This window comes from Harpegnathos saltator, unplaced genomic scaffold, assembly GCF_003227715.2.
Source record: "Harpegnathos saltator strain DR-91 unplaced genomic scaffold, Hsal_v8.6 scaffold213, whole genome shotgun sequence".
Lineage (NCBI taxonomy): Eukaryota > Metazoa > Arthropoda > Insecta > Hymenoptera > Formicidae > Harpegnathos > Harpegnathos saltator.
Genome location: NW_020229999.1, coordinates 1,130,766 through 1,252,661, shown reverse-complemented (window position 1 = coordinate 1,252,661; position 121,896 = coordinate 1,130,766). Strand labels below are relative to the sequence as shown.

At 47.1% G+C, this 121,896-nt stretch overlaps 14 protein-coding genes and 1 long non-coding RNA gene across 24 annotated transcripts in view; 6 read left to right on the top strand and 9 right to left on the bottom strand.

Annotated features, from left to right (window-relative positions):
- Window positions 1-13,160: 13,160 nt before the first annotated feature.
- GatA (glutamyl-tRNA(Gln) amidotransferase subunit A, mitochondrial) lies at window positions 13,161-16,292 on the bottom strand. The gene is made up of 2 exons (XM_011156929.3): window positions 15,402-16,292; window positions 13,161-15,261 (listed from the first exon to the last, which is right to left on the bottom strand). Exons 1-2 carry the CDS (start codon window positions 15,931-15,933, stop codon window positions 14,231-14,233), a joined length of 1,563 nt encoding a protein of 520 aa, XP_011155231.2. The 5' UTR covers window positions 15,934-16,292; the 3' UTR covers window positions 13,161-14,230.
- Window positions 16,293-17,766: 1,474 nt separating this feature from the next.
- LOC105192654 (uncharacterized) lies at window positions 17,767-20,233 on the top strand. Its single transcript, XM_011156928.2, has 3 exons — window positions 17,767-18,412; window positions 18,544-18,972; window positions 19,389-20,233. The coding sequence occupies exons 1-3, from the start codon at window positions 18,223-18,225 to the stop codon at window positions 20,000-20,002; spliced, it is 1,233 nt and encodes a 410-aa protein (XP_011155230.1). The 5' UTR covers window positions 17,767-18,222; the 3' UTR covers window positions 20,003-20,233.
- A 218-nt stretch (window positions 20,234-20,451) lies between these two features.
- Window positions 20,452-21,600, top strand: LOC105192653 (uncharacterized). The gene is made up of 3 exons (XM_011156927.3): window positions 20,452-20,730; window positions 20,930-21,411; window positions 21,553-21,600. The coding sequence occupies exons 2-3, from the start codon at window positions 20,931-20,933 to the stop codon at window positions 21,597-21,599; spliced, it is 528 nt and encodes a 175-aa protein (XP_011155229.1). The 5' UTR covers window positions 20,452-20,730; window position 20,930; the 3' UTR covers window position 21,600.
- A 79-nt stretch (window positions 21,601-21,679) lies between these two features.
- Window positions 21,680-24,099, top strand: LOC105192652 (uncharacterized). Of its 2 annotated transcripts, none has more exons than XM_011156926.3 (4): window positions 21,680-21,749; window positions 22,264-22,473; window positions 22,900-23,303; window positions 23,670-24,099. In XM_011156926.3, the coding sequence occupies exons 3-4, from the start codon at window positions 22,901-22,903 to the stop codon at window positions 23,753-23,755; spliced, it is 489 nt and encodes a 162-aa protein (XP_011155228.1). In that variant the 5' UTR covers window positions 21,680-21,749; window positions 22,264-22,473; window position 22,900; the 3' UTR covers window positions 23,756-24,099. The 2 variants fall into 2 exon arrangements, with proteins under 2 accessions (XP_011155228.1, XP_011155227.1); XM_011156925.3 differs by having other exon boundaries at window positions 22,896-23,303; window positions 23,670-24,098.
- Window positions 24,100-24,394: 295 nt separating this feature from the next.
- On the top strand, window positions 24,395-25,826 carry LOC105192650 (uncharacterized). Its single transcript, XM_011156919.3, has 2 exons — window positions 24,395-24,982; window positions 25,219-25,826. Exons 1-2 carry the CDS (start codon window positions 24,724-24,726, stop codon window positions 25,320-25,322), a joined length of 363 nt encoding a protein of 120 aa, XP_011155221.1. The 5' UTR covers window positions 24,395-24,723; the 3' UTR covers window positions 25,323-25,826.
- On the bottom strand, window positions 25,721-52,956 carry LOC105192651 (transcription factor CP2-like protein 1). 3 transcript variants are annotated; one of them, XM_019840152.2, is made up of 12 exons: window positions 52,127-52,956; window positions 50,856-51,084; window positions 48,498-48,642; window positions 44,373-44,453; window positions 42,069-42,284; window positions 41,192-41,336; window positions 40,304-40,540; window positions 39,281-39,529; window positions 39,092-39,168; window positions 29,008-29,209; window positions 27,820-28,270; window positions 25,721-27,704 (listed from the first exon to the last, which is right to left on the bottom strand). In XM_019840152.2, exons 1-12 carry the CDS (start codon window positions 52,265-52,267, stop codon window positions 27,655-27,657), a joined length of 2,223 nt encoding a protein of 740 aa, XP_019695711.1. In that variant the 5' UTR covers window positions 52,268-52,956; the 3' UTR covers window positions 25,721-27,654. The 3 variants fall into 3 exon arrangements, with proteins under 3 accessions (XP_019695711.1, XP_019695712.1, XP_025154053.1); XM_019840153.2 differs by having other exon boundaries at window positions 40,304-40,516; XM_025298268.1 differs by lacking the exon at window positions 52,127-52,956 and adding an exon at window positions 51,164-51,332.
- gem (transcription factor CP2 like gemini) lies at window positions 48,662-50,849 on the bottom strand. Its single transcript, XM_025298269.1, has one exon. The coding sequence runs from the start codon at window positions 49,274-49,276 to the stop codon at window positions 48,935-48,937; it is 342 nt and encodes a 113-aa protein (XP_025154054.1). The 5' UTR covers window positions 49,277-50,849; the 3' UTR covers window positions 48,662-48,934.
- LOC109503602 (uncharacterized) lies at window positions 52,940-55,183 on the bottom strand. The gene is made up of 4 exons (XM_019840150.2): window positions 55,158-55,183; window positions 55,049-55,052; window positions 54,634-54,937; window positions 52,940-53,207 (listed from the first exon to the last, which is right to left on the bottom strand). Exons 1-4 carry the CDS (start codon window positions 55,181-55,183, stop codon window positions 52,984-52,986), a joined length of 558 nt encoding a protein of 185 aa, XP_019695709.1. The 3' UTR covers window positions 52,940-52,983.
- A 6,278-nt stretch (window positions 55,184-61,461) lies between these two features.
- LOC105192648 (probable inactive tRNA-specific adenosine deaminase-like protein 3) lies at window positions 61,462-65,765 on the bottom strand. The gene is made up of 2 exons (XM_025298285.1): window positions 65,334-65,765; window positions 61,462-62,768 (listed from the first exon to the last, which is right to left on the bottom strand). The coding sequence occupies exon 2, from the start codon at window positions 62,758-62,760 to the stop codon at window positions 61,462-61,464; it is 1,299 nt and encodes a 432-aa protein (XP_025154070.1). The 5' UTR covers window positions 62,761-62,768; window positions 65,334-65,765.
- A 1,179-nt stretch (window positions 65,766-66,944) lies between these two features.
- LOC105192662 (receptor-type tyrosine-protein phosphatase mu) lies at window positions 66,945-79,995 on the bottom strand. 2 transcript variants are annotated; one of them, XM_025298295.1, is made up of 32 exons: window positions 79,438-79,995; window positions 79,057-79,209; window positions 78,644-78,918; window positions 78,244-78,439; window positions 77,806-78,153; window positions 77,512-77,661; window positions 77,174-77,329; window positions 76,931-77,080; window positions 76,687-76,811; window positions 76,404-76,581; window positions 76,070-76,137; window positions 75,763-75,961; window positions 75,532-75,650; window positions 74,986-75,181; window positions 74,302-74,604; window positions 73,987-74,225; window positions 73,783-73,855; window positions 72,970-73,511; window positions 72,173-72,441; window positions 71,479-71,770; window positions 71,165-71,252; window positions 70,998-71,074; window positions 70,655-70,789; window positions 70,120-70,260; window positions 69,835-70,032; window positions 69,120-69,316; window positions 68,934-69,040; window positions 68,298-68,512; window positions 67,917-68,045; window positions 67,682-67,836; window positions 67,296-67,431; window positions 66,945-67,131 (listed from the first exon to the last, which is right to left on the bottom strand). In XM_025298295.1, exons 1-32 carry the CDS (start codon window positions 79,649-79,651, stop codon window positions 67,057-67,059), a joined length of 5,898 nt encoding a protein of 1,965 aa, XP_025154080.1. In that variant the 5' UTR covers window positions 79,652-79,995; the 3' UTR covers window positions 66,945-67,056. The 2 variants fall into 2 exon arrangements, with proteins under 2 accessions (XP_025154080.1, XP_019695713.2); XM_019840154.2 differs by having other exon boundaries at window positions 66,947-67,131; window positions 71,479-71,773.
- Window positions 79,996-81,056: 1,061 nt separating this feature from the next.
- Window positions 81,057-85,980, bottom strand: LOC105192645 (uncharacterized). The gene is made up of 12 exons (XM_019840155.2): window positions 85,534-85,980; window positions 85,139-85,288; window positions 84,727-85,004; window positions 84,350-84,542; window positions 83,897-84,244; window positions 83,594-83,734; window positions 83,243-83,398; window positions 83,008-83,154; window positions 82,778-82,902; window positions 82,480-82,657; window positions 81,771-82,306; window positions 81,057-81,559 (listed from the first exon to the last, which is right to left on the bottom strand). Exons 1-12 carry the CDS (start codon window positions 85,745-85,747, stop codon window positions 81,308-81,310), a joined length of 2,718 nt encoding a protein of 905 aa, XP_019695714.1. The 5' UTR covers window positions 85,748-85,980; the 3' UTR covers window positions 81,057-81,307.
- Window positions 82,166-83,256, top strand: LOC112588420 (uncharacterized). The gene is made up of 3 exons (XR_003112841.1): window positions 82,166-82,294; window positions 82,882-83,025; window positions 83,127-83,256. It is a non-coding gene; the product is annotated as an uncharacterized LOC112588420 (long non-coding RNA).
- Window positions 85,981-87,170: 1,190 nt separating the features above from the next.
- LOC105192644 (uncharacterized) lies at window positions 87,171-92,253 on the bottom strand. Its single transcript, XM_011156914.3, has 5 exons — window positions 91,602-92,253; window positions 90,873-91,118; window positions 89,059-89,432; window positions 88,844-88,998; window positions 87,171-88,714 (listed from the first exon to the last, which is right to left on the bottom strand). The coding sequence occupies exons 1-5, from the start codon at window positions 92,203-92,205 to the stop codon at window positions 88,408-88,410; spliced, it is 1,686 nt and encodes a 561-aa protein (XP_011155216.1). The 5' UTR covers window positions 92,206-92,253; the 3' UTR covers window positions 87,171-88,407.
- On the top strand, window positions 92,199-105,320 carry LOC109503605 (hypothetical protein). 5 transcript variants are annotated; one of them, XM_019840158.2, is made up of 3 exons: window positions 99,061-100,576; window positions 101,866-102,011; window positions 102,725-105,320. In XM_019840158.2, the coding sequence occupies exon 3, from the start codon at window positions 103,089-103,091 to the stop codon at window positions 104,184-104,186; it is 1,098 nt and encodes a 365-aa protein (XP_019695717.1). In that variant the 5' UTR covers window positions 99,061-100,576; window positions 101,866-102,011; window positions 102,725-103,088; the 3' UTR covers window positions 104,187-105,320. The 5 variants fall into 5 exon arrangements, with proteins under 5 accessions (XP_025154058.1, XP_025154057.1, XP_019695717.1 ...); XM_019840157.2 differs by having other exon boundaries at window positions 101,866-102,309; XM_025298273.1 differs by lacking the exons at window positions 99,061-100,576; window positions 101,866-102,011 and adding an exon at window positions 92,199-92,372.
- A 4,132-nt stretch (window positions 105,321-109,452) lies between these two features.
- LOC105192643 (uncharacterized) overlaps window positions 109,453-121,896 on the bottom strand; it is a 17,881-nt gene continuing 5,437 nt past the window's right edge. Inside the window, exons 4-11 of one of the 2 annotated variants that reach the window (XM_025298293.1) lie at window positions 120,236-120,425; window positions 114,127-114,299; window positions 113,714-113,776; window positions 113,501-113,628; window positions 112,644-113,015; window positions 110,822-111,165; window positions 110,520-110,624; window positions 109,453-110,056 (exon numbers count right to left, since the gene is read on the bottom strand). In XM_025298293.1, coding sequence (XP_025154078.1) covers window positions 109,614-110,056; window positions 110,520-110,624; window positions 110,822-111,165; window positions 112,644-113,015; window positions 113,501-113,628; window positions 113,714-113,776; window positions 114,127-114,299; window positions 120,236-120,425 — 1,818 coding nt within the window. In that variant the 3' untranslated portion in view covers window positions 109,453-109,613. Of the gene's footprint in view, window positions 110,057-110,357; window positions 110,625-110,821; window positions 111,166-112,643; window positions 113,016-113,500; window positions 113,629-113,713; window positions 113,777-114,126; window positions 114,300-120,235; window positions 120,426-121,896 lie in introns of both variants that reach the window. The other variant, XM_011156913.3, reaches the window with a different exon arrangement.

Below are 121,896 nucleotides of genomic sequence, written 5' to 3'. Positions count from 1 at the left end.
TGCACGTGTCTGCGTAATAAATGGAAAGGGCAACACAGACACGCACACACACACACACACGTGTATTCGCGCGCGCACGCGGTATAATCCGCGGATAAACGAGAATTGCGGAAATGTCAGCGTAACGAACGAGACGCAGTCGTTAAGCGTAACGCGCTTACACATTTTCCGTATCGCCGAGACATTTGAAGTTGGAAACAGCTGGGACAACGCGTCTCGAAATAAATAAATCGCGTAGTCTCGCGCAAATACGTGACATTGTTGGCCGACGCGGCGATTCCTCTCGAATTGCGTCGAATCGCGTATTCCGCTCGGCGGCACGCTTACGCGTTCTCCGGAAATCGTCTCGACCTGACGCGATGCACCGCGAGGATGCGCACGTCGCACCTCGCGTCTCGCGGCTGTTATGTCATCTGGCCCAGATTCAGCGATTGGCACGTCTTGCCGCGTCTGTTGACGTGTAAATCCCGCAGCGCCTCCCGCAGCTTCAGCCGCTCGTACGCTCGCTCGCTCGGCGACATTACGGCGACATTAGTCGCCGAATTGAAATCATCGTACTCACCACGATCACGATTCCATGAAGCCGCCGCGGGTCCTCCTCGAAGCGATGTCAGGCAATTTCGGCCGCAGCTGGCGTGTGCACCGACGCAGAAGTTCACCGTTGCATAATGACGCGGCTCCTCTCCTAATGCGGCGAGTAACTAATGCACGGCGCCTGAAATATTATGAGAATAACGTTATCGTTAATGACCGGCGTTACTATGCGACTGAACGGGATCTGCAGTTCCGAGAGCTTGCGTGCGCGCGTTCGGCAAACATAAAATTGTGGTACCTCCTCGCCGTATAAACTCCAAAATCGTGAGGAGCGGAGGATACAGTGATAATAAAAGGGCGCGTAAATTGCGAGAAAATTCCTCCCCGCGAGAAATGATCTCTCCCTGCAACGTAACGCGAAAAATATCCATGCGGTAAAAACGAGACTGCCCTCGAAAATGCACTAGAAAGCACCTAGTTTCCCGCAATATAAAAAAAGGAAAAAAAGAAAACAGCCATTTCGCCGGCAATTTTTCCCTCGCGGACGGCGCGCGCGGTCTCGCGAAAATAACGGGAAAAAGCGGAGTGATCCTTGAATCGGTTACGTCCCAATTTCACGGTACCATCGCTTTGTTTCCACATCACGTTTCGTCCGAAATAGAAAGAGGAGTGCCGGATAATCGAGGGAAGATCGAGACGGCAACACGAAGTGAAAACAACGCCGTGCGTAATAACCCGGGCTCGTAAATCACATCTTCCTCGCTCCAAATATCTTTCCCGTTGGAAGAGACAAACGGACAAGATCTCTCACGGAATATCTCACGACGCGGATCAAGGCTTCGGAATGCCGCCGCCGCCGCGGTCCCGCGGGAACGCAAGCTGTGTTGCCTCACTGCCGCCGCGACAAAACCCCACTCGACTGCACCCGATAATAAACGCGAAGTAGCCGCGTCGACACGACAGGTCGTTCGTGCGAAACGGTTAGAAGGTTTTGCTGCCGTATCCTCCGTACCGTGTCGTCGCGGACTCCATTAGCAACACAACGTCGTTATCCGGTCTGCACGGCGACGCCCCGAACAGACCGCAACTTTCGCGACGAGCGAGCCCGGCCGACGCATCCTCCCGTCGTCGGCGGAAACGACGTTAAAGAGAGGGTGAACTTCCCTCGTCGACGCACAGCGCCGCGCCGCGCCAGCCGTAAGACAAAGTCTCACCGGATATAATATCCCGGCCGCGACGTGCCCGCCTGCCTTCCAGTCGAAGAAACGGCGAAGAAATAATTCGAAAGTTTCACGCGAAACAGCTTGCTCTCGCCCGCCCGCCCGCCTCGCCCCCTCCGCCGGCCTATGGCTCATACTTCGGCTTGGAAAACTCCTCCGAAGCTCGCCGGACTATCTCACACACTTGCACGCAACATATTACGCCGTAAATACAGCGATATTAAGTCGGGAAGTATAATCAAAATCTGCGAGCCGGCGCGCCTCTTCTCCCCCTCTCGTCGCATCTCTCGAAATTGTGGTTTCTCTACTGACGCGCGCATAAGCCAAGGGACGAAGGCTGGAGGGAATAGAAAAATGGTAAATTCGCCTCCTCGCGCCTCGAATTTCCATGTTATCGCACATCGGGCTTTAAAGATGTCCGGGATGAGCATACTCTCTTGGTCGGCTATCGATCGTCGCGCAGCGCGCGCCGTCGGCGGTATCGTTATTATCGTTGCTAACTCGGAGAGAGCGAAGGGGAGAGAAAGAGAGACAGAGAGAGAGAGAGAGAGAGAGAGAGAGAGAGAGAGAGAGAGAGAGAGAGAGGCAGATTTGTTTCTTTTTATTTGGCATTTCGCTAGCGCTCTCGCGTGCGCGGGATGTTATTCCCTACGACGACGACGACGACGACGACGACGACGACGACGACGACGACGACGACGACGATAATAAACAGCGCTCTCTTTCTCCTGGAGAACGCCGGCGGTCGATGCACCATTAACTCTCCCCGCGCACTTCCCGCCTTTTCGTCCAGAGATCCGCCGCTCCTTGACCCTAGTTTGCATCACGTGCCACGGCAAGTGGGATCAGGTACCATTTATCCACTCTGGCCGGTTGCGATGCCGTAATTCAAGCCGCTTCGAGGGCGAGCATTGTTAGCGAAGGAAGATATCACAGTGTCGGTTTAAAGACAACGGCGAAACCGGCGGTTGAGGTCGCGTCGGCGGTGAATAACTTTCAGCCGTCGTCAGCCGGAGACAGAGAAAGAGAGAGGGAGAGAATGAGTGAAGGAAAAAGAAATCTCTATTGCTCTGCAAATTTAGCCCGACGAACTTTAGCGCCGCTAAAGTCCTTACGAGTGCGACATTCGATCAAACCGGTGGAAAATATCACGGAAGGTATCGCCGGCGAGTCAATGCCTCCAAGTTCACACATTCGATAACCCGCGCCGATGTCATTTTGCTTTCTACGTTCGGTTATCGCGACGAGAATATATCGAACCTGCATACCGATCGAATATATGTACATGTGCGAAGCGATCAGCTCAAAGAGCGGCGAAGAGAACGGAGCGTTTCAAAGTCGTTCGTTAGTATCGCGCACAAATCCGAAAGACCGAAGTGGATCGCACATTTATTTCACACATCTGCAGCCGTGCACACGAATCTGATCGGCTCAACGAGATTAGCTGATATTTCCCGCCGATCCTCTGTCTGTCAATTAAAATGTCATATTTTTCCAACGGTACATTATATTCCCTTCGTTTACCGATGTTGCAGGTGTCCAGTATCGATTGCACGTATCGCAATATTTCCAGCCGAACATACACACACACGCACACGCGCGCGCCATGTATCTCGATTCATCTATTTTGCCGTACTCAGGGGATCAGATCACTGATGATCCTTCTATTTTCCGTCCTTTGCAGCCCCTTTTGTGGCGCAGAGGGGACCTCTGCCTGCCGGCAGGTACCATTTATTTGTCCGCTCAGTTCGCTACGTCATAATTCAAGTCGATTGAGGGAGCAGATTGTTTTTTTTCGCAAGAGGCCCGCGATGCGTCCGATTACCACGAGCGAGCGAACGACTGAGAAGAAAGAAATACCAACTGCACAAAGTTGCAGTTCAGAGGCAGATTGCGTTACCGTCTCGCGCCCCTCCCTGCCTCAGCCCAGCCCGGTAAATTATGCGTAAATTTTCGTCACTCGACATTAATTAATTTCTTTAACATCGATCGAGACCTTCCTGCGCTTCCGAGCGCAAAATAAGCCCCGTCGAAGTAATCTAATGCGTGTCGATGTAATGTGATCTGCTTCGATCGAATTACCGTACGCGTACGTTTATTAAAGCGTGGCTTGACTGCCTGCCATCGACGAAAGTATGTCCAGGGACTTATTACAAAGGCTTCGACCCAGTCCTGATGATGATACCGCAAGCACATTGTCAGCGGCGAACGATGTCAGTGACAGTGACAGTTTAACTACTTAGTCGCCAGTGGCGTGTCAATAGAGGGAGGCCATTTTGCAGCTCGGTGACGCGTATTGTCCGTAAATGCGCCTTTTGTCACCCAATTGATCCCGGAATGCGAGATCTGCGCGTCGCAGAAAGCCTACGCGCCGCGATCTCGACGGCTCGTTCTTGGAGGCCGAGGTCGCGTCGAAACATTCACCGTGGAAAAACAACGAAGTGAAACTTTTCGTCGAGAAGAGAAGGGAAACGTCCCTCTCTGGTCTCTGCTTTTCTCCCGATAATTTTTCCCGTTGATTTAGCGCAGATCTTTGCTGCAATTTCCGAATCGCGGACTTGTTTGACTCAAAGAGTAAAATGTGCTTTCTGTCAAGGATACGAATCGATATTTCTTCTTCTTCTTGTCAATGAGAGGTGAATTTTAGCCGTCCTCTTGCGGGACGCGATTAATTGCGCGACGGACCTTGTCAAATTGATTCGTGCGTAAAATTTAAATCCGCGCATTTCGCGTTACAGCGTGAGCGAAAGGATGCGGGCCGTATTATCGATATTAGATCACACGGCGAATTTAACAGGAATATGAAACGGCCGGTCGTGATTATATCACTCCGGCGAAAAGCGTAAGCTGCTTGCGCATATCGATTGCAATTCAATGTTGCGTTGTTTGCGCACGATTTAGGTATTGATATGAAATAATCGCGGAAGCCGGACAATACGCGCCACCTCGCGCGACGAGACTTAACGTTCATCAGTCGCCGGTGGTCTCGGGACAGTTGGCGACCGCGTGTATAAAAATAAACGCGATACGCGAGACAACGCGCTTTCCTTCTCGCACATTTTCCGCGGCTACTCTAAATATAATTATTATCGAATGCTCGCACGGCAGATGCTACGAAACCCTATACCTCGAAGCGACCTGATACAACCGTCGGATATCAGGGAGACGCAAATGCATTAAGTCCATTAAATAATCATAAACAAAAGAGAGAGAGAGAGAGAGAGAGAGAGAAGATGCGATTGGCTGATAAATCGTTCGATATGTGTTAACTTTTGCTAACTACAAATATAGAAGCGTGTCACGAATGAAACTAAATCGCTCTCAAAAATAAGTCCTGAAAACTTCTGGATAATCATAAAAGAAAAAAAAAAATATATATATATATATTAGATATTTAAAGAAAGAAAAATATGTCAATGATTCTTGCAATTTCAACTAACTTCTTTAAATGAAATCTTAATACAATAGATTTAACTCGTTTAAAAAAATGTATTGAAGCGCTAAAAAAGAATAGGGAAATACATACGGAATACAAAACGGTACAAGAAATGTAAAGAGTCATAGAATTTTCCCGACGGCAAATGTTCAAGGGGACAAAGTATTTTTAATATAACAAGGAATGTTTTTCCTTGATCTTCGATACTACGTGACGTGCGTATACGCATCGATACGTCTTCGAAAGGGAGCATCCTTGACGCTGATCATCGAGAGCATGTGTACAGTGTAATTATATCATTATTATTAAACAAAGTTCGATAGCAGCGCGGTATTTAATTACACGGCGAAAAGAAAAGAAAAACAGGTATTGCAGGAACGTTCTCACGTGTGCTCGTCGCAAGGTTAATCGATAGCGGATATTCTTAGTAATACGGGCGGCGCATCGCCGCCGTCGAGCGACGAATAAAATTTCATCGTCCGCCGTGCGAACCCACGCGCTTCTATAATCAACATAATGCAAAGGCGGCTCCTCGTTTTCGCGGAGGCGACACACCGGTGAAAAATCGTGTCCGTCGAATAAGCGATACAAATGTCCGTGTGAAATTTGCACAGTCGCTCCTCCATATTTAACGTGCTGAAATTTCTTGCCAACCCGACGCTCTCGCGGAATTATTCACCCACGACTGTCATGATATCCTCTCACGATTGCCGATAAAATCCTGCCGCTACGTTCAATTGACAATTGGATTAAGCGCCCAGCACGAACTCTGGTTTCCCGCGAGTGTCGAGAATGCGGCGAAAATTCTCATCGACAGCCCGACTTGATTAGCGAGTTAAACACAACAGCGAGTTAAGCTGTTCTGTTTGTGTTAAAATTTGGACCGTTAATGTTCCGAGTTAACGCTTTTAGCATCGACGCGAGATCCCAAAGTGGAATCTTGAGATTCGCAAACTTAATGCTTATTTATTTTCCCGACAACAGACAAGCGTCTCATAATTGAGTCGTGCGATTGATTATAAGTCGCTTGTAAAACGCACGCAAGATATTCCGAGTAGATTACAAAATATGAAACTTTCGATGTTCGAAGACACCTGCCGTATAATTTGTCTGATAATTCACGTGTACTTTTTAATACGCCATTTTGTGTATTCCCGTTAATGGCACGTAATGACGAGGGAGAGGTCAATAGCGCGCTTTAAACGCGACGATCGATCGGCGAATTAATAACGGCAAAAAGTTAATCTCGACGGAGAATAAGGACACGATTCTCGCTGGTCGTTCTTGATAATAAAATTAGCCGGTTAATAAAGCTAACCGGTCCTCGGCGCTTCGTTATCATCGACTCCCTGCCTTCCTTTTTCCCCGCTAAGTGACGTTACGACCGATACTCGCGTAACGCGAGCTTCCCGAGGCGCAATGCATTTTCTTATCGCTCGGAACCGCGTCGCAGAGTGCGAAGCGGTTTTAAACTCGAAGCGTTCGCAAAGTACGACGATTGTATCCCGCAAATGGTGCGACGCATTAAAACTATCGTTGCTCTCTACCGAGACTTTCGAGTCGCGCGAGAGCATGAAAAAAACATTGACTACTACCGGGAATGCACAAGGATGTTTCAGATCGTAATATGACACACGTGGTACCGAGAAAAAAAATACGCGGAGGAAATTTTTATTGAATAACACACCGTATTGAATAACGCGCAGCTGGAATGTACTCGTATCGAGGTACAAACGTTCGGATATATTTTTTATCTTCACAGTATGACAGTGCCCTACATTAGCTTTGAATATTTTGTGTGACATAAATACACCTTGTCCGGACAAGCTAATATGATAATCTGTACGTATTAATATTTTGCGGAAAAATTCTCCGTGTGTATGCAAATTTCTGTTAAAAGGGGGAAAGGTCCACAAGAACAAAACGTCCGAGTGAGAGTCAGTTTTGAGAAACGAGGATCGCGTCGGTCTCAAGTGCGACAATCGACGTTACCAGGAGGAGGAAGATGGTACCGCGATTTTAAGAGGACGCTCACGACAATCGCTCCGCTGGAAAAATGGGTCTCATTAATTATTCAGCCGCGACGTCCACTCGCCGGCGTCTAATTAGATAAGAAACCTTGGCTGTTAGGGGAGAAGATAAAAATGCAATGAATCGTGAGAAAGTTTCGAGGATATTAAGGCCACGCGCGCTCGCGCATTTTAACTTTCCCCCGAGCGAGATCTTATATTCTCACGCGGTCGTACGCTCTCGATCGGTACTCCCGAAATAGGACGAAAAGTACATCGGGCGCGAGGGGAGGGGGATGGAGAGATACGCGAGAGGAGAAAACTTAAAACTATTACCGGTGCGATGAGCGCTGGGCTTCACGACTGGCGCGATGGCTCGCCGTAGGCGAGCCAATTAGCATAATTTGCCCGAAGAGAGCAATAAGAAACGGCCGAGTGATCAATGAGCCGCGTACGCGCGGTGGCTCCGCTAATAAGCCGCGTGTTTTCCTGGCATATAATACGTTGGCATGTACAAACGGCATAACAGGATAGTAATCTGATGCTAAAGCGTCCAATAAACACGGGGTGTGGCGCGCGAACCTATGTAGAGGAAGACACAAAAAAGGCTGGTCTATCGAGAGCGAGAGATAGGTCGGCAGGCAGAGAGAGAGAGAGAGAGAGAGAGAGAGAGGGAGAGAGGGAGAGAGGGAGGAGAGAAAATAAGGTAGAAATATCGCGCTGAAACGTTCCCGTCGTCGGGCGCAACGCGAGGTCGACAATGCTCCGAGCACTTGTTTATTCAAGTTTCCGATACGCGGGAGTTTATATTAAAATGCGAATAAACGCGAATGCGCTTGACAATCTCGCGCGACGCGCGATATATCAACAAGAACGCGAGCTGACAGGTACGAACGGTTGGAACAACAACAACAACAACAGCGGCGGCGGCGGCGGCGGCGGTGGCGGCCGTAGCAGCAACAACGTTCCCCCTTATGCCTCGCGCGCATAAGAGTGAAACATACACGTTATTCCGCGCGCGAGTATTGCGGCAGGGGGTGTAGGTGTTTCCAGTGTAACACCGCGGAAAGTGCGCGCGCTGTATGGAGCCTGTGCACACATCTCTGTTTACCCGCCTAACGGAGTTATATAGACAGGCCGATGCTAGACGGAAAAAGGAAATGACGTAGTCGCGCGAACTGTAACGGCTAAAGTATCGCGGCACTGCCGGCGCGCTAAACTGCCGCGATATTGCGTTACAACGAGGCACTGCCCGGCCGAGTTTATTGCCGCGACGCGCTCCTCTCGCCACCGCCTGCACACACACGGCAGGCGGATTTCATCTCGACGATCTGACGTGCCGCCTATCGAAAACGCGAGTCATTACGCAACCGGGGATCTCATCGCAAGAGACAAACAGCCAGCCGGACGGAGAGGGAATATTAGCGGAAATATTTTTTCCGGTAATATCGCGGTATAATGCGCGCGGTATGCGCGCGCGCTGATAACTGCCGCATCGTGTGCGCGACATTCGCGAATCGCGGAATTGCGCCGAGATCATTTCACATATCGAATTCGCGAGCGTAATGTCGTCCTCTGGCTGAGACCGGTCCGATGTAAAAATATCCTCGCTTGTCGGGTTCGTGAAAAAAGTCCCCAGCGTTTATTGGAAAACTTGGCGTGACGACGGCAATCTATCTGGCTGCGATTTATTCAAATAACACGTCTGTATTTTAAACTATCCCATTCTCGCTGTATATGTATTTGTGTGTGTGTGTGTGTATGTTTGTACCATATGTTACGGAAATAAAATATCGATTCGCGTCGGGACGCATCTAACGCAGACGGCGACGCAGGTCGTAGGCATGTCTGCCATAAGAAAGAACGACGACAATCGCATTACTGCGACATTCTAATTAACAAACCGCCTCTCATCACGTGCTCGTAATCAATATTAAATAGTTATATCAGCCGCGTACGATTACCACGAGCGTTATCACGCACCTTCCTGCATTCACGCAATTCCACGTGAACAAAGCGAGACAAGGCACTGAAACACAAACGTACTCTCCGAGGATCTCCGACGCGAAGCGAACACTGTCTCGATCAAGAATCTCAACTTCTAAGAATTAATTAATAATAAAATCAGCTCCAATGTCCCTAGAAAATGACTCCTCGCGACTCCAGCCATTCATTGCCATGCCTTTAAAGCGTTGAGTCTCTAACAAACTCCAGCTTGAAACGACGCTTTCACCCTCGTGAGCACGTGAGAAAAACGACGTATCGATTTCCCTCGCGGATGTTGCTCGCTCCGCAAGCGTAGATCCCCCTTTCTTCAGCCCGTTGTCACGGCATTGTAAAGACCGCCGCGCGGACTGGAGCGTCGGTCGGGAAGGTACGTTCGCGAGAAAGAATTCAGCCGACGATCGGGAAAGACGCACTCACCGCTGATGTCGCGCGACGACGATCCGAGCTGTCCGTCCAAGCCGATCTACTCGCCGCGACGCGACGCGCAATCATGGAGCATCACCGCCTCCTGCGGGGGTGGTTGCGCTGATAACACGGGGCTGCAGCGCGGCCACTCTCGCGCACACCTGTCCAAGTGCGTAGTCACTTGATGTCGCACCACTTGCCTACGAATCGCCCGCACCTGCTCGCTCGTAGCCGAGCCGACGGCGTTCGCGTCGCTGTCGCAGCACGGGGACGCGATCACGGCCGAGGAGGACACCCGCGGCGCGAATCCGGCCGGCGGTTCAAATCGCGCGACATGTTCGCGCGTGCGGCTGCGCGCCGGAGATGGGAGGACGAGCGAGGGAGAGGAAGAAGAAGAGAGCGAGAGAGAGAGAGAGAGAGGCGAAGGAGAGAGAGAGAGAGAAAGAGAGAAAGAGAGAAAGAGAGAGAGAGAGAGAGAGAGAGAGAGAGAGAAAGAGAGGGGAAGAGAATTCGGAGACAGTGCGTGGGTGGACGTTTTAAAGACACGACGCTCGACAACGACGGCTCGAAGTCGTCACGACGACTGGCGGAACCAACGGCAGAGAGCGACACGACAGCCCCCGGCCCGGGTCCGACGCATGCGTCCTCGCCACCCCGTGCCCAACCCTGTTTTCCCAGAGTACACCCTCGCGCGCGAGGCCTTTTACCCTCCATCTCGTGCCGTTACTGACTGTCGTCGGCCGCTTGTTTCTGAAGGTTTCCTCGGCGATCGCGCGGCGAGGGAGAGAGAGAAAGAGAGAACGTGAGAAAGAGACAGAGAGAGAGAGAGAGAGAGAGAGAGAGAGAGAGAGAAGACGGCGAGGTTGAGAGCAGTGCGCCGATGTCGAGCGACTTTGAGGACCTGGCTACCTGTTTGCCCAGAAACCTGCCAGCCACGCAACCGTAACACGGCTTCTCCCTGCCCGCGTCTCGTTATCTTTGCTGTCGCTGCGACGTATTTCACCAAGGAGGTGTCCCTGTGTTTCCCCAGACACACGCGTCGCTTGTGCGTGCAACGTGCGTCACCGATCGCTGCGGCAGGTCGCAGGCTGCCGAATTTTAGTGTCCACCCTCGCTCGTCCAGCACGTGCGCAGTCCGCCGAGCGTAACATCGTGGAAACCTTGTCTTTTTATTCGATCTTCGCTAACGTATGCACCGATGTATGTCGCGTGTATCGTGTCGTTTGAAGGTAGGAGACGCAGAAGGGGGGAGGTTATAAGATACGCCGCGGTCGGACTCTTGAATTTGAAAATGTAGAAAGGATAATTAGAACACAAGCGGGAAAAGGGAAATTAAATCGAGCAGTTTGTCAATTAGTGTTGGTCGGTGTTGGTCCATTCAGAAACTTTTCCCGTAAACTTCTCTTTTGCGACTTTGATATTGTGACAAGCGTTTCCTGTCTATCGCACGCGGGAGGAATGAGAAGTTCGTCGAATTCGTCGAATACAGCTGTGCAATTCGATCGAGCGTGAATGATCTTCCTCGCGCTTGCTCTCTCTCTCTCTCTTTCTCTCGAAATACAACTTCCATTAACAGCATTATAATTTGCTGCTGAACGAGCGGACGTTAATTGGCCGCGAATCAGTGTGGCGATGCGAATCGTTAAGAATCAAAGGCGCGCGCGTAGATCCAAAAGCGAAGTTTCAAATTAAGAATCCGCGAGCTCGCGATTTTAGAGCCGACGGAATTATGACACGCGGCCAATCACGCGGGACAGCTCTCAAATATGACAGGAAGATTCTCATGAGAGTTATTTCCGTTGATCTTCCGCAAAGCACTTTTCGCGAGATTTGTTGGCTCGCGAAAATATATCGCGATGCACGGTAGCGACATTAATTGCTCAGAAAAAGAAGAGCGAGCAGGGGCAAAAAGTTTTAATGACTACCGCTTGCGTTATTGCTCTTTCCCTCTTTGCCCTCTTCCCCTCTCTCTCTCTCTCTCTCTCTTTCGATATTGTTGCTGCAGTGGGAAAAACCTCACGCGCAATAATAAACGTACGAAGCCGCCAGGCGCGCATTTTTTCGGACAAAATATTAGCCAAAAATTTGCGAAGAACTAATCGAGGTGCGCGCGCAAAAGAGAGAGAGAGAGAGAGAGGGGGGAAAGGGCATGAAAGAAGAGAAAAAAGGAGAAGAAGTGGGCTACACCAAGCGGGGCTACATCAGTTACAAAGGTTCCATATTTTTAATCTCAAAGGGAAATTACCGCATGCACGCGCGCACGCGTTTGATCTTTCAAAGCGCTCGGCGCGTTCTCGCCGATGAGTTGCTTTAAAGCTTTATGAGATCGGATTAAAACGCGTAATGCAATCGCGGCTTACTCGATATCGGTTGCACGGTACTTAGATATATTAATTATTTCCTACGTCATTAATTGCGCGAAATTTATACACAAAATGGTCCAGTTTCGCGCTGATCCGTGCTTGTCAAGAGAAGAAGATAAAAAAGAACGCGAGGGAGAACTGAACTGAATAGAGAGAGATTTATCGCGCAAAGCCACAAGAATTGTATCAGTGATCGGTTAAAAGTTCATTCAAGTTTCCTCTGCGACTGACACGCAAGTATCGGACTTTTTCACAATTTCTGATGGTCGTCCTCGCTCGGACATGCGTCGTCGCTTGAATGCCGGGAATTCGATCTACGCGCCATTGTTATTCCTGCGTCCGATTGTGTATAACCGTTCTGTAATAGGTGGTTAACTGAGACCAAAGTCGACTTTGAAAGACAAAAATGGGTTTATCTTTTTTAATGCTGCTGCGCGTAAACGCGGAGAGAGGCTACTGTCCAAAATTGGACAGCAGTACGCGGTTTTTCCCTCAACTGAACACGCGATCGCGTTGTTTCACGCAGTACCGTAACTGGTGAGAATCGAGTTTTCGCAATTTACGCGACGAAAGGAACGGGAAGTGGGATATTACTGCAAGAAAAGGGAATACGAAATTAGACGACCTGGCTTTATCTCACGTCGAAAGTACGAACGGTTCGCGGCGCTACTCGCGCGTCGTTATCACGGGAGAGATAGAGAGAAAGAGAGAGAGAGAGAGAGGACGAGATATGACAGATATATGTACAAAGAATATATTATTTCTCTAAGTCGTACGAAGTATTCCTTTAAAGCTCCCACGGAGAGGACTCGATATCGTAGCGAAATGTAAGAAAAGAGAATGAATACATATGTACAATTCAATTTAAAATTCAATTGGGACGTCCAACGTCTCCCCGTTATTTACCCGAACGTTTCAATGAATACTTCGGCGTGAATAGCTGATATCGAAGGCAACAGAAGCAAGATTTATTTCAAGATAAAAAGAGAGATAGAGAGAAGGAGGAAAAGGGAGACAGAGAAATATTGTCCTTGTTTGAAGAGAATTCATTTTGCCCAGCGCAACCCCGCTTCCCTCTTGGGAACACCTTGCGACCATTATGTAATATTCCATTGCAAAAATTCCCGCCGGGTAATCCGTGATCATCGAAGTAGCTCTCTTTCTTGTATGTGTATGTGTGTGTGTGTGTGTGCGCGTGACGGTATCAATATTAAAATATGCAAATTACTGTGCAACAACAAATCGTACGCAAACACGGCGAACAATGAGACGCGCGTATATCTCACCGTTCTCGTTAGCTTTTTCGATCGGAAGCGTGCACAATAGGCCGGGCCAAAATGTCACAACGAACTAATTACTGAAGGCGCCACGTGAATGAATGGGCATTGCAGGCGTGCGCGAGCGCGTGGCTGTTCGCCCGTCATTCGAATCATCCTCAACTGCTCTCCGGGGAACAATGAGGCTCGAAATGTCAGAGGCTCGTCGTGCAACACCCCGACAGTAACGTTGCAATGGTAACGCGATCGGCGGTAGATGAGGATATATCGCTGAGAGTAGCGAATCAAGACGGACGCACGGCAAACACGAAATTTACGAAGACTCGATGCGAGAACGACCGCGGATCGCGGTCGGGAATAAAATCTCTCAAGGGGCGAATTGTTCTTCTCGTGGTATCATCGTATACTTTATTTACACGAAAACAGTTTTATATATATATATATATATATATGTAAGTATTACCATGTTAGAAAAGTCGCTCTCGCGCTAATCGTAATCGGTAGCCACGGAGTTCCGACCGGCGAATGAATTCGGCGACACGAAGGTGCAGTCGCAGTTTCGTAGTTTGCCTCTCTTGCACTTCGTTTGCGAAGAGTACTATACAGCGCGACGTAATAAGACGAGGTTCGTTTGCTTGTAAAGGCGAACACGCGCCGTTACACGACGAATAGAATTTCAGATACGGCCAATGGCACACTGGAGTATAATTTGTTTGCGTTACGGCCTCGAGGGTTACGGCCGTTGCGCCGCAGGAAATCTCTACGTACTAATTCTCGTTCTAATTGCGCACGTTCACTCCGGAACACTCCGATACTCCGGCGCGAATGCATACGCGAAGCCGTAAGAACCAGCGACCCGTGTGAGCGATCGATCGCGCGTTCAACAGGGCGTGTCAAAAATCAAGAAAAAATAAAATTTGACTGCAAGGAGGAGACGCAACGAATGAAGGATCAGCATTGTCTGGAAGTAAGATCCGCTTTATTCGAACAAACACGAATCCGTCAGTTCGAGTCGCGGGAATCGCACAGTCTGTTCGATCCACTTCGCCACGGTGAGCAGCCTGTGCTCGTGGAAAGACGGTGCCATTAATTGCAAGGACAACGGCAAGCCTGCGCGAGAGAGCTTGATCGGCACGTTGACCGCCGGCAAGCCGGCCATGTTCGCCGGCTGCGTACAATGATCTTGAATCAGACACTGCGTCTGATTGTCCAACGACACGAAGTGATCGTAACGGGGGGCTTCAGTCAACGTGGTCGGGGTCAGCAGGAGATCCACGTTATTGTCCCAGAGGACGTCAAAGTCCTGCGCGATCAGCCGGCGCATCTTCATCGCTTTCACGTAATACTCCTCGTAATTTTTGGCTAAGAGAAAATAATTGCCGACCAGTATGCGACCCTTGACCACGTCGTTGAAGCCCTCCGACCTGGTCTTCTTGTACAATTCGTGAGCAGTGGTCCATTCGTCGGCTCTGTGACCGTACTCGATACCGTCGTAACAAGCCAGGTTGCTGGCCACGTCGCACCGATTTAGAACCGAGTAACACACTATGGAGTAGTCGGTGTGCGGTAAAGACACCGGCACGATGTTCGCGCCCGCTTCCGCCAAGTGACGGGAAACCTCGTCCCAACACGCCTGCACCTCCTCGCTTATACCACGCACCCCGTACTCCTTCGGTATACCGATACTGAGATTGCTGAGGTCTATCGTCTCGGGTAGAATGATCGGCTGGTACTCTTTCTGCACAGTGGTAGAGTCCGCAGGATCAGGTCCAGCTATGGCGTTCAAGATCAGCGCAGCGTCGTCCACCGTCCTCGCGAGAATACCAGGCACGTCCATCGAGTTCAGCAGCGGGATGAGGCCATAACGAGACACTAGGCCGTAGGTCGGTTTCAGTCCAACCAGGCCGCAATAAGACGCAGGATTGCGAGTGGAACCACCGGTGTCAGATCCCAGGGCTGCGTAGCAGGTACCTGTGGCTACCGCCACTGCGGAGCCTCCGCTACTGCCACCTAAGAGCCATGCATGTCATTCCATAGAATCATCGCCGGACCTATTCTCATGGTGGAGTACTAAAAGCTATCCTCTCAAGATGAATTAAAATCAAATCAAGGCACACTGAATTATTGTTAGCCGCTTGCCAGCGATGTACCTGCTATCCGCCATGTATCTTTCCCCTGCGCTTCCTCAGAGGCCACCTGCGAAGCGTCGGACTTGTATGAGTAGAAGCGCGACAACACCTCCGAGCCCCATAAATTCCTCGTCGGCCCATAAAGCGAGTCTATGGTACCAGAACCCATGGCGAATTCATCGAGGTTAGTCTTGCCGATCAAGATAGCGCCCTGCTTCCTCAGCCTCTCATAAACCGTGGCATCGTAACCGGGCGAGAAGTTGGCTAACATACGAGAGGCGCAAGTGGTGCGTTTACCCTTGACGCAGTAATTATCTTTGATGGCGACGGGGATGCCGTCGAGCCGCCCCAGCAACGAATTGCTCTGTTGCCTCGCGTCGGCATCGCTCGCTTGTTCTCGCGCGACATCATCCGTCACGGTGATGTAGGCGTTCAGAGGCTTGACGATCGACGTCAACTTAACGGATGCCTCGCAGATCTCGGACGGTCGCACCGTGCCACCGTGGATCCTCTGACTAACTTCCCTGATCGACGTGGACAACAACTTGTTCATCGCTCGCGTTTGTTCGGTACGTTCCGCGACCGTGCATAACCTCTCCGTTGGCGGAGAAGGAGTATATAACCTCCGACAACGTGCACAGCAGACTGGAGTACTGTACGACGAAGTAGAGTGCAGTCGAGAGTGGGACGAGGTTATGTTCGCTCTCTTTCAGTTTAGAATCTCCTTGGATGATTCGAGTTCAAGCATGGAATTGATACTGTGTCAAATCGCGCACGCAAGGGCAAAGTGTAGAGAAAACGTAGCTCAAGCGGACCTGCATTTCCATACGGTTACACTCGTGTGCACTTTTACACTCGGAACAAGACGAGAGCGTATCGACGTGTTTGGAGGGAGACAGCGAGTTCTCATTCACCGTAGTCACAACGAGTTGAATGAAAGATGCACGTGTCGCCCTCGTTAAATGGCGTACCTGAGTCGCCATCTGTGTACGACGCTTTGTATCATAACGACTGAGCGGAAACGGTAGCTTGAAATATTTTTACAATCATGAAGAAGCACTGCTCACGCGTCAGTTTCTACGAGAAATCGACTTGCATGATTAGGTGAAGTAAAACAAGATTTATTACAAATAACTTGATATTTATCTCAAGCCAAGCGTGAAAGCCAGAAGCGCAGCGATGCTTCTCGAATGTTGTATCCTAATTCTAACCTGAGCCTGTCCTACACGACTTGTTCCTTTCTCTTATATTCTAAAGAAATCGGTCACTCCATCTTTTATTTAAATTCACGAAAGGCGACGTACAAGAAGACCCGAGACATGCACAGATTACATCTCGCAGATTCTCTGTACTTACCGACTTTGCCCCGGCAGTCGAAAGCGTAGAGCTCGCTCAAGTTGAATCCTGACGTCTCGTCCAACGATCTCCTTCCGACGATCGGAACGAATTCGCGATGCATATTTTCGGCACTCCCGACGATTGCCGCGCACGACATTTCGCTTCGGCAACCTGAGCTTTCAACCGCCATAACCGCCATAACCCAACCCGGACGCGCGCTCTTCACTCCCGACCACGAGACTTTCTCTCTCTCTCTCTCTCTCTCTCTCCCGACGGTTATTCAACCATACATTGTTATCACGAACGCGCGAGGCTCATTATTCGACACCCCCGACGATAATTTGCGTACGAGACTCACTCTCTCAGCGATCGAGACTTGCTCGGACATGAAACGACGCGACGGTGGTCGGTTGGGTCAACCGAGTGAACACTGCAGCGATTGCGATTCTTGAGATAGCTAACGCGCGAACTTCACTCGACATTGCCAACGACTTTTTCTCCGCAGATATTCGCTCTCAATAATATCCGACATTTCGACGCAACAAAAGCGCGATGTACTCACTCGAGACGTTCCCGAAGATAATTCGCGCTCCAGACGCCACTTCGGTTGATCGAAAGCGCGAAGTGCAGCGGTCTGCACTACTCGAGCTGACATAACCCCGCCGAGCGCGCGATACTTTACTCGGCCTCACCGAGCGCGAAACGCTCGTCCTCGGAGGTCCTTTGTCGCGAAACTCACTTCCAGCAGTCCCGGCGACGACTCGTGCGTGAGATTCATCTCCGGCGGAGCAAAGCGCTGAAAGCACGGCCAAACGGGACGGCTGCGAGGTACGAAGCGACGCGCCGTTCAGCGTTCCGTAACGACCTGAACTTGCCGCGATTATCGATGTATCGCGCACTACTCAGCGCGCTACGTTACGCGCTTGAACCTTACGCTTGCGGCGAAACATTATTTGTTTATTCACGTCAGAAGTAGGTCCGATACATTCTGCGCACGAGCGAAACGGGAGATTCTTGATAAATGAGTTCCGAGAAACGTTCACAATAGAATACGTACGTTAGTTTCCTCGCCCGGACTGCTCGGCGAGTTAAATATTTTGAGTCAACGATCAGCCAGCTAACTGTCCGACGACTCTAGTCGCGATTTCCTACAATCCGATAGAAAAAAAGATTGAAGGAGACCGTTGTCACGGCTTCTTGCACACAAGTTGTCTACGAGCGTGGTGTATTTACCGCGAAGGTTCCAGTCAACGCCCAGGAGTCGAAGTAAACTATCTGTATACGCGTTCAATTGTCTTATGCCGCTTGACGCCGTCGCGACTTTCATCTGTTCTCAAACGCACGTCGCCGCGCTTCGACATGTTGCGTGTCGCGGCTACAGTAGATTCTGCTCGGCCGAGCAGGACTGATGTTGCGAATGAGAGTTTCAATCGCACGAGTTAGATCTCGGGCTGCTGAATGTGAATAATTCGGTGCGAACGGGTGTTCGGTATGAGCAAGTGACATGTCTCAAACGTTTCGCACACCCGAGAAAACGCAAGGACGCAAACGCGCCGCTACTTATCACTACAAGAGTAGCACGCCGTACAGAAATGTACCGGTGAGACATTACAGTTTATCCTTGTCCAGGATCGACACAGGTTCCTCCTCGAGCGCAGCGGAGATCAGAAAGAGACCGCGGTCGAAGATATCAGGTGACAGATTAATTGACAGATTAATTAACTTAAATCGTTACCGCGATATTCTCGCGGGAATCTCCAATTGGCAAAACTAATTTTATTTTATTTTATTTTAATTTGTGACACCGTCACATTCAATATAATAGAAAAGCGCAAGAGGACTAAAACCGTCAAGAAAAGGCGAGTAGACGGACGCGGTCAACTGACGGACACTGACAGCGAATGGGAGACTAAATCGGAGGGAACCTTAGTCAAGGAAACTTTGACAGATTTATCAAGATCCAGTTCGAGGAACATTCATGAGGAACGTTATGATGATGCTCCTGTTGCATGTTGCAATTTATTCGAGGATCCAGCCTCCCCGGAGAAAGTTCGACACGAGCCGATTGTGTACGAGTCCCAGGTCGAGTCGCCGATTCTTCAATCTTCTCGAAGATTACGTTTAATTCCGGCGAAGGACAATATCGTGCAGCACAAAAAGTTGCTGCCAGTTTCAAATCTGCAATTGTCGAGAACGCGAGACTTTATTCCAGAAGAGGAGGAAAAGGAGAAGGACGATGATATGCCGATATTCCGTGCGTATTTCCCGTGCAAAATAGAAAAAGAAAAAAACTGTCGTACGTCACGCGTCACATGGAAAAGCGAGATTCCAATTGATACATAATTAATTTTAATTTACCTCATCATTTCTTTTGCAGCCGAGAGTAATTACTATTTTTAAGTCGTGTCACTCTTCCATGTGACACGCGGTACAATCAATTAAACGTCGACATCTTAAAATCTGGTTTCATGTTTATGAAACATGACGTAAAGAGTCTCCTAACGTTGTTCTTTAATTATCGTTTCTCAAATTAGCTACTTTCCTCAACGTTGTTTTTATCAATCGGATAAAGACCGAGAGAAAAGCTCGTCCGTAATTACATCAAATTACCCCATTACCGTTTTCTCATTCCGCTCATGAAAACGTATAATACACGAATTGTTCTTTCAGACTGTGAGAGAGACATAAGGACATACTCCGCTCCACCGAAGCGCAAGAAAAGCCCGGAACAGAGACCGAAGAATTTCACCTTTCGCTTGCGATTCCCCACAGCGACGAGCGATTTGCTCTGGGACGAGTTCGTCGAGAAATTTCGCGACGAGGTATCGCAATACTTAGCGCCGCCGTCCGCGCGAACGCCGGTCGAGCTGACGGACTCCGCGCGAGGTCTTCCCGATGTCAGCCGTCTGCGGCGAAGAATCGACCCAATACCTCGAGGAATGAAGCGCGTACGCGAACGTAGCGACGCGGTCTCGCGCAGGTGGGAACCTTGCAGCGATTCTGAGCGGGAAAACGACTCCGAAGGGGAGAACGTCGAACGGCGAAACGAGCTGGAAATCGAACGCGAGCGCGGAAGAAACGCGCGGAAACGAAGGAGGGCGCCGGCGACGAGATCTGTGCAGAAACGAAGTGCCGACGTGTACGATCAGATCGACGAGACGGATGTCGAGTTCGAGACCAGCGGTCGAGATAAAAAACGCATCAGCCTTCGTGAATTTTGTCGCAAGCAAAAGGTCGATAAAGCCAGAGCGCGCCCGACATCTTCCCGCTCGGATGCGCGATGAGGCAGAACGAAAAGCTCGTCGCTTTCGTTTCGACATTATATACACATTTTTGTTTCGCGCAGACCACCGAGGTCTGTTCTCATCACCGAAGTCTGTAATCATTTGTTTATTTACATTTTTTGTAATATCATGTATATTATTTATATTTTTGTAATATCATTTTTGTAATTTGCATTGTTGTATTATCAAGATTGATTTTGTGCAATGTTTGCTTAAAATGCAATAAAACTACGATCATTTTTGCAGTCTTCGATTTTTCTACAGCGCCCACTAAATTGTTACTGAAACGTTTTTGTCGCTCGTGATTACTCTCGCTTGCTTCGTTATCTCAGTTTCCCATTGGTCGTTAATCGATCGCAGGACATTTAGTCTCAGTCCTGTGTTTAAAATGTATTTCACACGTGTCTGTTTACACGATGCAAAACATGTAAATATCACAGATCGTATGACTTCGTGAGAGCTGTCTTACTTCGTAGTCCAAATTAGACAGCCACACGTATCGGACAACCAACATCCGTCCGCGCAATATCGCGGACGACCAATTTCAACATCGGCCAACACCAGCCGATACAGAAAGCTCTTCGTCATCCGGAGCTCCTTCTGCAGCTGCTTCGACATCAGCTCCTGGTTCACGTATTCAGGAAGGATCGCAACAAGGAAGCATCGTCTTTTAGCCGAAATCTCGTTTTAATAAATAATAAAACTTACAACGAAACATACAGTCTCAGGTAAGAAATTTCTTCGAGTCTTTCCTCGATTCTCGCGGTGAAAATCGTTCAAAGAGATACAGCGGAGTCATACAAATGTACATATGCAGCTTTGAGATTGTCTTCGAAATTGTTCTGAGTAACATCAACATGTGCGTTCGTTTCTTCTCATTTTCCTTATTCTTACAAACATTTGTTAATATTTGTTACGTTTAATCAGCATGTGGAGGATGGTCATAATGTTTGCCATGACAGTCTTCATGATAATCTTCACGCTCACGGAAGACAACTTGAAGAAAGATGAAGAGTTAACCGACTACATTAAGAACAAGATTTATCGGCAGAATAAATCAAATGAGACGGAGAGTAGTTTTGACTTTGACTTTGACTTTGACAGGGATGACAACATCTCGGACTCGGGCTTTTTAATAACCAATAATAAGGCGATTGAGGAGCTCCTTCAACAGGAATTCCTGAATTTAAAACTGACGAGGGAACACCCAGAACTTACAGATTTTTTAAAAAGTCTATGGATAGCAAACGTTAGAGACATGCATCTTATGTTGAAGAAACTGTTAATAATGACAGATGATTTTATGTTGAACGAGGTTACAGAAATAATGAAAAAATGGCACGACTATCTCCTGCTGGATTTAATAGAAAAAAATGTTTTCATGTTAATGTTAGCTTTCAACATATCAGGTAATTATCGTTAAAATAATTATATTCTGTCGAATGAGATTCTGGCGATTGTATTGCATATCATAACTGTGATATTTCGGCACGTCATAATGAAAAGAAACTTATTAATGTGTTATTTCATTGTTTATATTGTCATAACAGGAATCACCATGGGATTTATATGTGGCTACTTCTGTAAAAATGAATGAATAAATCAGCTTTAATTAGCCTTAATTAAATATTTAAAAATAGAAGAAACAAGAAGTAAGCCATGTTAAAGGAAAGAAGACGACAATCAAAGAGAAGAGAACCACATGATAAATACATTCTCTGCAACCTCTAATTCTTAATATTTGGAGGTCAATTCATATATAATTATTTAATTTTAACTGTAAAATTTGAAAATATATGTAATTGTATATAGCTTTATTAATTCAATAGATTTTTACATCTGCAATAGTGCTGTACTTTATATTCCCGAAAAACCCGAATAAATTCTATTTAATTATTTAATAAAGTAAAAAATTTTTCACTTTCTTAAATTTCCAACAGATCTACTTTTGTAATTAATTTTGTAATTAATCTTTGACAAAATTATTGATTAGAAGATTCAGTCGGAAAACATTTTAAGAAGCATTAGTTATTAAAGAAATTAATTTGAAATATACCGTTTTTATAAAGTTTTAGTAAATTATCAGTTAAATAAATCGAATAAAAGTACAAATAATTTCTATAATGGAATTTTATCGGTAATTTCTGTAGAATTCTGTCAATGTTTCATCAATTTTAATATTTAATTAACAATAAAACAATTACATCGAAATATCCATCGATGATTCAAACGATAGCTGACATTATATTACAAACTCATAGGATCAAGGTGGCAGTTGTGTGTACATCTTTTCATTTCATAACAATAAACACAGTCAGTCGAATCAGCCAGCAAATATCTTGTTTATAGCGATTAGCTTCCCGTCAAAGCTGATTTTTGTTTTCCGGCAAAGGATTTAGCAAGTTCACATTCTACAGAACCTCCTAGGAGACGATCAATCTCGTCATTTTACATGTAAACTTCACTCACAGGTATGAAACTTATCGAAACTGCGACAATATCTTAAATCATTACATTTAATTGTTCAACTACGGCTGAATAGAAAAAAAACAGTATCGTTCCCGTGTACGTTACTTCCGAGCTAACACTTGAGTTTATATACACGTTAAAATTATTATCAATATTAACATTATATGACCGAAAACTTGCCAAAGCTGAAGAAACGTGGAGAAACGGCTTCGTGAAGAATAAGAATAAGAAATTTTGCCGAGATTGAATTTTCCACCGAGATATAATTTTACTGAGATATCTTCCTGACGTTTCGCGAGAAAAACGTTACATTTGAATAATTTCACGTGTTGTGTCATCAAGTCATTATTATGTCAAATAGTACGTATGTCGTAAAGTCTCATTGTGTCATTATTCTAATTATTGTTATTATTATTTTATTCAGCTAGGATGCACCTCATACTTCAGTTTAGTCTGTTTTCTCTGCTAACGTACGTGTTAATCTCACAAATAAGAGATGCAAAGTACGTACCAAAGGATCTTAATGCCTGGAAAGCGCAAAGAGGTTGGGTTGTACGACTCAACGACACACTTGATGATATGCATGATAACATAGACGTACCTTCTAACATCAGTAAAATACTTAAGAAGGGTCTTTATGAGCTCAATAAAGTACTCGAAGACCTACCGCAGGTTCACGTCAAAATGCAAAAGAGACTGAATGTGCAGTTAATAGAAATTATAACAGACTCATTATATCTTAAGATGAAAATATCAATGATGCCATGGCGCACTGCCTTTATAAATGAAATCATAAATAATGCAGTCTATATATTAGCTGCCTTTTTATTTGGTGAGTACGTCTGCTTCAAATATTTTCCAATAATTTTCATAACACGGCATCTAACGTTACATCTGTCCGACACGAATCTTCCTTAAATTATTGCACTCGAGCACTGAAATCAATAATATTTTCGAGGCGAGTTTGTATCGATCAATCGGAATAATTAATACCGTTTAGCCTATTGTAGAATTTGTGACGCCTTCAATTGCTCCAAAGCCACTTTAATCGAAAACTCTATAGGATACGTTAAATCATACACTCATCCATCCTGTATCCATCCACTATATCTCAATACAACGTAACAAAAATGAAAGAAGAAAAGCAGATTGTTTTAAAACAAATTGTCTTATCGACGATTTCTTTGTTTATTCACAGGACTTTTTATAGGATATCAAACAGGATGTAAAATCGCTGTACGTCTCGAAAGAAACAGGAGAATAAATGCGCCACAAGTAGAGTAGAAGTTACGATTTCAAGTATACTATGATATGGTTTATAGTAACATATATTCATTTTTATCAAGTATACGACAAACGCTTATGATCGTCTACTTTTACGATGTAGATTTGCGACAGAATTTGTATGATACTTTTTCAATGACTTTGTGTGATCGTAGAAACGCAGACAGCACAAACTTCTAAAAGATATTTTAGATATATCCGAAAGACATTCTATTTTTCTTTAGACACCGTTGAGAGACATTTTCTAGAAATTTGCGTTGTCTGGCGAGTGATCAATATTTCTGCGTAGCACATATATTTAATTATTATTAAATTACCATCGGCATATATTACCGCTATTATTTGCACATTTATTTTGCTTTGTTTTAAGAGATTCATTGAATCTCTTAAAACATTTGAACGCTGCATGCGAATTAATTATTGCGGAAGCGCTTGCACTTATTAATTTTCCATAAAATATCGATGTTTCGTCGTTTAAGAGGACAATTTCAACACTTGCTTTCTTGTTACCGTTCACACAGCGCAGCGACGCATGTGCTGTTTGTTCAGTTTCCGCAAATATTGAGTACATCGTCGATTAATTCGACCGTAATACACAAAAGTCCTTGACAATCCGCCTTTAAACACACCAACGCGCTCGCGATATCAATCAGTTTGACAACTTCTTTCCGCTGCGTCGAGACCGCGAGAAACCGTACAACACGTAATCGTTGCATTCATTAAATTCGCGAAGCGACGCTCCTTCCTTGTCGCGTGCGCGCTGTTTCGTGCTTGTAAAATTCGCCGAGTGTGCAATCGGCTCGTCGATGTCACTTGCATCATAGCCCACCGTGCCACCGCCGTTCTTTATCTAATCAAACCCACTCGACTTGTGAATCGGCGCGTCCTTATCCGTCCAGTCCAACTTTTGACCCGAGTTCGCGTGGATCTCTGGTTCTTTGCGCTCGCATCTACCCGTTCCGTTCGATATGGACGAGAATTTTGTGGACCCGACGGGGCAGAATGAGCCGCTGCCGGAGGACGTGAAGGAGAAACTGTCGCAGATATTCGAAAAGTATGAGCAGCTGACCGATGAGGAGAAGCAGGACTTCCAGAAGGGCGCTTTCGACGTGCTGACGAAGTCTACTCGCAAATTGACTGGCGACTCGATGTTGCCCACGTGGCTCGTCCCGTACCAGTCTTACATGCTGTTTATCTTCGCAGTAGTAATTGTGGCCCTCTTACTAGGTACGATGTTTCTTGCACTAACGAATTTTATGAGCACCTCAATAAAGCCGATGGTGCATCCGTTAGCAATAATTTCTCAATAACACACCGGTTAATTAATCTCTCGTAGTCATTAGATGTCTTCGAATCATCGTTGCCTTTTCACTTCCAGTGCGGAAAATCGAGAATTTTATTGAGTGATATTCTTTTGCGATAATTTGATCACGATATCGTGCTGTTTCTTATTTTTTCCGCAGTTCTCGTCACTCGCAAGTTGTACAAGGGCATGAAGGAACGAGAGAATCGCAAAGAGGCGAAAAGACGGCTCAAGGAACAGAAAGCGAAAAAGAAGAGGAATTAACGTTTTGCACGACCCGTGATCAACGCGATCACGAAGCACAACCGTCCGTACATTTTAATGTAGGAAGAGAAATTTGTGAATGAAATCCAATGAATTTTTATAATAAATTTGAGTGCGATGTTCACAGTCGAGTTCATGAATAGACTTTCAGACACTTAACAGGTAGCCAAAAAATTAAAAATACTCCATATTTCTTGTGATCTACATATTTCTTTTCCCTCAAATACATATGTTGATACGAATAAAATATTGATCTTTTTTCTTGAATGCGCAAATAGCTGATGGATGAAAATATTTCGATCTGCAATTCGACCTATCCCGCTTCCTTTCGACAAACTAAGCGTAGTTGAAGGACAACAGGACCCGTGCGCACAACGCACACAAGAAATAATAAGGACTGGGCAGCAAGAAGTATTTATTGTGCCATTTCATCCCGACGGAAACACTCGTATGAGGTGTATAACAATTAACATACCGGGCATACACTCATTATGGCTTTCCAAGTATCAACGTGCGTATTCTCCAATCTTTAAATTATAACAGAAAAATAGACTGTATTTTATAAAATAACATACTTAAGATTTACACTTATTCGCATAATCGAGGTACCGCGGTATGCATGTACGACGAATTCTACGTAGTCGATATCGTGCGATTAAGTCGCAGTGAGCATTTCCAACGCGCCGCAGTTCGCAGGCGCGCAAAAGTTCGTAACAATAAAAAAGAAAGTGATTATGTTCGTTAACTAATTGATTGTTATTCGTGGTACTCTTTGTCATATCTAAATTGCGTTAGTAACTCCACACCCCTTACAACGAAACAAACAACCATCTTCCTCGGCGATTTCTTAACGCACTAATTAACAGGCGATAGCGTGCTACATGATAACTTGCATTGGCACTTTCGTGTATAAAATAAACATTAAAATAATAATAAAAAATTACAGATTCAAGTCTCGCGTTTCGTGAAATTTCTAAAATCGCGGGATTTCAAATGTATTAGTATAAAAAAAAAGAACCGAACATCTACTACCTATTTTTCCTCTATCGTAGTGTATTCGCGCTGCAAAAGTGATAAAATACTTCTTTCTTGCTCAATTAGCTACACCTGCTCGAGCACTTATGCGAGTAAATATGTTACTATTGGCACGTTAATTAATTAAGGCACTCTCTCAACAACATGTCTTCTTCTCGCGCGAAAATTTTACACTGCAAAACTTGACGGTAGTTCTCGATCCTCCGCGCTAACAGCGTCAATCGATATCACTTTGCTCGCGATAAATTGTAAACACGTTAAAGATTTACGGAAACGAAAGAATAACGCGGACGAGGATGATGAAAGCAACAAGTAGTCATAACATTAACTATATACACTCGCGACTACAGTCCTACACTTCTTACTTTTAATGTGGCACGTATGTCGAAAACGAGACGTTTTCGTAAATTGTACTAAATGAGCGACGCATAATCGTGCTCGATCTCTATGTAATCTCTTTATCCCTTCGTTTATTCGCCGACTCCGTTCTCCGCTCACACGTATTAAACATGTCTTCGAAAAATTTTTGCCGTCAATCTAATTCTAACCCTAGCTCAATCGTGTGCGACCTACAAATCACGATAAGAATCTCGCGAGTATTCTACAACTTCGCGTTCGTCTGAAGGATCCGCTTCTAAATGCTGCGAACACAAATATCATTCCGCAATCTCAGAATATTCGGCCGCCACGTGATTACGCGCGATCCCACACACGCGCAATTGCTGAAGCGATACGCTTCAGACGGGCGTAACAACATGTATAATTACATATATTTACAGAATTGCCGAAAAAACAGTACAGACATCTTCGGCGGTTTTTCTCACCGGCGGAATTAGAAACCTCGCGCGTAGTCGTGCGCTGCACTGTGAACTGTGCGCAATGTACAATAACGCAATAATAATATTCTCATAATTATTAATCTAGAAAACGTATCTAAAGGAGAATGACAAGGATATCGGGGCAAACCTGCGTACATATAAGTGAATATGCTTCAATTATGTTACAATCATCGGCGTTGACACCGTTCCGAGCGACGATTCGCTTTTACATTCGGACACGTTTGCTACAAATACAAATGTTAACAAATGATCAATCACGTTGAAATTCCAATTGGTCTGCCAATCGCAATCTTTCTTGGAACCTTTTACACTTGCATCGTGACGATCCTCTCCGCCGTTCGTATTCGTCGGGCACAGATGTTTCTGCACTTTGCGTAACTCCAGCTGTCGCCTCGCACGCGACGTTGTCTCACACGTTAATAAAACCAGGCCTCAATACGCACAAATAGGCAAACCTTTCAAATCGTCTTCGACTTGATCAGCAATTTGTAGCGTTCACTGGCGGGATCTGAAAGAATCGCACACGCGCGCACACACACACACATAAAGCCAGACTGATGTAACAATCATTTCGTAATAACCGGTTTTCCATCGAAATCGCAAGCGGAGAAGCGCGTGTTTACCTTTGACTGTCTCGACGAGGTACATACTCTCGTCCTTCATGTTCGCCACCAGCTCGTCGGTCACCAACACGTGTATCCCCTGCGGCCCCAAAAACAGGATCGAATGCAGTCGGTCGGCCGGCAGGCTGAGAGTGCTGAGCAGCTTGCTGGTGAGCGCGGCACTCGTCAGATTATCCAAGTAGGCGACTCGCCAGAGAGAGCCGGTGCCTTCCAGGGAAAAATAGAGAGTCAGCTTCGGTGTCGGCGCCTTCGAGTGCAGTGTATTGAACAGCCGGATGCCGTCGGCCACTCCGCAGATCTGGATGAGATCCTCGCGGGACAGGCGAAGGATGTCCGAGGCGGAGAAGCTCGCGAAGGTCGACTCGAATGCGTTGAAACGACTGGCGCGCAGCCACGCTGTTGTCTGCGTAGCGTTCGCATCTGGGGGCAGCTCGGCGTGGCACGGGGTGCTCTGCGAGATTGAGAAAATCCAGTCAAAGCGCGAGTGGATGAAATGCGTATTCGACGAGCGTTGTAAGATTGCGAGTCTTCTCGGCTCGCTTTCGAACGCAAGACCGAACACAAGTCGCACGTTACTTCTTTTTAACTCGCAACGGGTCAACCAAACGGAAGCATCTTAATATAAATATATAATGCGTAATTAATTTACCTCGTTCGCACTTGCATTCTGCAAGTCCATCGATTACTTCGCTAGCCACGCGACTCCTGACTGTGTCCTTCCGATTATTCTATTTTGTTTTCTGTACTTTTGCTTTTGTCGCCGCGTAATCTTACTTGCCATATCACGCACCGGTAAATATACGCTCACAACTCATATTTCAATGTCATCTTGTCTTTATCAAAATTACCTAAACCGTTCGTTCGTTCCGTCTGGATCGACAGATTACCGGTTGCTAACAACACATATCTATCGCAAGGATCTCACGTTGTCAACTTCGTATGAGTGATTTTTCCAAGATATAAATATTTCTTCATTCAAAGAACGACTCTTGTTTCTCTCTCTCCCTCTCTCTCTCTCTCTCTCTCTCTCTCTCACTCTCTCTTTCTCTCTCTCTCTCTCGTCCTATTGATCGATTTTTCTTCGCGTCGATACAAGAGACGCGACGTAAGAGGCGACTGAGAAGAAGTGGAGAACGAGCGATTGCGAGAGGTTCGGCTTATTTCTTACTTAACAGAAAGGGTCTTTACCGTTTTTATGGTCTCGAGTAGCTGTTGCGGAGAAGTGGCTTTGCGTGTGGCCAAACCAACCTCGGCCTCGATGCAAGGTTGATCCGGCAGAATGGCAGCGGGCGATGGCAGGGCCGGAGCCGTGCTTGCGTTTTCCTTCACGGCGTCCGAAGCGGGGACCATCGGTACCATACCGCCGATAGTTGCGCGTGTTTGCGGCGATCTGAAGAGAAAGAGGCCCAGGTGCGCATTAGCCATCGAGCATTCTTCTCAGAGTGCATTGCAAAGCGGAGAAACAGAGGAGGAACGGAAACGAGGAGAAGGAAGGGAAGGATTGAGGATTGTTACATTGCGAGAGAAGATGAAATGAAACGGCCGCGATGTAACGGATAAACATTGAATTAACGTCCTTTTCAGTACCGGCTTCGTTTATTCGAATGATATTGCAGAGTCACACGTCACAATACAATAACACTCGTTAGCTCTCTTTAATTGCGTTCTCACACGGTGATTTTCTCGCTCACCTAACCCAACGTCCGATTCTGCGTCTTCAGCGTGCGTCTTGAATAAATAATCTCCCTTAAGTGATTGCAGATGTTTACATTTTGCTTCTTTTTTACTTCCTTCGTTCAACTAAAGAATAATTCAACGAGGCTTCCGAGATAATATCGCGAGTGCAATTATTGTTTGCGATCCGTCGTCGTGGCGCTTTGTTTCGACGGAATCGAGGATTCTCGACAGAACGAGATATTCTGCGTGATTAGCGCGTGATCACGCCGTGCTTGTTCGGCGACGGGACACACCCCCGTTGTTATTGTCACGATTTGTCAGCATCTGACCGCCGATAACCTGGCAAAGTTTTAAATCGACAACGGGCAACGTCCCATCTCCGAGCAAAGAGAAACAAAAATTAAATGTAACATCGAAGTTACGAACCGCTCTCGGTTCCTCATTCCGATCAGATCTCGAATTCGCACGAGACCGACTGCAAGTATCAATTTCGCTTCGTTCCGCACCGTTTTTTCTCTAATCAGCTGCTCGACCGCTCCGCGTCGAGTCTTCGCGTACGGAGACTCGGTTGCGGCCTCAACTGGCAAGCTGATACTTCGACTGGACGTGCCACGTACAAACTTAATTTTCGTCCAAATTGTCAGCGTTTCAACTTGTTTTTTTGTTAACAAAATTGGGATCGCGGGTTCGGGAGGTGCTCGCGCTCCGACCAGCGAGTATCGTCCTTCCAGAATCTCGACGAACATCGCCCACGAGGAGGAAATAAAAGGGAACGATCCCGCGAAACTCAAAAGGGCTGTGTCTTCCTTTCAGTCGAGCCCCGCGCTCATTGCTGAGCGGTCCCGGCCTCTTTTTGACTTAGCCAAAAGGCGAACAATTATCGTCATCTGAAACATTACATTCTTCTCGTCTCTTCAACTTCTATGCTAATGACTTCAACGAACAATGACCGACGGTTAAAACTTTTCTCAGATGTTAAATAGGACGATGATACGATATATTTGATACACCAAGGTTTCGACTATCAGGGCTGAATTTACTTATAGTAAAAACGTTTGACGGTGGAACAATTATTCTCGCATTGGATAACAAAAAGTGTCCGCACGAAGGTGTTCCTTCGAAGGAGTCTCGTCGTATGGAAATTTATCCGAGGTGTCAAGACGCGCTTTGGACTCCGGCTTGCGTATCCATTCGTTTACTTAATGACGACGCGTTGCGAAACATCAGCGAGCCATAGGAATATCTACCTTCGTAATCGACGTAATGCGCATAAATCGTCGATTATTGACAGTTGCAGACAAGAAGGCTGAAAAATGTTGCGGAGAACGGAGTGACGAGTTATGCGCCAGGCGTGTGAATTCCGATAAAAGTCGGCGCCTCCGTATGAGAATAACTTTGCTTATGATAATAAATTCGTATCGCAGATGGAAAGTCACGGAGACATCGAGTGTCTCTGCTTGACGGGGTCGTGCTGAAGAAGCACGGATGACGATCAGACGATAGCTGAACTATCGTGAACGCACCGCAGCCGAGCTGCAAAACAACGACGCGGCCGACGCGTCGGCTTACGTCACGCGGCGAAGCGAGAAAATTCACTTCGCAATCGAGCTCTTATCTACGGACAAAGTTGCATCGGACGCACATTATCGCAAGTAATCGGTATCATCACGTGAGACAACCTTGGCGATTGGGGCCGATGATACGCGTTCGATAAAGCCCGTATCTCTCTCCGGCAGTTCTTTCCTCGCGCTCGGCGAGGTCGCGTCACGTGCGAGGAAGCGGCACGAGCACAATGTTAGGCACAATGTTATCAATCGGAGCGAGAACCGATGACTGAAGGGGACAAGCCGGGGATTCGTTTGAATGAGCCGTTAATCCCGAAGACTGCGCGTGTTTAAAACCGCATTCGATCGCGTAACATCTCATACTTCACATACGAAGCCATCGCGCTGCGATTGTAACGTGACCAACTCCCGCGAGTTTCGATCTTTCCGATCGCCGGTCGAGAAGCCGTTAACGATATCTCTCGGAGGAAGTCGTTAAGTCTCAAGGTGTCTGCTTACACGGGATTTCCTCCCACGCGAACCACGAGCTTGGCTCTCCCGTCGACTCTCTTCGTGTCCCGGCGATTTCTTATCGTCAGACTGACCAGCCCTCCCCGCATGAAGTGTCCCCTCCTGCCTCGTGGGTCCGACAACGCGTGAACGAAGCGAGCCACGATCTCCACGTGCGCCGGACCACCGCTCACGACGACCTCGTGCTCCAGGAGACACGCGACCAGCTTGTCGAGCGGGTACCGCGGCCGTCTGAGGCACCAGCGGCTCTTCAGGTTCCAGTAAACCCGCGGCATTTCGAGCACACTCGGTGTCAACTTTCAGGCAGGCTTATCCTTATTCTTTCTCCTTGAAGGCTTTCTTCCGACTTTTCACGCGTTCGTACATAAACGTGGAACACTTGCACGCTCGAACGTCCGGCTGATTTCGCAGCACCTGTCTATCCATTCGTGGTCGATGTCGTGGTCGCGACGTTCTCGAATCCGTCCTGGCGATCGGTCGAGCCAGTCGATCAACCCCTGCGGCAACTCGCAATCCTCATCGCGCGAATACGCGCGCGCACGCGCGCGCGATGTTGAAGAGGATCTTCAGGAAGAAGAACACGCGCGAAGCGCCGTGTCCTCAGCTGTGCTGGCGTACGTGGCACTCGATGACTGAACGAACCGCTCGGTGGACACGAGTAATGAGCGCAGCTCTGGCTCGCTCGGTAGCAGATAGGATCAGTTCGAGTCAGTCGGCTTGCATTTGTCTGCTGTGAACCGGATATTGCTAGTCGCTCGCGACGACGTCCGTCTGTCTGCTCTCTCTCTCTCTCTCTCTCTCTCTCTGTCTCTCTGTCTCTCTCTTTTAAAAATCTGACCTTCGTCTGGCGATGATAGAGTGTCACTTGCCACAGCCGGTGAACAGCCGAGTCGAAATCATCGGAGCGGAGTCGCGTGATCGGGCGGCGCGTCGTCTCGAACTAGCGCGTCACGTGCTGGCGAGCAAACAACACACTCGCTCGATTATCACTCGCGGATCCCCAGAGCCCCGTGAGCAGAAAGGAGTGCACTCGTGCTCCACTCCGCGTTTTCTGGAGGATATTTTCGGTCGAGCGCGCGCGCGCGCGCGCGCGCGCTGAGCCGGTTTTCACTCGCTTTCCACGCCGTGTAGTCGTTCCGGCGCCCGCGACGGAGTGAACTTTGCGACTCCGCGAGAGAGCCGCCGTCGAGCCCGCAGTGTTTATCTCCGTGCGTGTGTCCGAGCGTACACGTGTACCTTCACCTTGCGCCGAGTCTAATTACTATGCCATATGCGTGGCAGAACGCGCAATTTCTTGTTGCCTCGTAAAACACGTCGATGCACCCAACGTGTTCGCCGAGCCTTCGCTTCCAGAAAGTACTCCGCTCTCTGAGGTTATAATAAATATTCCCCGAGAGAGAGAGAGAGAGAGAGAGAGAGAGAGAGAGACGAGTGTATTTTTCGATCACAGAAGGAACCCGGTCGCGGCGACAATTTATTCATCCGCGACTCGCACGATGAATTTCGCACGTTGGCACTTGACGTGTCGCGACTGCCCGTCCAACTTTCCTCTTTGTGTCCTCCTCGAAAGTCACGTAGAGACGCTGCTGCACCGCCGACCGATTCGCACGAGAACGACCGAGCTTCTGCGATTTCTCGAGCTTCTCCTTGACGTCTCCGGATCCGAGAAACTTCGCCCCTCCTCGGAACGCCAACTCCTCCGATTCGCTTCGCCTCTGCTGGACCTCTTCCGTCCTTCGCGGGGTGACGTTGACCTCCGCTCCGGTGCCTTCAGGACGATTCCGCGCGCTGCCGACTGTCGGGAAGATCACGACACGTCCCGGCTACAAGATTCAATTCAACCGCCCCGGCGTGAGCTTGTTGGCGGCGGGGCCGCTCGTCATCTGACCAGATGATCCTGTCGCGAGAGCAGCACGTGGCCGAGCAGGATCTCGCGTGACAGCGCGACGATCGACGCGAGCAACGGTGCGTGTGAGACTCGCGGGCACTCTGCCGGAAGCCGACTGGCTGCGACGGACGAGGGCATTCCTAGACGGTGCTTGCTCCTGGTGTGTCGACCCGCTGACCTCGCAGTCGCGCTTCGAGGAGGAGATCGCTGTCGTCGTTGTGCGAACGAGGAGGATCACTCCGCGAGGGTCGGGCGCATCACACACGTAGTGCTGATTAGGCGCGGCCTCGAGCTGTCATGAGCTATCCGTCATACGGCTGACGTCTCGTCCTTGAGATCCGCAGCAGCCTCGTTTTATTGCATGATTAATGGCTAATTGATCGCATCAAGTTCAATATCGCGAGAGGAACAAATCACTGGAAGCCGCGAGTTCTTCTTACTTGCCCGGAAATAAGCGGCGCGATACTCGTTACGGGATCCGTTATGCGATCTCCGGAGCTCTCCTCGTCAACTGCGCGAGCCGGACGAGCGATGTTCACCGAGCGGTGTGAGGTTGATGTGTTTGCACTCTCCTTCGCTCTCTCTCTCTCTCTCTCTCTCTCTCTCTCTCTCTCGCCGAGCGCGTTGCGTCGCTCGACTCCGATAATCTCGGCCAACTCGTCGGCTGCGTCGACAAACTCACCGGTACATGCTCGTCGCGCACCGGAATACACCGGATCACGTCTAATTCGGTTATCTCGGCCGCGCGATAACTCCAGGGCACTCCGCACTTTTCCTCAACCTCGCTCGTTCCTTTTCGTTGCGTCGGTCAAGCGAGCGTCGCGATTCGTGCCATGCGAGTTGCCGATTTTTTCACACGGATTCTCCGCAACGGATGCCTGAGTTTCGACGTACAAAAGGCCGCCCGCAAGACCGCCCTCGGTTACTCCGAAGCGGTCTCTGAGAGAACCAGTTTCGCTCGTCTGCCTTCGTTCGAGCGATTATCGAGGAACGAGCAGGTTGTCCTGGAGATGAGTCTCTCTCTCTCTCTCTCTCTCTCTCTCTCTCGAAAAGAACTACGCCGAGAAGAAGCTGCGCTGGAAGCTCGTCTCGGTTGCCGCTGCGGTTCCGCTGCGGGTTTGCGAGGCACGCGAGGACTCAGACGCTCTCCCGAGCGATGTCTGACGAAGTCGCTTCAGGATTGCGCTTGGCGAGGGTCGCGTTGAACGGAACCCGCCATCGGGCACCGCTGAGGAAAGCGCGACGGCGCAGAGTGCCGGCGACCGGTTCGCTCAATCGTGAGTCTACACGTCGCACGTGCTCGCCGATGGGCCGCGCGTCGGCGACGATCGTCGATCCCGACGCACGGGGATTCGCGGATATCGTCGTCGGTCGAATGGCAACGTCGACGACACAGCCACGGCCGATCGCGCCCTGGCTGCGACCCGAAACTGCCTGGGAATTAATTCCGCCGGATCTACGAGAGACTTGCGAGAGCAACGCGGCGACGCGCGGTGTATGGCGTTCTGAATTTATCCACATGCTCCGTGTCGTTCTCTTGGCATGCCTCTCTCGTGTGTGCTCTCTTTCTCTGTCTCTTCATCGCTCTTTCTCTCCCTCTCTCTCTCTCTCTCTCTCTCTCTCTCTCTCTCTCTCTCTCTCTCTCTCTCTCTCAATTCAGCTCGTCGATGTTCTTCAACTTCCCCTCCATCGAGACGTCGCCATCGGCTGGGCGACCGGGATGCTGGCTTGCGCCAGTTCGAGCCAGTTTGTCGGCGACGATGCTCGCGGTCTACCTTCGTCCCCCACTTGCCATCCTCCACCACTGGCGAGCAACCTCCTCTACCGCGACCATCGCCGCCACCACCATCAGAGCAGACTCCCACCAGCTGCAAATCGGCTATCCGGCAACGTCGCAGTGCCTCTGGCGGAGGGACCCGCGATGCTATTTGTTTTTCTCCTCGTGGGCATTATTTTTCGGAAATTGTGTCGAAGCGAGAAGCCGAAGAGAGGGATTTCAATGGGTGCACCTCGGCTCCTGTCTCCCCCTGCCACGGGGAGGGCTACGACGCAGCAAATTCGCTTCCGCATCTTCGTCGTATCGAACGACCCCATACCTCTCTTCGTCTTAACGAGAACGAGGTGCAAAGAGGTGCAAAGGGGGAGAACTCCGTCTCCGCCAAGCAGCGTTTTCGAAATCTTCTGGGACGCTCCCGCTCGTAGCCACGCTCAGAGGATAACGCAGGCGGCGCAGAAGAAGGAAAAAGAACTCAGCGACAGATACGGCCTCCTTAATCAATGTTTCTCTCCGACTGGTCTTTTCCATCCCAGACTTCGTCAGGCCGTTTTCCACACAGGCAAAACGAGCATGACGTGACCTCACTTTTTTTTGCGAGCTCCCTTCGACCGAGCGAAAGAGAAATCGCGAGTCCGCGATGTCCGCCTGATCTTCGGTCGCCGGAAGGTCGAGGGTCTTTCGATTTCACGGCGTGGTCCAGCTCTCGCGGTTCAGAACCCACCGCGAAAACAGCCTTCTTCCCGCCACATACGCGCAACGCCGCGAAGGTCGCGACGGCGGCAGCCGATAATTCGCATTGCACGCGCGAACATAAATAGATCGAGAAAGTAAAAACATGTATCGCAGGATACACAGGGCGGGCCAGGTGATATCGGAAATGTTTCGCTATTTATAACCGTAGGAACAGGTATCCGTCGATCGAGTGACGCAACCGCGCGCGGCCAACTGCGCGGCGAGTGAACGGAAATCGAAACGCGCACGAAGCGCGCGGAGGCTCGAGGCGCGTCGAATTCGACTCGTTGCTGGGAATTTCGATTTTCGCAGCCTCGGGAGCAAAAAGCCGGGATACTCGCGGGGCGCGTAATCGCGTCTCGATAGGCGCGCGGTTATGCGCGCAATTGCAGCGGCCGTTGCGTCGCTATTTTCGGAGGAACGGGACGGGCGGCGCGGCGGCGGCAGCGACGGCGGATCGTTTGACAAGCCGGATGATTAATTATACAGTTAGGCGGGCGCCCGAAACCCGTCGTATCCAGAACCGGCTAGTTGCTGTTTGCATAGTAAAGCACGAGTCGCTCGGCGGCCGCGCGATCTCGAGTACTCGCGTCTCCTCGAAGATAAACTCGCTGCCGATCGATCATCCGTCGTCGCGTCAACGGAGACGACGGAACAACGACGACGGCAATGGAGAAGATGATAAAACCGGTATTTCTTCGGACAAAAGTAATGGATCACTCTCGTGGTCCCTCTAATCTCCTGCCAACGCAGTCTCACGCCCGGGCGCGATCGTGAGTTTCGTCGACTCCGCGACGTAAAAGGCTCGGATTCGATCGCTATCCGCTTGTCCGTGTAAATACCGTTATATCTCGAGCAGGCATTTACTCGTTCCAAAGGCGGAAGAACGAAATTTACGAACCAAACGGCTCCTCCGAGAATAAGACCGCCGGCGACGCGAAGAGCCGTGTAAATGATTAAACAGGTGCAGTCTAGGCGTTTTTCGCTATTAAGCCTTCAGTAGCTTGCGACTTTTATCTTAATTTCGCTGTCTGGCCCCTATTGGTTACTTCGCAAATATGTATAACGTAAACAACAGACCGTGCGTTTCGCGGAAAACAATGTGTCTTTGACTAGTGATGCACGGTGCATTACATTGTACACGCGCGGAGCACGCGCCTATTGAAGGGTTAACGACGACGTGCGAGACGCCAGACACGAGGAAGACGTAATCCATAACGCTGACAGAGCGACGCCGCTAATTACAGTGCGCTCATCAGCGCGAGCGGGGAGACTGCAGCGTCCGTAATTATCCGCACGCCTACGCGTTTACCTTGACGCCTATATTTAACTCGACCCGAACCGCGAATGTTATTTCATTAGTTTAATGTGTATGCACGAGACAGGCCTTATCGCCGGCCGACCGCGTAATCCGCTTTGTTGCTTTGCATTAATCAAGGATATGTGTGACGCCGCGCGTGATGCAACGACGCCGTTTTCGCATCCGACGCGCGCAGCGGGTGTCGTTGACTCGCGGCGCGGCCGAACGCAGAATCGAGCGCGGGGAAACTCCCGAAAGCGGCCGTGCTCCGATTTCAAGCAAACTTAGTGAAAAGCTACGTTACAAGTTAAAATGGAATGGATTGTGAGAGGATTTTTGGCGACTCAAACGTTAAGTGATTTTTTTAAACAATTTTAAGTTGATCAGTACTTTCTCATCATATTTTTTATGTCCACGCATTAAAACTTAAACATGATTAACGCAATCGGCGGCAACGAAAATAAAAAAAAAATTCCAAAAAGATTTTTTACAACTCAATATACTGGCGCGGACAGGAAGGAGACATTGGAAGTAAGAGGAGGTGCGCACGTAACGCGCCGTGCTAAACGCACTTGCAACTTACGCATTTACGAAACTTTTTTGGTCAGTGCAGCACGCATGATCTGATCTAATACGTAACTTCCAAGTTTAGCAGGGCGCGCTACGCGCGCCTCTCCCCACCTCGCCCGCCTACCCTTCGTTCCGTCCGCCTTCCCCTTGTCACAAATATGCATAATGCACGAATGCACATACTAGTACAGTGAATAGCACTACGCACGCGATTGTTGACTACGCTTTGTCAACTTTGAATCGTAGACATAAAATAGATATAAGATATGATATAAAATATGATAGAGATGTGCGAATCAAGAATTTTTATGTCGAATCGAATCGAATCGAATCTCATTTTTTTAATTCGAATTCGAATCGAATCGAATCTACGAAATTTCATTCGAGTTCGAATCGAATCGAATCGTTAAAAAATTTAACATGACTATTAAACATGCACATAATGATGGAAGATTTTAATATGAAAGGGGATATTGATATTGTAATATCATCTTACAGTAAAATATATATTTAAATATTTAAAGTAATTTGTAATTAAGTTATTAATTATAAGCTGAGTTAATTACAAGTTAAGGGTTCAAATATACAGGCCCAGATGGCTCGTTTTGTACCTGATGCGTGTAAATATAATGCACGTTAATATATTTTATTCGTAATTGAATCTTCGATTCGAAATTTTCGAATTATTCGGATTCGAATCATAGGAATTCGGATTCGAATTCGAATAGTTCGCACATCTCTAAAATATGATAAAAATACTGCTCAGCTTAAAATTGTTCAAAAAAACCACTTAACGTTTGAGTCGCCAAAAATCCTCTCATAATCTTCCATCCTAACCTGTAACTTTTCAGCAAGTTTGCTCGAAATCGGAGCATCACCGCTTTCGGAATAACAGTCGCGAGCGACACACACGAAGCGGCAATAATATTATTACATGGAGCGTGTTACCTCGATCGTACCTGTTCGCCGCGATTGTATCGAGCGATTTGTATGCAGCGCGCCGCCCGTCGTCGTGTCCTCAAGGTTCCCGCTCGAGCACAAGACTCGCTCTCTTCCCGATTGCCGCAACTTTTCGCACGACGATGCGCAACGCGTTTGACACCGACGTTGTTTCTCTCTCTCTCTCTCTCTCTCCGTTGCTTCCTCGATTCCCCGAGCGCAAAGACGAGGAGGCGCCAGCGAGACGCGTGATATATGATACAATCGCAATGGCGATACTGACATAATAACAAGCATAATGACAATCGACTCACATCGCATCCGTCGGTGCGTACGGGCTGCCTCCGTTCTGCGTGGCCAAACTCGACGGGGACAAGGACTCCAGGGGGATCTGCGCGACAGAAATCATAGGGAAGAGATTGAAGGCGCCGCCAGATCGAGGTGAATTTGAATATTTTCGCGTATCGCGCGGCGGAGGCACGCTCCTTCGCGCGTAAACTCACATCGGACAGAACGGTGCAATCGTAGCTGGGCTGATACTTGTCTTGCTCGTGAGGCGGACGTCTCAGTATCTTATCGCGGTCTTGCTTGTGCTTGCGGTCCGCTCCCTTCAATTTGAAAACTTTCACTTGACACGAGGCAGCGTGCAAGCGCGGCCCTCCCGGCAGCCGGGTCTCCACTTGGATCCGAAAGGGCACGCCTTTCTCGCCACCGTGCTTCTTCGGCGTGAACTCGGTGCTGATGCAATTCACCTAGTCGGAGGACAATACGGGCGTCTGTGCAGTAATCGCGAGAGCGTGGCAGCGCGCATGATCGAATCGCCGCGGTATTTCTCGCTAAATCTATTCCGAAAGATCTGCAGGCGAGGGGATCTAAGGTAAAAATACCGATGCTCAGACACGCGGTTAACTCTGGGCGTTTTTATTATTTCGGCCTCTCAATATGGATACTTCAACTTTCAATGTGGAATATATGTACATATATCGAATATAATATATATATTTGACAGGTTCAAAATTCAGGGCTCAAAGTTCAATATATTCATATCTATCGCTAGACACAATAACCGCCATATAATTGTGGATTAGATAATTCTGGACAAAAAAATCCTTTACCACTTTACAAATATTTACGTACGCAAATTTGCAAGTTATCAATTAAAAGAGCCTCTAGACTCCGGTCATTTTCGATCATTAATAACTTGATGACTATCGCGATTTTTGCAAAATGGTGCTTGACTTTTCCTCTCTCTGTTTGATCTGACTAATCTTCACAATTTTTTCTTTCCATAAGACCCCGGACACGCCTGTGTATTCTATATTTAGAGTTTAAAGATTTAAAGGCCAGATCAACAAGAGCGCCCAGAGCCACGCAATTGGCAAGGCTTTCGCCTCAGGCTACAGGAACGTTTCTTTATGATGGTTTCTTGTTCCTGACGGCGACGGGCCGGTTGCGCGATTTATTAAGGACAGCGAGAGGAAAAAAAATCTGCCCATCAGGGGAGTCAATGGGATCTAGATGCGTACTTTGATGTAGACGCCGACTTCCTTCGTGGGGTCCCACATAAATTCCACGCTGTTGTTGGACGGCGACGGCTGGCAGACGTCTACCATCCCGTAGCTGAGGGGCACGTCGACCTCGAGCAGTCTCTCCCCCGGCCTAGCGCGTTGCCAGGCCAGCATCTGCTCCCGCTCGGTGTACTGTAGCCGTCGCTCGTGGAAGCAAATACGTATCGTCGACTGGAACAGAAAGCCCGGATGTCCCTACAGAGACGTTGTAGCACCGTTTGGGCGACTCACATCTTTCGAACGTCGTGGACACCCGTGAGAGCTCACGCCGATCGCGTTAATTCGTGTTAATGCAATTGTGGATGTAATTCCCGTGCCATCTCCAGCAGCCAGCAGACCGCCGCAGGAGAAGCGGAGTCTCGGCCGTGTGCGTTATTAGTGCAGTCAGCAAGGATATCCGCAGCTGGATGCAACCGTTTGCCGTGTTACACGCCTCGACAATTATTATGATATCAGCACTCGAGTCACGTGCGACACCGCTCGCGGGCGATGTTTACTCGGAAGTTTTGCGCGAAGATCAAGTGAAATCAGGACGAGCAGAATAATCCGAACACCGAATCCCGATCGAGGATCGATCGGACATTGAACTAGAGAGAGAGAGAGAGAGAGAGAGAGAGAGAGAGAGAGAGAGAGAGAGAGAGAGAGAGAGAGAGAGAGAGAGAGAGAGAGAGAGTTCAACTCGACGAGAAGTTAATTCGGTGAGTCCCGTCGGTGATTCGACCGCCGGCGTGAGCTCGCTCGCTCACCTCGTGAGGAACTACCAAAGCGTTTTTTAAGATGCCGCTACCCAAACATTAGAAGCGTCCAAACGAGCGATCGTTTGCATTCAAAGGTGTGACGAAGTACCTTCAGGATCTTGCCGCGATAGGCGGACAAGTCACCCAATTTCTTCAGCTTGATCTCGTACGACTGTCCCTGGTTCAGGTACGTCAGCGTTTCCTCGTTAACTTTGGTGGCGATGCTGGTAGCGGCAGCTAGGACGTACTGAAAGCTAAAGATATAGGAAACCTCGCGTGATACAATTAATTGTATCAATCACCGGCGGAATGATACGCGAAAGGTGTTCCCTCGACTAACAATGGAGGACCCGCAAGTGTTCGTCGTCGATACCGGTCAGCCTCCGAGAGGTTGAAACAACCGCTCCAAGTTCATTTCGTCTATCTTACTTAATGAGCAAGTACCTTGCTCCGAAACACCGTGAGATACGCGAGAGAATGTTCTGAATGAAAATCTCAACGCGTGTTGTACAATTCTGCATTTAGATCTCCTCCTAGGATATCACTTTTCGACATACGCGAATCACCGATTCTTGCGTTATCCTTGCGAATTTCGACATTTCGGGAGAAAAATCAGAGCGGATTTTATGCGCGAATTTCTTCGCGCGTGATAAAATGATTTCTCCAAAATCTCACGCTTGCAGCATACCAGAGCTTTGTGAGCGCCACGTTGCAAGTAGAAGCGGCCGCAGCCGCGCCACGTCGTACGTGTCTACGGCGAACGTGAAGCGACCGCATCTACTTACTTAGCGTACACGCGACACAGACACAGACAACGCCTCTTCCGCGTGTTCTTTTGCACGGTCTCAGCAGCTACGTATCCTCTTCATGATCATGCTGCTCCGATCACGAGGAGTCAAGAACGGTACGCGGGTAAAGATCGTACGATTTCTTACGTGGTTGCGTCTCGATTAATATCGCATAGTTTTGAAGAATTAATAGCGCACCGGCAGTCCTCGTTCAGTTCGTTCCCCTGTTGGGAGGAGGAAACGTGGTTGGCCGAGGACGAAGTCGGCTGGTAGTCCTCGCTGGAGGAATACAACAGCTGATGGAGACTGGCGGCGGTTTGGCCGTTATTGTTGCTGTCAGTCTCGACGGAGCCGACGTTCCCATTGTTGGACGGTGCCGCGCTATTGATCGCCCTTTGCGACACGTGATTTAAACTGGAATAATGAAGAGAACGGCAAACGTAAGAAACGCACTCGCGCGGCGCGGGGCGAGCGGTCGGAGCGCTCCTAAGTATCGAACCACTCACTACAGATTCAAGAAGAGGGACGACGAGACGTTCAGATCCGTGGGCGTTCTCATTCTGCCTGGCGGACTGCCTGCGGTAGATCGGGCTAAAGATCGTGTCACGGGGTCCTTCGCGAGCACTAAATTTTCGCACCGCGTCACACCGGTCTCGAGTGATCTCAAGATCACATCTCCTCACGTCGCGTCGCGCAGCGTTCTCTCCGATCAACACGTCGCACTCGCAGGAGCGTGAAGCGCGAGTGGAAAGTCACTCTGACGCATCACTCCGCGCGAATTATCTCATCGCGTCAGCTTAATCAGCTACTCGCGAGACGCGATTTTCCGGCCGGCCGCAGGCAGGCAGGCAGGCGGAGATGCACCTTTTACATAATCAACTGTTCACCCGCGGAGCAACAAGATCACGAGACGACCTCTCGATTCGACATCGCTCCACATCGATACGACGGCTCGCGCACGATACACGCGACACTACCCACCGCGAGATACTCCCCCTCCCCGGCCGCGACTGAACAACCTTGCATTTAGATAAGGAGTCCAGCGCTCACACTACGATTTCCTGTACGAGCCCCGCCGTGTCAAATTTCCGCCCAATCGCGGAAAATGGCAGGGCCGCGCGAGTGAAAGTCAACTCGCCGTCGACAGTCTCGCCAGATTACGTCCTATCGCGCTACTGCGTGTCGACGTAAGGTGCGGGGTCTATGGGAGATTTGGCGTGTCGTTTATGGGAAAAAGAAGAAAGAAACTGCGCGACAATTTCCGGTCGCTTCCACACGTGACTGTGCGCCGCGATTACACGGAGAAAATATTTATCGAGTGACCACGCCGTGCTGTAGTCGCACGGATGTAGTCACGCCGAAGTACAAATTTATACGTTACCGACTATTCATCGATAACTCGTCCCGCTTGTCTCTTCAATTTTACGAAACACATGCAACGGTATAAAAATTTTAGAAAACCGATACCTCTCGATGTGAAAATTTGTATCACCCGTTAAACTCGAACGTTTTCCAACGTTCGAGTGTTTCGGATAATATGAGTATATTCTAACCGAGCAAGCTACTGTGATAGTTTTTCAATATAAAAATGTTAGTATCTTCCAGATACCAACACCCAGAAATTTTCTCCGTGTGTGCCATAATTCATCAAAGCGGAGGACTCGCTCGTGCGATTTCTTCTCCTGCGCGCACCATTTGCGCACAGTTAAGTCTTCGTATCACGTGTCTTTTTCGAGTCTTTTTCACTCACATACGCACCACACGCGCGCGCGCGCGCACACACACACACACACACACACAAAAGCACGCACACACAGGCTAAGATATCAATCCGCGATTCACGCTTCTCGATTGATCGCGTCGCGCGCTCGACTAGCGTTTTACGACGCGCGCGAAATAACCGGGGACTTGAATAACTTGACTTGACGCGGCGCACGATAAACGCGAGTAAGAGAGTAGAGAAATCTATGTCTCGGGTGGGAAGGGCTCGCGCTCTCGATAACCGCTGCGAAGCCGAGCGCGAAGATAGCGGATTTATCTGCGACCGTGTCTCTGCGGGGGAGCCGCGCGGCAAATTCCGCTCGGAATACTTTTTACCCCCCCGTCGTCGCCGGGCTGCCCCCGGAAGATAGCGGAGGATCGTCGTGGTCGTTTTCGACCACTACTCTCGCGTAATCGTAGTAAATCCAATTACTATCGTCGCGCGAGTACGGTTACTGTCACTCGGCCAGCGCGATTTTATCATCGCGAAGGAGGGAACGACGACGTCGCGCGCATAAATGAATCGAGCGAGCAAATCCGGAGGGAAGGGAAGCATACGCGCGTTCAGTCGGATCGACGACACCAGCTTTTATTTAATTTCATTGAGAGTTGAGAGCCTCATCGAATCATGTCATTCTATTGATGTGAAATTTAATCGCGCGAAGCTGTCGGCGGCTGGCCTGACTCGCTCTCGACCCTGAGGACGCTCGACCTGAGGAAAGTTAATCAGTGTCGACTTACTTGGGGTTGTTGGTTTGGTTCTCGGGCGACGGCGCTTCCTGCTTGAAGACGGTTAACGACGGCAAAGCGAGGAGGGCTTCGCTGGAAGGGAAGAGAAATTTCGGCTAAGAGTTGGCAGAGACTTCTCCGATTCTGCTCGGAGTTGGCAACCGTATTTGGCAACTTTCTTTTGCTCGTAATTGCGTGATTTTCTTCATCCGCGTATGATACGCGTGGAGCGCCATCGAGGGGCGGCGTTTTACGCGGAAGAAAAATTTCAGGCAAGACCTCAACCGGTCTCCCTCGTATTCCCTCGTGTTATTCCCTTTCCGTCTTCTTTTTTCTTCGCCATGTCACCGTTAAGTACGTCAATTACATTGACGCAAAACGACGATCACGCGCGCTTGCGTAAAGATCAAAAGTCGACGGCGGCCTCGGTCACGCGAAACACCGCGAACGAGGACTCGTACGTGATAACGAAACAATAATTTGAGAACCACTACTACGATAATACGTGAGTCAGTAAGGTCAGCGCGAACCGGAATGAACTAGTTCGCTGATACAACGGATTTAATCGGTATGAAATAACAGCGCGCGATATACCATCGGGCGATATCCGCCCCGAAATTTATGCGCGACTCGACGACGTGCGCGTAGACGCGCCACGAAACAGCTGGCCGTTCGTTGCAGCGCGGATGAACAAACACTTCTCGCTAAAATTCCTCGTCCGGCGGCTAAAATTCTCGCCACCTTGCTTATAACCCCCCCCCCTCCCCCGGGAAGGAGAAAGAATTATTTGAAAAATTTGACACGGGGTCAGAGAGGCGATGTGCTCTGCTCACCCGTGTCTCACATACTGGCGCATTTCTCTACTTGCGATTAAGCGATCACTTTGTTCGCGGACAAACTTGCGAATTGACTAATCTGAATTATTTGTCCGACTGATCTGAATGATCCCTTTCCTTTCCTAGGTCTCGTCCCGATTTATTCTAAAGCATCATTGAATGGCTCCCTAGAGCCGCCTTCGCTGTGTTACAGCGATGCGATGTATGCCCGTGCAACGCTCTCGCGATTATATCTATCCGATACACTGCAACTCACGGACAATCAGGCGGTCTGTCTCTGTGTTGCTAAGGAGTCGTCTAACGATTCTCGACCGGCGGTATGACGAATCTCGGTGTACGAGCACGGGTAATTGCGGCTCGAATTTCTTAGGAAGTCCGCGACCGGCTGTCAACTTACGCGGCCGGGAACAAACCGGTTGTACACTCGCGAACTGGTACGCCAGCCAGTTCCGTACCGGTTTGAACCACGCTGGACGTATTCGTGACGTGTCTTTATTCACGAACGGATACACGTCTGCCTCGTTCCCGTTCTTTCTTTTTTTCTCTTTTCTCGTACATCGCGAGTGCATCTCCGACGCGCGAACGGCGACGGGAACAGCTGATACGGACGGCTTGTCGAGTTCGGCGGCCCGATCCGGATATGGTGTCTCCAACTGCGAAAATTGTTTCCGCCCGCAATGGAGATATGTGAGTTGCGCGCGAGAGATTACTTTGAAAAGATTACTTCAATCGATCGCGAGGCGCGCATTTAGCGGAAAGTTTGCGTGCAAATGCATGTAAGCACAAGTTGCCTCTTTTGGTCTTTTTATGTATTTTTGGAGGAAAAGATAAGAATAAAAGGAATGATAGTCACGCAAACACGAGGAATTGGCGGTGCTCATATCGCGATAAAACTCCATTAAACTGATCTAATTATTACTTATGCACATGTGGACGCAACACTGCCTGTATGTTTTATGATCTTGTTTTTGCGATTATCCTATATCGTCAGACTGCGAATTATTTGTACTTGTAAAGTCACAATATAAAATAACCGCTAACAATATGATTCTTTTTAATTTTTCCGAATAACAGTGAAGAGTGACCAAATATCCAAAATGTGGAAGAACAAACTGGCTCAAACTGCATTTTTGTCGAAGTAATTTGCTTTTTCAAAGATAAGATCCTGCCTGTAATTATTTTACCGGACAGCTCGGTAAAAAAAGGCGCTGTGACGGCCAAGAGTCTCTTCATGGTCAAGCGACATTTCGTAATGATGTTATTCAACAAGCTGGCGACAATCTCTGGTAATCAAAGTCGGGAAGATTCCGAATTGTTATGAATATTCATTTTCGAGATTTTGACGAAATTATACAAATATGAAGAGGATATCCTGATATCCTGAGAATACTAAAGTTTCAAACAAACAGAGAATAGAAACATTATGTGTTACAAGGACTATATCGACTCGTTGCTGCTGTCCTCGATATTTACTGTCCAGAAATAAAAATTTATAATGCTTTTGCTCGCAATTCACAGTACATATGGTTTTACATAAAGGTTTTGCAAATATTTCCGGTATCTATTATTTTCAATATATTATAGACTCATCTATTTAATAAGGAAAAGATTCAACAGCGATATTTATTTATGCAGAGAGAAAATCACATATAAATTTTTTGTTTAATCTTATTATAATTCAATTTATCCAACAAAAGTTTGTAAAAGAGAAAAAGTTCCTGTTCAATCCAACAAAAGTTTGTAAAAGAGAAAAAGTTCCTGTTCAATAAGTGGAAATTGGTTTGGAAGCTTTTATATTATGTGTTACTATAAAATAAGCAAGAAATATATTAAACTATGTCGCCAAAATTGTTGAAATTTTATCGGAAATCATTGTTGTTATTCGAAAAAATTAAAAACGTCCAAAATGATAATTATAATAGATTTTAATGCACAATTCTGCACGAAATATTTAATTGTGATTACTTTATACTACTAAATTATAAGCCCATCAACGTATTTATATAGAGACAATGTACGACAATAAGAAATAAAATTATTATCCGTGAGCGCATTAATTACAATTACCTCTTGTGTCGTTTCCTTTTGTTTTCCGAAGAGAATGATAAAAAGGAACACAACATAATGCAAAATGCGAAAGAATGGATGAACGTAATTTAAAATAAATGTAAATTATCAAACTGGACAGAGTTGATTAGACAATATCATAATGAAATCAAACTATAATTTTAGAAATGCTTTGACTATCACAGCATAAATTCAAATCATTATAAAGGACAATTTTTCAATATCCTCCTGATCCTTGGATAATTTTAACCGGACATTGAGCGTACACAATCATCTGATGAATGATATGCCAATTATAGAACTGATATATTTTAGAGCAATTTACAAAGACGTATGAGATTTTATGAGATTCACCGAAGCTTCTCTCGCTCGCTCCTTCTCCGCTCCACGTTCGGGTTTCGCGAATAATTACGCACGTGCGTGCACGTTACAGACCGACACTCCCGTGCTCACCGGTCCGACCGGTTTGATTTTATCGCGCGTGTCGCCTGCACGACGCAGTGCCAAGAACTGGGGCCAGTTTGAACCGGATTTCTAGATCAGCTCGTTGTCACGTTCCGTGTAGGTAGGTTTCGATCTCGTTTGGCGACAGCGGCCTTCTGTACCGACCATTCGCTCGGTCATACCTCGGAACGGCAGCTATCGACGGAGAACTCTCGACGATTCTGTCATCGAGAGCAGCGGTCCGCGAAACCGGTCGCGAGAGCGATATTTTACCCGCGGACGGGGATGCATTTAGGAGGGTACCGTGATACTTGAGATGCATTCCACGACCCGTACCGATACCGTACTGATTTCCTCTCGCCCCCCCCCCCCCGTGAAAATTGGTTGGGGATCCGGAGTTCTCTTTTCAGCAATCTCCTCATTTCCAACATTCGTGTCTTTGAATTAGTCCCGCTGTTCCGCTCGCTACTTACTGTACATATTCGATGTGCGTTCGAATTTCGCGAACAGACACCTGAACATTCCAAAATAATTTTAGTTAAATATATAAAATACATCTCTCCTTAGTATCGCATCGATACCTTTTTACACGGGCAGAAAAGATCAAACAGCCAAGTTATGAGGTTACGTAATGATAGGAACAGCGATTGCGGAACTGTGTGTGTCTTAGGACTGAAAAGTGGTCCAAGGATATCTCCGAACGGAACAGCGGGGTCAGAGATCATCACGTTTCTCTAGAATCGTGTGAATGTTGCAAATGAATTTTCGCTGCAGAGTGTGCAACACTTACCTCATATTATAAGAGGCGACAGCTGTTGCAAGATCGGACGCCGCGAGAGCGGATAACGATCCATCGAAATCAGCGGCGAGGTGCTCCGCCAGTTCCTCTACTTGAGTGGACCAACCTTGACCGGAGCCATTGCTTCCGATGGATCCTGAAACAGAAACCACGCGAACGCTATAAATTTCCACCTTCCGTCTTCTCGAAGAACAAGTAACGAGCTGTTCAAACAGCTGAACTACACGAACGGATTTCGATCCGAAAGTTGAATCGTCGGCATTTTAAACATTTTTGCTTTCTATTCTCGTAGCCTCAGCACTCAACATTGCTTCTTTTGTTTGCCGTTACAATCGAGCGACATCGAGAGTCGTTCGTCTCTCCAAAGTTTGAGAAACAATCCGCGCGCCCAAAGCAGAATCGAGATTCCTTCGTCGCCTTCTTTCATTCTACAGAGCAGGAAGAATTACAAAGCATAACACCGTGCGCAAAACTCGTCGACTTGCTCGTATCACTGTTCTCCAGGTCGCAAGACGTCGGCATTCACGTCGGCATTGCCGCAGTGTGCGGCAGTGGTATCTCTTTACATTCGTACCGCCTTGCACGCCGTTGTAACCGACATGGAACTGATGATGCATCGCGACCGGCCTGTCCTTCGTCTGCTGCTGCTGCTGCTGCTGCTGCTGCTGCTGATCGACGATGTGACGGCGTCGGTTCTTGGCGGCAACGGGGGGATAACGTCGACTCTGCAGCAACGACACCCTCGATCTGTCGACCTCACACCACTTCATCCTACTTTAGCCGCGGCGTGGATCACCTGGGCAGCAATACACCACCGTAACTCGCACTACGTGCACCTTCACGGAGATTCGCCAATATGGCGAGGCTTGTATCAGACTCCTCTTTCTCTCTATCTCTCTCTTTCTTTCTCGGGCTCTCCATCTATCTCCCGTTCTTCCTCTCTCTCTCTCTCTCTCTCTCTCTCTCTCTCTCTCTCTCTCTCTCTCCCTCTTTTCCCCCGGCCGAGCTAATCTGCGATATATTGCATGTATGTGTACTCGAGTTATCAGCCGCAATGACCACGTGGGCGAAAAGGCGTCGGACGTAAGAAGACCGAGCGTACGTACAAGTTTACTGATCCAGTCGTGAGGTGGTCTTCGGCAATGCGACGTCATCCGAATCGCACGATCCGACGCTGCACCGTCGTCCATGGACCTTGGCGGCTAATCAACAATGGTAGTATCGCACGAACGATGCCGAGCGAGTAATCTCGAATTCGCTTTCCTCTTTCCGTATTTCGTCGATAGAGTCGGCGGATTCTCGCTCGTATATTTTAGGTATCGCGCGTACTCCGCGATACGCAATCGAGCTCGATTGCCGCGAATCCTGAGGCTCGTCGGGAATTTCGTCGCGTCGTGCTGCGCTCCTAAATAAATTTGCCTCCAATAAGTCAAATATCAGCGTCGGATTGTTTTTACACGCATATCCGAGTGAAGAAAAAATGCGTAAATCGTGCGGCAATATGAAACCGTTGTGGCTACGACAGTGCTCGAGAGGTCGTTCGGCCACGACCTTTAAGAAGAAGATATATCTACGTTAACGGCCGCACGATAGTGACGATCGACTTTGCGCTGTTGCACATTTACGAGTATATTCTTTATACACTACACATTGACGCGAAACATTTTTCATGGGTGCGAGTCGCAACTCGAGATTTTCTTGCTACGGATATTTCGAAAAATTACGGTAGCTCCAAATTCTCATCGACGTTTCCTTGCGATTCCGAGGAAACTCGACACGACGAACAAGCATTACAACGCACACTTGTGGGATAAATTTCATTTTTGTCAAAACAGCCGAATCGGGACTCTTCAAGGATCCTCTTATCGATCCAGAATTTGCAAGGACTTCGCATCAAGTCTTGCATTGCCTTGCCAAGATTTCGGCGTCGATAACCGGTTATTTGTTATTTCATTCTAGATATCAGTGCTGCGATCGTCGAGCAGTTACTTCCTCCAAGAAGATCTTCTACGCAAAGAAGCTACGAGAGAGACCGCATTCCTCGAGAGTTCGTTTGTTCCTTTTCGTAGCGGCTGGCCGATATGACGCATGAGTAAATTATCAAGTCCCGCCCGTGGCAGCCGAGTACATTAACGACGTGGGTCTCGCACGACGAGAACCAAGTGGACGTCGGTGTGCGCGACGAATTCGCCGTTTCTTTTTAGATTCGCGATACACGACAAAGCGCGACAAATCGGTAAGCGCTACTAAACTGAGATCAAATAAATTCGCGCGTTATAGAGCGTTGCGTGCGAAATGCTTTTAGCGCGCAAATATTTGTGAACAGGTGCGGGTGCGGGAGATACTAACCGTCTCTTCTGACATGCTTCTTCTCGAGTTCCACGATGTGTTGCAACGGTTCCGCGGAGCGACGCTTCAAATTGTTCTGCTCGCAGCTCAGGGAGGAGCCGGCGGGCGAGAGCTGCTGCGGCGAGCCGCCGTTCAGGTGCACCCGATCACCGGCAGCCGGCGAGCCCTTCGGCGAGCTATGCTTGTCTTGCCACAGAGAATTTTGCGGGCTGTGATATCCCATTGTGGTCTGCAATGTCGATATCACGATCGTCTTTAAAATCACGAGTCGAGAAGGAAGCGAGTAGAGCGGATTAGTAATCACTAACACGTTGACTGTCGCAGAGACACCGGAAACTTTGTCTTGTCGATTTAATGAATTTCACAATCAGAGTCAGTGTCCTTTCAAGGCGTCAATCGCGATTTTATTTATCGGTCAGCAGAGCTCACGAAGTTAACCCCTTGTCCTACAACAACGAGTGAGACTCGTGGTAAGAAATTTCGGCCAAAAACAATGAGCACGAGCCTGACTCGTGGTACTTCGTTCGGAACAAACGTAAACAACACGAGCCTGGCTCGTGGTACTTCGTTCGGACCAAACATAAACAACAGTTTATCAGTCAGACTCGTGGTTCAGTTGTTCTCGATATTTTCTTACTTCAGTTACGTGCAATTCTTCGTTACGCTCACACGTTTAGGTTATAATTCCCTGAAAGAATTAAACAACCCTTATACCTATCATGTCAGTAAAAAGAAAATCTAATATCGATGATAATTCCTTTCGTTGCGCCGAAATATACGAGCATGTCATAAGACGCATACATTTTGCGCAAGTTCGAGCACGCGGCTAAACAGCTAAATGGCTCGACGCGTGACCGACCTTCTTGTTTATTGTGGCCCGAGCAATCGGGAGTTAGCGGGTAGGACAAAGGGTTAATTCGCAGTCCGGTCATTTGTTTCTGGAACGGAGAACTTCTCTCGCTGCGAGAGGTGACTCGAATTTGACACGTCACCGCGTTAATTCCGAGAAAAATAATTCCAAAAATCAAAAACATTTTTACATGTTTTCGCTGACGTTGAGAGAGTCGAAGAGAATGAATCGGCACTACTTCATAATTGGTGCTAAAGTGGCGTGGAAGTGAAATGAAATAAAGTCGAGATCAAATCCGCCAACTCTCCGTCTCTCGACATCATTCAAGGTGCTCGCGCCCTTGTTCCGCCCGTGAACGACGAGACGTGAACGAAGATAGCAGAACGGATTTATAGTATCACGCACGCATTGACTCACGCACCTGTTGGGACCCGGCCACGACGTCACACCTGTTCGAGCGAACCGGCGACAGCTGCTCGTATGACGGAGACGACGTGCTGCCGAACCACATCGCCCCGTTCAGAGTTTCCGCGCCGCTGTCCATGATGAGTTGGAGCTCCATTCGACGGCCTTCTATCCCCAGGGTACACGTGACCGTGCCGAGGTCGTCCTCAGGGATAATGTTTGCGTATGTATCACCTATATCCTAAATTACTCGACGGCAACGGGCTCGTCCGCCGGCGCGGATTTCCGGGCAAGACGAGTATCTACGTTGATCCTAGATCTCAGATCTACGAAAGGGGTTGATATTCGCTCACGAAGGGGGGCACCCTTGTTCGACCTTGCTCGACGAGCGCTCGGCTGCTCTCTCTGCCTCTGTTCCTCGCGGACGCGCGAGAGGGTAGAGAGGGTAGCGGCGGGCCTTCCGACTCACAAAACTTTGAAGCCTCGTTACGATATATAGCCCGCCGCTAATTCTACGCTAATCCGATGAAGAGGGTCAGAGATGAAATTTCGTGGCTGGTAGCAGCTCGCGCGGCTCGAGTGTCGACGAGCCGGACGAGGAGCGACGAGTCCGCGCTGATCCCGAATCTCAGAGCGGCGCTTTTCGTTCCCGAGGATTTTCGTGGCTGATCCCTTTCCCCCAGCCGCGAAGAGTGCTCATTCCTCTTGCGCGAGTACCACCCTCGTGTCTGACCGCGCTGTCCCGCTGTGCGCCCACGTGGATACCACCCCCCCTTCCCTCGGCCCGGATCTTCGATGTGCCCGGAGACGTACGGTGCATCACCCGACCTCTACGGTGGTTCAGGGCCGAGTACGCGCGCTGGCCAGCCTCTCTTAGAACATCACGAAGAAGCTGTTGTACAGTTTCTTGATGCCGGTGGTCTCGCGCTGCCGGTGCGTTTCCAAGAGTGCGCAGCCTCGCGACTTGAGCGACAAAAAACGCGAAAAGACGACGAACGCGTCCTCGAATACCATCGCCACGCCTTGGCTGCAACGCATCTTGTTCCTAGTTGTGTCGGAGACCTGCTGCCGTTTCGGCGGAGAACCTCCTCCTCCTCCTGCGGACAACAGACGCCATGATTTTTCTCAAGTGGATGAGCGCAATTAGCCGCGATCGCGCACGTGGCCGTCCGAGGCCACGGAGATTCATCCCCCCCCTCGTGCCGCGCGATCGTCCGGCACGATCTATTCTGTTTATTCAGGTTTCAAAAGGAGAAAAACACGATGATTATTGGATGCGCCGGCTCTACACATCGTCGATCGAAATCGATTGCATTAATATTGCGCCTAGATGCATCTTATCGTGTAATCATCGTGAAAAATATTTATACTCACTGGAGACTCGCGTCAATCGCCATAAGCGAGAATTAATGTGACGTTAGAATTTATGCTGTTCAAGTGATAAGAAATAACAACATTGTGCAACAACATTGAACAACACTATTGTGCGAATATATAATAATAATAATAATAATAATAAAATCTTGATTATTAAACTAAATTAATTTTTCGCGCGAGAGTCTGTGTGTGTGTGTGTGTGAATGCGCGTCAGTTCTTAGATATAACAAACAAATTAAGTTATTCTTTTTTTTTTAATCACCTACGTCTACGTCTTAATATCACGAGCGAGTATGAATAATGCATTAATTCACACAGGACAGTATAATCTGCGTTTCAAAATGATATTAATGAATCGATTGAATAGTGTTTACTCTCATTGATGTAGCCGTTCCTTCGCGCGATGATTAACGCTGGTGCGATGTTTTCAGCAAGAAAAAGCTGCTCGTGAGTGTTTCCGGGAATAATATCTCGCGCTGTATTATCGTATTACGTCCCAATGGAAGCTGTGCGACCGGCATAAAAACGCAGTTCAGACACGCTGCGACCGATTTTCTTTTTGCACCACGATAACGCGCGCGCGATCGTAGCTAATTGATCACGTAACACGCGGCAACACTTTGATTGACAAACGGTGCGAAGCCAGCAATCCGTAATGTCGACTCGACCGCGACTCATGAACTACCGGGTGGTATTCTCCACGTACACATACGGCCGTGGACAAAAAGATTGCCCATAAACTTTTGCGCAGCTTTTGGAACACACGCCTCTCGCCCAAAAGAGTCATTCTCCCCCCATTGGGAAACAAGTTCCGCCATTAGATCAGACGGACTACATCCCGAAAGTCACACAAAAAAATACAGACAATTTTTCTGCCCACGAGTGTACATCCATGGACAATGATTCATCTGCCATTAGGTTCAATTTGCTCCGACTGGAAGAATGTTCGCGCGAAAAGCGCGTCAGCTTATTGAGAATTTGAAATTTCAGCAACCGGATAACGGATAACGCCGAGTCGAGACCTGGCCAAGAGCTGGACGCGGTAATTCGTTCAGACTGAACAGAACGAGCATCTTGTGAACTTGCGCCATTAGGCGGGCGATCGTAGTCTCTGGATGTGTGAATTCTTAATGATACTCCGCTAACCTTGTTCGGTGCGTTTTAGCGTGCGATGCCCTCTCCCTGATGTCCTGTCTTCCTCGCGTAAGAACCAACCGAAAAGGACCTCGTCCCCGCGACGAAGAATCCAAGAGGGGAGAGTATCAATCCCGCGAAGCCGGAGACATTCCGAGGTGATGAGGTATCCGCGCGACACCTTGATTATCTTATCAAGATCTCGCGAGGAGATCGACTCGCGCTTCTTTTCGCGCTCGAGATTCCAAGTGGCTACGCCGCGACCACTGACTCCGCAATGCCGCAGTTCAGCTGGGTTGTCGTCCCGAAGACAGGGCTAGCGATGGACATCCACTTCGCGATACGGGAAGCCCTCAACGCCGCCAGTGGTCCTCTTTGCGTGAAAAACTCGAACGGTACGAATCGGCGGGCCTTGCTCGGCTCTAGCCTGACTAGGCTCGACGTCACGAATGACCGCTTGATCGCTCTCTAACGACTATGGCTCACACACTGGATAGTGTCTTGGGTATCGGAGGCCTTCGCCTGACCGTTGTCACCACATTTTCAGGATCCTTCGCTCCATGGTGCCATTCGAAAGAAGAACCTGATCCCCTGGGAGGGAAGAACGAGGCCCGTGGTGGACGACGTCAGCGGTGCGTCCCGTTTCGTCGGTCACGTTCCCCAAAACGGTACGAATAGCGGCTAAGGATCTGGATCCTTGAAGAAGGATCAGCAAGGCGAAGGTTCCCGCGAAGGCCGGACGAAGGGGCTCGACCCTGATATTCGCCCGCGATATTCGCCGTTTCTAGCTCTTCTCAGTATTGTGTTCCCGCTGCGTTCGCGCGAGAAGACACTATCAGAGTCTCTCGAAGAGCAACAACCAGTAGATTTGGGCCATTCAGTCGCCGAGAGAGTCGGATGCGATTCGAATGCTCTCGTCACTCGGGAGTCCTCGAAAGCTCGGTACAATATGCTGGAGAGAGAGAGAGAGAGAGAGAGAGAGAGAGAGAGAGAGAGAGAGAAAGAGAGAAAGAGAGAGAGAGAGAGAGAAAGAGAGAGAGAGAGAAAGAGAGAGAGAAAGAGAGAGAGGGGGGAGGAGGGGAGAGAGAGAGAGAGAGAGAAAGAGGCGTTAGCCGATCTCTTCTTCCGTCGACGAATACTTTCTCGGGATCTTGAGGCTCGCTCACTGCGCGAGGACGAGAGGACACTCGTAGCACGTTGCACTTCCTGCGCTCTTCACAGTGACTTTCGGGTCGCTCGCGCTCGGGTCTGTTCCCTCCGACGAGTGTTCACTGTGCACGAGCACTGAGGATCCACGAGCGTGCGCGATGTTGGTTTCTTCAAGTTCACACACGGGCTCCTGAAGATCCCGAAGAAGAGATGCTGTCTCGCTCGAGACCAGAAGGACCAAAGCGCGCTCGGCGAGACGGTGGATGGCGGTCGGCGGATTGTCCGATGACTCGAGGTCCCGACGCGAATGCTGGAACGTCCGCGAGCGATCCGCTCCAGTCGTGCCTCGAGGAATTAACAGCTTGGCCAATGAGCACTGCTCGCGAGGGTCGGCGCTCAATTGAAACCACTCAGTGCTGATCAACGTCGGAGACGCGATTCCTTTATCCTCGTCCGGCGCTGTCGTGACGTTGTGTGTGTCGCGAATTTGTGCGTTGCCACCTGGCGATCGTCACCTGGAAGCGGTGCCTCGGGAAGCGGCGGACAGACTCGCACGCACGGTCACACGACGGACCACGAACGTGGTCTCGGGTCTCCTCGAATTTGTCAGCTCCGCGGCTCCGGGTGTCGCGATAGCTTCCCAATTTATCTGCGCGGCCTCGAACTTATCTTCTGCTTGTAGACGTTGCAAATTCGAAGAAAGGAGAGCAGCTCCGACTGAGTTATTTGTCCTACTTATCAGCTGCGACGTCACGCTGCGCTGCTGATCGTCAAAGATGCACACACTTTATCGGACTGTTTTAATATTGTTTTTATTATTGCTCTTATTATACACACGCGCGACCTCGCTCACTCGCGCGCTCGCGCGCGCGCGTACGAATTATAAGGAACTCGGGCGAGCTCGCGCTGGTCTCGTCCGCGAGGGTGCCGAGAGTCCACGGTCCCCACGGCCGGCCCGCCGAGATCGCGCTGGAGACTCCAGGACGGAAGCGCTCGACGATGGCCGACGACGAAGGCGACCTCGACGAGCAGTACTTTGCGAATTGGCGTAGTTCGCGACTGCCAGCCGGCGGCTACAATCGTCAGTGTCGTAATCTCGCGGCAGACGAGTCGTAAGAATTGTCTGTTTGCTGAGCGAATTATTTAGTTTCGAAACGTTATCTCTGATATCGTGGCTTTTCGCGCCGTGCGACCTCGGCAGCTTCTCGCTTTCTGTGCACACTCGGCGGGAAGAACACGCTCTTTTACGTCGACACTCTTTTGTTCCACGAGCGTTTCTGCCGCTTAACGTCACGCCGAGGTGCCGATGTGTCTGTCTGTGGTCGCCGTCGTCGTCGTCGTCGTCGTCGTCAATCACGTGTCGACTTCGGGAAGGACGCCTCTCGACGACGTTATTTCACCGTTCGAGCACCACCTCGACTGAGCTCTGTTTGTCGAGCAGATCTAGCGTTGTTTGCTATGCACGCTCTATCGGTTTCGCGATTTACCGTGAAATTTTCCGACTCGCGCACGCTCCTCGGCGACTTCTGGCGTCGACTTGATTCGAGGAAAGTCTGAAACAAGAAAAGCGACAGTGGTATTCGTTGCTTCGTAAGGCAATCACGATGGCGTCTATTTCGCTCTCGCCGGTTTTCGTCACGTTTATTTGCAGATCCTCGCGACATCCTCTTTATCCGTATCCCGTAATCGTGATCACGGTTGGTGGATCACGAGCGTCATGTACGACGGCTGACAGCACGAATAAGAAAAGAAACGTCAAGACTACGGATCGGGGGAGCTTTAATGGTCTTCTAGTCCCTGCAATTATTGTTATCGCATGCATGAAGAATAACAGAGATAATAAGCGAACAGGTGTGAACATAATGACCGTTAAAGTCCACATCCGTCAGTGACGAACTTCGCTGTTCGTAAAATTTCCACCGTCGCGGTTCATCGTTCCAACTCATCGTGCGAACTCTCCTCATCAGCTATCGTCGGGTAAACGCGCTATCGTCTTCCTCGTCTCGTAATTTACGATCCACAATTTCTTCGCTCCATCACGTCAGCTTCTCTCCTCGCTTTCCCCTTATTTCTCCCCTCTCTCCCTTTCTCCCGTCTCGTCCCGTTCTCGGTTCCTTTTATAAACAATCGAGCGTGCAGCGGCTCTCCTCTCCGGAATGGATCAGCTGTGGTTTCGCTGATCGATGTCAATCCGCGGGGTCACCGTCGCGTGTGGACGCCACTCGCTCCGCAGCGGATCAAGAAGCAGCCTCTGGAGCGCGCGAACGCGCAGCCAAGAATCCGGAGATTCCAAGGGGATACCCTCCGTGGGATTCCTTCGCTCGCGGGTGCTCCACCAAGTGGATCCACACGTCGCACGATCGTCGCGCGATTGCTTTGCAACTGGGAGTTTGAACGATCGACAAGAACGAAAATGCCGGTCTCGAGATTACGGCAAACGCGCCGCTACAGGCACCACTATTCGCCGACGCGATGCACTCGCGTTAGCGCACAATTCGTGCATCGCGAATCTACGCGAGTCTCGCGCGCGAACTCCAAGAACGGCGAAAGTTCAAGCGCGAAAGGTCGACGCGACGTCGACGCGACGTCGACGCGACGCGAGCACCCGCGGAAACTGATCATTCAACCGGACATTCGGAAATCGCGTTAGCCGACGATAATGTCTCCTAAGCGGAGGATTTGTATGCGCCTACTCTCTCCAGAACCGCCGTCGGCGGAGTGTCGCCTTGCACTTTGCATCCGGCGGACTTTTTCGAGATCAACGACCACCACGATCGTTCTGCTCACCCGGCCTTATCGTGACGAGCCACGATGTGCGAGCGGCTCGCAATAAACAAAGTTGCGCGCGTGTGATGCTCTCCGTCTTTTTCATTTTTTCTTTTTCTTTTCATCGGAGACACGGAGACCCGGATATGGGATTCTCTCTTTCTCTCTCTCGCCTACTTACACTCGACGATCGTCGTGACGTCGGAAGTCGCATTTATACGGCAACTGAAAAGTCAATGTCGGCCAGCGAAAACAGCTGGCGGGAGCGACATGAACGAGAAATGATACTTTGCGATACGTATTTCAGCACTCACTGTGACCCATTTATTATCATAATGTTATTCTTACAAAAAGATGTCAAAAGTCGTCGTGTGTCCCGCTGGAAAGTATCTGCGGGCGGAATCGGCGGACGCGAATTTAACGCGCTGAAAACGAGGTCGTCCGAACTGGTTGCGTTTGGCTTGTACAAATCGCAGAGATACAATACTGTCATCGTCCGCACAAATTACAACAAATTCTGTCCGACGCGCCGATCATTTGAAAATGCTTAATACTTAACACGCGCGCGCGCGCGCGCGCGCGCATTCCCTCATAACTTACTAGCCGCTGATGTAACAGTTGATTAATTATCATCAATCTCCAAACGTCGCGCGACGTGTGCTCTCAGGTATCATTAAATCTCGTCCGATTAATCAAATTGTCCGCGTCCGATCGCGCGAATCCTCTCTCTGCAGCCCGCCGGAGAAACCTCACCGGCGCGATCTCGTTTCCTCGTATCATCGTAGCATCGCAGAATCATATATCAGGTGTTTTCGGCGACCAAGCTGCCTGAGTACGCATGCGCGCGCGTGTGTTATCAGCATATCGGAGCGTTCGTACGAACGAATTCGCCGAGTCGATCTCCTTCCTTAACACGTTCATCGCCGTTCACGCGATATCGCGTGTTGCGGCCCCTCACGCGATTGTTTTGGATCATGAGTGACAAACCAGGACCCTCGAAAAGACTCAGTTCAACGCCAGTTCAATCGTGCAACAAAACGACTAAAAATAAATAAAAGAAAAAATAACTTTGGCCACCACACGAAATTCAAATTTTCAGTTTGGCAATGAACGTGTTAATTAACGACGTCGCGCTGCGGGAGATAATAGGACCGCCGCGCGGCTCGGGCTGGGAAATCCGCGCGAGAAAAATAGCCGGCGAATGAGAAAAGCGCGCGCGCGCGCGCGCGCATCGTTTATCGTCGCGCAGAGAGAACGAATGTTTGCCGCTGTATTAAACGAGCTGTCGACTGTCACGGCGGGCGTCTGAACGAGCGCACACGTGTAAATCACGCCGATGATTTACGATTCGCGGCCGCCGCGCGGTGCGCACCGACATAATCGAATGCGCACGGGCCCGTCTCGTTGTCACGGTAGGCAACAGTTCGTCGACAATGTGGATTTTTGCGAGCGAGGATGTCTTTTTCTTCGGGAATTTTCAATCGCTCCTCCGACACGTTCCTCATCGATAACTTCGCGCGAGCGTTCGCGTGTTAACAAACAGAGAAACTGCCGGTGGAACTGGCAGCTCCGCTAATTGATTCGATTCTTTCGACACGGTGTCGGATGTTTTTGTCTTTTTTCCTCTCTTTTCCCCTCCTCAGTCTCTCAAAAGGACGAAGACAGCCACGTGTGCGTCTTAAAGACACACACACACACACACAATCAGCGGCTCATTCAAGCCGAAAAACACGCCTCGTCGTCGTCGTCGTCGTCGTCGTCGTGGACGAGACAAAAGAACATACAGAAATGATTTTCACAATCTTCTCTTCTCTTTGAGATGGAGAGAGAGAAAGAGAGAGAGAGAGAGAGAGAGAGAGGGAGTGATGGCACGTCACGCAGCGTGACAGCAAACACAAGTGTTAATTCGACGTGCACACCAAGAAGCTCGAGCAGATGCGGACGCACATGCACGCGCCAGGAACGCAGGCGTGCGCGTCAAAGCGTCAAGGTTGCGCGTATAGACGGCGGCCGTAATGGCCTGGACACACGTCCGCACCACGTGTAAAGTCTTTTGCGCCGTTGCGTGCTTTCGATTGAAATTATAAAACCGGTTGTGGCGCGCACTGCGCCACGGTATCTAAGCTATCGCTGCTCGTATCGCGGCGTATCGACGTGCTGATGAGATTCGAGCGCCGGGACAGACCTCCCGTAATAATTCACCTGGCTTGGATCATCGTCCCATCGGGAACGTCGGAAAGTATCCGGGCCGTGTCGAGGAATAGACCGAAGACACCTCGATGAACGCGCATTGTCCATGAAAAGACCAGGGCGATTTGTCGACAAGTCGTAACAGCGAAACACAAACATCGAAGCGATATCTCGGAGTACAACTTTCCTCAAGTATACAATTTTTCCGAATGGATATCTACTCGATCGTATCTTTTGCTGTGCTCAAGTGAGCGGAAGCTGACGCTGACGGCGCGACGAGATTGTGACAGTGCAAATTGTATTCCGGGAGATTGCCTTGTTACTCGAATTTCGATATCATGATTTCTCGGCAGGTTCTGCCATTCGAGACGTTTTCTTCCGGGTTAACCGGCAGCTTTACTCGCCGCTCGAGCTTTGCCTCGATTAACGGACGAATTCCTTTCATGATACACGCGTATGCAGAGCAGCTAGCTGCCGGTTGTGACGCAACGCTTCGTGGAAATGCCACAATGTCGCTTGGGACGAACAATAACGCATTTTACACAAGAACTCGAGCCGCGGAACGACGAGTGAGTGAGCGAACGAACGAACGTCCGTCGGACAATTGCTAGCCCTCTCCATTGTTCGGCCTCGCGACAGCGTCGTCGTCGCCGATTGTTCCCAGAGATCGCGGCGAGAATGGTCACTCTCGAAGCGTCTGGTCGTCCTCGCCGGGCTCGCGCAGGCCGACAAGATTCAGATGCTACGTCGGCGCACGTCGAGCTCCTCCGCCACACGCCGGCACTCTCGCTCCAGGATACCGCTCCACACGCGGTACCGGTGATTCAAGCCCGGCATTGTATGCAGGATCGCCCTGGAGCCCAAGACTCCGACGCGCGGGTTCGCCGCGCCGTAGAAGACCCGCGCGACTCTGGAGTGCAGCAGCGCCATGGCGCATAGAGGACACGGCTCCGTCAGCAGGAACACCCAGTAGCCGGTGCACAGATACGGCCCGCACTTGCCGGCGCACGGTGCGTCGGCCCCGCGACCTTCCTCCTTCGTCATCGTCCTCGCGCCATTGTTCCGCCGTCCTTTCCGCGGCTCTTGAGTCTCGAAGGACGTTCGAGGCGGAAACGCCAGAGTAGACAAGGACCTCGGGTAGCAGAACGGCGTGTCCTCCTCGTACCTCCTCTTGATTCTCACCAGCCGTGTCCTCAGCTTCTCGTCCTCGCTCATGACCGCGCACGAGTCTGCCCGCTGGCCATCGGGCGCATCCTTCTTCGCTTCTTGCCCGTCGTTCGTGCGTTTCTTTGCGGCTTCCTCGCGCTGCCGGTCCTCGTCGTCTAAGCGCCACGCACCGCCGCCGTGGAGTTTCGCGACGAGATCCACCGCCAACATAGCGGCATGCCACATGGGATGCCGGTCGAGCCTTGCGGCGGAGACGGCCAAGATCCTGCCGTCCTCGGGATCGACGACCGCCGCGGCGCCGGTGCAGCGCTCGTCGCCGACCGCCTCCAGCCGGGCGGCTTCTATCACCAGCGACATGATCCCCTCGATCGCGCGCAAGCTCCCTTCATCGAAAACGGAGCCGTCGAGCAAGTGCTCGATCGTCGCGTCGGGGTGAAAGTTCACCGGCCAGGTCTTGGAAGCTTCGCTGGCCTGCGACTTCGTTCGTGGCGCCTTGGCCGGCACCTTCGTCACTTGGAACTTGTCCTCCAACAAGGAGAGGTCGAAACCTCTCTCCTTCAGCCGGCTCTTCAGCTCACCTTCGCTGACTGTGTCGTCGCGGCCGCTGGCCGGCGACGACTCGTCCGAGCGGAGCGGAGCTAGGAGCAGCTTGCCGTTGGAGCAACGTCTGAGATGCTGGAATCCCGGCAGGATGGCGGATACGCTTTTGATCGCGGCGGAGGTGTCCTTCCGTTGCTTCAGGAGACCCACGTAAACTTCCTGCAGCTTGGGAGCCTCCGTGAACTCGAAACCTACGATCGGCTTCGCCGTCCAGCTTCGATTCGCAGGGTCTGTCCTGCTCACCTTGACACTCTTCGCCGACGACATCTTCCAGCCTGAAAAGACGCTGCCTTCACTTTTCGTTAGAAGATTCCTCGGCGATGATGTTTACTGGGGATTGTTCGTCGTTATCTCTTTATTCCTTGTAGCAATTGTTTTCTCTTCCTCTCTCTCCTTCTCTCTCGTTACTCCTTTTTCTTTTGTACATACATTGTATCCTCATGCGCGCACAAAGAGAATGACATTGTTACGTCGTTAATCGTAATTTACTGTCTAGCTTGTAGAGCACCAGCTCTTATGCTATAAGTATTTTTAAAACTTTTGGATGAAAACTTTCTTCTACTACTAGCCTCGCTAATTTGTAATATGCGTACAGTCAATTCCCTGTCCAATTATAACAATTAAGTCTCAGAGCTACTGATAATTATGTTTGAAGAAATTAAATATATCGCAAGAGGAAATCAGATATATCGTGACACGATATATGTGTTAGTCTAGGAACAAGAAAATTCTCTGGAACCAACCGGTGGAAGATGCGGTTTAGAATTTTCAGATAAAACGTATGTGAAGTGATAGCTATTGTTGCATCGACAGAAATTTATGTATCAACGAATTTATTGTAACAAATAATTAGTCACTCTGGCAACAAAAATTGTTTCTATGAACAGACTGAGAATTTACTTTAGCGCATCATTTCTTTTACTGCAAAATCTAATCTGGCCGGTAGTACGAGGTAAGCTTATCCAAGTTATGACTTTATCTAATCAACCGACGTATTTTTTATTTTTCGTAATCGCGTGGTCTGAGGGCATTTTCTCGTGTGACGGTCAGGAGCGTTGATTCAAGAGCGAATCTTTCGGCGAGAGTGAGAAGGAGCGCGGACGATCCTGCGCCGCGGGTGAATCTTAATCGTAATCGATGTCGGTCGGGCGGTTCGTTTTACGTGGGTAAAAGCGATTTTAAATTGCTGTCAACTTGGGCCACGGCCGGATCGATTGTCAGAGTTAGGCGCAATTGCATGGTATCGCGCCGTCTGCGCGAGGACGAAGCGAGACGTGTTAATGGTTTCAGACTGAAATCGGTTTCCCCTAATTTCGACTGTGCGCGAGCAAACATCAAGCTTGAGCGTTAGCGACAGCTAATTGCATAACGTGTGCACTGTTATATAGCACTGTTTATTATTTACGCGTTATTATGCGATAATGCCGCGATAGTGAGAATGAAAAGGAAGGTGGCTTTCTTCTTCGGGCAGTCGGAACATGAGAACAGGCAATTAATTTTGAAAAAACATCTCGTAGACGTAGCACGAAATGTTGAACAAAAGCGCAACGAGAGAAATAATTATCTAATTAACTGTTTAATTAATTTCATTATAAACAACAGTTATCTTCGGCGCTAACCATATGTATTTGTTGTTCCGAGGAAAAAGTGGTAACAGCAATATGCAATAAGTTTATCATCGCCGTGTTACAACAGTGCTTAATACCATACAAAACTAAATTCTCTGACTATAAATTACTTCAATATGCAATTATAAAAATCGCTGTTGCCTGAAAGAGCGCAGACAGGAAGAGAGGCGCGAGCGAACGCGACTGAACTCTCTCCCTCGCTGCATGCAGAGATTTCCACGTAAAGGTCTTTTAGTTGTGTAACTCGCACTATACGCTGCGTATATAGTTGATCGTAGTCGAAAGCCGCGTATGCACCGTGTCGCGCGACGGGTCGTAAATATCCGACGGATTATTACGCAAAATCCCGAGTTCTGCGACAAAATTGTGTTGCATCGACGTGCCGGCCGTTGGGTGCTGCTAGGGGACCTACTTCGCTCGATATATCAGCCGCGCGATATCTGATATCGCGATACCGTTACGCTACACATCTTCCGCACTCGAGTACTCGAGGAATAGACTGACGAAAAATAGGAGAAAAAACATGCCGCGAAAAAAGAAAGAGAGATCAAGAGAACATCAACGGAGACAAGCGGTTCTCGTGAGGGGAAGAAAAATCGACCAAAACTCCTCACCGAGCCTCTCCGTCCATTCTCGCGAATCCGCGCGACACGTCGCGTCGCGGCGATTCGAAAACGACAGTCGCGAGCGCGCTTCGTTCGTTCGAATTCTGAAGCGAGTCGCGCCGAAGTCGACGTCGGCCGAGATGGCGTCCGTTTGCGCATTCGCGGGGCAAGAGAGCGCTTATATAACGGAAAAAGAACAACAAGTGAGACGAGGCTTTCCGCTCGTCTCGGTGTCTCGATCGCGTCTCGCATTCCGCGCTATTCCGCGCGCGCGCGCTCCGTCTCTCTTCCTCTTTTTCTCTCCTGCTTTACGCGCGCAGGACCGCGCGTTCGAATTCGTTCGAACACTCGCGCGAAAAGTCGCTCGCGCGACTTCGAGTCTCGAGAGATCGAGACGGAGCGGCAACATGTCTCCCCTGGACACGGCCTTGGGTCGCGCGCGACGTGTGTCGCTCATGTTTGGCCGTTAGCTGTCAACCGTCATCGCGACGCCCGACGATCACGTCAGCGGGGACACGGAGCTCGGTCGTCGCGCACCCACGACACATCGTCGCGACGCCACGTGTTCATCGTGCACGCGTACGCCTCTAGCAAGGTATTCTCTTACCTGCTGCTGCTGCTGCTGCTGCTGTTACGCGGTCGCGACGCCTCTCACGAAATTCCACGCGCCTTCACGGCCAAATGCCCATAAGGCCCGTGTCCCGGGGTCGAAGTTCGAGGTCCTGGAGCGTCGCACACGAGTTCACGTGGTCAATCGCGATGCGTATCGAGCGGTTAATGCACGTGAGGTTGCACCGTTTGCGTCGTCGCGACGGCTCGCGTCTCTTTGCCGTAGCTTGAGCTGTTTATCAGCGGCTAGCGCGATAGCAGCTCCATCTGGTGTCCGCGTTAAAAAGCACACGACGGATTCGCATCCGACATTGTCATCGGCAGGTCTATGATACCGTCGTTTTCCGCGCGCGCGAACGTCGTCGCCGACGTTGAAACGCTGAGTCGTTCATGGCGGTTGGGCAAGATCTCGGGGAGGAATATCACCATCACATCGGTACGATTATCCTGTTTGAAAACGCGTTCTTCATCGATTTTAGCGCACACACGCGGGATATCGCGGTCGCGATCTTCACGAGTGTGACGTTCAACAATGATCCTCGATGATTCCTTTCCATCGTACTGACAGATCTTAACGTGCGTGAAACGGTCAAGAGAGAACGTAAAACTTCATTTTTCTTGGTTTTCCTTTATTGTATCTCTTTCTAGTTATGATTCATGAGAGAATATGTAACTTTTGTATCGCCGTTGCGAAGGGAGTCTCGTGGAAATAGGTTAACTTGTATAGAAATAGGTTGCGTAATTTTTATTGAATTGTAATGGCCGCGGTGAAACCGCACGATCAATCTATGACGATATATATATATATATACATATATAAAAATCGAATTCCATGATATTTCCCGCAATGTATGTTACGATGAATTTTTGCAGCTGTTACGCGAATTTCGTGCGGATCATTCACTTCGTGCAAATAAATCTGATAACGCGATAACGACGCTGCGATGTTTGCGTTCCTTGTTGGATAGACTGATTGAAAACACGTCTACAGAAACTTCGGACATGTGAGTACATACACACAGACTCGCTTTTCAAAGAAAAGTTTTAACGTAATCGCTAAACACTCGCGCGTCGTGATGTTATACCGATCGCTGCAAGGCAACTCGCTTTGACTCGAAGAAAGCGTCTCTCTTTATCGTTCTTTTCTTAACTAAAGAACAAAGAAAATGTATTGTCACAAGAGAAAATGTATCACGCGCGTGACACGATATTAATTTATAAGACAATTCGAGATCCTTCTTGAGGCAGAATTATTTTACGTCTCGAGAAAGATCGCAGTCTCGATTTCTATTTTTATTCCGAATTTTCTTCGGTAGAACGCGCAACCTTTCAAATCGATCGTATCTGCACGCATCGGTGAGTCAAAGCATCGTGAGGTAGTCGTCGAGTGTGTCGCGCTGTTAATTGGTCCAACTATAGGAACGAAAGCGGTTTACCTTGATCGTACGTTAAAACGAGGAAATTGAGAAAAGGAAACAACACGGTATTGTCTCTTGCAAGCAAAATCTTATGTATTTTCGGTTGAAGGAAATTGAGGCCTTATCTTGCTACATAAAACAAGTCGATATTTTATCGCATACGTGTTGTATACGGCTGTGTTGTGCGTTTGTGGTATTTTTTTTTTTACATTAATTAAACTGTAATAGATAAAACATGGTTTACCGTTTCACGCATTAGCGTTTACCGGCAATTTAACTTAATTTAAATAATTTATTCTTATCTCATGAGAAATTCGCGTATGTTTCGAAATACTCCAGATACGTCAACGCGGCGTCGTACAGATACTCGAGATATTCCTGAAAATTAAAAAAAAATTCCTGATTCTTCAGTGTATCTCGAAATTTTCGATGAATTTCATTTTCGAGCACACAGCGCCGACGAATATCGAAACTTTTATTATACTTTTGATCGTTGTGTACTTTTCTCGGTTCTTTGCCTTGCTGAAAAATCAATACTTTACCACAGATCGGACAAAATCCGGCCTCGATCGTCTAACTGCTCGCACCGCCAAACAAACGTCGCATTCTCTCTCGACGGCCATTCGTTCCAGCATAAAACTCAGCGCTAAGTAAAGACCGCACCCGGTCACTCCGTCGCTGAAAGATTTTTATTATTTATTTATAAGAGCAGTTTTGCAAAGCGTCGCTTGATAAGCGCACACCCCCGCGAATTATCTAGAATTTGTCATTTGAAAAGATTTTGCAATCCATCGCACGGCGATTTTGCTTGTTGATAAACGAAGAGAAGCAAGATAGTAAGGGGGAGGGAGAAAGCGTGTTTTTATCTTCCAAAAATACGCGGCATTTCGACGCGTTATCGTCGTTCGAGCGATATTGTAGACTTTACTGGCAAAGCGTGACAGTGGGTCCGCTGGCTCTCGCGATTCTCTCGGTTGCTTGCCAGAACGTCACCATCGTCATGACCGATGGCGGTGGTTGATTCCGCCCGGGTTTCCATTCCGTGCAGCATAATATGGTCACGGATTGCTCCCGAGGAGGTTTCTGCAATAAAAGCCGTGTTAAGCTGGGTGGTCGATGGCGAAAACGAAAATATGTCCGGCGATCGCGTCGATTCTTTCTACCTCCGAATTATCAATGAGCAGCAACTTTTGCGATGTGTAATTCTCCGACTCTACGATTTCTTTCGCCGTAATGTTCAAGTACGGAGTCGGCTTAAACTCGCCGCTCGCGGGAGCGATCGCGCAGCAGCTCTGAAAATTCAAGATCACACTTCATTCATGTCTGCAACCATCTCCGTTGCAAATGCTTGCAATCTCTGTCTGACTGAAATGGCCGACGCGAAGAGGAAAAGAATTCTCTTTCAATTTTATTTTCCGAGTTTTGTAAAAATGGATTATTTATAAATTTGAAGTGATTATTTATTTCTTAATAAGTTATAAAGGCAGATTATATAAATGTTATCAGTACTTTACCAATACGCATACAGTAAGAAGGTCTCTTACCGAGTCCTCAGGATCGGGCTGTTGTAGCATAACGATGAGTTCCACTTTGAATTCAGCGATCATCCTCCAGAAATCGTTGATTGTCGACGGCAAAGGAAGCTGCGTGGCTAAATACTGATTTTGAAGTCTCACGCCGTCTACATAAACGGCGGAGAGATAATCGCTGTCTTCGTCCGACGCCGGATATCTTTTCAAATATATTCTGCTCACCTTATCTGCACAGATTAACCATCCGCTATTAATATTTTGTATTAATATACGCTGTATATTTCAAGCACATCTAAATGTCAAGATACGAGAATAGATCGATGTCGTTAATTAACGACGTTAATTAACGATCGTTAATTAACTAAATGTAATTTTCGTTATTAATTAAACGAATACTCCTCTTATCGATGTTCCAATATTCCTATCATGTTAATTATCACTATCATTTTTAATTATCTATATCGATCTATTTTTGCATCTTGACATTTAGATATTCTTTAAATGCACGGCAAGCATTAATACAAGACATTAATAGACAGATTATCATCAGACAGACAGAGAATTATATTTTCTCGAATCTACGTAACATTTCGATCTGCATTTGCCCATCGAAAGTTCCGAAAATACTTTTGCACGATTCGGACAAACCTGAAATCAATTCGGGGAATCTGTTCTTCGCCCGATTACGTTCCGATAATGACAACGGAGACGTAACTGGTCGTAGAGCCTCGTCCTGCCACGCAGTGTCCTGTAATCTAGAAATTATCGCACGTTTAATTATTGCAAGTGAGCACAAGGACCTAATTTCGAGACTGAGCGATTGATGAAAAGTACCGTTGCTGTTGGACCGGCAGTTGCTTCTTCAACTCTTTGATTCGTGTTGGTAACGTCTCGTTACACGGCAGAGTAGTTGGGATAATAAGCAAACATTCCACCAACGCCAAATGCGCCAACAAATATTGCTGTTTATTGTCCACCATGTTTGCTCGTTCGCGCCTGATAGATGCCGTTTCAGCGAAGACATCGACCACCTAAACGATTTTATTGATTTAAAATCGCTTGTCGTAATCGCGAGATAAGAACGAGCATTCAATTTAACAAAGAAGTGCCTAGAGGAATGCTTAAGATGCAAATATGTTTCATTTAACTAATAGCATTGGTAACAAACTTCAGATCCGTTCATATTTGTACACGGAATTTAAATGATAATATCACACACATGGATATTGATTGAAAAACTCGGTCTCTCTTTCGTTCGTTGGTTAACAATTCGATAACTTGGAGGAGGGGATGGATAATCTATAATTATTTCGAACTTTAATTATTTAACTGAATAATGTAATATTCGGCTTATGTCTGAAATAATCGAACATTCGGGCGTCTGAGCAATATTCGAAAGACTCCTGCGCCAGAGTAATGTTTGAGATAATCAAGTTATCGACACGATTAATTTAGACATTATTACACACGTTTATACATGATTATATCAGCCTTGGAGAGAGAACTGTGTGCTCTAATTGAATAGGATTAGTAGTAGTAAAAGCGATACCCCTTCGGCTGCAGCCCGATGAAGACAAATGTCGCACAAGATGATGGTCCCGGTTCTGCCGACTCCAGCACTGCAATGAACCACTACGGGCCCATCTCCGGGTGGTGTCGCCAATAGCTTCTTCAAATAGGTGACCACAGAATGTGTGTATAATGGCACACCGTGATCCGGCCAAGCCGTGTAATGCAGGTGTTCCACCTGTTTGTTGATTCGTACGATTTAGCGAAAGTAACGTCTTATTATTTTAGTCGCGATGTTGATATTGAATAAGAACTCAATAGATACCTTCCGAGTTTCCTTTTCGTAAGTGATATGCAAAGTTCGGAAGCAATAATCAGCGAAAACGTTGTGCGTTGCGTTCAGGACGATGATCTCGCCGTACTTTTTCTTCTTACCAATATCCGGCCAGTATTGCTCGCACTTTGTCTGGAAAGTTCGTTAAAATCGAAACCGATGTGACTTTCGGTGAAAAGATGAACATCGATTCTGCTTTCATTTTATTGGATCAGTTGAACAGTTCAGCTTGACTTTTGAGCCAAATTTAATTTTATCGCATTTAGTGGGAATATTATGGAATTATTTATCAACCAAGTAATTATCGTTCTTGTCTATGATTCTCACCGTTATTCTGATCTCATTCGTCTCTCATATCTACCGAAAATGACGTGTTTACCGTCAAAGATGGTATCGAAAATTGCATTGAACTTGTTGACTGACCCGAAAGTTGGTCGACTTTTGCGAGGCGTGATCGTCATTTTTACGTGTCGCAACGCTTGAATCTCAGTTTCGATTATACTCTAATTTCGCATAGAATACCCACCTTTCCATTTTCGATGACGTTCGCGAGCATACAAATAATGAGAACCTTCTCCTGCCAGATCATGCGCCAGAAATCCACGACCGTGTTGGGTTTAGGCCCTTGCGTTGCTATGTAACGCTTCTTCTTCTTGTAACCCTACATGCGTTAATTGTATTGTTTATATGAGATTCGAGTTCATTAATATGAAAATTAGTAATTATTTTCTATACTTTTTTGTTTGAAATTCAATTCGATCTCAAAATAATACAGTTGTTTAATTAACGCCGTCGAACGCGCATAAGCGAATAATAACTTTCCAACGTGCGCTTCGGAGTAGAAATATTTATCGCTGTTTGTGGCTTACGGTGATATAGTTGGCATTGATATAATCGGAGTGAGCGTCATCCGGAAGTTTCTTCAGTATCACGCGTGTTTCGTCATCTACAAGTCACAAGTACGATTATTTATAATCGTCGCAATAACGCAGTCATACAACACGAACAACTATGCTCGCATTGTCTTTCTACTCACATGCTATGAGGTTGCCGTATCGATTTTTGGTTTTGTTTTGCGGCAGTTTTCCGTAGTCCCACGACTGCGTTTGCCCTCTCGGAAATGTCTGGAAAGAAAGTCGCAAGATCAATTTACACGATCACAGATTGCAGCTAACAATATACAAATAATATAGCAAACGGATTTCTTCCTCTTTTCACGCATACAAGGAATTGAAATTAATCGAGACGTTCAACGTAAATTTAACGAACGTAGACGTTAATTTCTCGAACAAGTCGAGCGGCAATTCAATCGATTGAGTTAAAATTCGAAACGAAGTCGTGAGCACTTACCTCATATTGCTTGTCCAACAATCCGGACTCTATCGCTTGCCTGACGTAATCCTCGAAATCCTTTACCTTCATCAATGATATCATTTCCTTTTCTTCGTCGTTATTCTCGGCTTCGATCGTCGGGACGTCTGGAGTGGTTGCCCGCGATAGGGATTGCCTGTCGGATGGAGTCGACGGAGCCTGCTTCGAGTCTGATATCACGGACTTTGCATCGTGCTCATAAGTTTCAATGTTTTGCGACAGGGCCATCTCGTCTTGCAACATTAGCTGCTTGTTCGACTTCTGCTGTTTCCTTCTAGCAATTACACGCTACGTTACGGCGAAGCTAGAACTAACTCATATTGGGCCAGTCAAAAGATTCGATTCGACTTTCGAGACAAATTTGACACGATTAAATTCAAAGGAAACAAATTATACAATTATACTGAATAATTTTTTCCGTCGTATATAATCCATTTCCTGATATTCTGGAGGCATTTCTACATATAAACTTCTTGGTTTACCATTCAAAGAAGGCAGAAGATCAAACCCAAGAATTTTCAAACAGACCCAATACTTGATGATATTCAATTCGTCAAATTGAGAAATGACTCTAATTAAGAAACGAGCGAATTCATTAACGAGCGTCTCATTATGATCAAGATTATTGTAACTTTTCATAAAATAGAAATATAGAGGATAGAAGATATACTACCTTCGGTAAAAGTAAACAGCTGCAACTACCACGATGATGATTATTAGAATAGGTATAAGCCAGGATTGAGGAGAGGTCGGGATCGGTTCACCGATACGCCTCGATACTTCCCTTGTGACCGTGATTGGTTGATAAGGAAAATTCGAATCCCTTATGATAACCAATATATTGTACAGCTCTCCAGATTTCAATGGGCAGTTGGTGGCGTTATCATGAGTTTCTCCATTGCCAAGCGTGAATACCATGCCATTAGAGGAAACAGTACTAGTCTGCCACCATTATGAACAAGCATAGAAAAAAAAATTGAGAACTTGGTTGAATATTTGTAGGCGTTAATCGTAGTTTGAAACTTGACTGGATGCGAGGCAATTCTATCTTGATATTTCGCACCATATTTTTATTATCAAATTAATTCTGCACGTTTGATCAAGGTTTGTTTATCCAATATCATAAATTTGTATGTGTATGTATGTGATACTTGTAAATTTAAAATTATTATTTAAACTGTGCATTCAACACATACACACAAAATACAGATGATTGATATACAGACATTAGTTGTCACAAATTCTCAGTACATACACCAGGCGTGTCACGAATGATGTAATATTATAATTGTTGTTATTTGTGAAATTTCAATCTTACGCACATATGTAAATGGTTGATAGACCGTAGGAAACTTTAGCAGATAAACGTTAAGACTTATACAGCGTCTGTAATATGTATCGAAATCGGTTGCTTCGACAATCGATTGCAGTTACGTAATTCGATACATTATGATAAAGATCTACACATACCGAAACTGCAACAGCCTGCCAAGCGATATCGTATTTCTTCATGCCTGCTTGCTCCCACAAATCCTTACGTGGTGGCAAATAATTTTTGCAAGGATTAGGACCTTTAACTACAATATACAAAATGCTGTTGAGTGTATCGTTCACAATAGACGGAACATTCACTGAGATCGTAATATCAGACTCGTGCACATCGAATGTTACATCGCCATTGAAATTTATGGTAGATGGCGTCCAAAAATTTAAGGGGCTCGTGCTATTGTTCTTGCGCTTTGTCGTTACGGATATGATAGAAATGTTGTATTGTGTCGACGGCAATAAAAATAACTGCATGCTATAGTTACGTTGGTAATTCATCACATCGAATTTGTGCGGCATGCTCTCGGCAGATCGCCGATAATTATTTGTCAAATATGACGAAATTTGCACTATGGTGATCTTGAAACAAAGCAAACGACCACCTGTCCTCCAAGGATGAAACCATTTCATGTCAATTACGCTATTGTGACCGACAGAAATAGTAAAATTGCGAGGTGCATCCGGCGCTGAAACAAACAGAATATATTGTTCAACGGAAATCAATAATCAACTACGAATTATTATTCAATCTAGAGAAATTGCAGGCACTTATTTCAGATGTGTACAACGTGACTAGGAGGATCGACATAAAATTAACCACCTATTAGCTTCTTTTGGCTGACATAGTCAGACTACGTAGTAGTAAAAGAAAAGTATAACAATATATAAACATAATACTATAAATTATATTTTTTCATGAGCAACTTTTTATAAATTTTCAAAACCCTAAAGTCTTACTTGTGTCACTAAGCATTTCATTAGTCACAGGAACAGGAGAACTTCTACTAGAAACAACATTATAGGCCACAACCTGAAAAATATGTCTTACGTTCTGTAAATGTACGAATATCACGCATAACCTATTTTTTTGTCGAATAATACTCGTATCATTGTTTGTATTATTCACATTTTGTAAAAACATCGAGTATAGTGTTTCCTTACTTGAATATTTTCATTCGCGTAGATAAAACTTTTGCATATATAATCGGTATATAATTCACAATTTTCATCTAGTTGCACTCGAATTACGTGGCAGTTTGCAGTATAATATTTGTGACATAAGATGATGCCATAATTACTTAATACCCCATTAAGAGGTGGAGTTGGACGTTGCCACCTTAAATATATATTTTTCTGATCATCAATCTCCACGACTTCGAGATTATTAACTTTAGGAGGTGCTGTTGGATAAAAAATGATGACGTGATTAAACGAAGTGACGAGAAATGACAGATAAAAAGTGGTATCAAGTTTTACCTTTAGACGGAGTGTCGAACTCATATTCTATGTAAGCGGAAGTATTTACTTGGTGCCCAAAGTCTCTTAAAGCAAAAATTTTTGCAACGTATCGTTCAGCACCGTATAATACATCATGCAAATCAATATACGTAATTTGTGTATTCTTGGTCACATTGAAATTTTTAATCCCTTCACTAACTCCTTGTATTTCGATTCTAGCGACCTCTAATGGTCCTAAAATCGCTGTACAATCTTCAGGAAGGCTCCACGATAATATCCAATTTTGTATTTTCACTTTAGAAAACGTAACTGCCGGTATCACTATAAAATTGTTCACTGTTATCTCTTAATCTCATAAACTTATTTGATTACATGCATTATAGACATAAAGTGCACTTAAGACTCATGCAAAATTCCTTATAAATTTTTCATTTTAATCACGTCGATTTAATTGAACAATATTCTCCCGTAATTAAATATATTTTTATACGGAAAGCTATAATTGAAATTAATAACTTGAAACGTTGAATTTAATAATCAATAACAAATCAATTTATTAGATCAATTTATAAACGATTGCGTAGACAAATAAATGATATTTAGAATATTTAGAATATGTTTAGAGTAGATATTTAGAGTATTTAGAACTAGCAAAAAGTCATTACATTGTAAATATTCAAAAAATAATAATGTTGCACATACTCGATGCATTCATATGAAATGTCGTCCTTGCAGGTTCACTTGAATGCCGTGAATTGTATGCTACAACTAGCACATCATACATTGCATATGCGTGTAATTCAGAAAGTGTAACTTTAGTCTTATCTGTTCTTTCTACAATAGTGTAATTATTTTGTGAAGGTTGTTGATGATTCGGACAGCCAAAATACTGTATAAGCTGAAATTATTATAAGACACCTGCGTATAATACCGAAAATGATTATTACGAAAAAATCAAAATTATAGGTAAAATTAGCACAAAGATACTCGAGTTTACTTCAGTCACGAACTATCAATGTATCTATCAAATTATAAAGTTAGCCAAAGTTAATTTTATAACATACATATCATATCTCTAAGACTACGATTGTATTACAATATCTTGAATATTATGATATTCTAAGAATTTTTGAAATTATCGTAATTCACTAAAAAAGACTAACTGAGCATTGTTTACTATTATATGACTTGTTTGCTAATTTATTTGTAGCTAATCTTAAATTATTACTGATGATATTTTTAACGCACCTTCAAGTATACGACATATTCTTTTATTTCTCCATTTGGTTGTCCTGGCGGTGTCCAAAGTAAACTGACTTGCGAACTTGACAGAGGCATTGCTTGGAAGGTTAATATTTCCGATGGAACTGCCATATATATATATATATACATAGATCATTTACAAGGGATATATATGCTAAACAATATTTCTGTGCATATTAATTTTTCGCGAAACGTTGAAAGTATATTTAAACTCACCGCCTTCGTGTGTACGAATTCTCTCGAAAGATACGTTCCTAGTTCCATGGGATATGATTACATTATAAGTTGTATATGGAGTTAAACTTATTAACGTATACGGAAAATACGGAATCGCTCTAGGTGTTCCTCCGTCACTTTCATCATCATTCTTTTTGTATAGCACAACGTACGAATCCAGCGGGCACGGATACATTTGCTGACATGGGAAGGCTGATATTGTACTGATATAATGCACTTGACCACATGAGATAACTTATTTTAGGAATGACATATCCCTACGTTGAATCACAAAATGTCTACTTACATTTTCGTTGTCGTCTACGCTGATCTCTAAGCTTGTTTCATTAGGTGTTATGTGGAAGTTTGTGATTACTAAATTGTTAAAAAATTATGAATTACGTTACGCAACTAACGTCGTTGTAACTGATAAGAAAGGAAAGAAAACGAAGATGACATTTTCATCGCGACATTAGCGTCTTCTGACTTTTCGTTAGGTGAAAGTAATGGAAATACTATTTCACAGGGTAACAAATTAAGACAGTAACATGTTTTTCTAACAATTCCAACGTCTAATACGTAGCGCGCATATCAAATAACAAGCAGGTAACAAAGTAAAGGCAAAAGTAAGATCGACTTACGATTACAATCAGTAATGGCATTTATCCAATCTGCATACAATATCGACTCGTTAATTGAAAGAATGCATCTAATCTGATAGGTAGTGCCAGGTTGCAAGTTCGCAAAGATGCCTACTAATTGTGTGCTATCTTGAAATGTGTTCCACTGTTGCTGATCCTTGAAACTCCCGTCTGGCGTCTGTGAGAAGAACATCAACAGAATTGTTTCATCTGCTTTCAACTCAGAAAAATATTTTCGGCGTTTTATGAATTATTCGAAGAAGTAGTGTCAAACGCTGTTTACTTTAATTTCGAATGAATATAAAAGCTCCACTCGTTCGTATTTCTCCTCCCACTTGATTGGAGCATTAGCTATGATGGTCGTTTGGTTCGTAAAAATAATTTGAGTCTCGCTCGGTTTATCAATACCTTGAAAAGAATCGGTATACTGAGGATTTATTTTTAGAAGTATACTAGATATATGGCAGATATACTCAGTAAACATAACAAAAGGAAGTTCTCTGCTATTCCTAGCAGAGAAGTGTTACCTATTTGACACAAAGGTGGTGCGTAAACGAAATTTATCGAATTTGCGCATCCGCCAGTACACTCTCCAGTCACTCGATCACACGTCTTATTGTGAAGACACGAGCCGCAGCTTTGCGCACAGGCATGGCCGTATAAATTCGCATCACAAGCTAGAAGTACAATTCGCTAACTAAGCACAAACGCTATTCAGATATATTTACAATGGCGGCAGCTAATTAGCACTGAAGTCTCAACATTCTTACATGCGCCACATTTAGGGCCCACATATCCTGCAGGGCAGGTGCATCCATTGTCGTAACAAATTACAACTGCTTTGCAATCAGCCCTAGTTTCTAGAGCATTTTTGCATTGAATCTTACAATCAGGTCCAATAGATCCCAAAGGACAAGTTTCGCCAACTACGAAAAGAGAATAACGATATGATACGAAACTTTGACGGAATATGTAACTATATAATCATTTGTCTCTTTTTGGAGAATAATTGCCTGTTCTTGTATTTCGCATTAAAAACTTCAAAAATACATTCATATTCAATTGAGCATTAACGGAAAATAGATTCAACAACTTTTAATTAAATTACCTAATTTCACATTTAGGTCACGTTGGTATAAAGGATGCACGATGGTATGTTCTTCATAAAACAATTTTTGGCAAGTTAAGTTAGGCCAGAAATAATCACGGTCTCTAATCCAATCTTTTTTAATGTACACGCCGCTTTGTCTCAAGCAACCTAGAGAAGACCACAATTATATTGTTATTGAAAAAAGAAATTGTAAGGGTCGAGTGCTTGTCAAATTCTACTTTAGACATGTATTATATATGCTTGTAATTAATAACTATTGCAACAATAACAATCAATTAAGAGCGTACAAACCTTTTAAAGGACATCGACGAACATTTGCTATCGCCCATATCGGGTTAGGCGTGATTAGATTAAGTTTCGGTGTCACTACGATTTTCAAACTATTGTAAGCATGTATTGATGAATTTACTATGATTTTAACGGACTGCCACATAGGCAAACCATGAAGGGCCGCCACGGAAGAGCCCTTTACAATTACATTTTCTAGGACTTCGTCAGTAAAAGAAACATGCAACGAAACATCTGCGTCACATTCAGCACAGAGGCCGATCAGCATTTGTAAACATATAGCATTGGTATTGAGAATAAATGAATTACTCTGTAATATTGCACTTCTTTGGCTGGTGTAAAAATACGAATCTGAAAACAGTGTTTGCAGCTTAAATTCCGTGTTTGTAAATTAGTCGTTGCACCATCTGCCTGAACATCATTTTTAGAATGTATACTCACAATCGTGATATCGAACTGACGAGGATGGAGAGCATCGGATATATAATTTGGAATTAAAACTTATGTCGTCACGTTGTATGTCTGAATCCATATATGTTAGAATGAGTTTATCAGGATCATAGAGTGATACGTTTCTTGTAGCAGAATTCCACGTAATAACAAAGGTGCGCCATTCGTATGGATCCAATGCTGTGTGCTACATTGAATATCAAGAGCAGTTAAATATTTTATCAAACTTTACTCACTGGAGCCATAAGTTCTTCAAAATTATGTTTGCGAAATTCGAAATAAATAGTGATACGTGTAATGATTTTAATTTTTAGTGAGATTCCATTCCACAACTAAAGGCTAACAAATTTAGCAGGAATATAACTTGTACAATAGCAGGAAGATATCTTACAATTTGTTTGTCGTGTTCTATTGCACATGGCGAGTCTAGCGGTGGAAATGTCCCAATCGAAGGCATTCCCGTCAAGCATTTTCGAATGACAGATCGTGTATTGAACCAACCGCCTATTATGACCCAGTAACACAAATTGTCTTGATAACTATTGTTACAGATCAGTACGTGCACGTCTTTCTCCGCACGTACCGAAAATGAAAACTGTATCATGTTCGTATCAAGTAAACGGACCTCAAGCATCTTTTCAACATGGAAATAATATTCTGGAAATTCTGGAAATGTCAAATGTATGTCATTTAAATCTACTTTTATCTACTTTTATTCTACTGTTGTGGATAACTGTAAACGATTGCATCCGCAATTTATATTTATAAACATTGCTATTTTTTTTCGACTAACTAAACTTTTACCTTCCCATCGTTCATCGAACACCGGGCCCATAGGTTTATCTAATGAGGTTACGAGCTGCCAATAATCTTTGTCCCACAAGTTCAAACATTCATTGATGTCGTTCAGTTTGCAATCGATCTGGCTGCTCTGCACGTCACATGTACTAGAAAATTCTGAAATAATATATACGCAAATTGTGAGCAGATTGTGCGAATGAGATAGTAGAACATTGAACATTTTACAATTGGATTTATTGCGCTTACTGTTTAATAGTAAAATTTCATATACCGTAGGTAGTTTATTACATACATGAAAATTATTAAAAACGGAAACCTTTTTTGGTCTTGATATTTGTAAGTACAGCATTCGGTATCTTATTAAAAGCTGATCTTTTAACTTACTTTTCGCCTTCGTATCGATAATATAAGTTTTGTGGTAACTATAGCGTAAATCGCTATTCCACACTAAAGCACCTCCGTCGTCCTCTGAAAGACATATCACTTTTTTCCATCCGTTAATTGTTGGTCCGCGCAAAGTAGTCAAATTTCCAAAAATAGGTATCACATAGTTCACCAGGAAAGATAACACTAATACATCGATTATTGTTCTCGACATTGTCACACACGCACAGGAATTTTATTTGCAAAACGAACGTTTTTTGTGATTGTTGGTGATAAAAGGGATTTACGGGATAAAAGTTGTAACGTTTTAATGCAGTTTACACATGATTAACACAGTTTACACCAATACATCGATTATTGTTCTCGACATTGTCACACACGCACAGGAATTTTATTTGCAAAACGAACGTTTTTTGTAATTGTAGGTGATAAAAGGGATTTACGGGATAAAAGTTGTAACGTTTTAATGCAGTTTATACATGATTAACTTAGAAGTTCTGTACGTGCATATCACATCGCGTGAACAAATATTTGCAAACACCTTTAAAATAAAATAAGAAATGTAGAAAAAATAATAAAGTGAAAATAATAAGAATAAAGAGAACCAAAATAAAGACGAAAAATCGCACTTTCTTTTAATTCGCACTTCAGAAGGAATGACAATCTTTTATTCAAAAGGAACAACTTGGTTTTAAGATCCCAACACGTAGACTTGAACAGCAGAACAATAGCAGATTCAAATTATTGTCGGAACACTTTATATTATTTCGGCATAGCTTTATTTAGACTAACGGAGGACGGCGGTTTCAGGCAGTAACTGGTGGAAAGGAACTCGACTTCCTTCTAGTGAATCCGCGATAACAGATTCTCTATCCGCTGAACGCGACTGACGCATCAAGGAAGTGTGGACTCCACCGGAACATTACGCACTTTATATAATGTCTTTTCATTTCTTTTTTTTTACAAACCATATAAATTGTGCAACTATGTATACTAAATTATTCAATATGGCAGTGATATACACGTGTAAAAAAAAAGCTTTAAATATATGACGTGGAAAGAAGTAGGACGGGATTTATATATAGATATTTTTCGTACAAATGTTTGGTTCTGTTGGACATTAATTTACTTGGATGACACAGATCGAAGTCATTATTATTTGTACGCAATAATATTGCGTATATTTAATAACTTTATCCTTATTCTTTTAAAACACGAGCAAATATAATAGTAACAGCCTATCAAGTTCCTTTTACTCTGAAGACAGCTTCTACATCCAATTATTATCTTGTAACGGAAAATTAAGAGCTTCTCACATACAATTTATAGAAATATATTTTAGATAAATTTTTGCGCGTATACTTTATTCAAATCCGAATCACCTCTTGCATTGAATTCTCGTATGTAATCCAAATTGCCAATGGATATCTATGAATTGTTGGCTTTCAAATTTGAAAAAATTTCACATGCTTGTAGAGCAGCAGTCTTTAAAAAACAAATGTTTCTTTTTGTAAAGAAGGCGAAAAGTTAAAGTAAAAAAGGTGTTCTCCAGTAAAAGCATAATGTTTATTGTGCTAGGAAGTTATTTTATGTAGGTAAAATTTTATTCAAGTTTATTATTAAATTTTATCTTGGGACGGGTCAATCTTGTCAATCACCCTACACATGAAGGTCATATCAGTTCATGCAGGTTAGTTAACTTAGCGTTACAACTGCGTTTTACAATATTTTATGTATAAAGATTTACTCTTTTTTTTTTTATTAAAACTGGACACATTATATCGTAAAACAAGATTATATAAATAATATAAATTACGTGATAAGTCCCCCTAAGTTAATCTTAAAGCTTAAATAAATATATTATTTTTTGCTATTTTTTATAAAAGTAAAAAACTGCAAATATTGCAGCACATATTAATATGACGCAGATGAGCCACACTTCATGATACTTCGGACTTTCACCAAAGTAGAACGATGTTTTTCTCATGAATATAACACGCTCATTAGAAAAGTCGATTTCCGTTATGATAATTATTATTTCATACAATTCCCCCTTTTCTAATGGACAGTTTTCAGAATAAACTCCACTCATCGTGAATACCGTATTAGCCAGCTCTTCAGTCTGTTACAAAAAGAGATAAACATAAAAGATATACGTACACACACACACACACACATACACACATACACAAATATATATATCTTTTTTTTCTTTCAGTTTTATATTTTTACCACCTCACGATTTTATACGTAATTACTTTTTTTTATAAAAGTTTTCTGATTGTTCTTTATTTTGAAAACTCGTTATTGAATAAATTCGATATTGTACGTACCGGACGCTTGACAACTTGCAGAACATGCTTTATCCTATCCTCGCCTATATACGCTAGAAGATTTTTTGGCAGTTTTGCAAATTGTTCACAGATGTTGGATTCCAATAACACAATGTAGGTAATGCTGTCGCGCGTATCGTTCAGTACATTCGGTATATGCAATTGTATTATAGAACCAGATTGCGTGGAAATCTTCAGCTTACGATCTAGATCTACATTTGGTGGCATCAGAATCTCCAAAGAATTTATGTGACTGGACTCATTCGTTATCGCCACAGTTTGAATGGAAATGTTATACCGCGTGGACGGCAACAGATATAGCCGCGTGCTATAATTGCGCATGTAATGCGTTATTAAATACTCGTAGGTCTTGCTTTCAGGCAAGGAGCTATTTTTCAAATTTGACCAAGTTTTTTGTATTGTGATGCGAAAACACCGCAGATGATGACCACACGTCTTCAAAGGATGAAGCCATCCTAAATCGACTGTGCTGTTGCTACTGAACGAATAGGTGAAATTGCCAGGTGCGTACGGCACTGAAATACAAATAGTATGTAACACTAAATTGAAATAAACGATTAGCTTGATTTGCGACGATTGAGTTACGGTGATTTTGCGCCAAATATTTTACTCTGGCGTATCTCTCGCCTTTTCTGTAAGACACTGAGAAAAGTACAGTTGTGTAGCTATCATTCAAATTGCGACTTACGATTACATTCAGTTTTCACAGTTTTCCAGTCGCTAGTTATTTGCACCAGAGAAATGAATAAAATGCACATGATTTGATAAGTTGTGTCTGGTTGCAAGTTTTTGAATCTGCCTATTAATTTTGTGGACTTGTTTGATATTTTCTCCGATATTTGTTGCACGAATTGCTCATCCGGTGACTGTGAGGAAAATATTAAAATAAATTTATTTAATTGTATGTGCCTGCAACTCAAATAACTCAAACAAAACTCTCGATACTTTGTGCATTATTCAAAGGAATAATGTTGAATGTCGTTTACTTTTATACGGAATATATAAAAAAGTTCTTCTTTTTCGTATTCCTCTTCCCACTTAATTGGAACAGTAGCTACAATAGTTGTCTGATTCGTAAAGGTGATTTCAGGTTTGTCCAGTTTATCAATACCTCGAGAGAAAACCAACATATTAGACAGTTGTTTCTAAGAATATCGCATATCTATTTAATGAGAGCACAAGAAGGATCACCTTGCATATTGCAGAGAATTGTTACCTTTTTGGCACAAAGGAGGTAAGTAAGTGTACTTTCCTATATTTTTACACCCGGTAGGGCAAACTCCAGTTATACCACACGGTTTATCCTCAAGACACGAGCCACATCTTTTTTTACAGGCATGGCCATAGAAACCTTCACTACAAGCTGGAAATGCATTGACAAATAAATATACAAACATTATCCGACATTGTAAAATAGCAGAATTAATCTATCGTGCGAAATAATAAATTACATTGGTTACAATTGGATCCCATGAACCCAGGTGAACAAGTGCAACCATTTTTATGACAAATCGCAGTTCCCTTGCAGTTTACAGCACTCCACAGCATACTGTGACACTCAAACGAACATTGCGGTCCAATATATCCGAAATTACAATTTTCATCATCTGAGAAGAAAGAGCGGTATATATATATATAGAGAGATATACAGGTATGGGAGACGTACAACACTATAACTATCTGTTCTTTTTCTATTTAGAGATAATTTTTCCCATCGCATTTCGTGCTGACGACCTTAAAACGGAAAGATTACGCAATTAGTTCAATCACGGAACTTGAAGATAACGATGTTTCATAATTACCCAATTCCGCATTTAATTTAACACTCGATAAAGGATTCACGACAGATTGTTCTTCGTAAAATAATTTTTGGCAAGTTAAGTTAATCATATATCGATAAATTCGATCGCTATAAATGTCCTTTGTGCTCATTTTTAAACATCCTGAAAGAACAGTTATTTTGTTAAAGAAGAACGAGGTATGAAAATTTAATTTACGGAAGAACTCTTCGAATCGAAGACATCATATACGTCATATACATCATGGCTACAGTTAACAATTATCGCAGATATAACAAATGACCGAAAAGTTGAGAATGTACACACCCTTAGGACGACATTCGCGAACATTCGCTATGGCCCACAGAGGATTAAAGATGGGTAGACTCAACCTCGGGATGACCTCGATCTTTGCTCTATTATAACTGGGCGTCGATAAATTTCTGTCGACTTTAACGGATTGCCACATGGGCAGTTCATGAGCGGCGGAAACCGACGAGCCCTTTGTCGTTGCCAATCCTAGCACGTTATGATTTATAGCATCGCGCAGGACTATATCTGCATCGCATACTGAGCAAAGACCGATCAGCAGTTGTATACATGTTACATTATCTCTTAAAAGAAACGTCGGGCTCTTTAAAGTTGCCTTATGATTACGCGTGTGAAGGAAATGGTCTGAAATCAACACGTGTTGATTAAATTTCTCGTTTGTACATGTAACTCGGTTGTTGCAGCAACTGCAGTAACGAATAATAATGTACTTAGAGCATGTACACTCACATTTGTGAAATCGAATAAACGTGCTTTTGTCTGTTGAGAAGTACATTTCGTAAGAGATTGTTGAGTAATTATACTTTTCCATATCCGCATATGTCATAATTAATTGGTCGGGATCATAAAGGGATATCTTCCGCTTTACATAATCCCACGTAAGGACAAAGGTCCGCCATTCGTACTGAGATAATGCTGTGTGCTATATTAAATACCAGAAAACTTTACATGTTCTGTATCAACTTTCATTTTCTGCGAATTTAGATGTTTCAGGATCATGCTCTCAAAGACAGCCGCAAATCACGACAAATAATTAAAAGTGTAGTTGCCTCTCCGTATACCGCGAAAAACAAGCAGGTTTAGCAGGAACGGATTGTATATCTTACGTTTATAGAGTCACGTTCTATTTTACATTCCGAGTCTTCCTTGTCATATGTTGGAAACTGAAGTTTGTCTATCGAACATTTTCGAATCACAGATCTCGTATTGTTATAAGCGCCTATTACAGCGAAGTGGCAAGAAGTATTCTCTTTACTGCAAATCCATATGTGCACATCTTTTTTCGCACGAACCGAAAACGCAACGGAAAATACTAATGCACTTGTCGGAAATTCGTTTATTTGTATATAACCTATGGAAGCCCACATTTCTATTTCTTGAAATTCTGAAAATTTTAAATGTTCAAATACTCGATGTTGCTTAAAACTATTTTAAGTAGAGTTTAGTCAACAGATATTGCTCTCTTTACAGACATTGCTCTCGTTTTCCGAGCAACAAAATGTACCTTCCGAAATTTACCTTCCCATCGTTGATCAAATACCGCACCCATAGGTGTGTCCATACTATATGTCAGCTCCCAATGCTCTCTGTCCCACAATTTCAAACAGCTTTCGTCCCTGTTCATTTCGCAGTCATTGGATGCCCTAAATTTGCAGGTACTGTAAAATCCTGTAAAAAATGCGCGTGGTAAATAAACTGTCCTGAATGAAGCAACGAAATTACATTAGCGTTCTAGGAATAAAGTTAATGCAATTAATACACAACAATTGAGTTTTATAAGAATTTTCTTATACATACGACAGAGACTAAAGGAGAAATTTCGCATAAAGAACCCGTACGTGCAACTTGTTACAGACATTACATATCTGACTAAATGTCGATGATCTGATTAAGTCACTATTCGATTAACTTACGGTCCTTATTCGGATAATATTTAAATATGTTGTAGGTATATTTTTCATGTTTGATGTTCCACGCTAAGGCACTACCATCATCTTCGGAAACGCATAACAATTCCCTTAAGCCGTGATACTGCGGTCCACGCAATACGGTCAATTTCCCGTGAACGTGCATCACTTGAGTCAGCAGGAGAGTCACTATTAACACAGCCATTATTTCTTTTATCATTATTCACTTTACATATATATGTATATATATTTTATGCTCTTTTATATATGGAGGTAACATCTGGATTTCTTCTCATAATAGCCTGACTTGAACGAAATACAAATATAATAAGAACGGTAAGTTTCTACCAATGCGATTTACTCTTAGTTCTAGCTTTATGCTACTTAAACTGCAAAAGAATGACCACTTGAGTAACACATGGAATCAATTGACAGCTCAACTTCCTTGTAGCGCAACCGCGATAATGAGTACCCTTACCGCCGACTCCACCTAATTCGTCAGCAAAAAGAAGACTCTGCCGAAATGCTGCGCATGTCTGTGTAACTTAATAATAAGATAGAAGAATCGCGTGTGTACACGTAGGCATCCATGGACGTAGAAAAAGTGCGTGTTGTGTTGAAGAACTTCATACATTTCAGCTCATTTTACATCATGAGTCGTAAATGTAAATTTCCACACTTATATATAGTAAACGCGACCGTGAACGCTTATATTTATAAATGATTTATCCTTTAGACAAATTTCAAAATGTTGCAACATAATTTCGTTTCGATAAGTGCACTTTGAAAAAAATTAGGAGGCGCAAAAAAGAAAAATGTCTGTCCTCGCATACGCTGCACTTCTTACACAGTCGACTGGTGGTGTTACATTTATATACGCGTTTTCTTTTGTTCGTAAAACGGGGAACATTGTTAGAAAATGTCTCAGCTGGCAAGCGATGGCACGCATTTCTTTCCAAGGAAAAGACATTTACGGTTAAATAAAATAAAACAGGTAAATATATCGACGTCAGTGTCGTGCAAAAAATATTTCATACATCAATATACATTTTATGATCAAATCGATTAAATATATATATATATATATATATTGATTATATTGCACTAAATACAATATTTTACCTATAAAGATTTACTATTTTCCCTTTTTATTAAAACTGAACACATTATATATCGTAAAACAAGATTATATAAATGACATAAATTACATGATAAATTCCTCTTACAGATCTATTAATCTTACAGATTAAATAAATGTACTTTTTTAGCTATTTTTTATAAAAGTAAAAAGCTGCGGACATTGTAGTACATATTAATATGACGCAGATGAGCCACACTTCATGATACTTTGAACTCTCACCAAAGTGGAACGATGTTTTTCTCATAAATATAACACACTCATCAGAAAAGTCGATTTCTGTTATGATAATCACTATTTCATATAACTCTCCCTTTTTCAGCGGACAATTTTCAGAATAATTCTCACTCATCGTGAATACTGTATTGACCAGCTCTTTAATCTGTTACAAAAAAAGACAAACATAAAAGACACACACACACACATATACACACACAAATATATATATATATAGGTATTTTTTTTTTCGTTTTATATTTTTACCACCTCACGATTTTGTACGTAATTACTTTTTTGTAAAAGTTTTCTGATCGTGTTTTATTTTGAGAACTCGTTATTGAATAAATTCGATATTGTACGTACCGGACGCTTGACAACTAAACGCAGCTTAACTTCCTTCTTAGCGCAACCACGATAACGAATATCCTCACCGTCGACTCCGCCTTTCGTCGAACTTGAATTCGTCAGGAAAAAGAAGACTCTGCCGGAGTGTTGCGCATGTCTGTGTCAGTTTTATTTTTATTGGTTTCAAATAAACTATGCAATTTGTGACATTTGATTTGCTCCATGTTATATAGATATTATACATGCGGGCGATATTCATAGTTAGATCTTATGTCTAAAGTCGTCTTAAATTTAACTAAGGATATTATACACTGAGTGAGATAGTCCTAGCCCGAACGTATGTTTGATCAGGCGATCGTTGGAGCTGTACGAAATTCTATAACTCATACGTTAACATCGCGTAAATTATCATATGTTGCGTAAAAAAATATTTGTTTATCATTTCCGTAACATATTGAGCGATGCTACAATTTATTTTTGCGTGTACTTTGCACTATGCAAAAACATTTATAATTTTATACATCCTTCACAGCGTATATTATGCAGAAGAAAGTGGCACACTAGACTATTATTTTCTAATATAAGAACACAAGTATTGCTTATTCTTACTTATTATACAGTTTCATGCATTTCAGAATAGATTGGAGTAACGCTAACTTTTAATAATGAGATAGAAAAATCGCGTGTGTATACGCAAGCATCCGTGGACGTGAAGAAAGTGCGTGTTGTGTTGAAGAACTTCATACATTTCGGCTCATTTTACATCATGAGTCGTAAATGTAAATTTCCACACTTATACAGTAAACGCGATCATGAACGCATGAACGCGCTTACATTTATAAATGACTTATCCTTTATACAAATTTCAGATTGTTGAAAACTAATTTCATTTCGATGAGCGCGCTTTGAAAAAAGAGAAGAGGCGCAAGAAAGAAAAATGCCTGTCCTCGTATACGCTGCACTTCTTGCACGGGTCGATTGGTGATGTTACATCTGTGTCTACTCGCGTTTTCTTTTGTTCGTGAAACGGGGGATATTAGAGAATTTGTCTCAGCTGGTAAGCGATGCTCGCATTTCCTCCCAACGAAAAGACACTTCCGCGATACGCCTGGCCTGCCTACCCTTACTTATTCTGTGTTCCCAAACGACCGCGGTGACCGCCGAGAATGCTTAACATGCTAAGGGGAGAATCGGGGTATCCAAGAGTGCACTCGTCGATGACGTCCGAGGCTGCACCTCGGCGACAAAAGGGCCAATAGTGCCAGACCAGCTCCCAAGACCGACACACCGCACAAAGCACCAGCTGTGATGTCGTGAAGAGGCGTCCCATCTTTCGGAGATTTCACGGCGAGTAGCAGAAGGCCCGCGCAGCTTAACGCCGACAGTCCGGCTAGACCGAGTCCTGTCCAAGTCCTTCGTAGACTCCTGCACGCGCCAGCTAGTGTACAGCAAGCACCGCAGCCGGCCGCGCTGTCGAAGTAGTACCTGAAAATATGTTCGTCAAATTGCGTGAATTGCTGCGATTAAATGAAATGGAAATTTGACGTTCGCCCGTGAACGTGACGCCGCAGAAGCTGAAGAAAGTGAAAGAAGCGAAGAATTGGGGACTTCTACCTTCTTCCTTGCGACCAGGACAAGTATAGGGCGAGGCCGCAGGTTAAAACGCCGACCAGTATCAAAAGGAACGGCGCGTTCTTCCTGTCTCCTTTTTCCGCGCCGCTCGCCAGGGTCGTATTCGCGTCGCTGTTGGGCGGTGATAACGGCGGCACCTGCGAGAAATCGTGGTCAGAAGGATCATTTCGTCTTCTGTTGCCTGTCTGGTCTCTTACCACGGCCGTACGAGCCATGAACGCGCTCTCGACGCTTTGGTAGTTCTTCTGGTCAGCAGGCATCACCTGATACCTAGGCGATCCGGACACCATTGGCATGGACTCCAAGTTGCTCTCCATGTAAGCGTAACGGGGTGGCGGCTCGCTGTGGCTCATGTTTATCAAGTCGACCGGGGCGGTTCCCACGTAACGAAGCCGGCCGCAGTTGCTGGCTGGGCAGACGTCTTGTTGTCGCGATGGCTTTTCCTGCAAGGGGAGGCATCTGCGAGCTGACGGTTCCTTGTTAGGTGTCGACGTCTGAGGTCCTGCGAACGAGAAGGTTCGGCTCTGCGGTGTGCCTTGAGGTGTCAGACGCGTTGGACTGAAGGTGCGATCTGAGGAAGGAAATGAACGCTTGACGTTAACGTTAGGAACATTATCGAGATGCGACGAACGGTATAATGTCGACAAGGTAAAGCAATAATAATGATAATAAGATTAACGAAGGATGTAACATAGGATCGACGGGCTCCACGCTCCAATGATCTGCCTTGGACAGAGAAGAGGCTTCTTAACCCCTTGACTGTGGATGACGTGTATAGCCGCATCGAAGAAAAAAAATAGTAAAACTATTGTTTTTGGCATACTGGTGGGTATCTATATGTTTTTGGGATCGCTGAATCAGAATTTGATATCAAAATTTCGAAATTCAAAATGGCGGATCCAACATGGCGAGTCAAAATTATAAAAATAATCGGATTTCTATGAAAGTGAGTATCTATATGTTTTTGGGGTTGCTGAATCCGAATTCGATATCAAAATTTCGAAACTCAAAATGGCGGATCCAACATGGCGAGTCAAAATTATAAAAATAATTGGATTTTTATGAAAATGGGTATCTATATGTTTTTGGGGTTGTTGAATCCGAATCTGATATCAAAATTTCGAAATTCAAAATGGCGGATCCAACATGGCGAGTCAAAATTATAAAAATCATGAAAACCTGATTTTCAAAATTTAGATCCATTTTTAATTTAAAAATTTTGATATCAGATTCGGATTTTGCGACCCCAAAAACATGCAGATACCCATTTTCATAAATATCCGATTATTTTCATAATTTTGACCCACCATATTGGATCCGCCATTTTGAATTTCGGAATTTCAATATCAAATTTGGATTCAGCGACCTCAAAAACCCTTATTATAAAAATATCATAAAGAAAATTCGACATTTTTTCCAACACAAAAATGGCACGACTAGTATACATTTCTGCCTCCACGGTCAAGGGGTTAAGTTTTCCAGCCTGAGTCGCTCGAGTGAATATTTTCACTCGAAACTGAAGAGAATCCGGCTCCACATGAAGAGATTCACCCTAATCGATTGAAACATTAACTCGTGTAGGTTCGAGTTGAATATTCATTCTTGCATTTTCCGCGAGTGGCGAGTATTTTCATTAGCGCTTCCAGTAAATTTTCGCTCGCTCTCAGTAATTTCACTCTCAAGAAATTCAGAAAGTATGATCCTCTTTCTCTGTCACATCCATCCTGTGTATGTCGACGGCCACAGAACAGATCTTTTGGTCACTCAAACAACACAACAATAACAATAATAATGCCATCTATGTAGAACGATTTTTGTCGTGTCATTGAAATGTTATTTCAGATGTCGCTACAGTAATAACAATGACATCCATGCAAAACGACAGTTTTCGCACCGATCCAATCAATTCCCCGAGGGAACTTTCACTGTCCGATTTGCACGTTACTTATCACCCTCGAAGAAAAGAGCGCGATTAAGGAAGAGAAGAACGCGGTAATAATAAATTCGCGACCATTCGGGGAGCTGCCAGGAGTAAGCGCCCTCCTCTGCGGCGTGCTGGTCCGGTTGAAAGAGTGGTGTCTCCTCGGCGAGAGCGTTCTCTCCTCGGACCTGGATCTCGGCTTCCTGGGCGTGGCCAATATCTCGTGCAGCTTCTGCGTGGCCAAGTTGTTCTTCGGAGACGTCGAGAGCTCCTGCGCATTTCTCTCGGGGAGCGCCGGCGGATTCTCCTCCTGCAGGGGTACTCTGCTGTAACGGCCTGTTACAAAATAAAGGCACTCGTATCGGAGATCCTGCGAAGGACACTCGCGTACATGTCTGCATGTGCATACACAGACTATAGACTTATACGCACAGACTGTGCGCCCCGCGAAAGGCTGCGAAGGCTACATCCGAAAAGGATATTACAGAGTCACATTCGATCTTTGTCTAGCTCCTGCTGGAAGGAGCTAGACGAAGATGACATGCCTGTGGAAAATGGAAGGGGAGTACAGCTGTCCTTTATATCTCGTTTTTATAATAAAAAAAATATATGTGTGATATATAAATTTATGGCCGGCATAAAACAGCCTTGTGATAAGGAAGTTACTATTTCAAGGTTTCCTCATGACAAGATTATGTTTAATAATTAACAATCTTTGGGACAAGGAGTTCACCGCTCAGAAAGAGGATAGAAGTTCAGGACGAAGACTTGACGGAGGGGGGAGGGGGGGGAGGCGGCAAGAGGAAGAAGAGAAATTACCCTGCGGAGTGTTGATGTGCCGCGGTGCTGACTGGACGATCCTCCATTGCGCGCCTTCGTCCTGGTAGTCCTGCTCACCCGGTATAAGCGCGTATCTACCGGCATTAGCAGCGCGACAGGTCTGCGTCTGCGGCCCTCCTCGATCGTCTTGGTTGGTCGACGGCGCGGAACGTTGTTGCACCTGCTGCTGCGGAATGAACTCATACCTCGAGGAGCCCCTCCGCGTCAACCGGTCGCGCTCGTCGTCCTGCTGGATGTACTCGTAACGCGACGACTGGCTGTAGGTCACGCGAGGCTCCTCCACCGGAAGACTGGCGTAGCGCCTGTGCGTGAGCGGCCTGTTATCGTCCAGGTAACAATAGCGATCGCGCGACTCGCGCACGCCCGCCGTCTCCGGCGGCTCCTGGAAGCCCGGGTTGCTCTGGCCCGCGTAATACTGCAGCTGCAGCGGCGGCGGCGGAGGCGGCAAGTCGTCATTCCCTTGGAACTGCGGCGGCGGCGGTAGGCCGTTGCTCGCTTGGTCGTCCGGGATATACTCCGACTGCCGGCAGAACGACGGGTTGGTGTAGCAATGCACCGGAGTCGTTTCTGGTGCCTGAGCCATGATCGTCACTCGCAGGTATCACTCATCGGACGACACGCGCGGATGATCCTCACGTTGGGCAGGCGCGGGAGGAACTCTGTAACGTCAGCTCGGTGCGGCCGGCATCGGTGAAGCCGCGCAGAGAGATCTCGCCCGGAAGAGAAATCGGCCGGGCTGATGAATCCGAAGTGAGTACGAAGCTCGTGTGTGCTGCTTATCGCGCAGGCAAATCGCCAGTTAAACGTTTGAGCCCGAGGTCGCTGTTGAGCGAACGAGCTCGTGCACGCGTATCGAAGTTTAACGGGCCGCCCGGTGGCGAGTAATGACTCGCCGTCGCGAAATCACCCGCGACTTTCGTCCAATCCACGTGGGTGAGATCAGAGAGGGACCTTCTGGCGCGATTTCGTCGTCGAGGATCTGACAGGACTCTAACTCGAGAGGCGACTCACGCAAAACGACCCTCTGTCGAAACTGTTGCACCGTGGACGATCGCGCGGACACTTTGTTAACACAAAAAGGCACAGCAGTTGCCGAGTCCTTCGAATAGCGGCAGCCGTTGGCGGAACGGCTGCCGAAATCTTTGCGGAAACTACGATCGGTCACTGTTGACACGGAGACGCGACGACAAACGAGTTCCCAAAGCTCGCGGTAGTTTGCGCCGGCAACGAGACGAGTCCCCGCGTGTCATCAGCCTGCGAGTCCTCTCTCCGGCATCCTTCACGCGCGAATTTCGCGCGACGTTCGCAGGATGTTCGCCCGAGATTTCTGCGGAGAGCGCGGTCTTCGAATCGTCGAGAGCGTCGGCTGGACCGAAACGTCGCACCCGGTATCTTTCGCCTGGCGATCTTAACAGAGAGAGAGAGAGAGTCTCGCTTTGTGCAATAACGATTGATTACGCCGTAATGATAACAAGACAGCGACAGGATGTCCGTTCAAGGCGCGCGCGGCTCCGTTAGCAGCGCGACGCGATCGCGACCGTTGCTGCCGATAAACTGCCTCGCGGGTTCCCTTAACAGCAGATGCGTCAAGGGTGTTTCGCCATGCGTTTCCTCGCGTATCTGTGTATGCGCACTCGCTCGGGGGGAGATGAAGGGAGGGTCGTCACGGAGTTTCACGTAATACGGGCCCGGTGTCCCTTCGTGAGGTGGGGGCCCTTCCTCGGCTATAGTGCGTTGCGCCGAGGATTTTCGCCGTTGCTGTCGCGATCGGGTAATTTAAATTCTACATCGCCAGCTGTGAATGTGACGGAGCTCGCCTGTCGTCTTCTGGGGAAACTTCGAGGCAAGTGCACGACGCGCCGAGATTTTTCGCGGCCGCGGAAACTCTCGCGATAGCTGACGCGGCGACGAGCGCGCTCTCCGACTCGCCCTTGACTCTGCTTGCGCGAGCAGTCGAAATATTTTATCCGAACAACGACGGGACTCCGTTTTCTCCGCTGTAGTTTCCGAAACGAAAAGTCGAACGGTCGAAGATCGATTATCAGCCATGCGGTCGCATCGTGTGTCTCGTGGACTCGCGTCTTCGCGGCATCGGACCCGATCTCGTGTTTCTCCGAATCGGATTACGGGCGTTGCACAATCGCACGAATAAATAAAAAATAGAACGACGTGGCGAGGTAACGGCCGGAATAGAGCGCGCGCGCGCGCTCGGTGCTCGGTGTGATATTCGTCGTCGCAAGGGGAGCGGGAGAGCTCAGGGTGAGCACACCGTAATGGATTTTCTGGGCAGCTGCCGCGACCGTTGGGACGCGTGCCCCGACAGCAACAGCTGCTCCAACACGAATGCAATTCGGCCGAAAACACACACCGTTTCATGCTCGCCCTCTCGCTCGCTCTCAGCGTGAGCGCGCTAACGGCTGAAAAGTCTCTCGAACGACGAAAGGAGTCAGAACGGCTCGCTCGCGAGCGCGCCATTTTTTCGGGGCCTTAGCCGGCGGACGCGCGTGAAAGCGCGAGGAAAAAGCGACTCGCGCGAGTCAGGGAGAAACCGGACCTCCTCCTCCTCCTCCCCTTCCCCTTCCCCCATGATTGGTGTATTTTTACGCTTAAACCGCTAATCAAGGCGTCCGCGCGACTTCCGGTCGCGCGGCTTTCCGCTTCTCGGACGCGCGTCGCCTTTCTTCCGGAAAAGCTCTCGCGGCGTTCTCTACGTTTCCGCGCGCGCGGTGTCTCTCGATGGATTTTCCTCATGAATGAAGCCGACCGGTGAATATACGCGATACGTGGAGTGTCCGCGTACTTTTCTCATTTTCACCATGAACGTCGTTCTTCTCTCGAGAAAAATCGGCAATTCAGTCATGCTGGGCGATGCCAGAGGATAATACACCGGCGATAACCGCATTCATCGAGTACAGTCTAGCTGTTGCATTTATCCTGCCTGAGTTGCTGATTTTTCTGGAAATCAACAGTCATGGCACCAAGATATGTAGATACGATGCGGTCGAGCTGGGATACCGGAAGTGGTGGGAGGGGGGCACTATTGAAGTTCTCCTTGACTTCACGCGATACGTCCAAGATTTCGTCTCGCAAACAGCCGCGGTCCCGGAGCGAGCAAGGCTTTAAGGCGACTGGGGGGTCAGATTACTGAAAAATCGTGCTTGTTTTTGATAATATTTTGTGACGAACTGAGAATAAATGTGCAAGAATGAAAATTTTAGATATATTTATGTAACTTAAGAAGAGTAGAAAAATTTCGTTCATTAACAGATACTCATATAAATATATGTCCACTTAAATTTTAAACGCGTTTCCCTCGAAATTTTATTGTTCAACTTTTTGCAATGATTTCTCCGAAACTGAGCTCCGTATCGATTTGAAATTTTAAAGCAATAATATTTGTTCATCTAGCTCTCAGATGAACCATGGACAATTACGTCAAAATATTTCATTTCGAGATATTAATTTTTGTTGTTGTAAAAGAACTGAAAAATTTGGATTTTTTTCTAATAATAGCTGCCATTTTGTTAATTTTGTTTGATTTCTTCATAGTGGCTCATCGGATAATGATAAGCCACCTCAAGATTTCTAGCTAAAATACGCTCTGATCGAACCGTCGAGAGCCGAGATATTACTGCAAAAACGACAACTTGAAACAAAAAGGAGATTATATTTCAGCTATATATATCGTATATTTATGTGAGTATTTGTTAATAAACAACATTTTTCTAATCTTCATATGTTGTATAAATGTACCTGAAAATTTTCATTCTTGCACATTTATTCAGTTCGTCACAAAATATTATCAAAAACAAGCACGATTTTTCAGCAATCTGACTCTCCAGTCTCTTTAAGGATATTCACGCCAGCCGCCTTTGCGTGATTCGCGGCCCGCGAGGTCGCGGCGACTCGTTCGCCAAACTAATCGTTACGTCCCAGCGCGTCATGCGATCGCGACGCTTCGACGCGACGCGAAACGCGATACCGAGTAATGCAACGTTTAAGTAATGCAACGGAGCGGTAAACACACGAGAACAGGCCGCACGCGACGCGTGCGTCGTCACGCGTTAAACGCGCCGATCTGTTCGACGGGCGCGATCGCGCGTGTGATCGTCGCGCGTCGCGCCAAGTCGCGCGCAACGATCCGATCCGATTTCTCCGCGCCGCGCCGCGCCGCGCCGCGCTGCGCTGCGCCGTCCTGAACCGAGATGCGCGCCGGCGATCTTGCGCTCTCGAGCGAGCTCTCGATCAGATCGATCTTGCCGGAAGCGCCCGGAGCGGCGCTCCGGAAAGCGCGTCGCGGTTCACGCATGAGCGATTTATCGACGGCGGCTGCGATTTTGCGGCGAGCCGCCGTGAAAGTTCCTTCCTCCCGCTCGTTCTTGCGCTGTTTGCTCTCCGAGCTGTACTTTCCCGAGATCGTCCTTCTAATTACCGAACGGCGCTAATACGACTGCTTCGGCTCGCCTTGACGCCGCGGCGACCGATCGCGTGCGTGACGCGATCGATGTCCTGTGAGAAATCGAGCGAAAGAGGACGCGATAATCAATCGGGTGTCGGGCAAACGTCGGTGATGGCTGGCGAACTTCTGCTTCTACATTAACCCCGCAAGTGCCGTCGTACCTGGAGGACTACCAAGAGAGAAATCTCGGGGAAAATGCAGATAAAGTCGCGACGAAAGATTTTGCGATGCAGCATATTTCTCTCGAGATGTTGCGCGCAGGTTTGACTTTTTACCACACGTCATTTCTTCGTTGTTTCGCTCTTTTTTGACCACCGTTTGCAATAATATCGCAACATCAGTCTAGCTTTGCGAATGACGTTGCAAGGAGAAATTTAATTCCAACGTAATTCTTGTACCCGGTAAAAAAATTTCGTACTTTTGTTAAAATTATTTGTATGTAGAAAGTTTTGTGTTAAATTTTTTACACAGTCGTGTGTTAATTTAACATATCGTTGTTGTGTTACCTAGACTTTCTTGTGTTAAATTAAGATTATCTATTTTCAAGTGTTAAAATGACATTTCAAAGTATTAAAATAACACAATTTATATGTAAATGCATGAATTCTTGCTATGACATATTTTATATGTTGAAGTCACCTAAAACACCTAAAATGTGTCACTTTCCTTATAACAGTTTATAACAATTATCTTGTGTTAAATGTATAATGTTAACATTTATGGTCTGGTGAAGATTCGATTTTTAACACATAGATTAATCTAATAGATCAATCTAACATTTTCATTTCATCAAATCATAGATCCTTACTTTTCCCAAATGTTGAAGTAACATTCATTGCATGTCAATTTAACACAAACTGTGATTCTCGACGGTATCCGAATGTTAAATTTTTGCGTTAATTTGTTACATATTATACGTGTTACATCTTAACATATTTGCTGTATGTTAAATTATGCACATGAATAAGAGTGAATGATTCGAGACACATGAAATATGTTACACTTAACACGTTATTTCTTACAGTGTAACATTTTTTCCGCGCGTGGAAAACACTCGGCGCGCTCTATCGATGCCGCGGACATGAGAAAAGAAATTCGACGCTCGTATAATACAAAACAGGCCGACGCGGAAATTCGCCGCGGGAGCGAGTTAACGTAACTTTTACCGGCGTACGCCGAATCGGCTGTATTAATCAAAATTTCTCCGCTATTCGCGAGAATGGCGGACGTGCGCGAGACGGCCTCTTCGGCTATCACGGCCAATAAGCACGGTGATCGATCTCACTTAACAGCCGCTATAACGAGCGACCCCGATATCCAAAGCGACTCTTTATAGAGAAAGATCTTTCCTTATTCGTTTCTCCGTTCATTAGGCAGGTTTTAATGCGGCATACGAGAGCAACGTAATTACTCGCCGAGCGAGGAAGCCTTGATCGAGGTGTATCGACGTGCGCTCGAAAGACCGCAGACGCTGCCTCCTCGCGCGTCGACGGATGCCATTGTAACGCAATCTACGGATGACTCTTCAGCGGCGATCGAACGAAAAGGTCACGCGCGAGGAGGGCCCACGTGTTTCCGCGGCTAACAATAAAGGTTAGCTCGGCGCGCGATTCTCAACGAAGACCCTGGGATACGTTCGCTCTCTGGGAGTTACCTTCGATTATAACGGGACTTTCATACCGAGGGAAAGGGTCGCGCTTTCGTGAGAGACAAGCGAGATCGAGCGAGCACCGATCGCCAGAAATCACATCGGCGAGTGTTAGCTCGCGCCGAGACAACGCGCATATAAAGATTAAAACGTGTCTCTCGGTATCGAGAGCGTTGCTGCCTGAAATTATCAGCGTCTCCTTAATTAGCCCCTCCTTGAGCTGAAGAAAATTTGAAGACAAGGTTGTATACGTAATTACGCGCAATTATTTCCACTTTAGACGGAATTACATGGAAATTATGTCCTCCATCTGAAGAGAAAAGTCTCTTGAAAGTTGCGACGCAAATATCGCCCGAATATAAGAGCACAATGAGGGTGCAAGGAGCGAAAATATTATAATTTAAAAGCGCACAATCGACACACACACACACACACACACACACACACAAGTCCTGTACAGTTGTCTCGCTAAATAACTTGTTAATCTCGGACGAAGCTCCGGCCGTCTGTCCGCTTCGACGAAAAATTATCCTTACCGAAGCAAAAGAAGCGCGAGATCATAGTGTCTTATTGCGCGAAAAGCGCGTAATTGTACAAGTCCGCTGCGTTGAGTTCACACTCGAGTAGAGTAGGCAGACTTTCATTAAATTCTTGTCGAACGATCTGAAGCAACAACATCGACCGTTTACTTGTGAAGTAATGCGCAACGTGATTTCGCATGTGATCGCAAATGATGGCGCGTTACATCGCGCCAAGGCGATATACACGGCAGCGACAATCTCTTCTCGCCTGCTCTCTAAAAACTGCTCTAGAAACCGATTTCGTTTTTACGTCACGACCGACATCGTGTTGTTTGCGCGACGAAAAGGAAACGCACGATGTAACGAACGTGAAGGAGGACGTAATGCGATCTTGCTCTCATTGCCAAGATCATTACTGCCGCTTGAGCGCGAGACGCTCGGCGTCTCGGCGCTGTGAACGGGGCTTAAGACTCTAGAGTCTAAGGTACGTGCATGTCCAACACTGACTTTCTGCTGTCCCTTTCACTACGAGTCGGCTGCGTGGGAGGGCCGTACGATATTTCGTAGCGACTTCAACGAGCACTGTAGTCCCCGTACTAGTTCAGTCGCCATTCAAGCGTTGCCCGCGAATGATCGCGTCCGCACGTCCGCTCGCGAATCGAAAGGACAAGAGTCGAGATGCGGGGTCGCCGCGAACTTGAAGACTCGCACCCCGCGCCTTCGAACGAGTTCGCACGATACTTCGTTGCTTCTCGCCCGCGTGCGTGTCCCTGGAAAATATGGTACTCACCGCCAGCTTCCGCTTCTTTTCTCATTGTTCCACGGGGAATAATGTCGATGAGTCGTCATTGGGGGTTAATCCCGCGAATGCTATCGGTCGCGCAACGTACGTTGCAACGTTATATATGTCCGAGCGAATAACGCTCACGATTTACGCTCACCGTATCTGAGAGACGGTATTGCAAAAACTGCCGATTGCCGTTCGCCAAACAATTTCACGTTTCCTCCTCGTCGTTAGCGCCGTAGCGAACGTAGCCGCCGCGAAATTTCATCGCTCTCTCGTAAGTCGAACGCCGCGACGGTCGCCGGTGAAACCGCGATACCCCCTCGCCGTGTCTCGTTACGTTACGTACAGAGTTTTCACTCGCGATTAACACGTAAGAATCAGGAGTATCGACTGCGGTTGACACAGATTTACGGATCTCATAACGATCCCGCTGCATTCGGAAAATCGGAAAATTTCGCAGGCGGGGACGATGACAGATGAAGACACCCGCGCGTCTCGGATTACGCTTATCAGTACGCCGCATCTTCAATAATTAAATCGCCCGCGTTAGGCCTCTGCGGCAGTCGGCGGAAATCGACGTAGTAGTCAGGCTGTTGTAGGATCGCGCTTTTGATGTAACTTGGCTCGCTTGGGACGCAGCACAATGAGGCAGACAGTTTTCAAACGGCTTTCAAACGGTTTCGTAGCGCGTTCTTCGGATCCCCCTCGGCGCGCGCATTCGCTGGCAATTTCACTGAAGATTCGCACGGTCGAACGTGCTAATACGAAGCGTGAAAACGAGCGCGACGGGGAAACAAGGGCGTGCTGCTCGCAACATAACCGCGCGGCAATCTCGTAATCGTCGATTGCGCAACCGCGACACGCTGGTGGAAAGAAAGAAAAAATAGGAGCAAGAGGAAAGCGAAGGATCCAGCGCGGCCGCATCGTTGCCGCAGCTCATTAAGCCCCGTGTTGTTCGACTCGCTTTCTGCGCGAATCGCGCTGCGATTTTCGCGTCTCCTTCGACCTCGAAGCCGCCCGGCTTTCCGCCGCTCGCGATAAAAATATCGGTCACAGAGAGTCGTTCGTGTGAACCGTTCCGCATTGGCGAGAGCCGGCTGGATTCTGTCACGAGCGAGCGTGCGATTGTTAGCCGCAAATTGCACAAGATGTCTATCTCGCCGCGGAAAGCCGCGCGCGCGCGCGGGGGCGGGCGTGAATTTCAATTAAGTCGAACGAGAAGCGGTTACGATAATTGCTCGCTCGGCCGGCTGTGTTGCAGCGCGGAAGTCGCCTGGACTTCTTCTGCTCCGCCGTCGCGTAGACGTCGTCGTCGAATTAGTGTCGTTCGAACGTTCTCCGCGAATCCGTCTCCTTCCTCGAACCCGATCGCGAGTTACGTGTCTCCGGTTAATGAGCGAATGAGTGGCGCTAAAGTCACCGCGATCGCGCAGACTCCTTCGCTCTCTTATTTGCTTGATCCTGGACGTGTCGTTGCTTCCGGCCGCTCGCGATTTCGCATCTGTGGTGTTTTACTTTCTGGCCGATTCCATCTATTGGGTGAGTGCAAAAGTTCGTGCGGAGTTTGTGAGTAAGTCACACAGCGATTAGGCAAACAAAAATCTTTATTTAATCAATGATATATTCTCCATCGTTTTCTATAATCTTTTCCCAACGTTCTGGCAGCATATGGATGCCTCGATCATAAAGACTGCGCGGTTTAGATTCGAAGAACGAAGAGACGCCGTTTTTTAAGGCCTCCAAAGAGTCAAAGTTTTTTCCATTTAAATAATTTTGCAATGACCGGAACAAGTGATAGTCAGATGGTGCGATATCAGGAGAATACGGTGGATGCGTTAAGACATCCCATTTCAGGCTCTTCAGTTTGCGCAGCGTCTTTTTCGAAACGTGTGGTCTGGCGTTGTCGTGATGAAAGACGACTCCCTTGCGATTTGACAAAATCGGACGTTTCTCTTTTATTTCTCGATTCAGATTGGTTAATTGGCGACAGTACTTGTCCGAATCAATCGTTTCGCCAGCGGGGAGAAGCTCGAAATAGATTATGCCCTTGCAATCCCACCAAACAGAGAGCATCACCTTCATCGGGTGCAAACTGGCCTTTGGCATTGCGTCACCATGCTCACCTGATTGTTTCCATGTCCGTTTGCGCTGAACATTGTTGTAGAGGACCCATTTCTCATCGCCCGTCACTAGTCGATCCAAAAACGACTCGTTATTGAGCCGCCCGAGTAAAGAAACGGCTGCAGAAATTCGCTTGATTTTGTTCTTCTCGGTCAGCAAATGGGGCACCCATATATCGAGCTTCAAATCGAATCCCATCTTTTTAAACGCCGAAAAGCGGTTGATCGGTCAACGTTTAGTGCTGTAGCAACTTCTTCTGTTGAAATTCGCGGATTATTGAGCACTAAAGTACGCAAAACATCGTCATCAATGTCAGAAGGTCGACCAGAGCGTGGCTCGTCTTCAAGGTTAAATTCTCCGCGCCGAAATTTAGCAAACCATTTTTCCACAGTTCGTTTAGCTGGTGCTTCATCCTGATAAACATGCTGAATGTTTTTTACGGCTGCGGCAACGTTTATTCCCTTCCGAAACTTGTAAAGCATAACATGCCGTAAATGCACTTTATCGATACTCATTTTTAAAGTGATATTTCTCGAAGCAGTTTGTATGAAAACAAATGATTTTTTTTTAATAACAGCTGAAGACGTCACCTTTCCAACGTTATATAATATTTAGATGGAAGTATTAATGACAACACTTTACGACGCTTATAACTCCATCTATTGAAACTCCGCACGAACTTTTGCACTCACCCGATACGTCTGTAGATACTTTCTGCAGGGCTTTAAGCTGATCGAATCGCGCGCAGTGATTGGGACGAATACGGTGTGTGGTCTTTGGTATCTTGTTAATTAGATGGACGAGATGCCGAGATTGTGAGGAAATACGAAGCAGAGGGGGTGATACTTTTCAAGTGCGCTTCGCCGATTTTGACCGGTTTCGCAGACGTTTCGCGGAGCAGCTGCAAGAGACGCGAGCGCGATAAGCGGAATAAGAGAGACGCGAAACGAACATTACAGACCGAACGTCATGAAATTTTTGCGAGTCTAAAATATCCCCGGAAATATCTGGCTCACGACGAATAGTGTTATCGAGGAAATAAATGTGAACGCGAGTTTCCGAAACGTAAGAAGTCAAGCACCTGCCGGTTACCTCGATTCGCTCTGCAACACGCGTCAAAATCGACGAAGTACATTCCCAACAATTTCCTGGTCAGTCCTTGTTGGTTAAGAAACGCGTTACGTTATATTCTCAAAATTCGTCACTCGACATTTGCGGTCGACGGTCCCTCTCATTTTCCGTCTTTATCCTCGCAACTATATTTTTACGAAGCATTTTGTTTCCACAGCGACAAAGCGCGATTTAATATCTCGATTGTTTCGTATCCCTGTCTGGTTTTGCTCGTTATCAAAGAGGATCCGGGATAAGTCGGGAAACATCTGAATACAATAACAAGTACAGAACAAGTCCCTTGATTCGATAAGAAATCAAGACACCAACTTCGCCTTCGTTCGATCATATCACGCTGTAAAAGGCTCGTTATACAAAAACCCTTTCTACATATCATTTGACCGAACACCAGCGGAGCCATTCCTGCTCGAGTGACGCTTCGCTTTATTTTTGTAGCTCCTAGTTCGATTTTGTAACCCGGCGCGACACCCGGTGCTTGGCCGTCGCATTCCGTTCACCACGTTCGTGTGCCTTTCAACGTGACAGCGCGGGAAAGAGAAACGCGAAGGGGAAGTTGACGAGACGAGAGCGGAGGTTTCGGGCCGAGTTTCTGTGCTTGTGCGAGGAGTCTCGGCGCTTTGTCACACTCTACGACTGCCAACTTCGAACGACAGATCTCGAGAAGATGCGCCGAGCACGTTGAAGAGTCGGCGATCTCTTATTGCCGCGGGAAGATGCCCTTTCCCGAGTGAATGACGGCTGGGACGAGACGGGGCGGGCCGCTGATTCCGCGGAGCGAGCGTTGTTCGTGAAAAGGACAATGACGGAGAACGTGTATATCATCAGAGTGAAGACGAAGCCGCCGTTGTCGTCCTTGTACCCGTCGGAGCGTCGCTACTCGGCGTCGACGGTAGGCGGCCTGTCGTTGATTCACTTCGGCCTCGGCGCGCTGTCCCTCCTCTTGGGCACCCTCGCCTTGTCTTTGCAAGGTCCGGTCCTGTTCGTTGCGTGTCTGGTGCCGTTCGTGACGGGCCTCCTCGCTTGGCGGCGTTGGTACATCGACCGGAACATCGCGATTTTCTTCTACGGCAGCCTCTTCTCCCTCGTGATGGCGACCCTCTGCTTCGTCGTCACGATCTTCGACGTCGCCGCGACATCCGGCGCCGGCAGATCCCTGTGGCCGTTGGAGGAAGTGTTGGACACCGCTCACCCCCAGCATCCCCCCGAGGAGCCCGCGAACGAAACTCGCGCGGACGACGCCGCACCATTGTCCAAGAACAACCCGTTCAACGTCATCAACGATCCTGGCTTCCGGACAATCGACGAGATCAACGTGACCTCTACGAACACCGAGTTCGACGAGCTCGATGTCCACGACGCTGCCAGAAATGGCGGCTACGACTTTGGGGCAGAAGCGTCCTTCGCGTTGGAAGAGAAGCTCGCGACGTTGTCGAGGGAAATTCTCCAGGACGAAGACGCGGCAAATGGCACGCAGCGATCATCCGTGGACTTGAAGAACGAGGAGACTCTTTGGCGCAGCCGCTACGAGAATCCGTCGCACGCCAAGGTGCTGTTGACGTTGAACGTCCTCGTGGCGTCTCTCCTGGAAGTTTTCTGGTCGCTACTCAGCGCGAAAATCGCATTCCGCGGGATGATGAACCGCCTGCCGGAGAACAGCAGCGCCGTCGCCAGCTCGAAGACGACGAGACCGGCGTTGCAGAAGAGGAAACCCCCGGCACCCAGACCGGACATTCTGGATCACGACCGGCGGCTGTCGGACACTCTACAGAGCTTTACTGGCTTGCAATGCCTCGCCGGGCCGCGACTACCCTTGCCGGAGTCTAGCAGGGAATTTCGAGAGAGGGTCGAAAGGTTTCTGGCCAATCAAGCAACGCACAGAACTGTCGAGAGTGTTTGAAGCCTCTAATACGGGGTAGATTATTTCTCTCTTTGCGACAGACTAATTAGACTTGGAGTTTCCAGAGATACCTCTTCTTCTCTCCGATCCGTTCTTCTCCGAAGACGGTAGGATATTTTTAGTCGCGTAAGAATGACGTCTATATTGATACGAAATATTTTTGATATTATATGACGCGATAAATAATTGAGAAAGCGACTCATGACGGGAAGAAACCAACACACACGTTCGCAAACTCTTCAGAATTTCGACGTTCGAAACTTGTCTGACAAATATATATATAGTAGTTGGATGTATAGAAATGGTAGAGACAATCTTTGTATGCATGCTAGGTCGACTGTACTAAAACTGTACATTATTTTTCCAAGAATATTTGAGGTGACACCACCTCAAATCGAACGTAAAAATAATCCCGCGGAAATCCAGCCGGTAGTCAACTCATGTCAGCTCATTTGCTACCAGCGGTTAAATATGTGCGACGAATCGATCTCTCACGAGGGAACGACGTCGCAGCAATAATTTTTCATACCAGGTCCGCGTAAACAAGTTAAATCTGCCTCGCAGTGTCGCACTGAAAAATACAGGGTGATTCGTGGCGACAGTTCTCCAGACGAACGGTGAGAGACGGGTGGCGCAATGAAGATTGCGCGAATATCTAAGAAAAGAAACTGGAAGTGTACTGAGACAAACGTTATTATTTCTTTCGCGATCGCTCGCGCGTCGCTGATTATTACATCGTAATGCTCAGTGCACGCAGCAGGATCTCCGTTTCGAATGTAATTATCACACGTCGAATAACTCGCGCGATGACGCCAACTCGCATTATGGCGCAAACAGGATGGCGAGGCCTCAATTTTAAAAGAAGCCGCGGTCGTCGTGCCGTGACTGTTCTTCGCAAAATCATCCTTTATTCTCAATCATTGTCAAGTACATTTTATTCGACGACGCGCCGGACTTGCTGTGACTCGCGGCTCGCGCCCTTAAGGTACACTTTTATTCACTTACGACGACATTAAGCTACCGCCCTAATCCTGACTCTTTGCCGCTTCCGGTGGATTATAAAATATGCCTTTCATCTGTATACGTTACGTTACCTTACGTTCTCGAGCGGCCGATAACGGAGAAAATAGACAACCGACGAGTATCCTAATAATAGCTATTATGTAGATTCGATCGATCTCTCTTTCTCTCCCCTACTCTCTCCGTTTCTCCCTTTATCTCACTTCCTCTCCTTCTTTCTCTATATTGTCCTTGGTCCACCTGGATTGTGATTTCTAGAACGAATGATCTTGCCGCGCGCGACGTAACGGCGCTGGGTGCAAGAAAGAAGCGACACGTCAGTAAGCCGATCGCGACGACGCTCAATTATCAAACGAGAGGTTCGCGCAAATCTCGGGTCGTGTGTGAGTGAGCGAGAAAGCACAATCGACGAGCGAGGCGTTCAACTGACCTGCGCAAAAGTGTGAGTGATTCTTCGCGGAAATAAATTAACAACGTGCAACGTGAACGCACGACAGAATGAAATGGCTCGCGCGGTGACATCCCGCGATCGCGAACACATCGTTTGATTATTGGACACCTCGACGCTGCTCAGGCGCGATCAACAGGCTGTCCGGGAATTACGACTAACATCTAATCGGCAAGAATAAAGCACGCGCTTTTGTACATGTTCACATCTCTGTCGCGTATCCGAAGAACCAGCGGAAGAAGGGCCGGAGTCCATCGAATAAAAACGCTAACCGCTTATCGCTACCGCGGGCTCAAATGTAACAAATGGCAAGCATCAGACAAAGTGGACACCTTTCTGACGAAACGATCAGTCTAGTCGCTCATTCGCGGATACGTCATCAACAAATAACTCAACTGTCAAATAATAACCTTCTCCCGCCTCTCCCTTTCTCCTTCTCTCTCTCTCTCTCTCTCTCTCTCTCTCTCTTTCTCCCCCATCCTGTGGGATTCTCACGCTTTCTCTCCTCTTCGTCCTCCACTCGTTCTCATTCACTCTCTCATCACACACTTACTCCTCGAAGCTGCTCTCGACGCTCTCTGTTATTCGTTATTACGAGCAACACGAGCGACATCGCACAGTTAGCAAAAATACACAGGACTTGCCGCGGGTATTCCGTTCCGCGCGATTCGCGTCTTCGCTCGGTCGCGTTCTAACGCGAGCAAGTCGAACCGCGTCCGCTAATCGCAGCAGCCACCGGATGCACGCGTTTTGCGCTAAGCGCAACGAGTTTCCGCGCGCTTGGCTTATTCGCTACGACCGGCCGTCGGTGTCTAGTCGAGATTGCGTCGGGAATTTTACAGCGAGTTACATTGCTCGATCGCGTTCTACTTGTGCTTTACGTCTATTCTCCAGCTAAATGTGCGCGCGCGCGCGCGCGCCCACACACCACACACACCACACATGCACACATATACATAGATTACGTCGAACCGGCAAGCTTCCGCGAGAGGAACTCTCACGGCCGTTTATTTTCCCGAGGAGATTTCATCGAGCGCAAACTCGCCGATGATTCGAATTCGCGTTTCGGACGATATCGCGCCATATTTCATATCGCCGCGGAAATTTTTTATCGTGAGCGCGTCACGGAAACGTGTCGGGTCGCGACGTGTCTTCGTCGCCGATCGCTTCGCAGCGACTGGCAACGTAGGATCCGTGTTGAGTATCCGAGATAAAAGATTAATATTTTACACGACTAACGATCTCCTCACGGAAAATTGTACCTGTCGCGCTGACGACGCGGTTTGTTAAGATCGCTTAAAATCGCGCCGAGTGTTGTTCTCGGACTCGGAACGTCAACCTAAGCGACGATCTCGGTGGGAGGCAGAGTTTGGTGGGATATGAAACGCGCGTCCTTTTGCCAGATTCGCCATCTTCGCAAACCATCTTCGCCGGTTGAATTTACCGTTAGCGCGTGTCGTTTCTCAACTTGGACACAACTACGCTTCGCTCTATTTTCCTCGCTCTAAAGCGAATCTATCGTCCTTAGCTTCTTACGTGCCGGCAGTCGGAAGATGCGATCCACCAGACGTTTCACAGTCTTCGAGGCGTTTTTCTTCACACACGAGATCAACGATTTCGTCTTACATAGCTGGAATGCTTTAAAGCGTCTAATGGATTCTACCAGAAAATTGAAGGACAAGCGAGAGTCCCAACGACTTCGGAAGCGCGCTCTCGTCGCCGAGGACGGGATTTAACTCGGTCGAAATTTTGGTTTCACGTCAATCTTGCAAGTAGCGTCGGAAACTCGTGGAGAATCAATCTCGGGATGTCACATTAGACAGGCTATTGTTTTACGCCATAAATAGTTGCTTATTGCCATGTTTTCTCCGTGTTGAGGCTTCGAGAAATGCTCGTGCGAGAATCATTTAATATTCGATTATCTCAAATATTCCGCACATCAGCGTTTAATCTTCGTGTTGAATTTCCATAAATAATGTATTAACTATGTAACTTATTCAACTGTAGATAAAATATGCACACGATAAGCAAATGTTAAATATGATAATATAAATTATCTAACAGAGATTAATGAGTAAACGGGTAAATAAAACAGCACAATTCTTTATTTATAATTCTCTCGTGCCTCTTTCTCTTTCGACGTTGGTAATTTCGATAGGAGATTTCTCGACTGGAAACTCAAAGAGGATGAAGTAGAAAAAGTTGTAAGGGTAAAGTTAGCAGAATTTTGTGTCCAATAATGGCCGTACGCCAAGAGAAATTTAAATCCGGATTCGGTACAATAACACAATGATAAACAAAAAATGAAAATAGACGCACAAATCAATATTTGCGAGACGTATGTTAGACTCCAAAGCCGGTTATTCACGGTAGTGAATTCTTTATGATTTTCGACAGCATGATGAGTTACAGATGCATATTCATGAACTATTATTAGGTCGATATTTCTTGCATGAAAGATTAACGAATGAATCATGAAGATTCATGAAGATATAACTGTCAAATAATGAGTGAGCCACAAATATCGGCTCCTTTGACCTTTGAGAGACGGGTCTCTCCTTATTCTCGGTAAATTTGTCAGATATGCTTCAAAATCAGAAACTAAAGTCAGATGATTAACGCTGGGCACACCTGAAGCGCTATCACGCATTGCTGTCAGCGTCCCGACGTCCTGCTTCCTGCATCCCCCGCGACCGCTCGATCCACCGTGGGCATCCGGATATTTACTCGTGACACTAACATCGCCACTGACACTCACGTAAGTACGAATCGATCGGAGAAATGCGTGTTAATTAATACGATTCCGATGAGAACCCGATTGCATATCTCAGTCGTCAATAGTCGGGCAAAATATTTTAATCATCTGACAGGAATTTCAAATAACACATCGTTATATGTACTATGCGTCACCTCTGTCGTTTATATTTAAATTGTTGGCTCGAGATAACTCCGTCACGATCGTTAATTAACATCGCGTTCGATCTGATCGATTCGTATTTTCATGTGACACCTGTCTGTCAAGCGTCTGGTCACGACGACAAGCAGCAGTCAAGGGCATAGGACAAGCAGGACGACATGACAGTTGACGACGGATCTTACAACTCTTTCTTTTTCACGTCTTTTAAATGTCCAAATTCTATCGAAATTTTTCAAGCTAATCCGAAATAATAATAAAAAGATTATGGAAAAAATATTTCGTGTTTCATTTACTTGTTTACCTATTAATATTTATTTTTAATACTTACCTATTAATCACCACTATTATCTATTACTTGTATTACCTATTAATATCTATTATATATATATATATTAATATTTATTATATTATTTAATAATTGCTTATCACAATAGTCTATATGCAGTTGAATAGGTTACACGTTTTGTCTCGCATTCAATAATTTCTCCCCAACATTTTTCGAAACAACATTTTTATGCAAATACTATTTCCCCTTTCTTTTGTACTTTATTTTATTATTCATTGCACCAAAGAAATATCTTCCCGTTCAATTAAATAAATAAATAAATAAATTACACGTTCCTTATTAAAATTATAAGTTAAACAAATATTAAATATGCAGGTAGACTATTGAGATGCTGAAATGAATTAAGAGTCTGAGACAAATATTTTCTCAAGTCTCTCGACGAGATAACGGATAAGTAACCGTTTGTAGCGTCGAGAGACAATAGCCTGTATAATGTTGTACCTCGCGATTCTTCATCGGTCCCTCAAGCACGGACGGAGTCCGCAGGCTCCCACCGGCTATTGTAGAACTAAAATTCCGACTCGAGTATACTTACGGTCGATCTAAATTACGTATTCACAGGTCGAAAACTATTGTCGCGTCTCTCCGCGTCGTTGGTGGCATCTCGGCGAGAACACGTCCGTCGATTCCGAGCGAAAATTCGTCGCTCGCTCTCGTCGCACTTTGTTCGCACTAGATCCTCGCGATCGTCTAGGGTCACACGTTCACCGGTCGCACGTTATCGTCCGACTGTGGCTGCTCCCCGCTCTGCCAGCCGGAGTCCAGGGTCGTGGAATCGCTGAGGCAGCATTGCGGCGTTTCTTCCTCCTGGCTGCTCCTGTAATCCCTGTAATCCCTTTCCCTGCTTCTCTCCGTTTCGTCCTCGCGGAAGTATCCTGAACTCGCCGGACCCTCCTGCAGCTCTTCGTCGTCCTTCGATGCGTAGTAGGAATAACGACCCTGCTGGATCACCTCGTACTGCGCGTCCGGCGCGAGGAACGGACCCCTCGAGTTCCTCGGCTCGTCGCTGTTCGCGTAATTGTCAGACGGAATGTCGCCGTTGTCGGCTGGCAAAGGAAGAGGCAGCCGCGACCTTTTCGACAGCTGACGCTTGCCCAGCCTGGCCGCCAGGTAGTCGACACCTTCCGTATGCTCCGCGCCTGGAAACCGAGACGCGTCGGTTGAAGACGTGCGCTCGCGGCGAAGCGGCGAATCGCGTCGCAGCGGGGCATCGACGGCTTTCGCGAGAGATATTCGCGTGAGTCGCGGACTATTTTCGTAGGGCTCGTAACGACGGGCACTTGCGAGCGTACGAGTGGCTGGACGTGTAACGACGACTGAACAAAAAGCGCGTGTGATCTCTCGGAAGATTCGCTCGGACGTCCGACCGTGGAGTTTCCACCGCGGCGGAACGTCACGCGACTTCGATGACGCGTGAGATGAAGTTTGGTAGGTAGGTACCTTCCTTCTCCACAGCCAGATCGTAAAAACTACTCTCGGGTCCGCAGCACGAGGACACGTCACCGAAATACAGCTCGCTCTCCGACTGCTTCGGGCCGGGATTCGCTTCCTGCTGAAATGCCCCGTTCTCCACGCCCTTCAAGGGCTTCCTGGCTCTCCTACCTTTGATCGTTCCCTCGTTCCCGCCCTCGGGATCCGTGCTGTTGGAGATCTCCTCGGCATTCTCGTAATTGTCGGAGGGTCGCTTCGCGGATCGCGTTCTGTGATCTGGACGTTCGAGAAGACACGAGTAATTAATATTAATCCGATGTTCAACGTCCCAAGCTTAGCGAAAGCTGAGCTGCTCTTGAGCTTATCGAGTCAAGAATTGTAGCGGATTTTTCATTACGTTAAATAAGTTATTCAGAATAGGATTCTTCGCGAATAGGAATGGCACGGCTCGTGGCGTGCGATGAATGCTTTACCTTCGTTATTCTCAAAGTTATCCATCCTTTTGGCAATTCTGGTTCTCGACTCGGTCACTTGTGGCCGTCTGGCTGGGCTATTCGGGTCGCTGTACGGTGGCGGCGGTCCCCACAATGGCACAGGTGCTTCCAGGACGCTGTAGGACGCGGTGCTCGGCGTGTACGGGGCGCTCTGGCTATTCAAGACCGAGTAGGGACCGCTCGACTGCGAATTCAGGACACTGTAAGGTCCCGCACCGCTCTCCACGTTGGCTTCCGCCGGTCGCGTTTGCGTGTGAAAGCCGTAATTCGAGTCCGGACTCGGCGCCGGACCTCTTGATCTGGACCAAGGCAATCGCCATCTCCTGAGGAAGAAATACGATTCGTCGGTACTTAAAAGAAGCAGGCATTGCAATTCCTGATCGCCGCGCGCACGACTTTTCGCTCTTGTCAAATTGACTGTGAATGTTTGCACGAAGCTATTCTATATGCAATTGTCACATTGTTATAAAGGGTGTCCCAAAATTCACGCAAGAAGTAATTTTGATAGAGAACACAGGTTTACAATTAAAAATTGTAAATTTTTTATTGATTCATAAAGTATACAGTATAGGGTTATGTATGGAGTAGCATATCGGGCAAACAGCCACAGCGAAGAGAGTTCGTTGAATGGATTATGGAACAACAATATGGACAAGTGGATGCTGATTTTTCGAACAAAATCATCTTCAGCGATGAGGCTGATTTTCATCTTGACGGCTTGGTTAATCGACAAAATTGTCGCATTTGGGGTTCAGAAAAAAATCCACGAGTGATTGTTGAGAAACAAGTGCATTCACAACGTGTCACTGTTTGGTGCGGATTTTGGGCTGGAGGCATCATCGGACCATTCTTCGGAAGAAAATGCGGCTGGTCAGGCAATAACAGTTAACGGTGCTCGCTGTCGCGACATGATAATCCAGTTTTTTGTGCCTAAATTGCAAGATATGGATGTGGACGACATGTGATTTCAACAAGACGGTGCCACATGCCATACAGCCCAAGAGAAACAATTCAATTACTGCATGAGTCATTTCCTGGTCGTGTAATTTCCCGTTTTGGCGATCAGATCAGGCCGCCCAGATCATGCGATTTAACGCCGTTGGACTTTTTTCTTTGGGGTTTTTTGAAGTCTAAGGTTTGTAAGGTCAACAAGCCCACGACCACCCACGCCTTGAAGGAGGAAATTGAGCGCCGTATCAACGAAATTCAGCCACATTTATGCAAAACGGTCATGGAAAATTTCAACAAAAGAGTGCACATGTGCCAGCAAAGTCGCGGAGGCCACTTACCCGATATGCTATTCCATACATAACCCTATACTGTATACTTTGTGAATCAATAAAAAATTTACAATTTTTTATCATAAAACTGTGTTTTCTATCAAAATTACTTCTTGCGTGAATTTTGGGACACCCTTTATATTATCATACAATATATATTTTAGCAATGTTGCATCATGTATTGCACAGTATTATATCGTACGATGCAACCCAATTACGATAATAAAGAGAAATAAATATAATTATTATATCGTAATTAATCTATAAAAGCGAATATATTTCTACTTGTCCGCGTCAAAGTGGACTTTTTTTAATAATATATTTCAACAGAATGTTGTATCATGTATTGTACAATATTATATCGTATGATGCGACACAATTACGATAATAAAGATAAATAGGTATAATAATCATTAAATGGTGATTATTCTATAAGAGCGAATGTCTCTCTACTTTCCCGTCAAGGTCAAGGTGGATTTCTTTTTTCCTTTCGATCTCGATGAATCAAAGGGAAAGCGTACCTGGACGGCGCGATATCAGGATTCGGCGTATAGAGATTCCCCGGCGTCTGGGCCCACCACGGGCTCGCGCCGCCGCAATCGTTGCAGCATCCGCAGGATCCGGCCGGCGGCCCGACGGTGCCTCCTTGGCCGTACAGCGACCTGCATCGCAGCTCCAGCTGCTCCCAGTACATCTTCTTCTTCTCGTGACTCAACAATTGGTACACCAGCATGCAGGAGAATATGCAGGCCAGTATACCGGCCACCGAGACGCCGAAGAGGGCCCTCAGGCAGTCCGACAGCGCGCCGTGCACCGCCTCGCAATGAGGTGTACCCTCAAACAGCACCCCCGGATCGCCTTTCGACTGCGGCGCGCCGTAACACGTGCAGGATCTAAATTATCACGAGCGGAAATTTGAGATTAATGTCTGCCCGGGGAGATATGTGCGACTATCTCTAAGGAAAGTGGAAAGTACAACTTGCGCACGGAGACAAAATATCTTGGCTCTTTTCTCATGCAAATTTGCTTCGATTTTGCCGGATTTCCCAGCAAGACTAGACTTATCGGAGTCTGTTTTACCGAAGAACATGGTAAATTTTTTAACGGCAAATTTCAGTTCCCAAGACATCACCTGCGAAACCTGGAATAATGATAAATCAAGGCAGAATCTCCGTGAATCTCTCGATTAGAAAATCCTGTGGTAATTTTCACCGTGAAATTCTCTCCGCGTGAGTGTGTACTCTTGCGCGAATCGAATTACTTGGAGGAAAATTGAAATTGAATACGTTATTTGCGCAAATGCAAACACGATCATTATCAAGAGCCGTGCACTCGCCTTCTTCCTCCCATCCTTTGAATGCTCATGCGAAATACGTACCTCGCGCGCGCGGTGTAAACGCACTCGCGAAGTCCCTGCAATCGGGACATGTGAATCACTGTGGTAGTGACGGTGACGAGGACGCACACCATCGCGCACACCACTCCCACAGAACCGCAGACTTTCATCTGCAAAAGTTATAAACCCGGTTTAACAGCGGAATCGTCAGCGTCAACGACGACGCTTTACCGCGCGCGGCCACGAAAAACTTACCAAAAGCCCGTATCTGTGCTTTCGCCTGGCCAACAGCATCGTGAAGAAACCCATCAGGATCAGCTGGAAGCGTTAATTAATTATATAATTAATAAGGCGCCGTCGAAGCGCGCCTTTGCGCGATCTTCTCAGCCGGTCGATCGAACGAGAAAACGCGTCGCTCAGAGGAACCTCCGTCGCGCGAACACGCAACGCAATTTCCATCAGCGGACAACAGCATTCAGCCGTCGTTACGTAAGATCAACGACGATCGTTCAATTCACTCGACAATAAGATGAGACCGCTGCCGGTGAAGTACGACCGATTAACTTCCAAAGTAGTACCGAAGCTGTACGACGCGTTAGCTCGACGTTCTCGCGCGTCTCGCGCTGAGACAGTTTTGGTAATACGACCGATCGATCTTTGTCTCTCACCATAATGCCGGGAATGTAAGACGGCACGGTCTCGAAGAGCGCTAGACTGGCTGTGTGGGCCGAGAGGACCGCGTGCACCGCCAAAAACAGGCAGCCGACCGCCGCGCTCAGGCCGCCGCAAAGGCAGCAGAGGACGACGTACTTCTTGCAGCAGCCGCCTTCCCCGGTGTGACCTGCAACGGACGGTCCGTCAATGAAATTCAAATCGCCAGCGCGACGAAGAAACAGCCGGCGCGTGATCGCAATGCCGACTCGCTGTCGTGTGTATCCCAGCCGTTTCGACCTCGGGCCGACGACGGCGACCGCGGCACGTCCTCGGCCGATCCCTGCGACTGGAGAAGAAAATCGTTCTTCACATCTTCCTATTCCGCTCGCGCGGACGCGCACGATCGCCAAAGTCGCCGTCAAACGCGCGTGAAACTCAAATGATCAAATTAATGTCCTGGACTGTCGCAACATTACTGCTTCTCAAAGCACCGTCCTTGTAATGTTTCCCCAAGAACAGAAACGTTCTTGAAGAGCTGAAGAGATTTAACACGCTTCAAGCGTGTGAGACAAGTTTCTCTTTTCCTTTGAAAGAAAGAAAAAAAAAGCCGTCGGATCCGCGCGCAAGTTTTCCCTTTCCACGCAGGAAAGAGTCACGTGTCGGCAGCCAGATGTTGAAGAACGAGAGTACGACGGTCGCGCGGTCCGTCAAAACCGACGGTGTCAAGGCCGCCGGCGGTCATTAATCTCGCGCGCCGTGTGTGACGATGCATCGCCCAAGTGCGAGAGAATATCAATGCGAGCGCGAAGGTAATCAATGTCAGCGCGGAGATTCGGAGAATTTCGCTCGCGGCACGTTTCTCATTGCGGCCAGATCAGGGGTGCCGCTGTCAGATTCTCACGCACGGGAGCCACGCATTATCCCACTAACCGAAGACCCGGCACGGCTTGCTCCGGCTGCGTCCGGATCTCCTCGGAAGGGTTAAGGGCGAAGGGTAACATCGAGCGACATCGAGACATCGCGGCAGCTGCGACAGCGGATATCAACGACGGCGAAAGCTGCGCGCGATGCTGAGGAAAGAAAGTAAAACCCCGCAAGATCCGGTACGAGAGTGTCGAGAAGGACGAGAAGGGAAAGGGAGAGGGAGAGGGAGAAGTCGCGATTGATCCACCCGAAAACATCGCACGAGCGCAATTCCGCGCGCGCGCGCGCGATTCTCGAGCGCGGAGGCGAGAAGCCGCCGCTTGTATTTCCGTTCGCTGCGGCTCGCGAAAGCCCGCGAAGCGTCCACGACGACGTTGCTTTTGCAACGTAACGCTCGACGCAGCTGTGTTATTCCGTTTGATGGCATCCGGGTTCGGCTTGCATTGTCGTGGCACCCTATTGAGCCGAACGCGCGAGCCGTATTGGAAGTTCTCTCAATGAATTCTCCGAGCGCGCGCGCGCGCGCGTCAATACAGCGCGCGGCTTTCAAGACAATGTACTAATACTCGTCGTCCCTCGGCGAGGGGAATAAAATTTGCAATCGCGCGTACATCGCCGATTCTCTCGGCCGGGAGATCGAAAATTCGCGGAGCGCGAGCGTAATCTAGGATATTGATTCGCCGCTGTGCGCGCTCGACCATTTTTTTCTTCCTCCGCATCTCCGCGTCATGAAACGCCGCGGGGACGAGAGTCATTGTGCGAGTTACGCGGGGCGCAAAGGTCAAAGGCCGAACATTATTTTCGTCGGGAATTTACGATCGCTCTCTCTCTCTCTCTCTCTCTCTCTCTCCCCCTCTCTCTCTCTCTCTCTCTCTCTCTCTCTCTCTCTCTCTCTATCGGCGAGGGACGTATCTGAGAATGAATGCCGTGAAGGCTCGCGGGGTAAAAATATTTGGCGATGAAAAGAAGAGAGCGCGAGTTCCGACGGGAAAATTTTCCAACGAATACCGCTCGAGCGCCCACCGAGAGATCTCCTAATCTGCCGTTCAAAGGTTAGATACAAAATTCACGGGCTGGAAATACTCCGGAGGGAGGAAGGGCGGAGTCGAGGGGATCCTTTGAAGGAGGCTGCTCATTGTCTCTTTCTTTTTCTCTTCTCTCTCTCTCTCTCCCTCCCTCTCTCTCTCTCTCTCTCTCTCTCTCTCTCTCTTTCTGTCGATCCAGTCCGCCGGAGGGGTGAATTCATACTTTTCACGTTCCCGAGGACAATAATCTCGGCGATTGGTAACGTCACATCGCCGGGACGTGTACGCAACCGCGCGCATTTCGCCCCGCGGATGCACCCACGGCCTCTTGTTGAGAAACTCGTGAGACACCCGCGGTTTTTTTTCCTCCGAGGCAACAATGTCCGTGCGACCTTTTTCGCCCCGGCTATGACACGCCCGTGTCGTTCGCGTCGCGGTGTTTATCGGCGAGAAGGAAAGGCCCCGGCTACGATGCGGAACGAATTGGGAATTCGAGGGAGGATTCACCGCGCCTGAGATTTCGGCCGTCGTGGGAAGAAACGGTGTGCTGGAACGGGAGCGGGAGAGGGGGACGAGGACACGGAGGAGTAAGCCGCGAAACGCTACGCTTGAGCACGTTAACGATGAGAACGAGTGTGTTTAACGAGCTATTCGAGACGTCCCGCGATTGCTGCACGCGAGCGGAGCGGCAATTGCGTGAAACACGGCCTCCGTATCTCCCCCGCATCCAAGTCGTGCGCGCGTAAACGCGCGACGACTCAATTCCATCCGGGCCATCCCCCTTCGCGAAATCGGAGCCGTCTATTTCGGGGCTAAGAGCGGCTAAGAATATTTCGTACGCGGCGGGCGGATAGTCGATACGTCGGACGGAGAAATTTCTCGCTCGCGCGCGGAGAAGCGCGACATCGGCGTAAATATGATGATCGACATATCACACGCAATAACGTACAAATGACGCGCGATGCATAAAGAAGGAAATATAATAAATACCCACAGGTACAACAAATAATTGGCGCATAATAAACGAACAAGCGTTCGTTCGAGGAAGATATATGGGCTAGTGTGAAAAGCCCGACTAATGTTGCAAAGGCGCAACTTGTCGAGTCGCATCCCCCACGAAGAAGGAAGAAAATGTATCATCTTATATACCATGAGGGAGGGCGGGGTGGGGGGAGGGGGGGGGTGGGGCGGAAGGGGACTGTGCAATTTCGCCACGCTTCGCCGTCGCGTCAACATCGCGGGTGACAACGTCGGACGAGGTGGGTCTCAATTTCGCGGATTACCACGCTGGTGCAGCGGATCCAACGGAGGCAAGAACGACGCGTGCGAACGCGTCGAAAGAGCGAGATGACGCCGCGCAACCTTTGACCTTGCCTCAAGACGACGACGCACGTCGGCCTATTAATAACGGTGCACACGAGTGCACAAAGGGAGCGCAAAGGTTGGAAGAAAAAAAAGGGGTTGACTCGATACGCGCGAGCTTCGGGGTTGATCGTCGGCGTACCACAGGGATGCGGATAATGCGGCCTCGGGAAGTGCGCGTGGCTCGCCGGATGCGGCAGGTGCGAGTGCGAGTGCGAGTGCGTCGCCATCGGGAACGGGTAGCCCTGGTTGTCCAGCTCCATTTCCGTCCCGAGGCGGCAGCGCACTATCTGGAGCACGGGGTTGCCATCCATCTTCCCGCCTTGGCGCGACCCTCCGCGACGACCCTCAGCAACCCCGCGAGCTCATATCCCTGTCCGCTCCTCTTGTCGCCTGTTATCACGTGGCGACGATCCTCCTTGAAGATCGCTCGATCGCTTTCACTGCCGCGTAACACCCGTGGCGGTGGATGATCGACCACAAATCGACTAGAAGCCCTCTTCAATCGATCGAACGAGCCACGCGTCACGTAAAGTCTCTGAAGCCGAGTTGCTGAGTTCAGCACTCGAGAGCATCGCTCTCGATCGTAATTAGCTCAGCTCTTATCCTCGCGTCGTCGCGATCGTCGGGCCTTCGAATCGCGCGCGCGCGCGCGCGCGGCATCGCCGCGATCAGGTGTCTCTTGTGAATATTGCTGTTGCAAGGGAGGCTTTGCAAGCTGTGCTTCGGTAATGCGATACGTTACAGTCGTATCAGGTGTGGTGCACACACTTGCCGACACTTCTTCACAGTCACCTGCGACTGCGGTTTTTCTCTTCTACTACTTCGAGGTTTCCTGCGTTAGAGCAGTAGAGGAGGCCCGCTGAAGCCGCATTCGCTGAAGCGATGCACAGTTATTAAGTAGCTTGCCACTTGCAAGGTGCGTTGCAACGAGGACGAGATTATCGAGATTACTTTCGAGGAACTCGCGGCTAATGACGACAGACTAATCGCACGGGGGCAAGAGCCCCGTCATTACCCGGGGAAGCTGCGACGAGCGAGACCGTGTTCGCACTAGAAAGTAATGGACGCTGCACAACGACACTCGCGACTGCGATTAACAGCGACAACGCCGTCGAGTCATACGCGCCCGCGATATCCCGCACACACACGCGTGCACACAGGTCACGTGTCACCATGAACTCGTCTCTCTCTCCAAGGTCACCTGTCCGTCTCGCATTTCCGACCGACTCGAGGGCCCACTCTCATTCACAATCGCCGTCATCGGAAGTCATTACTGACACGGCGGATTCTCTCGTCGGCCTTCATCGAGCGTGCCATGAGCGGACGATCAATCCGCCACGGAGGACGAGAGCGATCCGATATCGTCTGCGTATCGATCTTCCACCACCGTCCAACCAAGACGCGAAAATCCACCCCCCGTATCGATGATCGCGCGCTCCAGATGGAAGATCCGCGAAACGTCGCTGGCGGCCACGTCGTCGTAGCGTGTCCCACAGGTGGCGGCTTCCGTTGTTGCTGGCTCGAGACGAGACCCAGGTGATCCGGCTTTCTTCTCCACGTCAGCAAAGAAGAAGCGGATACTGAGCACGCGTGAGGCACGCAGAGAGACAGAGGAAGAGAGAGACACACAGAGAGAGAGAGAGAGAGAGAGAGAGAGAGAGAGAGAGAGAGAGAGCAAGTGATAGGGTGAGAGCGCGAAAAAGGAAGAAAGGTAGAGAGAGAGAGAGAGAGAGAGAGAGAGAGAGAGAGAGAGAGAAAGAAAGAAAGAGAGGGAGAGAGAGAGAGAGGAAGAGAGAGGAAGAGAGAAAGAGAGAGATAGAGAGAGAAAGAGAGAAAGGCCACGTTGATAGCACGACGGCTGTGTCGTATCGTCGGCCCGTTTTTAACTCGCCCGCATCCCACGACGGGGTCGTCCTACTCTCGGTTGGTGCGAGCATCGACTGGTCGATATACCCCCGGATGATTCGAGCGACCCGGCGCGGTCGGGGGTTGAAATTCCGCGGGAATGTTCCCCCGGGCAAGAGAGAGCGAGCGGGATAGAAACCTATCGCGTGGTCGTCGATAACGCATGTTCGCGACTGATAAGACGGCCCGCGAGGACGCTTGCTTCTCCGAGCACAGGCCTCCTTCTCATCCGGCTGATAGTGCGGTCGTCGTCGTCATCGTCGTCGTCGGGATAATCGTAAAACAAGCCGGCATACAAAGATGGAGCTACCCCAACTATCGACGAGGCGTCTCGCATCGCGTCGCGTCGCGTCCTCCCCCGGCTGTCGCTCGGGCGAATTTTCAGGAAACGCCGCCGTCCGACATTTCAACGACTGCCTGACATTTCAATCTCGAATGGAAATTAAGTCACCGATATGGAGTGGGTGTTAACGTCACATCGGCGAATCGGCTATTCATATCGACGCGCGTGGAATATGCTCATGGAAAATACACCTCGACTTTGTTCCCGGGTCTCGTCGGGCCGCTCGGACGATTTTATTTTTCTCGTCTGACGCGTAGCGAGCGAGCGAGAGAGAGAGAGAGAGAGAGAGAGAGAGAGGAGGGGAAAGGGAAATGCTTGAGAAGAAAAGAATAGTAAATTATTAGAAATTCACCAGAGTCGTCGATGAGACTTCGTGCGCGTCGTTGTGTTCGTTATCGGAGAGGATGATCTTGGCGATGAGAAAATTGACGATTGACAAAATCATCGATTAAAATAAACAGTTGCTTTCGCGGGTGAGCGAAATCGCTGCTGCAAGCGCACAGTCACTGCGCTACTGTCATGAGCAAAAATTCAATAATCGCGTGCGAGTTAGTCACTTACATTGATTGGCAGCGGTTGTCTCGTAGCGTCTTGTTGGCCTCGGTGGTGGACGCGGCGGTAGAGCGGGGGGTTGATGCGTTCTCGATGTCACCTCGACGCCTCCGTCACTCTCACCCTCGGCGCCTCTATTGTTTCCTCCGGGTTGCTGCACCACGTGACATTGACACTTGTTCTTCGTAGGGGCCGAAACCTAGACGTCAGAGTGCTCTCGTCAACTCGTTATCAATTCACGCGAGCGAGTTGATAACGCGGCGACAGTCCGCGGATGAAGTCCGCGATAACGAAAGCACTCCCTTGTAACGCTCAAGTCGCAAGTTCGATCGTGCGATTTGCACCTTCGTCGCGGGCGATAATCGGTAATCGGCCTAACGAGCTGCGATAATACTTTTTTGTCGACGGATCTCTTCCGGAGCGGCAATTACCGGAAATTTGCAGGGACCGAGAGAACTAGTTGTCTCGGAGTATATAATTATCAGATCGTTGGAGGATCTAACTCGGCTCATTACTGTGAGCACTAAGTACGATACTGAACTAATCGAAGACGCGACGGTCGATTCGTTTTTTTTTACGAAAGGTTTCGTGTCCGTTATTACCGCGACGACGTTACGCCGCTCGACGAGTCTTTCTCTCTCTCTCTCTCTCTCTCTCTCTCTCTCTCTCTCTCTCTCTCTCTCTCTCTCTCTCTCTCTCTCTCTCTCTCTCTCTCTCTCTGTCGTCTGTCTCAAACTCGTCGTTCAACTATGGGAGCGGCCATTCGAAGCAACTCGCGATATGAGCGAGGCGCGATCTCGCAATTTGCCGGCGCGGCATCGCTCGACGTTTTCGACATCAACACTCGCGGACGGAGAACGAGTGAAATATTTTTCGTCGCATTCGCCGCGAAATTCGGACGTATTCCTGCAACGGGCAACGGATCATTAATCATCCGTGCGCGCTGCATTTGGCCTTCGGCTGAAAATATTTCCTGATATAAGCTCTAAGGGCAGAACCGTTGCTTAGTACACGATTTATAGCTTCTCGCGTGGCTAGGACACGGCGAACGTAACTCAAGCGTGCGCGGATAGAGATATGGCGATTCACGAACATGTATTTTCTGAGATGTGGCGGCAAAAAATCCGCCAGGAATATACGAGCCGCTTGGGCGGAACAGTGGTATAAGTCATTCTCCTCATTTGGAGAAGCGGAAGGGGAATTTATATGGGAAGGCGCGATCGCGCCGAATCTAATTATTTCGCGCGTCTCCCTTTTTCTCTCTCTTCTCCTGAATTTTTCTCCCCTCCTCGCGCTCCTGTCCAATTTGCATCGCGCAGCGCGCTTATTTCGCGACTCGAAGAGCCGCGTCGCGCGTCCCGAGAGAACTCTGCGCGCAGCATTGAGAACTCGCCGCGATTGAGAATCGACGACGTGTGTATACACGGAGTTTCTTGATCGGCGCCTCGCCATTAATCGCGTAGCGTTATTCCTCATTGGAAATCAAGCTGAAAAGCTTCCGGGCCATTTTTCTCCGCGATGCTTCATGAAGTATAGTAATCATCGGGTGAAATCCAGCCAATCAGCGCGCCACGTTGCTACGCGCGCTATCAGACGCGCGACGCACAGACGTTCGCTCGCCTAAAAGATGGCGCTGATCGGTTGGATCTCATTTGATGATTGTTACTTCA

What these genes read in the sequence shown, in the direction of transcription:
- LOC109503602 (XM_019840150.2), bottom strand. Translation starts at nt 55,183, where the DNA reads ATGGAGCGAAGGATCCTGAAAATGTG. An exon ending in GCTAAAACGCACCGAACAAG is followed by an intron (nt 53,208 to 54,633) that starts GTTAGCGGAGTA and finishes TGTTGTCCGCAG; the next exon opens with GAGGAGGAGGAGGTTCTCCG.
- gem (XM_025298269.1), bottom strand. Translation starts at nt 49,276, where the DNA reads ATGAAGTGGTGTGAGGTCGACAGATCGAGGGTGTCGTTGCTGCAGAGT.
- LOC105192652 (XM_011156926.3), top strand. Translation starts at nt 22,901, where the DNA reads ATGCACCTCATACTTCAGTTTAGTCTGTTTTCTCTGCTAACGTACGTG. An exon ending in ATTAGCTGCCTTTTTATTTG is followed by an intron (nt 23,304 to 23,669) that starts GTGAGTACGTCT and finishes GTTTATTCACAG; the next exon opens with GACTTTTTATAGGATATCAA.
- LOC105192644 (XM_011156914.3), bottom strand. Translation starts at nt 92,205, where the DNA reads ATGGCTCAGGCACCAGAAACGACTCCGGTGCATTGCTACACCAACCCG. An exon ending in GCACATCAACACTCCGCAGG is followed by an intron (nt 91,119 to 91,601) that starts GTAATTTCTCTT and finishes ATTTTGTAACAG; the next exon opens with GCCGTTACAGCAGAGTACCC. An exon ending in TCCTGGTCGCAAGGAAGAAG is followed by an intron (nt 88,715 to 88,843) that starts GTAGAAGTCCCC and finishes ACATATTTTCAG; the next exon opens with GTACTACTTCGACAGCGCGG.
- GatA (XM_011156929.3), bottom strand. Translation starts at nt 15,933, where the DNA reads ATGAACAAGTTGTTGTCCACGTCGATCAGGGAAGTTAGTCAGAGGATC. An exon ending in AGATACATGGCGGATAGCAG is followed by an intron (nt 15,262 to 15,401) that starts GTACATCGCTGG and finishes CATGGCTCTTAG; the next exon opens with GTGGCAGTAGCGGAGGCTCC.
- LOC105192653 (XM_011156927.3), top strand. Translation starts at nt 20,931, where the DNA reads ATGTGGAGGATGGTCATAATGTTTGCCATGACAGTCTTCATGATAATC. An exon ending in GTTAGCTTTCAACATATCAG is followed by an intron (nt 21,412 to 21,552) that starts GTAATTATCGTT and finishes TTGTCATAACAG; the next exon opens with GAATCACCATGGGATTTATA.
- LOC105192662 (XM_019840154.2), bottom strand. Translation starts at nt 79,651, where the DNA reads ATGTCGAGAACAATAATCGATGTATTAGTGTTATCTTTCCTGGTGAAC. An exon ending in GCGTAGACGACAACGAAAAT is followed by an intron (nt 75,962 to 76,069) that starts GTAAGTAGACAT and finishes TTCCCATGTCAG; the next exon opens with CAAATGTATCCGTGCCCGCT. An exon ending in AGCCCGATCCTGAGGACTCG is followed by an intron (nt 68,046 to 68,297) that starts GTAAGAGACCTT and finishes TTGAATTTTCAG; the next exon opens with AGCTGCTGCGCGATCGCTCC.
- LOC105192654 (XM_011156928.2), top strand. Translation starts at nt 18,223, where the DNA reads ATGTCTCAAACGTTTCGCACACCCGAGAAAACGCAAGGACGCAAACGC. An exon ending in ACCGCGGTCGAAGATATCAG is followed by an intron (nt 18,413 to 18,543) that starts GTGACAGATTAA and finishes TCAATATAATAG; the next exon opens with AAAAGCGCAAGAGGACTAAA. An exon ending in CGATGATATGCCGATATTCC is followed by an intron (nt 18,973 to 19,388) that starts GTGCGTATTTCC and finishes TTGTTCTTTCAG; the next exon opens with ACTGTGAGAGAGACATAAGG.
- LOC105192651 (XM_019840152.2), bottom strand. Translation starts at nt 52,267, where the DNA reads ATGGAGCTCCAACTCATCATGGACAGCGGCGCGGAAACTCTGAACGGG. An exon ending in GAAGCATGTCAGAAGAGACG is followed by an intron (nt 48,643 to 50,855) that starts GTTAGTATCTCC and finishes TTTCTGTTTCAG; the next exon opens with GATCCATCGGAAGCAATGGC. An exon ending in TACTCGAGACCATAAAAACG is followed by an intron (nt 28,271 to 29,007) that starts GTAAAGACCCTT and finishes TCAATCTCGCAG; the next exon opens with AGCACCCCGTGCCACGCCGA.
- LOC109503605 (XM_025298273.1), top strand. Translation starts at nt 103,089, where the DNA reads ATGACGGAGAACGTGTATATCATCAGAGTGAAGACGAAGCCGCCGTTG.
- LOC105192650 (XM_011156919.3), top strand. Translation starts at nt 24,724, where the DNA reads ATGGACGAGAATTTTGTGGACCCGACGGGGCAGAATGAGCCGCTGCCG. An exon ending in AATTGTGGCCCTCTTACTAG is followed by an intron (nt 24,983 to 25,218) that starts GTACGATGTTTC and finishes TTTTTTCCGCAG; the next exon opens with TTCTCGTCACTCGCAAGTTG.
- LOC105192645 (XM_019840155.2), bottom strand. Translation starts at nt 85,747, where the DNA reads ATGATAAAAGAAATAATGGCTGTGTTAATAGTGACTCTCCTGCTGACT. An exon ending in TAGAACGTGACTCTATAAAC is followed by an intron (nt 84,543 to 84,726) that starts GTAAGATATACA and finishes TATTTAATATAG; the next exon opens with CACACAGCATTATCTCAGTA. An exon ending in TCGCGAATGTCGTCCTAAGG is followed by an intron (nt 83,735 to 83,896) that starts GTGTGTACATTC and finishes CTGTTCTTTCAG; the next exon opens with GATGTTTAAAAATGAGCACA.
- LOC105192648 (XM_025298285.1), bottom strand. Translation starts at nt 62,760, where the DNA reads ATGTCGTCGGCGAAGAGTGTCAAGGTGAGCAGGACAGACCCTGCGAAT.